At 32.7% G+C, this 144179-nt stretch overlaps 9 protein-coding genes, 5 long non-coding RNA genes and 1 pseudogene across 27 annotated transcripts in view; 10 read left to right on the top strand and 5 right to left on the bottom strand.

Annotated features, from left to right (window-relative positions):
• Positions 1 to 8844: 8844 nt before the first annotated feature.
• LOC146923084 (uncharacterized) lies at positions 8845 to 9777 on the top strand (the record flags this gene model as incomplete). Its single annotated transcript, XM_085711655.1, has 2 exons — positions 8845 to 9574; positions 9667 to 9777. Coding segments are annotated over exons 1-2 (318 nt in total), but the record flags the coding sequence as incomplete, so codon positions are not given.
• A 10-nt stretch (positions 9778 to 9787) lies between these two features.
• Positions 9788 to 11165, top strand: LOC146923083 (uncharacterized). Its single transcript, XR_015012707.1, has 2 exons — positions 9788 to 10155; positions 10806 to 11165. It is a non-coding gene; the product is annotated as an uncharacterized LOC146923083 (long non-coding RNA).
• A 271-nt stretch (positions 11166 to 11436) lies between these two features.
• LOC146923082 (uncharacterized) lies at positions 11437 to 12564 on the top strand. Its single transcript, XR_015012706.1, has 2 exons — positions 11437 to 11950; positions 12140 to 12564. It is a non-coding gene; the product is annotated as an uncharacterized LOC146923082 (long non-coding RNA).
• Positions 12565 to 12811: 247 nt separating this feature from the next.
• Positions 12812 to 14409, top strand: LOC146923081 (uncharacterized). The gene is made up of 2 exons (XR_015012705.1): positions 12812 to 13794; positions 13985 to 14409. It is a non-coding gene; the product is annotated as an uncharacterized LOC146923081 (long non-coding RNA).
• A 22281-nt stretch (positions 14410 to 36690) lies between these two features.
• On the bottom strand, positions 36691 to 41884 carry LOC146923080 (transcription factor GTE1-like). Its single transcript, XM_085710874.1, has 8 exons — positions 41707 to 41884; positions 40338 to 40518; positions 39002 to 39075; positions 38538 to 38762; positions 38276 to 38374; positions 38108 to 38166; positions 37500 to 37650; positions 36691 to 37352 (listed from the first exon to the last, which is right to left on the bottom strand). Exons 1-8 carry the CDS (start codon positions 41797 to 41799, stop codon positions 37218 to 37220), a joined length of 1017 nt encoding a protein of 338 aa, XP_085567000.1. The 5' UTR covers positions 41800 to 41884; the 3' UTR covers positions 36691 to 37217.
• Positions 41885 to 50565: 8681 nt separating this feature from the next.
• LOC146923079 (uncharacterized) lies at positions 50566 to 52164 on the top strand. The gene is made up of 3 exons (XR_015012708.1): positions 50566 to 50916; positions 50994 to 51092; positions 51971 to 52164. It is a non-coding gene; the product is annotated as an uncharacterized LOC146923079 (long non-coding RNA).
• A 3286-nt stretch (positions 52165 to 55450) lies between these two features.
• LOC146923078 (general transcription and DNA repair factor IIH helicase/translocase subunit XPB1-like) lies at positions 55451 to 63620 on the top strand. Of its 8 annotated transcripts, none has more exons than XR_015012701.1 (18): positions 55451 to 55607; positions 55699 to 55858; positions 55940 to 56162; positions 56255 to 56311; positions 56846 to 56986; positions 58171 to 58251; positions 58685 to 58772; positions 59004 to 59341; positions 59432 to 59507; positions 59592 to 59785; positions 60082 to 60245; positions 60334 to 60406; positions 60717 to 60830; positions 61089 to 61169; positions 61297 to 61356; positions 62753 to 62836; positions 62916 to 63033; positions 63200 to 63620. XR_015012701.1 is itself a non-coding variant. In XM_085715824.1 (18 exons), exons 1-18 carry the CDS (start codon positions 55541 to 55543, stop codon positions 63291 to 63293), a joined length of 2238 nt encoding a protein of 745 aa, XP_085571950.1. In that variant the 5' UTR covers positions 55451 to 55540; the 3' UTR covers positions 63294 to 63620. The 8 variants fall into 8 exon arrangements, 4 of the variants coding, with proteins under 4 accessions (XP_085571950.1, XP_085571951.1, XP_085571952.1 ...); XR_015012702.1 differs by having other exon boundaries at positions 62916 to 63076; XM_085715824.1 differs by having other exon boundaries at positions 62891 to 63033.
• Positions 63621 to 66868: 3248 nt separating this feature from the next.
• On the bottom strand, positions 66869 to 73010 carry LOC146923077 (zinc finger protein CONSTANS-LIKE 9-like). Of its 4 annotated transcripts, none has more exons than XM_085715820.1 (5): positions 71979 to 73010; positions 71114 to 71707; positions 69880 to 70113; positions 68820 to 69118; positions 66869 to 67713 (listed from the first exon to the last, which is right to left on the bottom strand). In XM_085715820.1, the coding sequence occupies exons 1-5, from the start codon at positions 71988 to 71990 to the stop codon at positions 67584 to 67586; spliced, it is 1269 nt and encodes a 422-aa protein (XP_085571946.1). In that variant the 5' UTR covers positions 71991 to 73010; the 3' UTR covers positions 66869 to 67583. The 4 variants fall into 4 exon arrangements, with proteins under 4 accessions (XP_085571946.1, XP_085571948.1, XP_085571949.1 ...); XM_085715822.1 differs by having other exon boundaries at positions 72667 to 73010; XM_085715823.1 differs by having other exon boundaries at positions 72903 to 73010.
• A 6648-nt stretch (positions 73011 to 79658) lies between these two features.
• Positions 79659 to 81027, top strand: LOC146923076 (uncharacterized). Its single transcript, XR_015010885.1, has 2 exons — positions 79659 to 79850; positions 80344 to 81027. It is a non-coding gene; the product is annotated as an uncharacterized LOC146923076 (long non-coding RNA).
• A 1548-nt stretch (positions 81028 to 82575) lies between these two features.
• RNEE/G (RNAse E/G-like protein) lies at positions 82576 to 94450 on the top strand. Its single transcript, XM_085715818.1, has 14 exons — positions 82576 to 82744; positions 83718 to 83824; positions 84631 to 84812; positions 85257 to 85509; positions 85587 to 86635; positions 86749 to 87066; positions 87200 to 87241; positions 88250 to 88374; positions 88564 to 88711; positions 91237 to 91309; positions 91778 to 91890; positions 92328 to 92447; positions 92737 to 92892; positions 93708 to 94450. Exons 1-14 carry the CDS (start codon positions 82647 to 82649, stop codon positions 93849 to 93851), a joined length of 2928 nt encoding a protein of 975 aa, XP_085571944.1. The 5' UTR covers positions 82576 to 82646; the 3' UTR covers positions 93852 to 94450.
• Positions 94451 to 95654: 1204 nt separating this feature from the next.
• LOC146923074 (calcium ion-binding protein) lies at positions 95655 to 97882 on the bottom strand. Its single transcript, XM_085715819.1, has 2 exons — positions 97780 to 97882; positions 95655 to 97598 (listed from the first exon to the last, which is right to left on the bottom strand). Exon 2 carries the CDS (start codon positions 97559 to 97561, stop codon positions 95861 to 95863), a length of 1701 nt encoding a protein of 566 aa, XP_085571945.1. The 5' UTR covers positions 97562 to 97598; positions 97780 to 97882; the 3' UTR covers positions 95655 to 95860.
• Positions 97883 to 111849: 13967 nt separating this feature from the next.
• LOC146923073 (F-box/kelch-repeat protein At3g23880-like) lies at positions 111850 to 114341 on the top strand (annotated as a pseudogene).
• Positions 114342 to 117249: 2908 nt separating this feature from the next.
• On the bottom strand, positions 117250 to 124813 carry LOC146923072 (DExH-box ATP-dependent RNA helicase DExH10-like). The gene is made up of 16 exons (XM_085715817.1): positions 123699 to 124813; positions 122846 to 123160; positions 122656 to 122760; positions 122485 to 122553; positions 121827 to 121994; positions 121670 to 121741; positions 121452 to 121565; positions 121000 to 121179; positions 120730 to 120888; positions 120247 to 120336; positions 120062 to 120154; positions 119581 to 119734; positions 119328 to 119476; positions 119156 to 119251; positions 118217 to 118309; positions 117250 to 117516 (listed from the first exon to the last, which is right to left on the bottom strand). The coding sequence occupies exons 1-16, from the start codon at positions 124755 to 124757 to the stop codon at positions 117406 to 117408; spliced, it is 3027 nt and encodes a 1008-aa protein (XP_085571943.1). The 5' UTR covers positions 124758 to 124813; the 3' UTR covers positions 117250 to 117405.
• An 8197-nt stretch (positions 124814 to 133010) lies between these two features.
• Positions 133011 to 138474, bottom strand: LOC146923071 (ARM repeat superfamily protein). Its single transcript, XM_085715816.1, has 2 exons — positions 138095 to 138474; positions 133011 to 134104 (listed from the first exon to the last, which is right to left on the bottom strand). Exons 1-2 carry the CDS (start codon positions 138406 to 138408, stop codon positions 133372 to 133374), a joined length of 1047 nt encoding a protein of 348 aa, XP_085571942.1. The 5' UTR covers positions 138409 to 138474; the 3' UTR covers positions 133011 to 133371.
• Positions 138475 to 142986: 4512 nt separating this feature from the next.
• Positions 142987 to 144179, top strand: part of LOC146923070 (DEAD-box ATP-dependent RNA helicase 10-like) — a 6233-nt gene continuing 5040 nt past the window's right edge. For 2 of the 4 annotated variants that reach the window (XM_085715812.1, XM_085715813.1), the window contains exons 1-4: positions 142987 to 143075; positions 143683 to 143807; positions 143894 to 144029; positions 144114 to 144179. The exon at positions 144114 to 144179 is cut by the window's right edge and continues 4 nt beyond it. In XM_085715812.1, coding sequence (XP_085571938.1) covers positions 143693 to 143807; positions 143894 to 144029; positions 144114 to 144179 — 317 coding nt within the window. In that variant the 5' untranslated portion in view covers positions 142987 to 143075; positions 143683 to 143692. Of the gene's footprint in view, positions 143111 to 143682; positions 143808 to 143893; positions 144030 to 144113 lie in introns of all 4 variants that reach the window. The other 2 variants (XM_085715810.1, XM_085715811.1) reach the window with 1 other exon arrangement.

Below are 144179 nucleotides of genomic sequence, written 5' to 3'. Positions count from 1 at the left end.
TGATCAACAAAACACTTTTCTCTTACTATGGAAAGAAATATATATTTCTTTTACTGGACTTGAAAGAAGATTGGGATAGAGGTAATGAGGGGACACGTGAGAGGAATTGTAGAACAACATTTTTTATACAATTAACTTTGCTTTTGAAATTAAGTTTAGATTTTATGGGTTTTAGTTTAGGAGATGTTGTTGTTATGGATGTGCTACTGTAAGGGTGTGGTTTCTATTCTTTTCTTTTTGCTGAATTTTATTTACCGTTTTTTCTTTTTTCAAAAGGGCAATGGATCCAATATTTCAATGAAAATGTTTAATTCTTTTTCTTTCAATGACAAGTGAAATTAAAATACAATGAAGATTGTTCAATGGTAAAGGTTGAAGATTGAAATTAAAAATGGTGGTGGTTTTGTAATTTGTTCTTGAGGTAGGAGAGAGGAGGTAAAGAGAGAAACTGAGAGAGATTTGATACTGACTGACCATAGTAAATTTGTATTATTGATTAGATCTAATGGTTTGATACAACTTTCCCATGGTGAGATAATCTTTCCCCTACCCACCCTAAATGCCACCCAGACGTGAATGCAGGGACAACATAGAAGGACATGTAACTGTGTTGTTGCAGTGGGGACATGTAACTTGTTCAGATCCTTTTTTCGAAAGTAAAAAATTAGCGGCACTTTGTTTTTTTAGAAACTAAATTAGCCCTCTTAAATTGGCATCGGTTGCAGTGGGGACGATGGAGCATACTCCTAGTACCAAGTCAATATTAGTGGGCCAACCCAAGTGGGTTATTAGCCGCACTTTCTTAATTACCAAAAAGGAGGGAATTTTAAGTTTTAGAGAATGTGATGTGATTAGATTTAGAAAATGGTAGATTAGTCACTTTGCTTATATATTTATTGTATTAATTAGTAGTTAGTACATTATTTAACTTTGTCAAAAAAAGTACATTATTTAACTTTTTAATTTATAAAATAGTCAAATTCTAATAAAATAAGAACAACTTGGCCATATTGAACAGTACAAAAAGAGCTTTTTTAATTTTATTTGTTAAACATATTTGACATTGTATGTGCCGAAATTGGTATCAATACAATTAAGCGCAATATAAAAATAAATAGATGAACATATTAACGTCTTTTATTTAGACAGGAAAGAAGCTTCATTCATTGAGATGTTAAAGACAACATTGTTGTGTAAATACAAAAGTAACCAAAAAAAAATTCATTGAGATGCTAAAATATCAAAAGTACAATCAAAATGATCACAGGTTGGGACGGACATTCCTCATCCATGTTTTAAGATAAGTACAAATGATTAAGATAGCTAGCAACACGCTAATGATACATATTGAACTTTCATAAGACACTGAACAATTAACAAAACCAAATCAAAATCCTAATAACCAAATTAAAATCTTTCACATATGACCAAAGGTCAACAATAAATTGAGATCCACGGTCTTTGAATTCATCCAACTTCGATCTCTAGAATGACCAGTTTTGCCACATATGAACAAGACATTTGCAAAGTTAAGAATGCCACCTGATATTAGTATCTGTCTTTTTGTTTGTATCAATAAAAGTATGAAAAATAGCTAAAGACACAGACATGTTTACAAGAGCACAAACAACCATATTGATTTGTCTCCTAACAAACTTAAGAATTAATCCCTATACATATGAATCAATTATGACATCACTAATTCTTTTTTATCAATGCTTGCTCAACCATAATTTTTTACAACAAACCATGTGTTAAGATAACCAATGTTTTAATGATACTTATTTTTTTGTGTTATTTGTTACTTTGTTTTAAGAATTAATCCATATACATATGAATCAATTATGACATCACTAATTCTTTTTTATCAATGCCTCAACCATAATTTTTTACAACAAACCATGTGTTAAGATAACCAATGTTTTAATGATACTTCTTTTTTTGTCAAGTACTCTAGTGGCTATTGAATCTTCGGGGAACAAAATTTAACTTGTGGATGGTTGCACATTTGGAAGAAAAAAAATACGATTTTGCGCGTATCGATCGAAGCGTTGTCGAAATGGAAGTTACCTTTGAGAAATTCAATGAATGAAGCTTCTTTCCTCTAAAAAAAAAGACATTAATATGTTCGTCTATTTATTTTTACATTGCACTTAATTGTATTTATACCAATTTCGGCACATACGATGATCAAATATGTTTAACAAATAAAATTAAATAAACTCTTTTTGTAGTGTTCAATATGTCCAAAGTGGGTTGTTCTATTTTGTTAGAATTTGAATAATTTTTAGGTATCATTAAGAAATTCCCATGAGTTTAGTTTAGTCGATAGAGATATTGCATACTCCCTCCGATCCTATTTACAGGAGAAAGATGACTTTTTAGATACATTGAATAATGTATATGTCTAGTCAAGAACCTAAACCAAATACATAAATTATTTAATGTATCTAAAAACTAAATTGTTTCTTGTAAATAAGACCGGAGGGAGTATTATATAGAGGGGTCGGGGTTCGAACCCCGGACATCCCACTTTTGTGCACTTCGTTAGTCAAAATAGTCTTTTACATTAAAATACTTCATTAATATTGTCATATTAGTTTTTCAATATACTTACTTATTTTCATATTGTCATATTAGTCATTATATAAAAAGAGTTATTGTGAGTATTGAAGAATTATTTTAGCGTTAGAGACTATATATTTTGACTAACGCTATGCATAATAATTAACTATTTTGAAATTTTGATACATTGAAGGACTATTGTGATTGTTCGTTACACATTCAGGGATCAAAATGACTATTAATGATATCATATCTAAATTAATGTAAAATATTTTTGTTCTTGGTTTTTTTTAATGTCATACAATTTATAGTTTACTCAAGGAAATAATATTGAATATATTATATTTCCAAATTGTAGTTTTACAAAATATTATTTAAAGGTGAATGAACAATAAATTTGAGTTTAAATTCGTCTAAATTAAAGAAATTTTAGTTAAAAATTAAATTCTAGATTTAAAGATTTTAAATTATACGCATCTTTATCATAGATTATAAGAATAATGATTTTGATATTGAATAGAGGTTAAATGTTAGAGATTTTTTTAAGAAAACTATTTGTGTTTGTTAACAATAATAAAAATAAATTTAAAAAATCGTTACAAAAAGTGATTTTGTAGAGAAGTCACTTAAACTGACTTGTAATTTTTTTTTCCTATTGTTTATTTAAACAATTTAATGGATGCTAAATTTTATTTTTTTTTTAAGAAGATAAAATGGATTAAATTAATGAAAGCTTGGAGATTTCAGCACAAGGAGTGCCAAAGCCCCAGCTAAAAGAGTTAATTACAAGTAATGACAAAAACGGAGAGCCAGAACAAGCTCAAAAGAAAGAAAGCTTGGATACTAAATTTTATTAATCCATTTTAATTAAGTAGTTAGAGCTTAAGAGTTCAAATATCTTTGGAGATATTTTTAGAATAGTTTTTTTAGTCCTCGTGAGCTTAGCTCAGTTTATAGCAACAATGTATAATATATGCAAGGTCCGGGGTTCAAACCCCGGCCACCAAAAAAAATAGTTTTTTTAACCTATGCAATGTTGCACATGTTAAGGTGTAATTAATACACTAATTTTTTCGACGTAAACTGCTCTATTAATTACTTTTTTCTTGAAAAATGATTTGTTTTTTCTTTATGCCATTAATCATCTATTTTTCTCAGTCCGAACTTAATGTTACAGACCTTAATGTATGTAACACCCCGATATTTTATATACATTATTTTAATATTATATTGTTTATTTATTCAGCAACTTATTTCGTGCATAAAGAATTTCAGAAAATTATAACACCCTTCTTTTAATTAAAATATTTTAATCTAAAGTCGGTTTATTTTATCGAACATAACCTATGATATTTTAATCAACAATTTTATTCTCTCGTTTTCGAGCTATTTTATTTATCTTATTTACTACAACTGATGAGTGGTGAAGTCTTGCACCTTCCATCACTGTGGTACGGTTTCACCCCTTTGCGGTACCATTTTGTCACTTAAAATCCAACTTAATTTTCTCTACCCTTGTATAACCGCCCTTCATCAATATTTACTTGGTCAAACGCTGATCTTTTCTCATTGTCTATCTGCTTTTAATAATGCTTTAATGACTTCCTTATTATTAGGAACACATAACATCCACTTCCCTATAATTAGGCAATTTATTCCCACGATTCAATGAATAAGCATCAGTATTTCAAACTTCATTGTAAGTGGTTCTTCATTAGTTCCTTGCAAAATTTGTGTGTCATCTCTCTCTTAAAAGATTAAAACCGTTCTCATGTCATTAAAAATGATTGACCAAATTCAAACTCCTTATTTGAATGCCATTCATTGAAAACTATCCTCTTCCATTTTCATGTCCAAGATCCTTAGAGAACTCTTAGATATTCATTAGTTTCTCTTTGCCCACAATTAAAGGAATCAATGTTTTCTTACTCTTGTGTTTCACGTTTTAGTCTAGACCCACTTTAGTTACTCAATTCAAATTATAAGACAACAAAACATTATTTACCTTTTCTTTCACAAGTTATCTTTATCATTGGAGTCCAGGACCGTTTCTTTTATTGTCACAAAGCTGGTCCTTGTAATATTGCAATAAACCTCTTCTCTCGTTTGGCTTCTTGTCAGCATAATACCATGTCAATACCCTTCCAAGTATTTTGACTTGGGCTGCTCCTAAAAGTATCCGATTCCTATCATCACTGCATGTAACCAACAAAGCAAAGGAAAACATTCCTCTCTATACAATACCTCACGTAAAACACCTCTCTCTCCCTCAATCTCTTTCTCTCTCTCACTATCATCTTATTTTATATAAGCTTATAAACATTTTATTCCAACAAATTCTTTTGTCCTTCTTGTTGGGTGGCTACTCATTATCATCATTCTCTTCACAATTCTGTGAAACTATGAGGTAAATATTATTCTAGTTGCTCCTTTTGTTTCATATATCCATTCCTAATCTCAAAATCATTTTCTAAAGATTTCCCATGATCTAATGAGTGCTTCGTAGGACTCAAACAACATATTACTCCCCTCAGCTTCGGGTACCCATTAAAGAAGTTCGTTCGTGCCTTTTGCTGCTTCATGGAATCGCCACTTTAGTAAAGAAAAACATCCAAGAGGTAAGGGCTTTTTCCCCATACGTCCATACTAAGTGCTAGGGCTGTGTTATTAAATAATGGTAGCAATTCTTGTCTTTTAAAAAGAAAAATAATTAAAATGTATTTTTACGGTAAAAATTAATCTTTACTAAATGTGATTATTTTAAATTATGAGTACTTATTCTTAATTGTGTTTTATATGAAAGTTGTGTATGATAATGTGGTGTGAATGGATATGTTTAATATTATTATGCTTTATATGTTTTGTGGTGTTGGAAAAGAAGTGATACATTTTTTTTTATGAATTAAAGAAGAAAAAGATGAAAATGTGAGTTTGTGAAATGATTGACTTTTGGGTTGTGTACTTGATGATGCACTGATACTTGTAATTGTCTTAGTGGCGGGTTAATATCATATTTCTTAGTGGTGCCTAAGTGGCGGGATTTAGTTTGCATTTCTTAGTGGTGCCTAAGTGGCGGGATTTAGTTTTCATTATCATTATCATGCATGTCATATGCATCTGTGTGGTGCCTGTGTGGCGGGAATTGCAATTATATTCTGTGTGGATGCCTGTGTGGCGGGAATTGCAATTATATTTCTGTGTGGATGCCTTAGTGGCGGGAATTATATCCGGATCATATAGTTATAAGAGCATGCATTTTGCACATCATTGCATTGCATTGAGTCTGTTGTATACATGTGATTGATTATTGACTTAAACTATTTTATTGCAAATAAGATGTATGTGAACCTTACTTTGAAGCATATGACTCGAATGTATTTTTCTAAATTCTTTTTGATTGATAAGTTTTGATATTATCTATTTTATGACATTGTTTCTGGTGCTTTGAGTATGAACCAATTTGGATAAGGAAATTGACCCTTACATTAATATAATGTTGTAGGTACAAAGATGATATATGAAGTTTGATATGTGATGAAAGCGTACGCGGGGACAAAAATTGGGTTTTTGATTAAATTGTAGTTTTAGAAATAATTTTGAAGGACATTTAGTTTAAGAATTTTTATTAAATTATGTAAAGAAAATTTGTATAGGTTTTGCTAAGAATTTATTTTTGATGAAATAAATTAATAGTAGTGTTTTTCAGAAAAAGAAAATGAGTTAGACGTAATGTCTTGGACTAAAATCCGGGGCGTTACAATGTATTTTTTATTAGGGGTGGAAAAACGGGTTCAACCCGTCGGACTGACCCGTTTAGCCCGCTGTTTTATATGCAAGGTCCGGGGTTCAAACCCCGGCCACCAAAAAAAAAAATTTTTTTTAACCTATGCAATGTTGCACATGTTAAGGTGTAATTAATACACTGATTTCTTCAATGTAAACTACCCTATTAATTACTTTTTTCTTGAAAAATGATTTGTTTTTTCTTTATGCCATTAATCATCTATTTTTCTCAGTCCAAACTTAATGTTACAGACCTTAATGTATTTTTATTAGGGGTGGAAAAACGGGTTCAACCCGTCGGACTGGCCCGTTTAGCCCGCTGTTTTTGGCGGGCTGAGTCGAAGTTTTGAAATTGTTTCTATAATTGGCTCGCCCTGCTTAACTCCTTAAAAAAAACGGGGGCGGGCACGGGATGGATTTATTTTGGTTGTTGGGTTTATTTTAGAATTTATTTTATGTTGCAGATTTGTTTTACGTGGGAAAATTTTCATTATTTTGCTCTTAAGTATGATGTTAAATTCGACAATTTGTTAATTATCTTGTTTTTACCGTAAATTTATTTGATGCATAAATTCTTTTATATTTTTTTATGTTAAAAGCGACATAGTTTTTTTGTTACAATTAAGTTGTAATAAAATATGCATTAAAAAAAAGTTTTTTTTAATAAAAAAGGTTTTTTGTCTGGCAGGTTGGCCCGTCAACTCGTATGTCCACACTAAACGTGGTGGAGTGAGATTTTGAACTAGGTCACCTAATTTGGCTCGGCTCGTGTCGTCCCGTTTTTAAGCGGGCTTAAACGGGCGCGGGCCTAAATGGGGCAGTGGCGGTCCACTTTGCCATCCCTAATTTTTATTCGCGGCCTCTTGACCTTAGTGCTGGTCTATTGGAACATATGTGAAAATTGCGTTAAAAGACTAAACGTAAATTTCCATGTTGGGTAGAACTAGTGTTGTGTGAATTGAAAAAAGTGGAAGTCCCACATCAGATGGAACACACATTTGTATTTTTTATATAGTTGGGGTGTACCTCTAATGGGGGTACATAATTATTTGAACGAAGTAAGCACTAGAGAAAAAAAATATATTGATACATATTTTATTATTTGGAAATAATAAATTAAATAATTAATTTAATCATTATTAGATCTGAAAAATATTTTGGAATTCAATCTAGAATATTTCGGAACACAATCTGAAATATTTTGGCAGACAATCTAATTTATTTTAGTGCATGATCTGAAATATATTTTGATACTCAATAATATATTTTTTGTACTCAATATGATATATTTTGATACTTAATCTGAGATATTTTTGTACTAAATCTAATATGTGAATTACTTGTTCCCAAAATTTCTCACTTATTAGTTGTAAACTTTCTCTATAAATAGAGAGCTTGCATTCGATACACCGAAATTCACACAGTTGATGTTTCCTGTGCTTTTCCTCTCTTCTCCCTCCTTCGACTTATGTTAACGAGTCCTTCTCCTTTTTTCTACTCCTTCTGTCCCTTCGGAATTAAGATTGTTCTTAAGACCATAGTCCCTTTTCGGTTTATTGTCCTCATAGTCCCTTTTCGTTTTATTGTCCTTTCAGAATTAAGAATGGTCTCAAGAGCATAGTCCCTTCAATTATTTATGTCTCTTTAGAATAAATAATATTTTAAGATCATGGTCTCCTTTTCGGTATAATACGATGATCTTAAAAATATATTCTTCAATTCTTGGAGAAGTTAGACGTTAGAATGGTAGTAGCGTCATATTTGAGTGGTCATATAGTACCATAATCGGAGAAGTTAAAAATTTAGAATGGTGGTAGCTCACCAAATGTATCGGTCTTACTAGGGTGAGGGAAAAAGAGACGAATGCTCTTGAAAGAAAGAAGGTTGGAGAGAGTTAGAAGAGAAGAAGAGAGGATGAATCAGAAAAAGAGGAGGAAAGGGCTAGGAGGCAGATGGAGCGGATGGAGGAAGGGATAGTGGAGGAGCTTGAAGAGATTGATGATGATGATGATGATGATGATATCTAGTATCTAGCATCTACAAACAGCATTTAAATGAAAAAGATTAATATTGTACGCTCACTTTAAATCTATATATCTATATATTATCTAATCCTAACATACATTGTTAGCCTACCTGCCAACCCTAATTCTACTGTTTTTGGGCGCCAATCATTCCTGACCATTGGATCACTATCATTAGGTGCAATTATCATATCAGCCATTGATCATATCTTAATGCTGGCTTGCACACATCACAACCATCAATTCAAATTTGAATTTCCGCCCCCCCCCCCCCCCCCCCCCCCCCCCCCCCCCCGCACTGCGACGAGCATCTCCAGCAAAAGAGAAAGAAGCCATTGCAACTCCTTCTTCCTGCGATCGATGTGTTAACTGTTGGGTTGAGCTTTGCGATCGATCTCATCATCTCAATTCCTCTACTTTTTCCTTTCATTGATTTCCAATATCATCAAGAACGCACGCTACATGGTATCACTCAAATTTCATTTTTATTTTATTTTATTTGTAGGGTATTTAAGAGTATAATTATGATTTATTGATAATTTAGGAAAGATTTGATTTCGAGTTTGATTTTATATACCCACTGTAATTTATATTTTCGAGTCGGAGACTTTCATCACAATGGTTATTACTTCTTTTCTCTGGTAGGTTGAATTCATAACACTACTATGTGTCATATGTCTGAGTTTTGCATAATAGACAACATACTCTCTCAAATCAATTTTTTGTTTCTTTTTACTTTTGCCGCACCAAGCTGTTTGATTGTTTGCTTATATGAACTTTGACCCATAACATGGTTTTTCAAGCAATGTTTTAAAAAAACCATTTGGAATTTGCACTACTTATATCATAGTCCAATATGTTGAATCATCCTTATTGGTTTTTAAGTGACAAGTTTTGATTTTTGGCTAAAATAGAATAAGTGACTCTGAATTTGCACTACTTGCAATCTTCTATCATTCAAACTACATTGCTGAATCGAATTTGCTCCATTTAAAATGGACACGAAATTAGAAGCGAATCTTAACGCAACTGTTTCTACTGTTAATGCGTATCCTGAATCGCGTGTGGTTAACGCTATTAATGGTGATAGATCAAAAGGTTCTGTTCCGTTTGATGTACAGATTGTTGCTGAATCTTCATTTCGTTCGAGTTCATGGAGGTTTAGGACGAGGATTTTGAAGGCTTTGTGCAGGAAAATTGATGTTGGGATTTCGTCAAATTCGACTACCGGCGAATTGATTGGTGGAAATAGAGAATGTCAGGTCTGGACTTGAATTGAATTGAATCGTTTAAGGGTTTAGAAATATCATCTACTTCCAAAAACAGAACCGATTCGATTCCAATCGAACATACATCTCTGTTCTCAGACGAAGTCCTCAAGAACATGCCTCATATTCAAGAAGGTATGTGGCTTTGTTAATTGATTTTTCCATCTTTAAACTTTATTGAAATTGTGTTTCAATAGGAAGAATGGGGGCTGCACATTATTTTGTTTGGTTTCTTTTGCAAGACTTGGTATATGCAGTGGGTTATTTCATGCACTCATTTTCAATAAAATTTTGCGCCTTCAAATGCATGGAATGTGACTTTTTGAGATATTTCAAATTTAGTCTTATGAGCGTTTGAAGTTATGTGTTGTTTCTTGATTTTTGACTAACAATATAAATTTGTTTCAATACATGTTGTCATACAAATCAACAAACTTGATAACTCTGAATTTTGAAATGGATTTTCGTCGAATTCGACTTCTGGTGAATTGATTGGTGGAAATAGAGTATTTCAGGTGTGGACTTGAACTGAATTGAATTGTTTAAGGGTTTAGCCATATCATCTACTCCAACCGAACATAGATGTTATTCTCCACTTAAATTTGTTTTAATCTTTTGTTCAAGTAATTAAAGGCAGTGAACTAACGAAGAGAAAGAATTTGGCTAATTTAGGCTATAAGTACTTTTTGGCTCATTTTGAAGAAAAAAAAGTTTGTATCACTATCATTAGGTGCAATTATCATATCAGCCATTGATCATATCTTAATGCTGGCTTGCACACATCACAACCATCAATTCAAATTTGAATTTTCCCATTTAGAAATTATTAGTATTCTTTGTATATAGTTCATGTTCCTTCCAATGCATGCAGCAAACACATATCTCATGTTCTTTGAAATGCATTAAACAATACATAGTGCTCCACAAATCACCTTTTTTTATTGCATGCACCTACTATTGTTTTTGAAAATGTCATTTATTAGTATTATTTGTATATAGATTCTTTCACGTTTTTTTATAAGAGTATGGGAAACCCACTAATTTATTGCATGCACAAAAAGTAAGTTAGTCTACATGATGTTGTTGAAGTTAAGCTTTAGCTTTTATGCATTTTTTCTTTGTTTTTTTCTATCACCACGGATGCAAACAAAGTTTTTACTATTAGGTCCTATGAGCATGACAAGGAGAACAACATCATTGAAAACATAGTTATGCAGTAGTGTTGCAAGAGTGCAGGTTCTGTCATGGAGTGGTCTTGCTGCTGTAGTTTTTTTTTTCTTCCAGTTCAGCGCTGGTGTTTGGAGGCCGGCTAACATAACTCTTTCTGGTGTTCATGAGAGCCCTGTTTCCTTTTATTTAATCACCTTTTGTTTAAGTTTTTGCTATAGTAGAAATTAGAATTAGTTGGATTTCTTCTTCATGTTCTCTTATTGATTCTTTTTTTTTCCTCTTATCTCACCAACTATAGCTACATACTCATGAAATGCTGTTGTGAAAATAAGTTAATTTTAATTTTTAAATATTTTATTGATTGTGTCTGTTATTGCATATGTATATAGTTGTAAAATATCTCTCTATTATCCTTTTTATAAATATTTAATTATGTCTATGATTAGACATGGCAACGGGGCGGGGCGGGGGCGGGTTTTGACACACCCGTCCCCGGCCCCGTATTACACTACCCAGCCCCGCCCCCGCCCCCAGACCCGGCGGGGATAGAATCTTTACCCCCAGACCTGCCCCCAATGGGGACGGGTGTCCCAGACCCGCCCCCACCCCCACCCGTGAAACTATGATTGCCTTATGCCTTATATACTGTCTCAAACCACGAAGATGAAACTACCTTATACATTGCTTCTTATAATCAAGTCTAATTATTGGTTGAAAAAGTTCAAGAAGTAGTACCGTTAGGCCAATGTCAGCCCATTACATGAATATGTTTTGTTTAATCTCAATGCCTCTTGAAAATAAAAATGCTTCTGATTCAAAGTTGTTGAACCAAACGCATAATAAGAATGTTATCCAAGCTCTACTTAAAGCTTAGTGACAGAATATGCTTACTCATATTGAGCTATTATTTCTCATGTTGCTCTTACTGATCATTCTCTCACTAATTCCTTCTACTCTCCCCTTCAACCATGAAGGTCCCTTCTCTCCTCATAGTAGTGGCATGTCCTTAATTGATCAAGCAAAGCTTAACCAACAAAAAACTTTATAGTTTTCTGCTACTCGACTGCAAAAGTGTGCAGTAATGGCACACCAAGGTGAATTCATGTCTGCTACACTCAATTGATTTTGTTCATTTTCAAGGTAAATAATCTTTGTGTTTGTTGTCAATCATTGCTTGCCGGTTGTGAAAACAGCATAACGCTATTTTACTCATGTTATTGTGTTGATGTAATACCATGTTGATTAGTCCTTTTATGGGCTTATGTAAATATTTGTATATGCAACATGTTTTATGTAAATGTTCATAGTGTTGAGTTGATTTGGTAGCAGATATGATGAAAGTACATGGCATCCTCATATGTGACAATTGGTTTTGTAACTTGGTCTTTCCGCTAATATTTGATTGCTTTGAGCAAGATGATAGCTATGAAGATGGTAGCTTAATGTTGAAGAAGAAAAGAGGACTGAGGTGTGATCAAGTAAAGAGCTTTGAGTTGGAGAGCTATTTAGCTAGCTAGGGGAATCGTGATATGTAAATAATGTATATGCAGTGAAATATCCTGACTACAAATTTCTATATATATGGCTTATGTTGCAGAGATTGAAACATGAACCTAAAGTTGTACTATTCACAATGTTTTTTTTAGGGGAGTAGTATACACCATGTTCTCATTGCAACAAAATTATTTCTTAAATCGATGGAAGCTAGCTCAATTAGGTTTAAAGAATAATATAGTTTAAAGTTGTTACCCTCACTATTGGCACATCAACTCTAAAGGAAGTATATATTATTTGTTATAATACAAGGTAGTGAAGGTACTCATCAATTTGAATCCGTATATGATGTAGTTTATTGAATAAATCCCTACTTGAACAAATAAAATTAAGGATTGTAATTTATTGAATAAATACAGACTTGAATATTTTAAATAAAAGATTTACAAAACCAGAGTTGCATGTCTGCGGTCAATACCGTTATTTTATTGATTAAAATAACGGATGCAAACAAAGTTTTTACTATTAGGTCCTATGAGCATGACAAGGAGAACAACATCATTGAAAACATAGTTATGCAGTAGTGTTGCAAGAGTGCAGGTTCTGTCATGGAGTGGTCTTGCTGCTGTAGTTTTTTTTTTCTTCCAGTTCAGCGCTGGTGTTTGGAGGCCGGCTAACATAACTCTTTCTGGTGTTCATGAGAGCCCTGTTTCCTTTTATTTAATCACCTTTTGTTTAAGTTTTTGCTATAGTAGAAATTAGAATTAGTTGGATTTCTTCTTCATGTTCTCTTATTGATTCTTTTTTTTTCCTCTTATCTCACCAACTATAGCTACATACTCATGAAGTGCTGTTGTGAAAATAAGTTAATTTTAATTTTTAAATATTTTATTGATTGTGTCTGTTATTGCATATGTATATAGTTGTAAAATATCTCTCTATTATCCTTTTTATAAATATTTAATTATGTCTATGATTGCCTTATGCCTTATATACTGTCTCAAACCACGAAGATGAAACTACCTTATACATTGCTTCTTATAATCAAGTCTAATTATTGGTTGAAAAAGTTCAAGAAGTAGTACCGTTAGGCCAATGTCAGCCCATTACATGAATATGTTTTGTTTAATCTCAATGCCTCTTGAAAATAAAAATGCTTCTGATTCAAAGTTGTTGAACCAAACGCATAATAAGAATGTTATCCAAGCTCTACTTAAAGCTTAGTGACAGAATATGCTTACTCATATTGAGCTATTATTTCTCATGTTGCTCTTACTGATCATTCTCTCACTAATTCCTTCTACTCTCCCCTTCAACCATGAAGGTCCCTTCTCTCCTCATAGTAGTGGCATGTCCTTAATTGATCAAGCAAAGCTTAACCAACAAAAAACTTTATAGTTTTCTGCTACTCGACTGCAAAAGTGTGCAGTAATGGCACACCAAGGTGAATTCATGTCTGCTACACTCAATTGATTTTGTTCATTTTCAAGGTAAATAATCTTTGTGTTTGTTGTCAATCATTGCTTGCCGGTTGTGAAAACAGCATAACGCTATTTTACTCATGTTATTGTGTTGATGTAATACCATGTTGATTAGTCCTTTTATGGGCTTATGTAAATATTTGTATATGCAACATGTTTTATGTAAATGTTCATAGTGTTTGAGTTGATTTGGTAGCAGATATGATGAAAGTACATGGCATCCTCATATGTGACAATTGGTTTTGTAACTTGGTCTTTCCGCTAATATTTGATTGCTTTGAGCAAGATGATAGCTATGAAGATGGTAGCTTAATGTTGAAGAAGAAAAGAGGACTGAGGTGTGATCAAGTAAAGAGCTTTGAGTTGGAGAGCTATTTAGCTAGCTAGGGGAATCGTGATATGTAAATAATGTATATGCAGTGAAATATCCTGACTACAAATTTCTATATATATGGCTTATGTTGCAGAGATTGAAACATGAACCTAAAGTTGTACTATTCACAATGTTTTTTTTAGGGGAGTAGTATACACCATGTTCTCATTGCAACAAAATTATTTCTTAAATCGATGGAAGCTAGCTCAATTAGGTTTAAAGAATAATATAGTTTAAAGTTGTTACCCTCACTATTGGCACATCAACTCTAAAGGAAGTATATATTATTTGTTATAATACAAGGTAGTGAAGGTACTCATCAATTTGAATCCGTATATGATGTAGTTTATTGAATAAATCCCTACTTGAACAAATAAAATTAAGGATTGTAATTTATTGAATAAATACAGACTTGAATATTTTAAATAAAAGATTTACAAAACCAGAGTTGCATGTCTGCGGTCAATACCCATGTTACAAAACATGTTTGTCACTCAAATTACTTGGAACTGCAATTTAGATTGAAGGTGGAGTAGTATGCATGTTACTTCTATTTCTATTTGAAGTTATGGACAATGAAGTTCTTTTGTGTCACATAAGTTGTATTAATTTTGTCTTATATAGTAGAATGGAATTCATATCTAGAGCACGGGTATATGACCCGTGCGGCAGCACGGGTATACGATCTAGTATATCTAGTATCTACAAAGCATTTAAATGAAAAAGATTAATATTGTGTGTTCAACTTTACTTTTTGTTCAACACTTGTTTATATTGAACTGTAATTGTTGGATAATGTTGATTATTATTTGACTAATTTAGGAATATAAGAGTTAGATAGTTAATGGAAAAATTTATACTGAAATGTAGTTTTATCCTATCATCTTTATTTGTGGGGTGGGGGTGGGGGAGGGTGGTTGATAATTTTTTAGGTGATTAGATTGTAAATTAAATAGCTTAAATGAAGGGTAAAAATTGGAAGAATAAAGCTACTGAAAAACCTTTTTTTTTTTTTTTTTTTTTTTTTAAGGAAGCTACTGAAAAAACTGTTATTCACTTAATGTGTAAGTAGAGATGACAAGGTTTAATTTCTAAAAAAATATTGAAATAGCATATCATGTCTCTCGATATGAGCTAGATGTACATCAGGAAATTCTAATATGGATACGACCTAGGTGTATATCATGATAAGATAAGAAAATTATTTATTTATTTATCCTTATAATCCACACAAAAAATAGTTGCATGTTTTCTTCCCTGCATTTCCTAAAAAAAAAAAAAAAATGTTTTCTTCCCTACAAAAAGAATCTGCAAGTGGTTAAGTCCCTACTATTTTTAAAAATTGTCTCTCCTTTAAATTTGAAATACACGTTGACTTAATGAGTATCCCATTAAACATAGAATAAAGATAGGTTGACACCCTTAATGTGTACACATTTTTGAACTATTCTAAAAAAAATCAGTTAACCAAATGTATGGTATGTGTGACCACATTTTTTCAGTTGTTGTTAAACATAACCAAGTCATAATCAAATTTCAGAATATCCAACATAAATTAAAGGGTTTTAGCTCTTAGCGAGCAAGACATAAAATAGTCAATGAGCTTAGATACATATCCATTACAATAATATTAAAGTAAAAGATAATAACCTAAGTGAAAACCAAAAGAGAAAACTGGTTATTTTCCAAGGTGCTTCGGGGTGGTGCAATTCCTCGCGTCAGTCTGCATTGGACAACAATGGTGAAAAATAGAGGGGAAGGATACTTCACAATCAGCTCATCAGTACACAAAGGTATCATAATACTTCACAACTCTGCACACATTCGTCTCGTGACACGACACCATACATCACCACAACTAAACCTTGCACACAATCATGTTGTGAATTCGAACTATAGGTTTATCAATCCATGTGGAGGTTTTGGTTAGGTCCCCTCCTCTTTTGTGTACCACCTTTTTCTTTTGGTTATATATTTAGGGGAGCTTTAGCACAATTCTAGGTTTCCTTCTTTGCTTACAAAAAAAAAAATATACGGTAGGACTGGAAATAAAATTTAATATGCCTAAATTGAAGGTCATTTGGATATATTTGAAACCAAAGATAACAAAAGACAAAATCAAAATAATATTATTTGCTGCCTTATTTCATTTCAATATCATCATCTTAGAGTACAAAACCATAATTACATGGTTCATGAAATTAGAAAATTAAAAAACAAATCAAATTATTGGTTGTCTACACAATAACTATATGGCAGCTCATGAAATATTCTTGCCTCTCTTGGTTTTGGCACTAAATACATAATCATGTGCAAAACTTACTCCTAACACATGCACATTCACCGTAAAAACACATCCTTTGCATAGGAGGCTGGCATATATTTGCTGGACAATCAGAATCTTCAACACATGTCCAACCTGATGTAATAAAAAAAAATAAAAGAATGTAACTAAAATGGAATAAATATTGTGTGCGGAGTAAATAGGAAATTAGAAAATGATAAAAATGGCTTACCATTGACGTTCTTTGCAACAAGAAAAAGGGAAAAAAAGATAACCAAAACATAAACAAACTTGATAATTTTAGCCATATTTTCACCCTATGCCTATAAAAAATGATTTTATCACTTTATTATAATTTATAGAATTTATCCTGTCCTTTATCAACTAAATAATTTTTAGGGTTTATCAAATCATAAAAGAAAAACCCTTGTAAAATTATAATAGTCATTAAATGTCTCTTAAATACATCAAACGTCATACAAAAAATTTACCAATCATAAGAGATCATTCTCTTTTTTTATGTTTTTTTTACTAAATTTCAATTATTTATAACCTTTCATTGATATGAAAGGGAAAATAAAAGAAAATAGTAATATTGTTGGCCAATTGCAAAATTATTTTTAGAAATAATACAGCAAAGTGACAATATGTTATACATTAATTTATTTATTTTTTTGGTCTTATATGTTATACATTAATGAAGTGTATTATTGGATACAAAGTTACCTACCAAATGAGACATTTCTCTAAAATCCAGCTACATTTGCTTGATAGAAACATGTGACCATGTTTTGTGCAACTACTAGATAAATTTCTTTTCGAGACCAAAATATCGTTCTGGCAGTCACTAAATAGGTTAACGACTGATTCAACGACCACTTTAACACACTTGATAATCTACTAAACGCTAATGTGTATTGATCAATTTGGCGACCAAATTTTAGTGACCGGTTTAAATTCATATTTATAGTCTAATTTAGTAACCGATTTTGAGACCGATGAGTCATCAATTTTATGAAGTTATTATAAATTCGGTCACTAACTCAGTCTTTATAGCCTACTTTATGTCATGCCCAAATGAATATAATCCACACAACAACAAAAAAATAGTTACATGTTTTCTTCCCTACAAAAAAATCTGCAAGTGTTTAAGTCCCTGCTCTTTTTTAAAATTATCTCTCCTTTAAATTTGAAATACACGTTGACTTAGTGAGTATCACATTAAACATAACCAAGTCATAATCAAATTTCACAATATCCAACATAAATTAAAGGGTTTTAGCTCTTAGCAAGCAAGGCATAAAATAGACACAAAGAGATTAGATCATATCCACTGCAATAATATTAAAGCAAAAGATAATAACATAAGTGGAAAACCAAAGAGAAAACTGATTATTTTCCAACGTGCTTCGGGGTGGTGCAATTCCTCGCATCAGTTTGCATTGGACAACAATGGTGGAAAATAGAGTTGGGAAGGATACCTCACGATACTTCCCAACTCCACACACATTCGTCTCGTGATGCGACACCATACATCATCACAACTAAACCTTGCAAACAATAACTGCTGTGAATTTGAACTTAAAACCACATCAATAAACTTTAAATGTGTGGAGCAAAAGAAAATAGCAACCAAATCAAAGAAGCTTTAACCAACAACATACCAAAATATAAGTAAGAGAAAACAACACACTAAAATTTGTTTACACAGTTCAACCCATTTGTCTTACATTTGGGAAGAGAGCAACTCTCAAATCGAGTGATACAAAGCAATTACAAGTAATTAGATCTCAAATCACGAAAAACAAAACCTAATTTATATCCATTTTCACTAAGAAAATGAGAGAAAACTTTTTGATCCTTTATCTAATGAGATCTCACTATCCAAGGTGTTTGTGAAGTGTTTACCAGCCAAGAATATAACCCAAAGACATTGAATCACTAGCCAATAAGTTTCCTCCTTTGGTTTGTTTTTCAAGATTTCCCCAAAAATAATGAATGAAAGCTTACATAATGTCCAGATTCCGACGAAATCGCACCGTGATTTGTCCAAATAGCATCGCGGTCCACAGTTCGTACACAATATTGATGTTGCTAGCTAGCAAAATTTTATCGCAATTTAATTCAATTGTGTCGCGATTTTCTACGAATCAAAACCATAAAATCAGCTACATCGATCGTGTCGTGATTGCTTCCAATCATGTCGCGATCCAGAATCTCTATCGACAAATTTTAAACCAATTTTCAACGATAACAAACATTTGAAATTCACAAGAAAACCTCATGCGTTAGATCCTTTAAACACTAGTTCTACCATTATTGACTAAACTAACATTAACTACCTAATTATGAAACAATCATTCAAGCTTAAAAAGCTTAGACTCATATTTTATGAGCAATCGTTTACCTACCTTTGTGCCAATGTAATTATTACACAGTGATGACTGCGCAAGTTATTGTAGTTAGGGTTTATATTCTACTGCATGTTCATGATAGCTTACCATAGCCTTAGCTTCTTGTATATATATATCAGTTGTAAACACTTCATTCAATATAACAATTCATTTTCTCTTCATTTTACTCGTTTCCTAATATGGTATCACGCGCCTTCTCTTCACAAGAGAAAGGTTGTTACGATCCATAACGGTTTTGTAACCGTTTTTCTCCGCTGCTTCTTCTTCTCCGATCACCATTGTTGATCATTTCTTTCTTGTTTTCCGGTGTTGATTCTTGTTTATCCACCGTGATTCTCGTTGCTTGTGGTTGTTTCAACTTTGTTACGCCTTTGATTTTCACAAATTCACCTTTTTTCTTGCTTTGCTTCATCTTCTTCATTGAAGCTTTTCATACTCTGTTTTTCTGCAACTTGAATTCTTCTCTGAATCTTCTATGGCGCCTCGTAATTCATCACCTGATACTGAATCAGTTTACTTTGTTCATCCTAGTGAGAATCCTAATTCTCTTTCTATTACTCCTAAGCTCACCGGTTCCAATTACATCGCATGGAGTCGCAATGTTGAGCGTTCTTTGGGCACGAAGAACAAACTAAGATTCATCAATGGTTCAATACCTATGCTTGATGAAGATGACTTGAACCGTTCAGCTTGGGAACGTTGCAATCATCTAGTTCAATCTTGGCTTATCAATTCAGTGTCAGAATCTATTGCACTAACTATTGTGTTTTGTGATACTGCTCTTGAGGTTTGGCTTGATTTGAAAGAAAGATTTTCCAAAATTGATCGTATTCGTATTGCAAATTTACGTTCCTCCATTAACAACTTGAAGCAAGGATCTAAGAGTGTTTTCAAGTATTTCACTGAAATGAAATCTCTTTGGGAAGAACTATCTTCACACAGACCAATTCCCAATTGTGTTTGTGTTCATCCTTGTCGTTGTATTGCTTCAAGAACTGCTAAATTTCATAGGAATGAAGATCAAATAATGCAGTTTCTAACTGGTTTAAATGATCAATTCTCTGTTGTAAGAACTCAAGTTCTTCTTATTGATCCTCTTCCTTCTTTGAACAAAGTTTATTCTTTGGTTGTTCAAGAAGAGAGTAATCATGCTTCTCTCACTTCATTAAGTGTTACTGAAGATTCCTTTGTTCAGATCAATGCTTCTGATTCAAGGAAACCCCAAGGTCGTGGCAAGGGTTCCTATGGTAACAAACCAACCAGATTTTGCACTTTTTGCAACCGTACAAATCACACTGTGGATTTTTGTTACATGAAGCATGGATACCCCAATGTTAACAAATCTATGCCTCGTGCTAATGCTGCTTGTCAAGAAGATATAGAAACTGGTGCCACATCTTCTTCTGGTTCAGGTGCTTCTGCAAGTTCTCCTTCTGCTGGTTTTTCTCAAGAACAACTTGCTCAGCTTGTATCCATGTTACAACAATCAAATTTGGTGGTTTCAGCAACCCCTCCTTCACAAGCTACTTCAAATCATATCACTTCCACCAGCATTGCAACACCTGATACTTCTGCAGGTATATCTGCTTCTGTTTCTTCTTTCACAAGTAAACCTTCTTTTTGGCTTATTGATTCATGTGCTAATGAGCACATTTGTTGTGATCTTTCATATTTTAGTTCATTTTATAGAATTAAGCCTATGCATGTTTCTTTACCTAATGGTAACTTGGTTTTAGCTCATCATGCTGGCACAGTTTCATTCAATTCCAAATTTACTCTTTCTCATGTTCTTTATTCACCCCATTTTAAACTCAATCTCATTTCTGCAGCCAAAGTTTGTGAATCCATGACTTGTTTCTTTCAATTTTATCTTGATAAATGTATCATACAGGACCACCAGTCTTTGAGGATGATTGGTTTGGCTAAACAAGAGGATGGCTTATACAAGTTTTATCCTTCAAGTCAACCTTCATATATGAAGTTCCCTTCTGTTTCTAGTGTTTCTTGTAATAATGTTTCTCTTTCAAATTGTAATAAACATGATCATTTTGTTCCTAATGATGCCTTGTGGCACTTTAGACTTGGTCATTTGTCTCATCAGAGACTCCATAAAATGTCTCTTTTGTATCCTGATATTACTTCTAATAATAAAGATACTTGTGATCTCTGTCATTTTGCCAGTCACAAGCATTTACCTTTTACTTCATGTTCTTCATATGCTTCTGCCAATTTTGAGCTTATACATTTAGATATATGGGGTCCTTTATCTGTTGCTTCTGTACATGGTCATAGATACTTTCTTACTATTTTGGATGACCATAGCAGATTTCTTTGGATTATTCTCCTTAAAACCAAATCTGAAGTGTCTCATCATGTTCAAAACTTTATTCTTATGATTAAAAACCATTTTCATACAACTCCCAAATTTATAAGATCTGATAATGGTCCTGAATTTCATTTACCTATCTTTTATGCATCTCATGGTATTATTCATCAAAAATCTTGTGTTGAAACCCCACAACAAAATGGTAGGGTTGAGAGGAAACATCAACATATCCTCAATGTTGGTAGGGCTTTATTGTACCAATCAAAATTACCTCCTTCTTTTTGGTCATATGCTATTCATCATGCTGTTTTCCTTATCAATAGAGTCCCTACACCTATATTGCAAAATCAATCTCCCTATTTCATACTTCATAATAAACTACCTGATATTTCTTTGTTTAAGGTTTTTGGTTGCCTATGTTATGCTTCCACTCTTCATTCTTACAGAACCAAATTACAACCTAGAGCTAGAAAGTCTCTTTTCTTGGGATACAAGACAGGTTATAAGGATTTTACTCTTTATGATCTGCATACTAGAGAAATATTTGTCTCTAGACATGTTACCTTCCATGAGAACCATCTTCCCTATCATCATTCACCTTCTTCAACCTCACCTGACTGGGAGTATTTCTCTCATCAGTCTCCTTCACCTATTGTTGACACTTCTCCTTCCCAGCCTCCTATTATTGATGATATAGTGCCTTCACCTATTGTCTCCCCTCCTACTCCTATTACTTCACCTGTTGCCTCTTTTGTTCCCAGACATTCATCTAGAAACATTACTACTCCTTCTTATCTGCAAGATTATGTTTGCAGTAACATTCATGCATCTACATATCCCATTTCCAATTATGTTTCTCATCATTCATTATCTAATGCTCATTCTTCTTTTGTGTTGTCCCTTCATTCACAACCTGAGCCAAAATCATATGCTGAAGCCAGTAAACATGATTGTTGGAAGCATGCTATGCAAGTTGAACTTCATGCTCTTGAGAAAACTGGCACCTGGAAGCTTGTGGATTTACCACCCAATGTCAAGCCTATTGGTTGCAGATGGGTCTATAAAATCAAGTTTCATGTTGATGGCTCTATTGAGAGATATAAGGCTAGACTTGTGGCCAAAGGTTATAACCAAACTGAAGGCTTGGACTACTTTGACACATATTCTCCAGTTGCTAAGCTTACAACTGTCAGGCTTGTAATTGCTTTGTCTTCAATCCATAATTGGCATCTTCATCAACTTGATGTTAATAATGCCTTTCTTCATGGAGAACTACAAGAAGATGTGTACATGATAGTTCCTCCTGGCATTAAAACTGACAAACCAAATCAAGTCTGCAAACTTCAAAAGTCTTTATATGGTTTGAAACAAGCTAGTAGAAAGTGGTATGAAAGGTTAACTTCCACTCTCTTGTCTCATGACTACCTGCAGGCTCCCTCTGACCATTCCTTGTTTGTGAAGAAAACATCATCCTCTTTCACCATTCTTCTGGTTTATGTTGATGATATCCTCCTTGCAGGCAACTCTCTTCAGGAATTCACTCACATCAAATGTGTTTTGGATTCATTGTTTAAAATCAAGGATTTAGGTCAGTTGAAATACTTCTTGGGTATTGAGGTTGCACATTCCAAATCAGGAATTTCTTTGTGCCAGAGAAAGTATTGTTTGGATTTACTGGATGATTCAGGCACTATAGGTTCCAAACCTGTTTCTACTCCTTCTGATTCATCTATTAAACTTCATCATGATTCTGGTCCATTATATGATGATGTTCCTGCCTATAGAAGATTGGTGGGTAGATTGCTTTATCTCAATACTACAAGACCTGACATCACATTCATTACACAACAATTGAGTCAGTTCCTCTCTAAACCTACTCAAGCTCATTATCATGCAGCTTTAAGAGTTTTGAAATATCTTAAGGGGTGTCCTGGCAATGGCTTGTTCTTTCCCAGAAATGCTTCCCTTACATTGCAAGGCTTCTCAGATGCAGATTGGGCTGGATGCCTTGACACTAGAAAATCCATTTCTGGTCAATGTTTTTTCTTAGGAAGCTCTTTAATATCATGGAGGACAAAGAAACATATCACAGTATCCAGATCCTCTTCTGAGGCTGAATACAGAGCTCTTGCATCTGCCACATGTGAGCTTCAATGGCTTCTTTACCTTCTCAGGGATCTGCATATCTCTTGTTCCAAGCTTCCTGTACTTTATTGTGACAATCAGAGTGCCATTCATATTGCCTCTAACCCTGTGTTTCATGAAAGAACCAAACACTTGGAGATTGATTGTCACTTGATCAGAGAGAAGTTGAATTCTAGCATCCTCAAGCTACTTCCAGTTTCTTCCCAAGATCAAGTAGCTGATTTCTTCATCAAAGCTTTACTTCCCAAGACTTTTCATGTTTTGTTATCCAAGTTGGGCTTGATAAACATCTATCAACCTCCAACTTGTGGGGGAATATTACACAGTGATGATATCACTTAGTTTTTCTATTGCTTGCTGCGCAAGTTATTGTAGTTAGGGTTTATACTCTACTGCATGTTCATGATAGCTTACCATAGCCTTAGCTTCTTGTATATATATCAGTTGTAAACACTTCATTCAATATAACAATTCATTTTCTCTTCATTTTACTCGTTTCCTAATAGTAATCACAATAACGACTACTATTAACCTACAATGACCAAATAGCTGCTAAATCAAACCAACCCACTTATCAAGTGGATTGCATTTTTTTCGATTAAATCTTAAGAAAAAAAATTGTTTATTATCAAAAACAATTAAAATTATTCCCTAAAAAAAACAATTAAAATTATTATTAACCAAAGTCAAGTTGATTTGTTTCTATGTGATATATCTTTTTTTCCTCGGTAAAGTTAGGTTCATTATTTTTTGAGAAATATAGCAAGTATGACACGATGAATACATATTCCGGTAATAATATATTTTCATTTGCTTTAAATTTTTTTGATGACTTGCTTTCTTAAGAAACTTTGCGGTAAATAAAAAAAGAATATATTTTTGTGTAAAATAATCAACTTTATATTGCATGAAGGAATCTAGAATTAATTGATATATGGATATAGCTAGTATATAGGTATGAAAATAACTACGTTCCTACAAAATCATTGCTTACACAATTTTCTTAGTCTGTTAAATGCTAATATGTTGTTTGTAGCATACATTTCTTTTACCGACATGGTATTACACACTTTGTGTCCAACGTCACTCGTATTTACTCATAAATGGAAAGTGGATTTAGCACATAGCAAAGAAAGTGCGGTAGATTTTGAGGTAAATTTGAGAACATGAAAGTGAAATTTAATACCAGATTGGAATATGTATTCCTAAGTTTGAATTATAAGAAAGAATCACATGAGTCACTCTGATGTTGGAGGCACTCTATTTTCTTATTAATCAATTTGTTGTTCTAACAGTTTGGCACAACTAGCTAAACGTGTACATGCCCTAATTAAATACATTTTAAGAAAAGTGTGCAGAACATTCCAAGTAGAGATAAAAGGGAAAGCTTTTTTTTTTTTTTACTTTTCAAGTTACCCAAACTTGAACCCAGGACTTAAAGGTAGAGGACATAATCCTCTAACCAAGAGATACTTGGGAGCAGGTGATAAAAGGGAAAGATGAAAACACACAATTATTCCTAAATAAGTTTACAATTGAAAAATTGCTACATCTAGTACTCCCCTTACAAAGAGGTTTCTCTTATAAACTTGATGAACTTAATCTATTAATTAATGAATCAGGCATTCTCGATTCCGGGTAAAGAAGTTGCAAATAAAAATTTCGAAAGGAAGAGAAAATATTACATTTCGATTAAACTATAAGAAAAAATTGTTTATTATCAAAAACAATTAAAATTATTGTTCACTAAAGTTTTTTTTTTTTTTAAGAAACTAAACAAATTATATTAAAAAACTAACACAAGCTCCTCTTGCACAAGGTGTATCAAAGGAAGCTAAAGTATCCAAAAATTACAATGAGACAATCCACAAACTACGACAAAGTAGCCAAGAAAAATAACATTTATGATAGTATTTATGATGAGGGAATAGGTTTATTTTGTGATTTTTTTTTCCTCGGAAAAGTTGTATTGATCGTTATATTTTTTAGATTGTATTGATCGTTATATTTTTTAGATTTTTTTGTGTTACCCTTCCAGTTCCTAGGGGAGAAGAACTCTAGTAATTTGTATTTCGGTTGGAAGGTAAGTAAATTCTGATTAAGAATTGTTCTCGTCAGAATTGAATTTGGGTTCTCCCGAATGATTCGTCATATAGATATGATAAGTTAATATTGAACCTTATCCTATCATGCATCTATAGTTGAAATTCTAATATGGATACGGGCTAGGCTAGACATTTTTTAATCGAAATTTAAATTAGATTAAAAAAAACCGAGGGGCAAAGAACTTGACCCAACATTTGTCATTCCCATTGTTGATGTTGAAGACATGAATATTTTTATTAAAATGATAAGTTGGGTTATTTTCCATTGTTGAAGTATGAATTATTATTGCTTTATTAAATGACAGATGATGAGTTTTGTAACATCCTTTTATTTAAATGTATTCTTATTATTCAATAAATTAATGTTGGGATTTACGGTGTACACTACATACATAATCATGATGTAACAAAAAAAAAAACCATAATCATGTAGGCACATAATCTAAGCAACCGTATCCACACCACATTTACACTGGAGGAAATAACACATTTCTTTTAAAGGAGACTGACACATGTTGTCTGGACAATCAGAATCCTTAAAACAAAAAGAACCTGATGCAAAAAAAAAAAAAAAAATCAACTAATATGGGATAAATATTGTCTACAAAGTAAAGGAAATTTGTAAATAATAAAAGTAATTTACCTTCGTCATTCTTTGCAACATGAAAAAGAGAAAGAAAAATAATCAAAACATGAACAAACTTGATAATTCCAGCCATGTATCCCCTATTTGCATGTAACAAATGATTTTATCATTTTATAATTTATAGAGTTGGTCTTCTCCTTACACCAACAAAATAGCTTTTAGCCCTTATAAAATTGTATAAAAAAAACCCCTTCATAAAATTAGAATAATCATGGAATCTCTCTTAACTACATTAAAGTATTGTGTTTGTCACTTTAACACACTTTGTAAAAAGATCGCATAAAAAAACTTATCAATCATAAGACTTCCTTCTTTTTTTTATGGGTCTTGCTAACCGGTGCTCTAAGGGCAGTAGTTAAGGATTCCAATACTAGAAACTTTATCATGGAAATACAAGTCTTTATTTTTTTCTTAACAATAATTACACCACTTTTCGATGCAAATTTACTTATTTTAGTACTTTAACCAATGCCTTAAGTGCAATGGTTAACATTCTCTTTTTTTTATTTAATAAATTTTCACTATTTTATAACCTTTCATGATTGATAGAAAAGAAAAAAATCACAAAAAGGAATAATATTATTATTTAAAAAAAAAATATTGTTGTCCCTTGGCAAAGTTATTTGTAGAAATCATGCACCATTAATAGGTGACAAAATTTAGGTGACAAAATTTATGCATTAATCGAGTGTATTATTAGATCAAATCAAAGTTAACTGCAAATGAGACATCTCTCCAAGATCAAGCTACATTTTTTCTATACAAACACGTGACGGTGCCTTGTGCAATTTTTCTCTGAACCTATGTCGTTTTTATTCGAATTATATGATCATTGTTTTGGTAATTAAGGTGATGAAAAACACAAGAAATGGATGGTTGAAACTGTGTTTTACTTCTAACAATTTTTCGTTAAGTTATTTTTCAATATATTTTCTTCTCGTTCAATTAAAACGTTTAATTAAAAGAACTTGAAGAAAATACATAACTCAACACCTTATTAACTACGTCTTCATTTGGGATAGTTTTACCTAAACCATTCCACTTGTTCGCAAGGTGTGTAAACCTTTACTTCATGCGGTAAATTCACACTTTTGTCTTGATGCATCATCGATTATAGATTGTTTCATCCCGTTTGTCCCCTCATGTGTGACATGTAAGGCAACCCAGGTCGCTTGAGCGGTCTTACATGGGGACACAATATTCATGAGCTCTCGATGTGTGACATGTAAGGAATGTTTGTCTCATGGTACTAGTTCTTCCTTGTTTATATGGCCTAATAATCCATCAGCTTGAAATCCACAAGTAATTCTTGTGTGACAGACAAGATAGTTTTCTACTGCCTTCTTCAATTGAAGGACATGGAAAATAGAATGAATGCGTGCTGAAGAATGAAGTTGTTATTTAAAAGCTATAAGTCCGATTTGTTTAAGGACCAAGTAGGTACCATAATGTCTTGTTAATGATTTAGGATTATGTTGGATTTTTCCCTAATTAAGTTATTTATTTATTTAAATAAAATGATTTAGGATTATGTTGGATTTTTCCCTAATTAAGTTATTTATTTATTTAAATAAATAAGTGGTAATTACCCACTAAGTGCACATAGCGGTAATTATCCATTAATCATAAAATGGTCTTTATTCTTTCCCTTAAATTTAGTAACTGCCCATTATGAGTAAGTGGAGGAGCAGTTTTATTTTGCACGTTCAGTAACTTCTTGATGGCAGAAGTTATATAAAGGAGTGCACTTCATTTGTTTTGGTTCCCTAAGCCTAACATCTCTATTTAGAAGACTTGCACCATCAAAGTGAGATTGTGGAAGGTTTAGAAGAGCCTCAACTTCTTCAAACAAGAGCAATGGCTGGAGGTATGCCTTGATCCTTTAATTTACGTTTCCGCTGTTTAAGTAGTTATTTCTTTTGTTCTTTATGAAATAACTTACATGTGACTACAGACTTCCAAAGCCCTTGTGGACTGAAGCTCTTAAAACGGCAGTGTATATATTGAACTGTGTTCCAACCAAGGCTGTCCCAAAGACACCGTTTGAGTTATTTAAAGGTTGGAAACCGAGTTTGCGTCATATACGCGTTTGGGGATGCCCGTCTGAAGTAAGAATTTACAATCCACAAGAAAAGAAACTAGACCCTAGAACTATAAGTGGGTATTTCATTGGATATGCCGAAAATTCTAAAGGGTATAGGTTCTATTGTCCATCTCATAGCACTAGGATTGTGGAATCAAGAAATGCAAAATTTCTTGAAAATGACTTGATTAGTGGGAGCAATCAATTTCAGGACACTGGTTCTGATAAAAGTCAAATTGATGCTGAACCGTCCACTTCAAGTGACAGATTGATTGTCATTCAGAGTGCCCCTCAAGATCAAATGGGTATTAGACAATCAGTTGTTGAAGTTCCACAAGCGGCCGATAACAATCTAGTAAATAAAGATGTTCAAGAATTTCCAGAAATTGTTGAACAAATGGTTGAGCAACATGATCCTCCGGAAAATGTTGAACCAACATTAAGGAAATCTACTAGAGAGAGAAGGTCAGCTATACCTAGTAACTATGTTGTATATTTACAAGAATCGGACTATAATATTGGTGCTGAAAATGATCCTGAAACGTTTTCAAAAGCCATGAGTTCTAGAGAGTCGAATTTGTGGTATGATGCTATGATAGATGAGATGAATTCAATGGCATCTAATGGAGTCTGGGATCTTGTCGAGTTGCCTAATGGTTTAAAAGCCATTGGCTGTAAATGGGTCTTTAAGACAAAGAAAGACTCATTAGGCAACACTGAGAGATATAAAGCTAGACTCATTGCCAAAGGATTTACTCAAAAGGAAGGAATAGATTACAAGGAGACTTTTTCCCCTGTATCTAAGAAGGATTCTCTTCGCATCATCTTAGCATTAGTTGCTTATTTTGACTTAGAACTACATCAAATGGATGTGAAAACTGCATTTTTGAATGGAGATCTAGAAGAAGAGGAAACAACCAGAAGGATTTTCTTCTAGTGGTGATGAGCATTTGGTATGCAAGCTTAAGAAATCCATTTATGGACTCAAACAAGCTTCCCGTCAATGGTATTTAAAATTTCATGATGTCATCTCTTCTTTTGGATTTGTAGAGAACATTATGGATCAATGTATATACCAGAAGGTCAGTGGGAGTAAAATTTGTTTCCTTATTTTGTATGTAGATGATATTTTACTTGCTACCAATGATAAAGGTTTGCTTTATGAGGTGAAACAATTTCTCTCTAAGAGTTTTGATATGAAGGATATAGGTGACGCTTCTTATGTCATTGGCATTAAGATTCAAAGAGACAGAGTTCGTAGAATTCTGGGCTTGTCACAAGAGGCTTATATCAATAAGGTCTTAGAGAGGTTTCGGATGAAAGATTGTTCACCAAGTGTAGCACCTATTGTGAAGGGTGATAGGTTCCATTTGGAACAATGCCCGAAGAACGACTTTGAAAGGGAACAAATGCTTAATATTCCATATGCTTCCGCTGTTGGAAGCCTAATGTATGCTCAGGTTTGCACACGGCCTGACATTGCATTTGCTATTGGAATGTTAGGCAGATATCAGAGTAATCCAGGTATGGAACACTGGAAAGCTGCAAAGAAAGTGATGAGGTACCTTAAAGGAACCAAAGACTACATGCTTATGTATAGGCGAACTGAAGATTTAGAGGTCAAAGGTTACTCTGATTCAGACTTTGCTGGTTGCGTTGATTCAAGAAAATCAACATTCGGTTACATTTTCATGTTAGCCGGCGGGGCTGTTTCTTGGAAAAGCGCAAAGCAAACTTTGATCGCCACTTCCACAATGGAAGCTAAGTTCGTATCTTGTTTTGAGGCTACATCACATGGTGTATGGATGAAGAGTTTCATTTCTGGGTTGAAAATTGTGGATTCAATTTCTAGACCACTAAAGATGTATTGTGACAATTCAGCTGCGGTTTTTATGGCTAAGAATAATAAAAGTGGAACTCGAAGTAAGCATATCGACATTAAGTACTTAGCCATAAGAGAACGCGTTAAAGATCAAACAATTGTTATTGAGCATATTAGCACTGAATTGATGATTGTTGATCCGTTGACTAAAGGCATGCCACCGTCAAAATTTAAGGATCATGTAGAAAGTATGGGACTTGGTTCACATATTTGATTTTCGTTGTAAGAACGATTTTAGTTTTATGAAACTATGTATGATATTTTCTCATATTTGATCTCTAAAGTGTATACATTTGATTTTGAGAAATATCAATTAAGTTTGGAACCAGAATAAACATAAATAATATGAGTTTATTCATTAAGTTATATGATTTGGTTAGAGACATAATACATTGTGATACATAGAAGATAATACTCAATTAAAGAGGACATGTCGCTATGATCCGTGTGTTTTTGTTTCTTATTATTGTAAGTGAAAGAATATGTCGACCAAGTGGGAGAATGTTGGATTTTTCCCTAATTAAGTTATTTATTTAAATAAATAAGTGGTAATTACCCACTAAGTACACATAGTGGTAATTATCCATTAATCAGAAAATGGTCTTTATTCTTTCCCTTAAATTTAGTAACTGCCCATTATGAGTAAGTGGAGGAGCAGTTTTATTTTGCACGTTCAGTAACTTCTTGATGGCAGAAGTTATATAAAGGAGTGCACTTCATTTGTTTTGGTTCCCTAAGCCTAACATCTCTATTTCGAAGACTTGCACCATCAAAGTGAGATTGTGGAAGGTTTAGAAGAGCCTCAACTTCTTCAAACAAGAGCAATGGTTGGAGGTATGCCTTGATCCTTTAATTTACGTTTCCGCTGTTTAAGTAGTTATTTCTTTTGTTCTTTATGAAATAACTTACAGATTAATCCTAGTACAGTATGAATAAGTCATGTGATCTTGATTGATGAGCCATAAAAATTCCCACAGAAGCGGAGTATGCTGAAATGTTGACTGACTTATGTTGCAAGGGAGCGCAATGGCATCAAAAACCTGACAGAAATCCTATCAGATTGACAACTGAGAATATAAAGCCGATTTCGGCTTCATATTCGCAGTTGGTTGTTATAATGTCGGTTAAATATTTGGTTTTTGAGAGCAGTTTACTTTGGATGGAGATCGAATAACCTAAATTTTAACTTGACGAAATCGAAATGAAAATATGAGTTGTTTAATTTTTGAACAGATGCCAAAACCCTAGAATTTGTATTGAGACAAGAAATATTAACAATAAAAGCATTTAGAATGAAGAAATTCAACAAATAATTGAGCAATATATGAATTTCAATAGTGATGAATTAGTGACGATAAAGAATGATGAAAAGAGAAAAATAAATGAAAAAGAAATTAAAGTGACCTTGTTAACTTGGGAGTCAAGTTGACTGAGAAAATGTCTATAGCGGTTTAAATCTTCAGTTGAAATATGTTGTTGATTGTAGTGCGTACTGTAACGCCCACTTTGATATTTAATTATTTTTATTAAGTTAGAGTCTATTTATGTGATTTATTTTAAATATGTGAGGTGTTGGTATTTTATTAAGTGGCATTATTCTATTATTTATTAGAATATGAGAATTATTAGTGTAAGTAGAATTGGAGGTTAGAATAGAAAGAAGAATAAGTTATTGGGCCTAAATCGGTTTAGGAAGAGTATCTGGTATTATAAATAAGGAAGCTTAGGTTAGAAAGAGTTTTTACGTTAAACCGCTTTTTGGAGAAAGAGGAGAACTCAGAGAGAGAGAGAGAGAGAACCCTAGGAACGAAGAACGCTGCTTTTGATTTCAGAAAAACAATCTAAGGTAAGGGTGAGACTATCTTTCACTAATATTAGGTATGTGAATCATTAGATTGCATCTAACATGCTTTAGAGGAGTTTGTAAGAGGAGAGTCTCTATTCACCATATGGGTTGTATGAAGGGTTTTGTGTTCCATTGTTTTTCATTATCTTTTAATGAATTCATGCTAAATTTATGCTTTAATTTGTTGTTGTGATTTTGATTATGTGATTAATTATGAATTCATGATTTTATTTGTTTTCCTTTAATGTTCCGGTGCTCTTCGGCACATGAATACAAGGATTATTCTTTCGTTGTTGTTGTGATTACTTGAAACTTTTAATCGTGTTTATTGAACAAGTTTTATCATCTGAGAAAATAATTATCGTATCATATATATTTTCTTTCTCATTCCATATATATATAGTTTCCGCCACTGGTTTATGGTTTTGACTAACCTATAAAATTTGATTGTTTGTGTCACTTGTGCATGCTCTGTGTTTCAGAGGTAGTTATACTATATTAGATCATTTGATGGGAAAGAAAATAGCTTAATAGAGTTAAGAGAAGTAGGATTCGGTTGTAAGGGTTCGGTTAGATTGGACTAACAATAATGCACTAATATTTTGGTGTCACCGTAATCTATAAGAAGTAGCCATGTGCACTTAATGATAGAATGGCAAGGGACTAGATGACAATATGCTCAAAGAATAATAGTCACGTGTAAGTGAAATTAGTTGACTAGATGCTTGAATCAAATTGCATGATATACCATGTTTGAAATATATATATTGATGCTTCAAGGCAATTAGGCAAATTTAGTTAAGAGAGATTAAAAGGACCATGGCTAGGAACGAGAGAATTTAGTTAGGTACAGTAGCTAAATGAAATTTAGTGAGAGTTATAAGGATTGGAACTTAATTTAAATTATTAATAAGGTAATTTAAAGAAGGTATATGTCGTGTATAATGTTATGATAACTTGAATTGAGGTGTCGTTTAACGATGTGAAATTGATGTGTTATATAGAGATGTGCTATTTGAAGATGTATGATTTAAAGATGTGTTATATGAAGATGTGTGATTTAAAGATGTGTTATATTATGATGTTGATATGCTATGAATTAATATGTGCTGCATATGTTGTTGTTGATCTTATTTAAGATGTAAATGTCGGTCTAAGTCAAAGAGTTTGTTAAGTCGTCAAGTCGTTATGAAGTCATCAAGTTGTTAAGATGTCATGTTGTCAAGATGTTAAGATGTCATAGATGTTCATGTCCATGCATACTCATTTATAGATGAGGGCTCATGCCCTGGAGCTTTTGCTCAACCACGACGATGGAGCTTTTGCTCAACCACGACGATGGAGCTTTTGCTCAACCACGACGATGGAGCTTTTGCTCAACCACGACGATGAGGGCTTATGCCCTAAGAGTATATTTATGCTCATAAGCGACGAGGGCTTATGCCCTAGATTGGTACCACATGCATTTGCATTTTCATGATGATTCAAGATGATTTAAGACGTTAAGAGTTGCATAGTCAAGTCTAGATGCATTGTCAAGTCAAGTTATTAAGTTGTGATGTTTTAAGGAATTACTTTGTGATGCCTTTTAGTATGATAATATGCAATGATGATTGTGACTGCTATATGATGATATATTGCTAAGATGAAATGATGATGTCTATGTATTTGATTATAATTGTTAAATTATAAGATGTTTATATTGTTAAATGTAATTTATGATTTATGAGCTTAATATTATTGTTTGAGAAATCTCACCCCTTCTGCGTATATGTTGCCTCGACCGTGGGTAATGTGCAGGTAATAAAGACTAGCTGTGTTCGTGAGTAGACTCCTCACATCGTGTCTAGGATGCTCTGATACGTAACGGGATGGGGATTTTAGTACTATTTTCTGTTCCTTTACGTATTGCTTTTGAAGTTTAAGAATTATTTTTGAACTAAGATTTATGAGACTTTTATGATGAGGCCTACGTGCCAAAGACTTTTATGTTGTTGAACTAATTCCGCTGCGAAGTTTTAAAGATTAAGCTGAATAATTTTGAAGGATAAATATTTATTTATTCAATTTATGATTTTTATGAAATGTGACATTCAGTTTACGATGAATACTCTGATTTATTTACGAAATTTTCACGTTGGGAAAACGGGGTGTTACACGTACATGGCAGAACTTTGAGGTGTTTAGGAAGGTTTAAATTTAGCTATAGCTCGTGATGGTTTCAGATATATTGAGCTTCATGTAGATTTCAGTGTGGTCGTATACTCTTTGAACAATAAAATGATCTGGAGTTTTGAGAGTATTGCAACCTATTTTTCAGTTACTTGAAATGGATTGGGAGGTTAGAATTTATAATTCGTATAGGCAAACAAATGTGTGGATGCTTTGGCAAATTTGGGATATGATGGAGGTGATTCTTTGATCATTCATGAACAATGTCGGCATGAAGTTAGACATTTGTTTTTAGCTAACATTATATGAGTGTCTACTCCTACAATAATTAAGTTGTAATTTCGTTTTTCTTTGAGTTTCGACCCTCTTGTTATCCAAAAAAAAATAATACCTACTACACAAGAGTTAGTATACAATCTCCTATTTTTAAACTAAAATTGTATACAATATTACAATGTTATTATATTTACAAGAAATATTGAAACATTTCTTCAAAAAATATATTGAAACATTTACTTACAAATGATATATTTTTTAGTTAATATTTCAAAAAGTTAAGTAAAAGATTAAAATGTCTGAAAATAGCCCTGTAAAAGGTTAAAATATGAAGAATAAAAAAATTACATGGCTGAAATTTGTGTTTTTTACATAGACTATTTTTAGACCTTGCTCAAATTAGAGGGGTTATTTGAGGTATTAACTCTATATTTTTTAAGTATAAAATTATTTATCATGAAATTGAATTTTTCTTATATAAAGTAGATCAACAATCATGCATTTCTTCAAGGCACATTGCTTGAAGGGGCACGCGTTCCCTTCCAAGCCTACTGCCAATTCATTGGATTATGGCTTTGTTACAACCTTCTTTCTCTTATAGGCCCGTACACACCACATATACACTTGATGAAATAACACATTTGTCTTAAAGGAGACGGACACATATTGTCTGGACAATCAGAATCCTTAAAACATAAAAAACCTAACGTGAAAAAATAAAAATAAAAAATCAATTAATATGGGATAAATATGAAATAAGGAAATTTGTAAATAATAAAAGTAGCTTACCTTCTTCAATAAAAGATAAAAGTAGCTTATTGTCGTCATTCTTTGCAACATGAAAAAGAGAAAGAAAAATAATCAAAACATGAACAAACTTGATAATTCTAGCCATGTATCCCCTCTTTGCATGTAACGAATGATTTTATCATTTTATAATGTATAGAGTTGGTCTTCTCCTTGCACCAACAAAAATAGCTTTTAGCCGTTATAAAATTGTAAAAAAAAAAAAAAAAAAAAAAAAAAAAAACCTTTCCTAAAATAAGAATAATTATTGAATCTCTCTTAACTACGTTAAAGTATTGTGTTTGTCACTTTAACACACTTTGTAAAAAGATCACATAAAAAAACTTATCAATCATAAGACTTCCTTTTTTTTTAATTTAATAAATTTCGACTATTTAACCTTTCATGATAGAAAAGGAAAAATTATAAAATAAAATAAAAAGAAAAAGGAATAATATTATTATTGAAATGCTATAAGCATCTTTTCTTAAAAAAAAAAAAGGAATAATATTGTTATCCCTTTTGGCAAAATTATTTGTAGAAATCATGCACCATTAATAATAGAGTGTATTATTAGATCAAAATCAAAGTTAACCACAAATGAGACATTTCTCCAAAATCAAGCTGCATTTTCTCTATAGAAACACGTGACCATGCCTTGTGCAATTTTTCCTATGTCGTTTTTATTCGAATTATATGATCATTGTTTTGATACTTAGATAAAAAAAATTAAAAAAAAAACACAAGAAATGGATGGTTGAAACTGTGTTTTACTTCTAACAATTTTTTCGTTAAGTTATTTTTCAATATATTTTCTTCATGTTCAATTAAAACGTTTAATTAAAAGAACTTAAGAAAATACATAACTCAACACCTTATTAGCTGTGTCTTCATTTGGGATAGTTTTACCTAAACCATTCCACTTGTTCACAGGGTGTGTAAACCTTTTGTACATGTCGTCAATGGTTTCCCTTTACTTCATGCGGTAAATTTCACACTCTTGTTTTAATGTGTTGATTATAGATTGTTTCACCCAAACTAACAGGACTACTCCAATAAATCATTGGAGTAAATAAGGACATTTTGTAAGGAATTATTAATGCATGTGAGATTTTGAATAGAGTTTTATTTTTAGAGACAATGAAACCTCAAAAGTGAATCTTACAATAAGAGGGTGGGGGGAGAGGGTAGTCATCTTGTTTTATTGGAGTAATTCTTGTGTGACAGACAGGATGGTTTTCTACTGCCTTTTTCAATTGAGGGACATGGAATATAGAATGTATGCGTGCTGAAGAATTAAGGACCAAGTAGGTACCATAATGTCTTGTTGATGATTTAGGATTAAGCCTAGTACAGCAGGAATGAGTCATGTGATCTTGATTGATGAGCCATTTTGCTCAAGTGTGTAACTAGTAGTAAAACATGCAATACCTTATACTCATAAATTATGTATGTAACATCTGTCTATATCTAGTCCTACAGATTACATATTTTACTTTTTTGTCACCATATCAAAGTCATTATTGAATTTATATGAAAATTGTAGCTAAGGTGAAAGAAAACCCCATAAAGCAAGATTCTAAATATCATCACTTCTATTATTTGCTAAAAATTTAAATTCTCCACAACAAGCATTATAATTTTTCAGAAATCTTTGTCCTTGGGCAAACATACAGATTAGCACATTGTAACATGCACCAGTTAACACACAGACTACACAACACAAAATAACAAGATTCAAACTAAGGATATTGCACCCTTTCGGTGCAAAGGCTTGACCATAAAACCAGTGACAATTTCTAAAAGTTAATGAATTTCAAAGAATGCATCAACTATTTCAAGATTTATTTTCCCTCATCAAGTGGCATAAATTTCTCTACAAATATGTTCAAAATATTGTCAAACAAGAAAAAGTTAATGTTGTCTTCATGCCTACCATTGAGCTTACAATGAAAGATCTACCCGCATGTCCAACCTATAAAGTTTCTGAGCATCAACCTCGATCAAAACTAAAACACTACCTTATTTGTTGCACAGCTGAATCACAAAGTATGTAGTTTTTTTGTTCCTTATTACATGTCTTCGGCAAGAGAATCACACAATTCTCCTCTTTTTGGCGTTGTTTTTCATTTCCTCAACGTTGTCTTCATGATTAACAACGCTTGTTCCTTCTTGAACTTCTAGTGTGTTTTTAACAAACATATGCAATCTAAACAATGTGTAGTCGCTCTGTAGAATAATATGCTAATGAAATTAGTGAGTAGCTAAATAACACTTGCTAAAAAAAATCAAAACTTTGTAGATAAGATAAGACAAACAAAATTAGAAAATGAATGAAAGCAAACAACATCAGTATCAATAGATAATATGACAAACCTGAGAATCAAGGTCAAGGGTCACCATATCAATACTATCTTCGAAATTTGGATTGCTCTCTTTAACTATCTCTAATGCCTTGACGATGTTATCAGGAGACAATTTGGTGAAGGCATTCGCAAGTATTAATTTCTCCGGATGTGACAGTTTCCTGAAGTATTGTCAACCACCGAACAATGCATAATAAGCAACATAATTTCATAACATCACCAAAAGGAAATCAACAACGAATTCTCAGTTGTCTTTAGAGGAACAAACTAATGGGCGACTAGATGCTATAAAACTCATATCCTGATTTCTTGCAACAATAGAATCACCCAATTGAAGCAGTCATGTGACCAGGACCATCAGATCAACATAGTTTCAACTCTGTAATTCAAGACTAAAACATAGAGTTGACATGTGGACCGTCTGATCTTGGTTAGACAATTCAAATTGGTGATAGTGTGACTATGTGGATGCATGAAATCTAAATCCATAAATCTCCTATCATCGGGGGGTTTAAGAAAATAATTATTCATTGTGGGATTAAGCACTAAACTAACAGATAATATGTAACACTATATTTAGCATTAAACTATCATTCATCGAGTGACTCTTTCACAGACCTGCACTGTGCAATCGCTGTTGTTTTGAGACTTCTCAAAGCCATATCAACCTTAGACAACTGGAACAACAAAAGTTAAATGCACAAATTAACCGTCTGAAATACTTCTTCTAAGTAACATACATCATTAGATTTTAAACACAGCTCTGCCAAAAAATAATGAACCAACCTCAGTGCTTAATTCCCTAGTCATATTGGCATAAGTTGCTTCTTGAGCAAGCCTTTTATTCAATTGCTCATGTACTTCTTCCTTTGATAGGTCACTCTCCTGAAATAATCAAATAAAGTACGTTAATATAGATACAGAAAAAACACTGCATAGGATGGCTGAAACCACTGTTATTTCTATAAGTGCAACCTCTAGAATTGTACATAAGCAACTTTCATTCATCCAAAACAAAGGAAAGTATTTGGAAAAATAAACAAATTACCGCCTTAGCAACTTTAGGCAAAAGATGCAGCCATTTCTTCTCAAATTTTTCCAGCAAGGTCTTAGCCATCACATGGACATCATTCTTTTCATCATTGTACTTCATTGCATTCTTAAAGATCAGCCTTACATCAGCATATATCTCCCTCACGTTCTTATAACCAGAGCCATCTTTAGCCTCCATTCTTATTTTTATAGTACTAAAATCCATAGGCTTCTCAATGATCTAGGAAAAGAAAAACAAATGAATTGTTTTTAGTATAAGAATTAACAGAGAGCTGTGATGTAATAGATAGGTAACAAGCTGAAAAGGACCACTGGTTCCAGAAACACTGATCAAGAAAATATCTAAACCATTTCTCAAAAGATGTTCAAGTTTCAAATGTCATTTATGTAATGTAATCAAGATATCTATAGTCCAAGTCAATAGAAAAAAGCTTAAAAATGGAATGAAAAGAAAATTACCTGATAATAGTCATACAGCCCAAGACCTTCAACATCTACAGGATCCAAAAACGGCCACGCCCATTTATCCTTAGCTATCTGAGAAAAAGAAAAGGCATCGCTATTGAGATTTTTCAGAAACTAGGTGAAATACTTCAATTGAAAAGAGAAGGTTATTCATTGCAAGTGAAAAGTTAACTTGTCACTGCTTTATTATTTTCAATGAAATTTTCAATGAAAGTAGCATTGTAGAAGATAATAATCTTATCCATAAAATCAATATATCTTCTTGCAATAATTTATTTATTTATGTACATATAATGGTAAATGAGCGTCGTTAATCGCGGATCCAGGAAAATAATGGATTGTTCAAATTCCGCTACATAAAAGTGCCATAACACCACTATAACCGTTATTTGACATATTTTGTACTAAATAGCATATCACAAAACGATGGTGATGTGTTCAAATTCCACTCCACTATAGCTACTATTTAACAACACCGGATAAATATAGCTGAATGATAAAGGCTGAAGTAATATATAATTGGTCATGGCAATCAGCTTCACTACTGAACATTTTGTATGCAGTGGACAAATAGGTGATCAACTAAGAAAAAAGATACTCTAAAAAATTTCTGATACATTTACACCTTAAACTAACTTTCTCATATATAACTCTTGTGACATGATAAACCACTAAATGCTGTCGAAAGCTGATCATAGTTCTTACAATACATTATACAAGTTTCAAATGTCATTTATTGAAGTAAGGTTTTTTACATTCAATGAAAGGATAAAACAACCAATGATGTTATCACTGAAAAGCTGATCAAAGTTCATAGAGGCCAGTTGATGCTAAATAGTAGGATGATGAGTTTCTAAGTAAATTTCAATTCTGAGATATTGAAAATATCAACAGTAATCAGTACCGTTCAAAAGTAAAAGTTCGAGTCTGTTAGGAATCCAAGAATTGAATGGAATAAAAAGAACACTTTATTTAAGAAATATGATAGACGAGGAGAGAATCTCTCCTCCAAGCATTTCCCCTTCACAATAGAGAATACTTTATTCACAATTACCATATTCCAATCATGTTCTCTGCCAGTTGTGTTATAACAACCTCAACTAGCTAGCTAGCTAACTAACTTCTAGTCTTCTATAACAACTATTAACTAATCTAACTACTCTAATTTCCCTTTGTTCTATAATCCTAACTTCTAGTCCAATTCAAGAATTAAAATAGAAGGAAGAGACATAGGTGGAGACACATGAATCAATCTTAATCCAACAATTATATACATCTGAAAGAATGATAATGATAACAACAATAATAGTTATTGCAGAAGTACTTGGACTTGCCTCGTTGAATATTTTGTTAAAATTGCGCCTGATCTCCTCTTGCATATCTTCTGAAGCACGTTGCAACGCCTTCTTAGATCCGGTAGGAGGCTTCTCCCTGCCTTTGTATTTGCAATCATTCTGTTGAACGTCAATGGATTGGTAAAACTGCTCAACATCATTTACTTGCTTCTCAAGCTGCATTCAATACACGACACATTGTTCAAAATTCAAACTTACAAACACCACAATCACAGCGATGCATAGCAGCAAATTTATTCTGACGAAGTGTACACTAACTGTGTTATAGAAATTAGAATGCAATTGGTGAACAAGCAAATGAGATATTGTAAGAAAGAAAAAAGGATGTTGATTCATTCCCCTTTGGATCAGAAATGCTAGATTGGATAACAAGATTACCATGCTTGCTATTCCCCTCCCCTGCCCATATTGATTTCAATTCCAATTTAACGAAAAATATATAAATAAATTGATGAAAAGAAAACTACAACCAATTTCTCGCAAAACTTATAATTAAAACTTAACAACCCTGAAATTTTTTGAATCATAATTACTATCAGAAAAGATTATTGATGGACTAAGTAACGAAATTAGAACTATCAATTTCTACGCCATCATTCAACTTCATACAGGCAAAGAGAAAAACTTACTGACATCTTAAGCAATGGTTCATTTCAATGTCGGTCAATTACTTGGTTCAACAACATGATCAAGTAGAGCAATCTGTCTATAGCAATGAAATTATATGCGAATTTATATAATCAAGAAAGTGGGTTTGTTTCTTTTGTTGTGGTAAAAAAGATTGATTACAGCAATGAGGTGATCATTATAATGCTTGGCCTGAGAGCACCAACTGAGTGTGGTGTCTAGAGAAGAAGGATGGCCACAAAAATGCCCACAGAAGCGGAGTGGGCTGAAACGTAGTCTGACTTGTGTCGCAAGGGAGCGCAATGGCATCAAAAACTTGGCGGAAATCCTATCAGACTGACAACTGAGAATATAAAGCCGATTCCGGCTTCATATTCGCAGTGGTTTGTTTCAATATCGGTTAAATATTTGTTTCTTGAGAGCAGTTTGCTGTGATCCAACGCGCTGGATGTAGATCAAATAACCTAAATTTTAACTTGACGAAATTGAAATGAAAATACGAGTTGTTTAATTTTCGAACAAATGCCGAAACCCTAGAGTTTGTACTGAGACAAGAAACATTAACAATAAAAACATTTAGAATCAAGAAATTGAACAAATAATTGAGCAATATGATCCAAACCACATTTTGTAATATTTCAATTTAACTATTCATGAATTGGTGACGATAAAGAATGATGAAAAGAGAAAAATAAATGAACAAGAAATGAAAGTGACCTTGTTAACTTGGGAGTCAAGTTGACTGAGAAAATGTCTATAGCGGTTTAAATCTTCGGTTGAAATATGTTGTTGATTAGGATTCAGAGCCATTGATTGATTGATTCAGTGGTGATTGGTGCAACTCAATAGTTTCATACAATATAAGTGCTATCGGTTGATTCAATAGTCGCAATGAAAAAATCAAAAGACCGCGTCGAAGTTTTGAACCTCGGCAACAGATTTACTACTTAAACCACTTTTACATGTTTTCACGTATACGAATACGAATTTATTGAAAATATAAAGTCAGGCTATTTAGTAATACTAGTATAGTGACCCGTGTCAAGCACGGGAAATAAAAACTTTTTTAATCAAATGTATAGATTTTATATTATGTTATCTTAAAGTTATAAGTGTGGTTATAATTTAAATTTGATATGTAAAAAAATATCATCTTAATTTTGTTAATTTTGTATATATTTTGAAATATCTAAACATTGCACATAACGATTAAAGTATTTGGATTTATATTTATACTAATTATTTGTAGTATAAGATGTACTCATTGTTAAACTTAACATATATAATATTTTTGCAAAAATACGCCGACGTACTGTATATTATTTGTTGACATAATGTATTTTATTAATCATAAAAACTACAAAATTTGTATTTTTTTTTATATAATAGTCAGTGTCAGATAGGCATGGCAAGAAAACCCATACTCGCGGTTATCCGCCCGAACCAAACCCAATTTGACGGGTCTTCCCCGTTTTTACTGGGTTTGAATTTAGGTATGAGTTTTTCCCGATTTCAAAACACGGGTATGGGACGGGTAACGGGTATATAGGTACCCACCCCAAACCCAAACTCATACTCGTCCCAAATGTAAAAAATTACTTTATGTTGATATGTCATGTTTTTTTTTTATAATTGTCATGTTAATAAAAACTACAATTGATATTTAAAGGATCAACTAAATCATTTCATCTAACAAATGTTAATGTGAGTGTGTTGTTCAATAATGTATTACAACATTTCTCTTGGGGATGCAAAAAATCTTCTCTTTTTTATTTAAAAAAATTATTCAATGCGGGGACAGGGATGGGGCGGGGATACCCGAACTCGTCGGGGACGGGGATGAGATTCAATTTCTCATCCCCGTTGGGTATGGGTAGAATAACAGGTAAGTATATGAGAATCGGGTATGGGGACGGGGAAGGTAAAACCCGTCCCCACCCACCCCCCCCCCCCCCCCCATTGCCATGCCTAGTGTCAGATGTATACACCTAGTCTGTGAATGTAAACGTTAAATTTTTTACGGGTGTGTATAAATATAGTTTGGGCTACAGAAACGCCGATTGTTATTTGTTTTTATTTTTTACAAAACCAATGGTCTAATGTAAATATTGTATTTTAGGGTAACAACGATATAAAAAAAAGTTCCATGTATTGTTATACCTGAAAAGTGCATCAATTAAAAGTCAATGGCAGGAGGATCTGCTTATATAGAAATTGCATGGCCTGTAATGACCAGTACGTCTTACAAAGAAATTAAAAAAAACAACTTCCAAACAATACGCAACTTTAGTTTTCTAAATTATAGCAACAACAATTCTAAAACATAACCAATGATCATACTTTTTGAAAAACTTCACGATACACAACATTTGTGGTCTCCTTGCAAACATTATTATCTTCATCCAAGATGAGCAGCTTCAAACCTTTTCTAGAAGTGACTCGAGAGACAGCGGCATAGAGTGGTCCATGCGTGAACACGAACTTAAGAAGATAAACTCCCACCCGAGATAAAGATTGACCCTGACTTTTATTTATTGTCATTGCAAAACAAAGCGTCAATGGAAATTGCATGTGCCTGAATTCGAAGGGTAGTCCTGGATCACTAGGAATAAGATTCATCCTGGGAATGAATACCCTAGTACCGTCCCTTTTCCTGTAATTAGGGTAGCAGCTATCGTGCTCTTCCCTAGATTTGTAACTGTCAGCCTCGCACCATTACACAACCCATAGGCCTGAGCGATGTTTCTCTCCAGAGCTCTTAATACCATTAAGAAATTCCGTTGTTAACCACTCGCTTTGGACATCAGAATTTTCACCCGATCGACAAACAGAATCAGAGCTTAAATACTCTTTCTCTTCACCTGGAATCACTGACATCATATATTCATTAACATGCTCAACTGAATCAAGCGTTGGTGCGAGTGTTCCCCTTTCTTGGAAAAATAACGGGTCACCAAGATTATCATTCAAATCGGGATACTCGTGCTAAGCACGGGAAATTAACATACTTTTTTATATTTTTTTACTCAAGGAATTAAAGTTAATGTTTAATAAAATATTATTTAAAATTCAAAATTAATTTACATAAAGTTTGTGAGTATTTAAGTTATTTGATATATAAAATATAAATTTAAAGTAACTTTAAATAAATTATATAGTTTTTTTTGACAAAAAATATAACTTAATATTAATAGTTTTTGTAAAAAAATATAATATTATATAGTTGTATCAAGATCTTTTCTTTTACAATTTTTTTTTGAGGGAATATTTTCTTTTACAAATATAAAGTATATATATAGTTTACAACTATATATTATTTTAAATTGGTATTTTTATCCTAACTAATAAATTGTTTTTGGGGTTGAGTAGTTCAAATGATTTGAGTTAAGGAATAAGGAGTTGGAGGTACTGGGTCAAACTCAAACGAAGGAGTAATATTAATTTAACAACTAATTACTAACATTTGTCATTAAAAAAATGGGCAATTGTTTTGATCTCTCCCACATGATGATATTTGCCCCAAGAATATATTACATTGACATTTTAAAAAAAATATATTTACTATTGTCAAATTCATCTTTTGAAAATGGATTTTTTTATAAGATCTATGGTAGCATGTGTTCCTATTATGATTGGCAAGTATTTAAAGATATAGATACCCATTTTGAACCTATACCGAATGTAGAAATATATTAATATGTAACATGCAAATCTCTAAATATTATCTCTACTTTTGAGATATTTTTGAACTTTTAATCACTGTAATCATTACCCTAATTTAAAATTGACTAATTACTTTGTGAAGAGGTTCGTTTGATATAAAATATGGTGTTGTGTGTTTTCCTACCTCAAATGGATTAGATTAATAAAAAATGGTGGATATGAATTTCTAGTAGTAGGTTCGGGTTTGGGAAAATGTTTAGGTTGGGGACGGGTTCAGGTTTGAGGATGAAATTTCTCCACAACTTTTTTGCACTTCAATAGATTTATTTTCAAGCTCAACTACCTTATTGTCTCATCCGTTTCAACACTTCTTTTACCTCGTGTTCTATAATACGATGATAGTAGTTATAGTTTATATTTGCCTCTCTAATATCTATCTTTTCTTTCTTTCTTGTCCTTTAGCAAGAATATATATAAACTTTTCTCCCTCATTGGTGTGTAAGGATTGGTATAACCCATCAAAAGCTTGTGTTCTTGTTGCGTTTAATGCCTTCTTTGCCCCTTTCTTAGCTCTCTTATAATTTTCCTAAATATTTGTACGTGTACAAATATACCACACTTTAAAACATCCCCTTTTGATTCTCATTTTAATTTAAAAATGTTAGTGCCACCATGATTATTTACTCCTAGTTAGGTCCAAAACCTATTAGTTTTTCTATTGTCTTTTTTGCTACTTTTCTAATCTCATATGTCATCTTGTTCCACTTATCATTTTCGCTTCTATGTAGCATGACGCAACCTTCCTTTAAAATCTTTTGTTGGAAAACACTTTGTTTTTCATCCTTTAAATGCCACCATTTGATCCTTGTATCCCAACTGTGGCATCTCCTCTTCTCTCTTCTCTTAACCCTTTGCATCTATAACCAATACTATATGTTGGATAGTCAAACTCTCTCCAGGTAAAACCTTAAGTTCATCAAATCTTATTGTCATAATTACTAATAAGAAATACATCTCTCTGAAAACATGACATCTCACTCTTGTATGTAATAAGACTCCCTTTTGTTTTCCTAAAGTAAGATTAGAAGACAACAAAAAATCTGGGATAAATTTACCCTGTGCATTTATCTCCCCGAGGCTATACCCTAATTCACACCTTCAAAACTTATCAAACACTCCTAACATGCCCATTTAGACCCCCTCCTAGAAAAATATTTTCTTCTTGTGGTATATCTTGAATTAAGCCTTTCAAATCCTTTCAAAATTTTACTTTAGGACATTCTTTCAACCATACCTAAGATGCATAAACACTAATAACATTAAAGTTGTCTTATTTTCTTTCAAAAAATAATAATTAAAGATGTCTAATTCAGCTACAAATTTGTGGGCTACAATCCAATCTCCTATCCTCTTTACATCCATAATATCCTTTTTCCCTTATTTATTCACAATAATGCCTACACCATTTCTTGATCCAACTTTTCCAGTGTATCAATGCTTAAATCTGGAACTATCTAATTCTTTCGCCTTTTCACCCACCCACTTAGTTTCTTGTTGGCACATAAAATTAACCTTCCTCCTAGTCATAGAGTCAACTATTTCCATATATTTTCAAGGGTGCTTTTATTCCATGTTCTAAAATGGGTCATACTCTCGTGAACTAACTTATTTACTCACACTCGTTCACAAAGATGTTGAGACTCTTGCTTATTTTTTACTGCATCCAGGCGGAGATGTATCGACTTCGACCCTTGCTCATTTAACATTGTACTTGACTTATACAACGTGTTTCCTCTAAGCACTGACCTAGTGTTCACACTATTAATACTCGGTTCATGTCATAGAGATTCAAAGTGTTTCAATTGTATTCAAATGTTCAAATTTTAAACAATAGAATCTAGTCTAAGTCTTGAAGTTTTTATAATATAGAATGTCATTTAATTATATATATTTTAAATATTTTTTTAAAAAAAGTTATATGTAATGATTTGTTGATCCAACCTAACGAAACTTCATTGCATCGGGTAATAGATTACAATGAAAAGTGACCCATCCTGTGAACACATGTAGGTGTCGATGCAAAAGCATGTATAACAACACCCGAGTATATATAATTACAAATGGTTTGGCCAATTTTTTTAAACTTGCAATTCTACTGTTATCTTGTAGACATCTTTCACATGTAAGTTTATTTTTAGGAAAAATTTGGTGTGACTATAGCCACACCAAATCCATATGGTGCATCCACCCATGGAAACACACTCATAAGAATGAGAAAAATATCAAAAAAAAAATTTAAAATCAATCGATGATATATTAATATTAATGCAATACATTTGTAAATGTTTGGTCTAGTGGTAAAGAGATAAGATCTTGGACATTAAAGACAGATCAATAAATTACATCAACCTGTGATAAAAAGAAATGAACTGGTTTTCCCTTTTTATTTTAATAATACTTATTATTTTAATTTATTAATGTATAATTGTAGTTATAAAAAATTAATTTTTTTATTTATTATTATAATTATAATTATTAAAATTCGACGGTAAAGAGAATGTCCTGATTAATATTCAATTTTCTGTTATATATTATATTGAGATGACTTATTAGGAAAACTTCATTACTCATTAAGGAGAGTACGCATTAAAATTAAAATTTATTAAAAATATTACAAATTGATAACTTGTTTAGAAAGCTTGTATCACAATATTATCATTTAAATTGCTTCTGATTCTCTTAGATATTTGTCTACCTTCATAAGTTTTTTTTTAATATGACTTAAAAATTATATAACTATAATAATTTTTTTGAGGAATTTAATTATAATATTTAAAATCTTAAGAAAATTAAAAGATAACAAAATTATTTTAACCATGTTGTAGATTAAAAATGATTTAAATTTAAAAAAAATCAAATTATCTTTATTTATACTTTTTCAACATATAAAAAATTAATTTAGTGGTACAATTTTTAAAGTAGATGAGTGTTGGTTAGAAACCAACAAAAAAGATGAATGTTGTTTCAATTTATTTAAAAAAAATAAGATTAAAACAATTATATTTATAAAAAAAATTCAATTTTCTTTTTTAGTTATAATTATTAAATTTTGTGTTTGGTCCAATTAATGGCTACATATTGAGAAAATAAAAAACCTTAGAATAGTAAAATTATTTTAACGCTTACATCATGACCAAATAAAAAAAATTATAATAAAGAAATAACCGGCACAGATGTTAAATGCATGAAAATGTTTGGTTTGGTCCATGGTGTGGTGTGTCAAGAGTAGGCTTTGAAGAACTTTGTTTTCATATATACATTTATATATATATATATATATATATATATATATATATATATATATATAGGCAATAGAGGATATAGGCAATAGAGGTCTATGTTTTTTTTTTGTGCTCACAATCATCTAATAATATCGGCATAAAAAAGGTATCATACCAACAAAAAAAAAAGGTATCATCTTTTATTTTATTTAGTCAAATTAAAATACTAACATCGTATTTATAATATACAAAACACTTCAAGCATACACATTAAAAGTCCGGGACAATGATAATAGCTATTGAATGGTAAATATTTCCTCATTAAATGTCCATTAAAACAATAATTCCTTTAAAATTTTGGTAATTGGAAAAAAATTGAACTAATAAAAAAATATTAATGTAAAATATATTCCTAAGATGGTATATATATCATTTAATTTCGGATATGTTTATTTTTAACATCAAATATTAGTAAAAAACTAAAATTGAAAATCATAAAAAAAATCTAAAATTCAACAAAAAATTGAATTAATCACCAATAACGTAAACTACTAAAAAATTCAAAAATTAAAAATCAAAATTGCAAGCCAATCTTTTGATTCATTAAAACCATTTCTAAATTTGCAAGCCAATCTTTTGATTCATTAAAACCATTTCTAAATATTAAGAAAATTGGTCTATGTTCGTGTCCCACACAAAGTCATAGGGCAAAGGATTTGAACCACGATGTCTTATGTCTTTTAAGAAGAAGATCTATAATTGTATTTTTGTGCTCATTAATTTCGTTGAATAACAAATTACAAAGAAGCAAATAACAAATTTCTATAATATTCAATAAAATCTTATCAATATTATAATATTAAGAAAAAAATCTTAATAAACATATGACAGTTCTTACAATTTTTTTCATAGATGCAGATCAAAGTTGAAAGTACAACATAATGAATAATCTATAGAAACACTATTTAGAATGTAAAATAACATTTAGAACACAAATTGTATTTCTAAAGCTAATTAGATGAATAATTGTACAAAAGAATAATCATCGCTTAAAAAACTAATAAAATATATTCATTCTAATCAAAGTGTACAATCCAATCTCTTCAAAGTTCACACCATATGCTGATTCTTTCATCATATTCGTCGTTTGAGATGCACTTCTACAACAACAAAATAGAAGGTGAATAAAGATAAAAATGAATTGACAAAAAAAATTAGAAATTGAACTGGTAATGAAAATTAGATCTAAGAAAAAAATTAGAATAAGTAATAATGAATTAATTAAAAGAATGATCTCGAGAAAATTTTCAAAAAGAACAATTTATAGCACTGATGTGAAATTTGTGAGTTGTAACTCAAAATGGTGTGAAAGGTGTGAGTCTCAAACATAATATTTATAGCCAATATGTATGAAACAATCACAAAAAAATTTCCCTTAATTTATGGATGTAGTAATTGAAAATAAAATGGTACATTAATTATCAACAATTTATACAATTAAAATTAGAAAGAAAAAAAAAGTACTCATGATTTTTTTTAGGGGAAACAAATCTCATGATGCACATCTCTATTTAATTTTTTTTATATAAATACGTAAAAAAAATTGTAAATGTGTTCAAAAACCAGATGTATAATTCTTTTTATGTAAAATGTATTTAAACACAATCTTTTCCACAGGAAAAAAAAAGAAGATCAAAAGATTTGAATTAAAAAGTCAAATAGGCATTCCATTCTATCCTTGTTCTAGAAATAAATACAATAATATACTCATTTACGAATCATTCCACATTTAATCATATTTTATTAAAAATTTTGACAAAAATGGTTATAAATATTATGGCCTTTTAATTCATAATAACGATTTCAATAACTCAATACACCTTCAAAATCTTTATGTTAAATGGAGATACAAATTCATTATTATCACAATTTTAAGTAATATTAAAAAAACATTTAAATTATCTCAAATTCACCCATTTATGATTTTAATTCCAATTAAATACCTCAAATTTCAAAAAAAATTCTGTCCTAAAATAAAGTATCCAATTTTCTTTTGCTATATCACTATATCGTGCCACTTTTATAATTGTGTTTTTAGATTGGCAATAAAATATGGAGAAAGAAATTACTGTAATTGTAACATCCCTGATTTTCATAGACTATATTTTCGTGTATCTATGTATATGTGTTTCCGCTTTATAAATCACTATTAGCTATTCTTGTAAGTAATTTTACGTGTACGTAGCTGCTAATAATTCTCATCACATTGTCGTATAATTTTGATTATTATTAAGAAAAAGAATATGTACAATTACATTTAAGTTATGAGTTGTTAAATAAAATTTACTAGTCTTAATCCTTTTAGATAAGTATATGAATGCATGGCCAACGCGGGAGTTTGTTAGAGAATTAAGCAAACCTTCATGTTTTGTAGGCAACACCTTAAGGGATACTATGGTAATTTGTAGGGCCAGATATTAGTATATTTTTGTAAAAGAAAAATACTAATCATGTGTGTGTGCTACGTGTTAGATTAGGGGGGTTACTCATTTAACATAATAAACCAGAAGTTAGTAGAATAAAGAAACCACAAGTGTACATGACTTGGTCTTCATGACTAAATTCTCTTTTCCCTCGTTTCCATTATACTCGGCTAATCCTTAGCAATTGGAACCACTTACTTTAATTTCTTTACCAGAATAGTGGTGTGAGGTCAAGTCAATTCTCACCCTTATGCACGATCTCCTAATATTTTTCTTAAACTTCCATCCTTGTAAATTTCCTCAGTAAAACAACACACCACGTTACTAGATGAAGGAAAATAGAAAAATACACAACTCCCCTTTCAGTTCTACTCTTTTTAATCAAGTCCTTATAACCACTTCTGCTACACGGTTACCTCAAAAGTTCCCACGATGATTCTTTTGTTCATGGAAAATAAATTCTAAGTCTTATTCTCCTTCAAATTCATGTAGAAACCAAGGTAAGATGTTCCCATCATTTATCACTTGTTCCTCTTGTCTTCACTTCCTCTCTAATACCAGGGTCTCCTTTTTGAAGTTTTGAGTCCTTTCTCTTTTGCAAGCTCTTTTGTGGAACTAAAAGTCTCGTTAGGATGTGTGCAATTAAGAATCCTCATTAAGGAACAGAGCTTACAAGGTAAGGGCTTTTTCCCCATACGTTCTTACTAAGTGCTAGGGCTGTGTTATTAGATAGTGGTAGCAATCCTTGTCTTTTAAAAAAGAAAAATAATTAAAACGTATTTTCATGGTAAAATTAATCCTTTTAAAAGTGATTATTATTAATTATGAGTGATTATTCTTAATTATGTTTTATATGAAAGTTCTGTATGATAATGTGGTGTGAATTGATATATTTTATATTATTACGCTTTATATGTTTTTGTGATGTTGGAAAAGAAATGTTACATTTTTTGTTATGAATTAAAGAAGAAAAAGATGAAAATGTGAGTTTGTGAAATGATTGACTTTTGGTTTGTGTACTTGATGATGCATTAATACTTGTAATTGCCTTAGTGGCGGGTTAATATCATATTTCTTAGTGGTGCCTAAGTGGCGGGATTTAGTTTGCATTTCTTAGTGGTGCCTAAGTGGCGGGATTTAGTTTTCATTATCATTATCATGCATGTCATATGCATCTGTGTGGTGCATGTGTGGCGGAAATTGCAATTATATTCTGTGTGGATGCCTGTGTGGCGGGAATTGCAATTATATTCTGTGTGGATGCCTTAGTGGCGGGAATTATATCCGGATCATATAGTTATAAGAGCATGCATTTTGCACATCATTGCATTGCATTGGGTCTATCATACATCTGTGTGTTGATAAGTGATTAAACTGTTATATATATAAAAGAAATGTGTATGAACTTTACCTTAAAGACTTAAATGTATTTTTCTTATTTCTTTTTGATTGATAAGTTTTGATATTATCTATTTCATGACATTGTTTCTGGTGCTTTGAGTATGAACCAATTTGGATAAGGAAATTGACCCTTACATTAATATAATGTTGTAGGTACCAAAGGTGATATATGAAGTTTGATGTGTGATGAAAGCGTACGCGGGGATAAAAATTGGGTTTTTGATTGAATTGTAACTTTAGAAGATATTTTTGAAGGATATTTATTTTAAGAATTTTGTATAGGTTTAGCTAAGAATTTATTATTGATGAAATAAAAAAAAAATAGTAGTGTTTTTCAGAAAAAGAAAATGATTTAGGCGTAATGTCTTGGACCAAAATCCGGGGCGTTACAGTAATGGGGTGTCAGTTTATGTAAAGCTAATTTTTTCCGATCATATATGCTCATTAAACTCTTTTTTCATATCATATTGTAACCATATTTTTCATACTTGTTGCCAATCACCCATTTATGATTTTAATTCCAATTAAATACCTCAAACTCCAATATTTTTTCTGTCCTAAAATAAAGTATCCAAATTTTTTTCCTTTCCTAAAATAAATATTCAACGAAATTTATTAAAAAAAATGGTGGATCACGGTCACTATACTTGGCGCAGGGATAAAACAAAAAAATATGGTGGATCACGGTCACTATACTTGGCGCAGGGATAAAACAATATTCATATTTTTGGCACAGGGATAAATATCAGCGTGGGTTAACCTTTTATTTCAACGATATTTTTTATTTATTCTGCACATATTTTCATGTTATAATTGAAATATCATATTATATAAAACAATCTCGTTAAAATTTCATTCCTTAATACCAACTATAAAATATATGATAACTAAACACTACATTACACGATTATACAAATAATATAATAATACAATATCATTGGTCTTCCAAAAAAAAAAACATTGAATTGCAACATTTCCATAAAAAATAACATATAATAACACAATATAATTGGTCTTCCAAAAAAAAACATTGAATTATAACATTTCCATAAATAAAACATTAGAATAGAAAAAGATTAAAGCGCCACATGTCGCTATTTGAAAGAAACTTTAAAACATTGAAATATGGTGACACTTGTCATGAAAAGAAGAGAAGAAGCCTTGGAATAGGTGGTAAATTTATATTATATAGATTTGTATCTACTACACAATATTTGGTACACATTTGTCAAAAAAATAAATTGGTACACAATCTCTTATTTTTAATTTTTAAAGTAAAATTGTATACGATGTTATTATATTTACAAGAAATATTTGAAACGCTTGAGTTTAAGTGGTTAATGAAGTCTATTAAGCCTTGACTACACAAGTTCCAAGGTCCTATTATCCTTATTTATTTTTTTTTGAAGGATACATTTATCCTTATTTATTAATTTTGTTAGATCTACAACAACTTAACCTAATATTTTCTCTCACATTTGTTGTATTAAGTTAGCAGTAATTTAACCTAACGAAGACAATTTCCTTTGACTGTATCATTTGCAATGACAATCAATAAAAGTCAAAGGGCAGTCGCTTAAACGTGTAAATTATGAATGATATTTTATATGAAATTTTGATTTTGATTAAAACTATGAGTACAAATATACCGAATTTATTAACAAGGAAAGCCGGTTGGTGTATTTATTAACAAGGGCTAGTAATATTTTCTAAAAAAAAGGGTTAATTAAGTTTTTAGTCCCTATAAATATACCGAATTTTGTTTTTAGTCCTCATAAAAAAAATTGACAAATTTTGGTCCTTATAAAATTTTTCAGCACGTAGTTTTAGTCCCTGTTAAATTAAAATTTGTTTAATTATGCTTAAAATTTTAAATTTTTTAATGGTTTTTTACATACTTCTTTAAAACATTATAAAATGTTCCTCCGCAATAAGTTAGCTTAAAATTTTAAATTTTTTAATGGTTTTTTAATGTTTTTTTTTCTTTCAAAAAAAAAATGTTCCTCCGCAATAAGTTAGCTCAAAATTTTATTTTTAGGTACTAATTTTCATTAGTTTTATCTTGAATTTTTGGCGTTTAAAAAAATTATATTTAACTCATTACATGTTAAAAAATTCTAATTTTTTATAAAAGAGATTATTATAATGTTCTTAACACATCTGTTAAAAATCATTTAAGAATATAAAAGTTTAAGTATAATTAAAAAAAATTAATTTAACAGGAAAAAGGATAATTGACCCTGGAATTTTTTTCTTATACATTAGTACTTAGTGTAATCAATATTACATAAAAAAATAAAAAGAGCATCATGCACAGGTACATGACCTATGATGCTTGCGCACGGGAGACAGCGCCCTCCCTCCGGTCACATTTATAAACAAAAATCACTTTTTTAGATACATTCAATAATTAATGTATCCAGTCATATTTATATGTCAGATACATTAATTATTCAATGTACCTAAAAAACTGTGTTTTGCTTATAAATATGATCAGAGGAAGTATAAGTTTTTTCATCTTAAAATACTCAGTGTTTTGGGAGACACCAATACGTTCATTTTTTGTCAAAAGTTCAACATCTCTTCTAAATCAAAGGAACTGCAATGATGTTTAGTTTGTGAACCTTCTGCATTGCATTAAGATAACTTTATATTTGAAAAAGTACAAACATAACTTTACTAGTTAAAAAAAGAACTAAACGTCAAAAGAACACAAGTTGTATTTTGAATGATTATTTTGATTAAGAAAATCCAAAATTTAGGTAAAGGCTTTAGAATTCAGCTCTTCACCCTGCACATTTTGCTCGCGCCCTGCAGCCATGCCAAAAATACCCTTACGCAAGTGTAAAATTATGTGTTACTTAACTAACGCAGCTGACTTAAGTCACGTATGTGTAAAAACCGTTTTTTAACACTTGCGTGAGTTAACTCACGTACCCCGCGTGAGTGAGTTAACACACGCTAGTCTGTTTTGATCTTTTGTGTATGTGTAAAAACCGTTTTTTTACACTTGTGTGCGTTAACTCACGCACCCCGCGTGAGTTAACTCACGCTAGTCTGTTTTGATCTTTTGTGGTATCTAGAGCTTTTGACTGTGCTTCAATGGTTATGCTACTTTTAATGCTTATTAGTTATTGTACTTACAAGGTCACTGTTCTGCTTTATAGCTTAAAGAAATAGATGCAGTTACTATTCCTTTTTTTCAATTCAAGGTATGGAATTAAGAAGATCCACGTGGCTTACATATGATGGTTCAAAGGAATTTATTGTGTTTGGTATATTCAATTAGAAGTAGAACAACTAGGATTCATTCATCACCGGTGCCTGGTATATAAGAAGATCCACATAGCCATGCTTTTGGAATTTTAAAACTTACATGAGTTAACTTGCGCGGCGTCACTTAATTTGCGCAGCGTGAGTTAACTTACGCTGCGTTACTTAACATGTGCAAGGGTAATTTTGGCATGGCTGCAGGGCGCGAGCAAAATGTGCAGGGTGGAGAGCAAAATTCAAAAGAAGAAGGAAGGTTTTGGTCGAGGCCCAGCCCATAGTAGTGACGTGTACAAGTTACAAGCACCGTCTTCATCCTCCCTCCCGGAGTATAAATAAAGCATATTCACTCGCGCTTTTCCTAATCATTCATTCATTCTCCATTCTCACAGTGCGTGCTTCAGATATATAAAAACGAAAATTATTAAAAATAAACACAAACATCATACCCTAATGGGACACGGTACATTCATCTTTCATTCTAAAAAAGGATTCGCCGATGATGCTTACGATGACGACGGTAATCTTAATTTTCAATTAATTATCTCATTAGGGTTAGATTATTGCGTTTTTTATTTGGGGATTAAGTGTTTTTGTGTTATGTTAATCAGAAGGAAAAACAAAGGATTTTAGCAAATTAGAGTTGAAACCGGATCACACAAATCGTCCTCTTTGGGCTTGTGACAATGGCCGCATTTTCCTTGAGACTTTCTCTCCTTTGTACAAACAAGCTTATGATTTTCTCATTGCCATCGCCGAGCCTGTTTGCAGGTACAAAAATTTTATTTTTATTTTGTCAGAAATATATATATCATAATCTGTGAAATTATAATGTTTGATGATGAATGATAGGCCGGAGTCCATGCACGAATACAATCTTACACCACATTCGCTGTATGCTGCGGTTTCGGTTGGTCTAGAAACTGAAACAATTATAGCAGTTTTGAATAAGTTGTCTAAGACCAAGCTTCCTAAAGAGATGATTAGGTTTATCCATGATTCTACTGCAAATTATGGGAAAGTCAAACTCGTTCTTAAGAAGAATCGTTACTATGTGGAATCTCCATTTCCAGAGGTGTGTAAATCATGTGAATAATTATCGATCTTACTACTTTTACCAATCATTTCTGGTAAGATTTCATGTGGTTTTTGTAACAAATTTTGCAGGTATTGAAGACATTGCTCAGGGATGATGCTATATCGCGAGCAAGGATCACTTCTGAGGTTAGTGATCACATCCTTTGTTTGTGGGGTAATTATTTAACATGTTTGAATAGCTTAGGCTGACCATCTGTCTCTATACCCAAGGTGATGAGTGGCTTCACTGTATGATCCTTATTTATTCTTGGCGGGTTTGCCATGCTACCTCTCTGTAATTTCAAAGTGATATTTTTTTCTTTCCAAAACACCCCTCCACACCCATCACTATTGGACCTGTTTCGTGTATAATATGGTCGGGTGACCTGATGGATAGGTTTTCGTACTATCTTTGAATTTGTGTTAGATGTCACTCAATCCTACAAAACCAGCCTGTAAGCATGGGTTAGACCCAATCCAAAAACCTAAGAGGTACCATGTTGTATTCGATTAGTTTCTCATAGGTTTTTTCCTTTTAACACTGACTTTTTGAGTGTGATTGGGAATAGCATTTGCTTACACTACCATGAATATTGCAGTTGGTCTTGCAGTTTACACCCTCTTGGGATTCCATCCCCTATACAATTGTAGTTTAGAATCCCTGTTCCTGTTTTTGTTTAGGGTACTCATGGAGATGGATTTACAATCAGCAAAGCACTAGGTGAGATCGAAGGCACTCATGACGAGTTGCTAAATCAAGCAGAAGTAGCGGCTGTTGCAGAAGAGAAAGAATCTCATGCATTCGAAATTGATCCTTCTCAGGTAATCTAGATTTGAGCTTTTGGATACTTTTTTTTTTTGCAGGATATTTCACTGGAATGCCGTTAATCTCTTTGTTTTCCATTTAGTCGTATTATTATTATAAAGGCATAGACCACAAAATTTAATCAACGATCCATCATTTGTCATGAGAAAAATGATGTTTGATTGGGTCGTTCATGTCTCAGGAAAAGAAAATGGAAGAATCCAATGTATTGCATTTTAGAAAACAGATTTGAATAAATAGACTATCTAATGATGCATTTTTGTCTGGGATGAAAATCTATTGTTATTCCATGTACTTTTTAAATGCAGATCGACAAGTTTGATTATTTAGAACGCTTCTAAGATACATCCCTGTTTCAACTGTCATCTATGATATTGTCACCAAAATGATAGCAATTTCACTTCCCTTTTTTAAGAAAACAAATTCAGCAGTGCATAGATTGTATTGTAGAATTTCGAGTAATAGGAAAAACTACATCAGGGGGTTCTTTAACTTAATTTAAAATTTCAAACAAGACCTTTGTTTATTTTTTTTCGCGTCAAATTAGTCCTTTTTAATCGTTAAAAATGTTTACACGCTTGATCCTACTTTCATTCTTAGTCCACTCTTGCTACCAATTTGTGAACATGATCATCAAATAATAGACAACGAAGAATGTTTCATCACTCAGCACCAAAATTAGACTCTTGTTGGCAACAATGAGATCACAATCTTAAATAAAACTAAATATGATGATGTTGATATTGATGAGTTACATATTGTAATGGTCATTATGACGTAATTTAGATGTTATATGGATGAATTGAAGATGTAATTTATCTTTTTAAATGGTTAAGTAAGACTTCTGGTGACATTCCTAGATGAAAAATGAAGTTTGGTCCAATATTGTTGACATTTTTTAACACAAAGGACCAACTTGACACTGAAAAAGGATAAACGACCTTTTTGAAACTTTAAATAAAGTTAATGGAATTATGGTGTAGTTTTGCCTTAATAATATAGGGCCAAAATATTCCTTGAGTTTCACGACAAAAAGCTTCTAAGAAGATTAAATTTATGTTGTGTGAAAATCTAACAAGAGTTTCAAAGAGTAGACCAGATTGTTATCAGAAATCACACTAGAGTTGTTGGAATTGTTTTATATCAAACTTCTCTATTAAAATTTGTGATTTGTGTACAGGTTGAAAATGTAAAGCAACGTTGTTTGCCAAATGCCTTAAATTATCCTATGTTGGAGGAGTATGACTTCAGAAATGATACAGTAAGTAATGCTTTATATACTCATGGTGTTGAAATCTTTGAGGATTATCCATACCTACGTATAAAGGGGATATTAACTTTTCGTGTAGATTTTTTCTTGCAATTTTACCATTCATTTAAATTATTTTATTTACAATTTTATCATTCTTTATCCAATTAAATGACTGATTTTTTGTTTTAAAATATCTATACTTATTTATAGTTTTTTTTTTGAAAAGCAAATATACCTATATATAAAGTTGATACCAAGTTTTGTTGTAGTTTTTTTCTTTCAATTGTATTAATTTAAACTATTTTATTCTTATTTACCCAATCAAATAACATTTTTAAAAAATAATAAGTAAATTTAAGGATGCTATTATCTTGCAAATTTATGGTAATGGAGTTTTAACTATTTCGCTGTTACTCTTTTTTTTTTTTTTTTTTTGCTACAGGTGAACCCAGACCTCGAGATGGAACTAAAGCCCCAAGCACAACCAAGGCCATATCAAGAGAAGAGCCTTAGTAAAATGTTTGGAAATGGTATGGCTGGCAGCTTTTGCAAGGGCATGTATAACTTTAGAACTTTATGTGCTAGTATTGCAAGTTATGTCTAAAATATTCTGTTAACGGGGTTTGGATTAGCATAACTTAGTGCTGGTATAGTGAAGCTTTAAGCATTTCTTAATTACTTAAACAACAGTGGTGTATGTAAAAGCACATTGAAACATGTATTACTTGTTCTAAGTGCAATTTTATCATCTGCCCCTTCAGGTAGAGCAAGATCCGGTATCATAGTTCTACCTTGTGGTGCCGGAAAGTCCCTAGTTGGTGTTTCAGCAGCTTCCCGGATAAAAAAGAGCTGTCTTTGTTTGGCAACAAATGCTGTCTCTGTGGATCAGTGGGCTTTTCAGTTTAAACTATGGTCAACTATCCGAGATGAACAAATATGTCGTTTCACATCTGACAGCAAAGTGAGATTCCGTGGTAACGCTGGAGTTGTTGTGACAACATATAATATGGTTGCCTTTGGGGGTAAACGGTCTGAAGAATCTGAAAAGATCATTGAAGAAATAAGAAACAGAGAATGGGGATTGCTGCTTATGGACGAGGTAATTGTTAAAATTTATGGTAATATTTATATCCTTCTTGCCTGAAATCTTCTTTCTGTTCTTATGCATTGTACATGGCATGATAAACAGGTGCATGTGGTTCCTGCCCATATGTTTCGAAAAGTCATTAGCATCACTAAATCTCACTGCAAACTTGGGCTCACAGGTATGCCGTTATGCACTGGTTTAATAACATCTTGACAATGACCAAAGCCTCTTCTGCTGAGTGAAATAATTGTTAAATTTGCAGCTACACTTGTGAGAGAGGATGAACGTATTACAGATCTGAACTTCCTAATTGGTCCCAAACTGTATGAGGCAAATTGGTTGGATCTTGTAAAAGGTGGATTTATTGCAAATGTACAGTGTGCTGAAGTATGGTGTCCAATGACAAAAGAATTTTTCGCTGAGTATTTAAAGAAAGAGAACTCCAAGAAGAGACAGGTGAAGCCTCTGGGAACTATGTAAATCTTTAGTTAAAATTATAAGGAGCAATTGTGGAATTTTGTCATTATTTTCCATGATAGATTGCAGTTTCTGTTTAGGTTGTCTTGATTATTAAAAGAACTGAAATATCATTATGAAAATTATTAATTGCTTGAAAATTTTTCCTAGTTCACTTCTTGAATTCACTCATCTTCATTGATGATCTTCACACATGCGCAAGGCTCTTTATGTGATGAGATGATCTTTACTTGCTTGATTTCACTCATCTTAATTGTTGATCATTACATGTGCAGGCCCTTTATGTGATGAATCCAAATAAATTCCGAGCATGTGAGTTTCTCATAAATTACCATGAAAGGGCACGTGGTGATAAAATTATAGTGTTTGCTGATAATCTTTTTGCTCTCACCGAGTATGCCATGAAACTCCGCAAACCAATGATATATGGTGCTACAAGGTGCTGTGGACATAAATTGACGTATTTTGAAGCTTTGTTTTGGGGTTTTCTGTTTTGCATGTTAAGTTCTGATATACCTTATTTGCAGCCATGTTGAGAGGACAAAAATTCTACAGGCATTCAAAACCAGCAAAGATGTAAATACCATTTTTCTTTCCAAGGTATCTGTTCCTGTTTTCTTTTGTTTTATTGTGAGGCTTCTTTGCTTTACTTTTCAATTTTTCATGAATATGTTAAAGCACATACTGGTCTAGCATTTTGTTGAGGATATATTATTTAAGTTAGAATGGGTATATCCTTACGAGTTTCATTAGGTTAGCTAATATTTTGTAATGTGTAGTATTTTTTATTTTTTATAGCTGTCTGCCTTAGTACTTCTTGTTAATACTATTGATATTGTGGGCTATGTTAACATCTTATTATCATAATAAATCAATATCTGATTCCTTGCATCGTTTCTTTTATTCTCAGGTTGGTGACAACTCAATCGATATTCCTGAAGCAAATGTTATAATTCAGATCTCTTCACATGCTGGTTCAAGGCGTCAAGAAGCACAGCGTCTGGGTCGTATTCTTAGGGCAAAGGTCAGTTTCTAAAGTCTTCTCTCTGTGTTATTATTATTTCCCTGTTGTATGTTATGGTGACTTTATTCTTATTTTATTAATTCTGAATTTATTGGTGTTCACCATACCCATCCTACAGATTGAATTCTAAATTTCATTTGTTTGTTGTGGAAAGTGGGAAGTTCTGCTGCATGATATTTATGTTGTCTACTTGTCTGTCAATAATGCCTTTTGCCAGTGGGCTCTCTTGCTGATTTAAATTCATGAATTAAATGGCAGGGAAAGCTTCAGGATAGGATGGCTGGTGGCAAAGAGGAATATAATGCATTTTTTTATTCCCTTGTGTCGACCGATACCCAGGTATACTTTTATTTCATGTCAGGCCATATATTATTGATTATTGGATCATGTTGCCACTTGAAAATAATACTTTAACTATTATTCAAGGAGTTAATGGTGTAATGTATTGTGCTGCTTTCGTTTACAGGAGATGTATTACTCAACTAAGAGGCAGCAATTTTTAATTGATCAGGGTTACAGCTTTAAGGTATTTTCTTTCAATTTTCGGCTCACTCCCTATTGCACTTGTGGTAATTTGCCTCAAGATGAACATGAATTTGTACATTTACTTTACTGGACCTGAAGTTGTCAATGTGTTATTTGGGGGCAAGAATGATTATTTGGGTGCGTTTGTTTTAATTTATTTAGAAAAAAAAAGACTTTTGTCATTTTTTTAGTGTTTGTTTAGGATTTTTAGAAATCATTTTATTAAAAAAAAATCTATATTGACTCTAAAATGAAAAGCTATTAGGATTAGCTTTTCCCAAAATCTATTTTTTTAAATACAAGGAGGTAACACACTGAACTAGTTAAAAATCATATAAAAAAAGCACTTTTTTTGGGTAGTGAACAAACACAATAGCTTCGGATACACATGAACTAGTTAAAAATCATTTAAAAAAAACACCTTTTTTTGGGTAGTAAACAAACACAAATAGCTTTTTTTTTTTTAAAAAAAAAAAATCTCTAGATTTTTCTAACAGAAAATCTATTTATTTTTAAGCTAAAACAAACACACCCTTTGTCTAATTTAAATTGTTGGACTAATCCTAGTGAAACATTTCAATTAGTTATTGCTCTGCTGTTATGCCATAACCTACTTAAAAGAAGTTCCCTTCTTGAAATATACAAAGCAATTTGTAACTTGTAAGGACCTGTGAACGAGTACAAGCTTTTATTTGGTGCGTGTGATGTTTACTATAACCAAGTTGCTTGTTTGTTCGAATGAAGTACTCTAGAAAGACATTAGGTTTGTTGAAGGAAATGGAAGATAGAGAAAGGAGCTAGCTAATGTATTTGTGTTCGCCAAATGGGATTGTAGGCTTAAATGGGTAGGTAGCATATCAGCTGTCCAAGACCATGTTGTGAGGAATTTATGTTAGGAAAAATAAGAGGAATGGAAAGAATGCTGATGCGGCAGATAGAGAAAGGGGTAGATTATCTGTGTACTGGATTCTGTTATATTGAGAATTTGAGACTGAGGGAGAGTGGGAGGGGGTATCTTGGAAATATCATTTTGGTGTTGGTTATGGACAGAGAACATTGTTCTCTGTAGGAGCTCAGCTCTGGACCATTTGCTATTCAATCTTCATCCTTCTGTAGTTTGCTTTTTACTCAAAAATTATATATATACTCCTTGTTTTTCCATCACTGATCTAATTTCTCTTTTAATTGCTACTGTGTCAATCCTGTGCCAAATATTGCATGAAGACAACTTATTTTTTGTGCTCAATTGTTTAAAAAACCTGCTCGAACTGTGGTCCCAATGCCATGCTTGAGAATTTGAAATGTTTGTTGGCCACCGAAACTATCTTGCCAAGGTCTCAATCTATATATGCTTATAGTTTTTTTATTTTTTATTTTTATTTTTTTATATGTAACAGGTAATTACAAGCTTGCCTCCATCTGATGAAGGATCTCGCTTGCACTATCATCATCTCGATGATCAACTGGCACTACTCGGAAAGGTTTCCATCTGTATCCCTGTTGAATTGGAATTGAGTTGTTGATTTACCTATCAGGTATTGAATGCTGGTGATGATGCAGTTGGATTAGAGCAACTAGAAGATGATGCAGATGAATTAGCTCTTAAAAGTGCTCGTCGTTCTCAAGGATCAATGAGTGCAATGTCAGGTGCAAAAGGGATGGTTTATATGGAGTACAGGTGCGATATCCTCTTTGCCTGATATGATAACGCCTGCCTTGTGGTAGTACATCTCAAGTTGCTGGGTTTCCTTTTTGAGTTCTTAATTAAGAACTTGATGTGTTAACTAATACAAAATCACAAACTATTAAATTCTTTGATGCTAATTGGTTTCTTCCCTATGCAGTACCGGGCGTAACAAAGGCCAACAGATCAAGAGCAAGCCGAAAGATCCAGCAAAGAGACACCACTTATTTAGAAAACGATTTGGCTCAACCTAAACCCTCATGTGTGATTAAAAAGGAACCATGCAGTGGCGTCTGTGTAATATACTGTATCTGTATGACAATAATCAAAAACGCAGGACTGAAATTAAAATCTTACACAACCTCCACATAAGTTACATCATTACATTAACTTATGGATTGTATCAGTCTTATACTCAAATGTATCCTGGTGACCACACCACACATGGTTGATGTTTGATTTCTTTTTGTTTTTCATATTTTAGTCAAGTTCTATTGATAATATCAAAGATATAAGACATTTTAGTTTCATGTAGTACCACGAATATACAGTACAAGAGAAAGATTATTATGATGGTGCAAGTTTTGTGTTTTAGACTTGTAGGTGTTTTATTATTTCACGTTTAACTTTTAAAATACAAGCGTCATTATTTTTGTATCTGAATTTTTTTATTGCTCATTTATGTCAAGTGTAATCAAAATTCAGTAGAGGCTTTAGTTTAGCTGGCACAGATATCTGACATAACTTTAAGAGCCTCTTTGAGTTCATCGTGGTGTGGTGTGGTTGGTCGAAACATAAACAATAATTAGTATAAATAGATTTAGTGACTATAGAATTTTGGGACACAATTTATTGAAGTGGTAGAAATATTTAGAGCGGAGCAGGTTTACACAGAAACGAAATTACATCAGGCTAGATTTGATACAGATTCATTCAACCGCAAATGTGAGGATAAAGGTCATCGTGAGCATAACTCAGTTGGTAGGGATAATGTATAATATATGCAAGGTCTGGAGTTTAAACCCTAACCACCACCAAAAAAATGTGAGGATAAAGAGTAAGGATTTTCAAAGATGTAGAGGCCATCATCTCCAACAACTCCTCTGATTTACAAGACAAGCCTACCATTTAACAAGGCAAAAGGTAGGGTGATATTCAAAGAACACGTGGTTATCTCGTGCAAAATTACTTACACGGATTAAATTTTGGTAATTTGAGGGACTAGTAGTAAGTTGCTTAGGTTGAGAGTGTAACACTCCAAAACTTATCCGAGTAGGATTTTAGTGAAGGGAGTGTTTTAAGTGTATAGGTTCATCTGCCTTACAATTAATTATTTATAACAAGGTTAAAGTACCTTAATGTGTGGGAAAAAGCACATTATGTTCCCTTCGTGTATTCGAAGTTGAGGACTGTGAACGCGAAGTTAGCGTGTTTTCAAATTTTGCTATTTGTACTTCGCATGCACGGCATGGAGTGTTTGTGTGCGTGAAAGTGTTATTTGTACTTCACATTATATTCACTTATGTTTGAATCCTTGTTATCTATGTTGAGGATCTCACCATGTATGGGATTTGGAGCATGCCCAAGAAGAAGAAACTCAAGATTTTTACCAAGACCCTTTGGGATCATTATTGCTACTACCTTAGCTAAGGTTTGAATCCATATTTTGAGTTTGGTTCAAGTTTCTCCAATATTAAAGTGTTATTACCCTGTGCCATAGGGATGTTGTTAGTTCGTCATGAGAGGGTCTGAGGATCATCACATCGAACCTTGTACAATTATACAAGTGAGAGAGACACCATACTTTAACCCAAACATTTAAGGCATTAGGTTTATGTGTCCTCTTCTGATGTGAAACATATTACTTACACTTGATATTTCAACACGATGTTACCAATTTGTTAACGCCTTAACGGTAGAGTTATCCTTAGATGTCAAGGATCTTTTCGAACCAACCGGGTTCTCTATCAAGTCCCTTTTCATGGGATAAGTGCTTTAATCTCGATTCTTGTCAATTGATGTCATAGCTATTTATTAGGAATGTAACTCTTGTCCTTTGACAAAGTTATACAATTTGTTTATTTAGAATTTAGGTTCATTGATCAAAACTCACTTGTTGGTAAAACTCTATTATGTGTGTTCGACGAACGAGAACAAATGTCTCATTTCTCACCATGTACGGGGCTGGCCAATTATGGAGCCCTAATGAGCCATTTAAATGAATTAAATGTTATTAGTAAACTGATCATAAAATGAGAGATAAAAAATGTTAGGGTCATGTTAACTTGTGCCCTTAAGGCACAAGTTAAAGAGCTTAAAAAGGAAATTAAAAATAAATTTTATATTGAAAGTATAACTTTTGCAACTTTTAAGACATTGAATGTACAAATTCCAAGAAAAACTTTCTACATTTGTCTTCTTAACTTATGCCCCAAGGGCACAAGTTAACATTTCCCAAAATGTTATTAAGTTGTTTTGTGATTTATGTGTGTCGGTGTGTGTTGTGTATATTTTTGTTTGGGTACATGCATGTGTATACGAATTCTGCTCTTCACCCTGCACATTTTGCTCGCGCCCTGCAGCCATGCCAAAAATACCCTTACGCAAGTTAACTAACGCAAGTGTAAAATTATGCGTTACTTAACTAACGCAGCGTGACTTAAGTCACGTATGTGTAAAAACCGTTTTTTTACACTTGCGTGAGTTAACTCATGCACCCCGCGAGTTAACTCACGCTAGTCTGTTTTGATCTTTTGTGGTATCTAGAGCTTTTGACGGTGCTTCAATGGTTATGCTACTTTCAATGCTTATTAGTTATTGTACTTACAAGGTCACTGTTCTGCTTTATAGCTTAAAGAAATAGATGCAGTTACTATTCCTTTTTTTCAATTCAAGGTATGAAATTAAGAAGATCCACGTGGCTTACATATGATGGTTCAAAGGAATTTATTGTGGATTCATTCATCACCAGTGCCTGGTATATAAGAAGATCCACAGAGCCATGCTTTTGGAATTTTAAAACTTACGTGAGTTAACTTGCACGGCGTCACTTAACTTGCGCAGCGTGAGTTAACTTACGCTGCGTTACTTAACATGCGCAAGGGTAATTTTGGCATGGCTGCAGGTAGGGATGGCAATTGGACCCAAGCCCAATGGGCACCCGCAAATAATACCCATGGCGGGCGGGTAAATACCCGCATTGTTGGGTATGGGCTTGGGCACGGGTAATTGCCCGCAAATTTGAACGGGTATGGGTGCGGGTACGGGCACTCTAGTGCCCACCCCGCCCCATGCCCGCACATTATATAGACTATACCAATAATTTTATTTATATTAAATTTAGTTAATTAATCTTAAGTCTTTGATAATTATTGTAATATGCATTGTTTTTTATATTTTAGATGCTTTTTATTTGGCTAAATAATATGATGCGTAATATTTTATATGTTGATTTAACATATTTCATATCATATTTTAATTATGTTGTGATATTTTTTGTTATTTATTATTTTTTCTTGTGAAAGTGCGGGTAATGGGTGCGGGTACGGGCACTTAGATACCCATAGGGTATGGGGACGGGCACCAAACTTATTGCCCACGAGGGTATGGGCTCGGGTATGGGGATTTTCTTAAAACGCGGGTATGGGGATGGGCACTATGGTACCCTGCCCAATGGGTACCCATTGCCATCCCTAGCTGCAGGGCGCGGGCAAAATGTGCTGGGTGGAGAGCAAAATTCAAGGCTTTAATCTCAAAATTCCTATGGGAAATAATATAGATAATAAAATTTACAATAAACAATGAATGAAGTAAAAAACACAAGACTCCATACTTTAACATACACATAAATTTCTAGAAATAGTAGCAGTTCTTTTAAAGAGGGTTTACAATTGAAGTACACAATACAAACATTGACCCAAACAATACCAACAAAGCTTCTAGCAATACATGTTCAACCTATCATCATGATAAATGGCATCCTATTCTATACATAACCTTCAAATGTACAATTTTCATCTAAGTAACTATTTAGCAATTACAACTCCATCTACATGTATGCAGGACAAAACATTATTTTCTACAACAGTGACACTTAGCATGCCATCTCTGGCAGTTCTACATACATATAGGCTTAAATTAGTGTGAAATTAACATGAATAATGCAAACCGTGAAAAATATCGTGGCCAAAGGACTGACAACGAATTGTGCATTAGACTAGAATCAAGAACCATGTTTTGCCACATAAAAGGAATCAAAATTCAAGGCACATTGCTTGAAGGGGCACCTTGTGACATGTTAGCTGACATCACGATTTGGATATCCTTCGCGGTGAAGGATGCGCGTTCCCTTCCAAGCCTATACTGCCAATTCATTGAAATATGACTTTGTTACAACCTTCTTTCTCTTGAAGAAATTATAGGCTCCTGCGTTAAGTCAGACGGTTTGTATTTGCATCAAATTTCATCCATTCTTTAGAAGAATATACTATTCTTTTTGCTGAGTGTTTCTTTCCTTTCGTAGAACATGGTTAAAAAGTGTAAACTCAGTAGCTTCTGGTTTGACTCAAAGGGTCGTAATCGTATGTTTCCCCAGCTTTGACGAACCGGCCTTTCACACGTTTTCTGACATCAGCCCTTGCCTTCCGAGAAGCATATCTTACTTTCTTATCAAACCTGAAATGGCATTCATCATAACTGATAACTCACCCATATAGCGACCAAGCTTTGAGATTATAAGTAAATCTAGCATACTATTCGCTACTTTTTCTGTCTCATATTATGTGTCTCATTTGGAATGTGCACACTTCTAAAGAAAAAGATTACTTATACCAATTTTAAATGCAAAATAGCATTTAAAGACTAAAATGTTCTTGTATTTAATTGATAAATTGCACACCATATATTTGCAACTACTTTAAAAATAAGGGTACCATTGGAGAAAGGTATTAAATATTGTACTGGTATTATAGAATGACAAATAATTTGAGACAAATATTTCAAATGAAACGCATAATATGAGACAGAGGGAGTAATAGTTATTCTTCTCAGTGGCATATATAACAACCAATACAATATTCTATCCGTCTTTGGCTGATCGCATTAGGTATAACATAATTCATAGTATCAATATGTATTCAATGAAAATAGCACAGCATGCACTCATATGCACAAATCTCCTGAATTCTGAGCAAAAACACCATCACCATTTCCACAAGTAGTATTATTTTATTTTATTTTGAGAAATTTCTTAAACCTATTCTATTTATTACTACCGCCTAATCATTTCAGTGAACTGAAAACTGTGGAATGGCGAGATAGTTCGTTCACAAAGTGTTATGGTAATGGCTGAGGGGCGTGAAGTGCCAACAAAAGCAAACTATAAATATGTGAAAGAATAAGAGATTTTTAAGGTAGTTTGGACACCTAAGAATAAGATCAATAGAGACATTAGAGAGAAGGTAGTATGATTACAAGATTAGAAGAAAACCTTAGACAACATCTGGAAAACCATTAAAATGGACCTAGCTTTAAATGTCTTTATTAAAAAACGGATTTTGATAGAGATGATCGAGTAGGAATGTGTTATTATTCATGGTGTAAAACAATGAGAATAGGTAAAACAAATTAACGACGACAACTACTAAAATTAATAATAATACATGCCAAGACCATAACAAAAACATGAGCAGATGACAGCTATTGTTACTTTTACGTCAACCACAGGTAAAATTATATCAACGCCATTGGGTATGTAAATAGTATCTATACAGTGAACTTACTTTCGATTCTTTTTCTTTTCCTTATAACGCATGACAGCATTGCTGCGAGTAGCAGATTGAATAGAATTCTCGGGGCAAGGAGGACACCAGGGAGGCTCCCCTGTGAGAAGCATTGAAGAAGTACCACACTCTTGATAGTCACCAGCACTAGTATCTTTGTTAACGCCAGAAAATGAAAGGTTTGATTGCCTTTCCGTAAAATAAATAACTGGTTCAGTTTTAGCACTTAATATTGAATCTGCAGATGCAGCATTGCTGCATTCTGGTTGGATAGCACTAACAAACCTTGCTGATGACCCCTAAAAACAGAAGTTTAGATACGATAATAAGTATAAAACGCAAGAAATACAAAACCTATAAAACTAGGACCCCAAAGGAAACTAAATGTTCTCTCTGTCAAATATGACTTTCACATTGTAAACATGCAATCACTTGAAAGTGAAACTCGTACTCACTTAAATGCATGCAGTTTATGTGAGTGAATATAACAAGTAAACCTTCAAATGAATATAAAGGACTTAAGGAATTGAAATACAATAACTTAAGTTAATATGCTCACTATCACCAGAGATCGGGAGATAACAAGAAATAGTATACACAGATGATGAACCGACTAGAAGATCAGTCTATAGCACAGATGATGAACCGACTAGAAGATCAGTCTATAGCGTAGAACTTGATTTCTCTACAATGCCCAGGTGCACAGCTCTATAGGTAATGGGATACACAGTGTTGTCAATCACAGATCGTTGAAATAGCAGTTTGTTCAAATTCCACTACGCTAAGTGCTATAGCCACTATTTGACAACACTTAATACCAAATAGCGTATAGCAGAACAATAGCAATTTTGTTCAAATTTCACTACACTATTGCACTGGTATTGGACAACTCTATGAACCAGTAGCAATTATATCAAGTTTTGCTACACTATATCACGATTGCACCAATGTTGGACAACACTGAGGACACTTTACTCAGTTATGTGACATGTAACGGATAAATCTTGAATAATAGAAAAGCCAAAATTATAGCTAACAAAGGGTGATGAGATTTGAGTACCTCAGCAGAAACAGCGCCTTGACAATTTGAATCACCAGCACTAGCAGACATGTCTTTTCTCTCAAATAAGCTATCAATACCACCATTTTCAAAAAACTCTTCAGAGTGGTTGAGAGCAAAGTCAAAAAGTTCCGTATAGTTCTCAAGTTCAAAATCCATCTCATCTATGTTGAAATCACCAAGCAACTTATCATCTTCACATAGTGCAGGAGCCTTTCTGCTGGGACATAGTAACTGTAGATTCAACATGAGAGATTAAATAAGAAAGGTAAAACCTGTGTAACTCATTTCACTAAACAAGACAAAAGAGAGAAAAATCATATAAAATGTCGTCGTTGTTAACAAGTGGCCGTCAATGCATGTAAGCTGCAAGGCTATTGTTTCTTTGCAAACATATCATTATGCCATCTACTGTCATCAAGCTGCACAGAGAAAGAGAGAAAACATAGATACCAAACCCAAGAACAATTATACATGTACATAGGTGACAAGGAGAAGAAATGCATATATTTTCGAACCACTTAACATTTCATTTCCCTATCATCAAAACCCAAAGACCACAATTTGAGATGATGTGTCAATAATACCCGTCACACACGAAAGAGAATCCTCTTGGAACATTGAAATGAAGAACTGAACAAGACCATAAATACAGTAACTAATTCAGCCTAATGACATTCATATCAATTACAAAATGGAGCATTTAAATTATTTTCAGCACAATCAGATCAAAAATAACATACTTTTTTAATCAAATTGGCTACTCTCCCAATCACATGGGCTGAAGGTACTAAGTTACTAGCATGCAAGCTCACCTGTTCCTGCTTTGAAGTTCAAGCTACTGATAAATCAGGAGGGCTGACAATTCTGTGAACAAAATACAGACACGAAACAATAAAGGGGCAAAACCAAGGCAAACCGCCAAAAGAATCATTTGACTAGAAACTACTTAGATATGTATACTGTAACCATTAAACAACTAACATACAAAAAAATAACTAATTCATCTCAAGCTTGCAATTTAATTATTGTTCAGTTGTTAGATTTTCCATCACATCTAATTAATAGCTTTGATATCATCTATAACTTAAGATAGAGGAAAAAAAACAAACCGTCAAACAAATTTTCACAAACAATTCATTCAGAGAAACTTTGTAATTTCATTGACTGCCGTTGTGCGACAAACATATTGCAGTTACAAGACTAGGATAAAAACAAAATCATGAAGCTATACCTTAGGCATAAGTTCATTGGAAGATCCGGGCGCCTGGTTCAAAATACGGGGTTTGGCACTTGACTCGGGTATTGAAGATGTGTCGACGCCAGATTTGTTTTTGCTTGGAAGATCGGCCACTTGAGCTGAACCAGACACACTCTTGCTTTCTGGAGGAACCCTGGCACTGTTGTCACTTTTCTCGTTAATGCTCATCAAACCGAGTTTATGTTCACATGCTTCACCCGTAGAAGGGATGTCTGAGAAAAAGGGCCATATTGAAGAAAGCTCGGAAGCCGAAGGACAGCCAGAGAAGCAATTGATTGATTGCCTCTTGTGTGTTGAAGAGGATGGATTGGTACCATGAGCTGACCAATCACAGTTCTGACAAAGTGAAACTTTCTCTTCAACACACCTCACATATGCAGGTTGTAAATTACACCTCTCGCATACAAGTGTTCTTGAATGACGCTTAGAAAGTTCGTTAGCAGAATGAACATTTCGATCACACGACAAACATAAGGAAGCAGCATCAGAGCGGCAGTACACCAAAGACCTCTGGTCTCCGCAAAAATCGCATAAAGAACCCATCTTTAAACCACACTTCGCTTGCTCCTTTAATTAAATAACAATTCCATGATTAGTAATGACTAACACAGAAAAAAGATCATTTTTATCCTAAAAAAAAAATATTGAAGCTGAACTATGTGGTGAACTTTAAAAGTTGTGAAACCATGTGATAAAGGAAGCACAATTTAGTTCTGAAAATTCAACTTCTGCCAAGGGAGAATAATAAGTTAACAAGCATGATATGAATATATACTTAGAAATAACTGATATACGCATGTGGTTACATTCAATCCCTTCCATTTTCTCAAATTATTACCAGTGTCGACATGTCAGTGTCAGTGACGTCGCTCGTGTATGTGTCAATGCTTCATAGTGACTATAGACGCTATGTTGCCTGAACTAGTAATTTATGGAACTGGGATCATCAGCATGGAAACAGGAAACCAATATCAAACAATAACATTAAAGAGACATCTCTAAAAAAAGGGTTCAAAGCAAAAATGAACTTTTATGCATCTCTAGGTATGTTATTGAGAATTAAAGGAAAAATTAAATAGAACGCTATACAATACAACTCCAATAGCATATGATTCTTTCTAAAGAAGAATGATAAATTAGTACATGTTTGGATTGACGATGACTTTACCATAATCACTTTATGCCACAGTAATTTTGTCAAACTCACAATCAATCCAAACATGCACTAATTAAGACAGCATCAGCTAATAGTATTCTCATGTAAGAAACATGAATTATATTTTGAAAATCAAATTAATTTCATACAACTAATTAATCATTTTCAGGAAAATAAACGAGAGACTTTTTTTCCCCAAATAAAAATGCATTTCCATCATTATAGTAGCAAAAAGTCCACCACCAAATAAAAATATAACCACAATTTCATTACAACATCAACAAACATCTATCATCAAACAAATCAAAAATAACAGATCAGTTCTTTCTCAACAGACAAAAAAAGTCAGAAAGGTTAATAGAACAATTACCCTTTATGGAACTTTTCCTTATCTTAAGAATCTTCATGACAAAAAAACATAAACTTCAAAAACAATAAATAAATAAGAACACGTGTGTATTTGTACGAAAAATGAAACAGAGAGTGTACAAGATCTATAAGGAAAAGGGTGTTATTGCTTTTTTAAGAAATTTTTTAAATTATATATATTTTTTATTACAGAAACTGAAAGTATAAGAATTAAGAAAAACCCTAGAGAAGAAACACTGACCCTATTGTTCTTCTTCTATCTTTCTCTCTCTTCTGCTGTGTTTATGTTGAGATGGATTGGATAGAAATAGTTAGATTATAGATTAGATATGGGAGGGTTGGTGTAGGTGTGAGATGAGAAGAATAATGCAAATTATGGAGTTTGTTGTTTGATGTGTATGTGTTGGTAATGTGACATGTCACATAATGTAAGTAAATTTGATAAAAAGTGCAACCAAAATAGTTAATGAGTGGGGCCATGTCTTTTTCTTGCTGAACTTTTTGCTTTTTTTTGGTCCATCACATAACAAAAGCATTAAAATCACGGTTATATGTTACAATTATTTAACTAACTAATTGTTGTTTAATTATTTCGTCTTTCACTATGTATTATTGACCAACATGAGGTAATTCTGGTTTGGTTACTATCAATTTTTTTTTAGGGAAAATAACTTATATCATTTCATTAAAAATCAGATCAATAATATATGTTGTAATATCATCAAAGACCTGGAAGCTAGTACTAGATGTGATTGCCTTAGCTAAAGTATGCGCAACCTCATTTGCTTGCCTCCTAATAAACTCGACATGAGAATTTGTTAAATAAGTGTTACAGAAATGGATACTACTGTCCATGATAGAACCAAACTCGGTGACATCTCCACGACCTTTGTTGAAATAATCAACTACTCTTTTTGAGTCAACCTCGAAATCAACATTTGTGAGTTGAAGTTCATGTATCCACCGAATCGCATGATGTAATCCCAGGGCCTAAACCGGAGTAAACCACATTGTTTTTGAGCGAACATGATTTCCATCTGAGTCTCGGATGCACATTCCCAATCCTACCTTATTTGTGGTATTTGGAAAGGAGGCATCGAATTGCATTTATATCTGCCACTTCTCAGTTTCCTCCATCTAAAGTTTGCATCCTCGTTGTGGTGGGAAGAACTTGGATAGGAAGATATATTTTCCTGCCTAGTAGGAACTTGCTTACGATTAGCATTTCTTCAACCTTCTAGAAGGTGTTTTGCTCTTTCCAGGATTGTAACAGTCGAATCTGACACCTGTCGCCATAATTTGAGATTTCTAGCTTTCCAAATACTCCACATTATGGTGACGATGGTCTCAATTTGAGTTGTAGACAACCTTTGCAACAAGTTGAAGATTATATCAAGAGCATTATCAAACTGATTCAGGGACGGAGAAATCAAATGTCAAATATTGGATGTCCGCCAGATATCAACTGTTGTTGGGCAATGAAAAAGAATATGGTAGCTATCTTTGTGGGGGTCTTCACACCTGACACACTCTGAAGGACAGTTGACACCCCTGCTTCGCAGCTTCACCCGTGTTGGAAAACAGTCTCTACAAATTCTCCACACCAAATTCTTGACTTTGGGGGGTACTTTCAGTCTCCAGATACCACTCCAATACCCAGGTTTGCGCAAGATCATTGTTTATGACCTCTTCGATGCAAATGCGATAGGCACTTCTTACTGAATAATGCCCGTTTTTCTCCGCCTTCCAGATCAACTTGTCCATCTGGACCTGATGATGTAGAGGAGTATTTAAAATATTTTGGGCCGTATCATTTGCAAATAACTGACGGACCAACTGCTCATTCCAGGCTTTAACCTCTTGATCAATTAGATGTCCCACAGAATAAGGTTGAAGAGCCAACATGTCGGCACCAACAGGGGGAATGCTGGATCCTACCCCAATCCATGGTTCACTAATAATAGGAATATTGAAACCAGTGCCAATTTACCATCGAGCCCCTTGTCGAACCACCACTTTGGCGCTGAGAATACTTCGCCAAACAAAACTTGGATTATATCCCAACTTAGCATCTAGGTAACGACTATTCGGGTAGTATCTAGCTTTAAAAATTCTTGAGACAAGGCTTTCCGAGTTGGTTTGCAGTTGCCACGCTTGTTTTCCAAGCATTGCAACATTAAATGCTGCCAAATCTTAAATTTATAAATACATACTAAAAAATATACATAGAACAATATTTTCAATAATAATAATAATAAAATTATTTTTTCTTCTTCTTTTTTTTTTCTTTCATTTATGTGTCTAAATTATATAAAGGTTTAAATGAAGTTTTTGTCTCTCTATTATGTAAATCCGCAGTTTTACCCCTAAGACCATCCACAATGGTGTGTGTTTCACCTATTTAGCACCTCATTGTGGAGTATAACCTATAGGTGCTTATGGAGAAGGGTGGCTATGGAAGCACCCTTTCTCTCTCCATTTTTCATGGGTCTCATTTAATAAATCTTAGTAAAATGAATAAATTTTGTTAAAAAGGTTATGATATAAAGTTATTGGTCGAGCCTATTTAATAATTTATTTTGAGGTGCTAGGTTGGAGAAAATTGATATTTATTAAATATTTCCGTAAAATTAATGATGTGGACATAGGGGACCCACTTAAACACCCAATATGGGGTGCTCTGTTGTGGATGTGGCATAATAATGTGTCAAGTAGATGTGGCATTATAATACTGACTTGCAATTGGTGTTTAGTTGAGTGCCAAATATAAAGCTTAGGTGGTATTAAAAGTTATTTTTTAAAAATATCAAATTTAAGAGTTGCACTCAAGCCCTTTGCTATATCGAAAATAACCTTTTCTATAGAAAATCCTTTTAATTTTTGAAATTAAATCTGAATCATTAAACATCAAACATGAGAGAACAAATGACAGTTAAATGATAAAGAAAAACAGGTCGTGTATTTTAATGGTGGATAAAGTATAAACTCAAAAAACAAAGATGATTAGAGAATATGAAAATTATAAAGTTACAATAAGCTTTTTTTGGTAGTGAAAGTTACAATAAGCTAAGGGTGAGATGTCTTCAATTTCATTCCCAAAGTAGCACCAAGTTATCGTTGGCTAATAAATGCATGAAAATCACTAGAATGTTGAAAGTATAAACTCCAAAAAAAAAATCAAATAGTGGCTTCCTCGGAGGGAGTGGATTATTTGATTTAGTGAAATCAATTAAATTGATTTGTGTCGATCATAGAACCTAAAAACCTTTTATTTAAAAGGCAATTGAGTTCAAGTGGTTAATGACTTTCATCAAAGGATAAATTGTTCATGAGAATCTGAATTAAGAGTTGATGGTTCTCAATTTCTCCTTGATCATAATCAACGTCGGCTTGTTGTTCTTTTTGTATTCACTAAACTTATGTTTAGATATGGCCTTGTTCAGGTCCTCAGCCACAACCTAGATGGCATACAACGTCTTGTTGTGTGTTGATTGCACCATCTAGTTTAGATTGACATAGTGAGCCCGGAGAGTATCTCTACCGCGGCCCTGAGGTGGGTGTCAAATGTTCACAGTAGTGAACTTAGGGTTAGACCTAGTAGGCAGGTGTCAGGTACTAAGCCTTTGATGTATAGTGTGTTGGGAGATAAAGATTAAATAGATAAAGGTTAGCTAAAGGCCTTTATGAATAGGAGAGGATTCAGGTTTCTCTTCATAATGGCTCGGTAGTTATGTCATATTATTTCGAGCAGCTACTTGCTCTTCAAGTTTTGCTTAGAGTGGGTGAAATCTTAGCCTACATGGTACATGGTTCACGCGTTCAGGTCACGACCTTCCTCACTCTCATGTTGGGGCCCTTTATAGCAGCGGATGCATAGGTCAAGCCATGCATCTGGTACACAGCCCCTAAGCACAAAGCCTAAATTGGTGAAGTGCTTGAAGAGTCTTTTCAAGTTTCGGCCAAGCTGTCCATCAAATCCACAACCCCCAATCACAAAGCCTAAAAGGGTGAAGTGCTTAAATAACATGAAAAATGCTCTTCTCCTGTCACATTTTGCTCATTCCCAACTGCACTTCTGAAAATGCCCCCAGCGTGAGTTAAGTTACACGTGTGTATAACCCAGTGTGAGTTAACTCACGTTGCTTGAGTTAAGTCACGCTGAACATAGCGTGAGTTAACCCACGCTGCGTGTCCTTTTAAAGGTCAGACAGTAGCTCATTTCCTCATTTCTCATTTCAAATCTCCAAAAACTCTCTCAAATCAACTAAGTCCCTAATTTCTTCAAGTTCAAATCCAACAACATTTCAATAACAAGTAAGTTTTCATAATCAAACATCATTAACCTTTTATGTTTATATGTTAGATTTTTCCTCTTAAATTAGATTTTTTTAGTTTTAGGGTTTGTTTAAATTTTTATTTTTTTGGCGAGAAATGATACAATATTTACATATAAATGACTTATATTGCTTAATTGTTTAGATATTTGCATGTTTATGTTGTAGTTATGAGTTTTAGGGTTTATGTATAATTTGCATTCCAAGTGTTTGATGAAATGTTTGAATGAGTTTTTCTTTGATTGTTTAATTTTTTTTATGGTATAGATCTGAAACAATAGCTTATTTGTTCAGTGTTTGCATACGCTTCAACGGGGGAAATCCTCAGTTGTTCAAGGTTCGGTACATTAATGTCACATTAAAAGGTCTCAAGGATCAACTGAATGAAATCAACCAAGGACTCAACCCCGGAGACACAAGGATGGTGGAATACGTTTGGTTTGAACATCCATCGTTCGACGAGGAGAGAATAACGTTCAGTCGTCCGGAGTTAACGAACGACGATGATGTGAGGAGCATGTTCTCAATTTTTTGTTAGCACATCATGTCCCCGTGGATTGATATGTTTGTCACGTTGCTGAGATCGCCTGAAGATATTCTCAGTGTCAGGAGTATGATTCTGCCAGAACCACTGTCTCTTTAAAAATATAGGCAAAGCATATTTTGGATTATATAATCCGAAAAACCTAAAAATTAGTTTCGGATTCTAAAATCCGAACAAAGGGTATTTTTGGGAAAAAAATAGGACGCGTAAGAAACTTCTAGGGTGGTAAAAGTAATAGACTACTCATTATCCATGCAATGTAATATTTGATCATTAGAGGACTACCATCACTTGAGATGCAAGCCTCCTTCCATTGGGCCAATTTTGCGTTCACTTCTACTTGGACCCCAGTGTTGTAACTTCCAACTCAATATTCCAACCTTCATCCAGATTTTCAACAAATCATACAACTTGTCAAGAACCAATCACTTACCAACAAAAAAGTTATCAAAGCACAAGCATAACAATAGTTTTTTAGTGAGAGAAACTCCAACTTCTCTCTAAGTTTTCCTTCTCTTTCACTTATTGAGGAGGGGTGGTTTTAGGTCATTTTTTGACCTAAAATCACCCCTCTGCATCTTTTTTTTTCCCCCTTTCTTTCGATCTAAATAAGTGATTTTCACAAATATCAAGCGTTTTCTTTTGTGTTTTTTCGTGATTTTGTCGTCTGAGTGCGACCTTGTGTTGTTCGTCGTCTTGTGCGGCGTTGTTTGATTTGGCATCTTGTTGCGGTGTTCGTTGGTTCATATTGAAAGATCAGCTTCAGTCAATCACAGATTCAATCAATGATTTGGACGTCAACGTTGCAGATCCAGAAGCAAGATTATTCTGGTGATTTAGATTTTATCATATTATTTGTAGGCATTTTGCTGTTGTATGCTATTAATTTGGGTGTTGTGAGTTTGTTCGCAGATTCATCCTTTACGTTTTTAGCGATCTTGATTCTGATGTATTTTATCGATTTGAATGAATGAATATCGTTTTGTTTTTGTCAAAAAAAAAAAACAAAAAAGTTTCTAACACTTGAATAAATGTAAAAAATTAAACAAAACAATAAAAGACTGATTAATCTAAGTTAAAGAAAAATAGGCATTCCATACACTAAAGGATCGTATTATGTAACCAAAAAAAATAAAGGATCGTATTAAATTGGAGATAAATAAAGGTAATAAACAACATTTATGTGGCTTATTAGAGAGTTATAACTTCAATTAAGATAAGATTGTTATTTTAAACTCTTAGGTCTTAGCTTTTGTAAAAAAAAAAAAAAAAGACTCTTAGGCCGAGATTCAATGGTAAACTTTCTAGAAAGGGGTACTTGTTCCTCAAAGTGCTCAATTGTACTAAGCCAGATTGTTGAGAACACTATATACTCTACTTCTATTGAATTTCTTGAAGAGGCATGGAGAATACTTAGTCAGGTTATTTAGAAGACTAGACTTTATATTTTTCTAATGGTTGCAACTTGAGGTCAGAGAACAATATTCATCATTGTTATTGTAAAATAATAGATTAAGTCATTTAAGTGAACAAAGATAAATCTCTCTTTAAGAGAGGACTAAAGGTAGCAACTAGTTTGAGTTTTTTTGAACTAATCTAAATTAAGTTGTGTGATTTTGTCTCTCTCCGCCTATTTATTGCTCACAAAAACGTTCAAATTGTAAAGTCTGACAAAACGCAATTCAAACTCTCTGCACTTTTCATGTGCTTTCTTACATCTTTGATAAAGGGTTGTAAATATGACAACAATTTGAACACATCTGTCTTGTACCTTCAATTGTCATATTTGATATATACATTAAATGTTTAAAAAAAACAATTTGATACGCGTTAACTTTCATCTTACAATGCTTACGATTTAGGCACAAATTAATGTATGTATTATCATCTCATTGGTTCATTACCGTACTTTGTTATCATTCCATTTTTATTATAAAAACAAACTTTATTATTCGATAATATTATATTTTTGTGCTGGGTTTTCCCCTATCTATCAAGAAAGGTTATAAAAGAAATAAAGTATAATGAAAGGTTGGTAAATATTATTCATGTTAGATCTTCCATATATTGATCTCGACGGACAAACACAACACATGGTTATATGTAAAAGACTTTTTATAACGATATTAATTTTATAAAGGAGATCTTGCATCTCTTTAAGTGCTAAAAAAAATCTTTATAAATTGATACAAAAATTTAATGTTTGTCAAAAGAAAATGAGAAACAATATGTTTGAAATTCTCAAATTTGTTTATGTTATGATCTTCTTTATTTCTTTGTTTTGTTTTTTAAATGGTGTAATTGCCGGTAAACCCCTTCTCTCATCCTTTTCAAATAACTTTCTTTATTATACCAGGGACGGATTTGGCCAGGGCATGGTGTGGCAAGTGCCACACCAATTTTTTTTTTTATACTTTTTTTTTTGAAGGATTTTATACTTTTTTTATTAGTTTACTTTATAGTTTTACTCATATATTAATACAAACATCTTTTATGTTTATAAATGTGTCTATATTTTTACTCATATATTAATACATGAATCTATTTTTTTTATAATTTATACGCAATTGCGACTTGCTTCCAAAAAAAGAACACAACACGCTCAACCGTCCCTATGCACGAGTATTCTGCTAGAGCATTTGATTGATTTCGTGTAACGTCTTTATTAAATTTAGTATTATTTAATTATTTGACAGAATTTTTTTGCCCCACTAATATTGTGAGTCCAGACCCGCCCCTGATTATACACTTCTTTTATCATATTTTGTTGACATTCCTATCATTATGTTTTACATTACAGGAGACTATTATTCTTGTCATTACGATAAACAGTGTGATGAAGATTGTCCCTTTCCTTTCAAAGGTTATTGTGTTGAGCAACATTGTTTATGCAAAAGATGGTTACAATAAGTTTGTAATTATAGCTCCTAATAAGCCTATAATTTCAACTTAAACATCTTAATGGTGTGAAACTTATGATACATTCACATTTTAATTTATATTGCTTTGATATTCCAAATATTTTGCGGGTCTCTAAAGCATATACATTATATTATATTTCAACTTAAACATCTTAATGGTGTAAAACTTATGATACATTCACATTTCAATTTATATTGCTTTGATATTCCAAATCTTTTGAGGGACTCTAAAGAATATACATTATATTATTCATGTTGTTTCACGTGTGTTTACTTTTAGTTATGCCTATCTATGTCAACAAATATGATAGAGACCTGCAAAGGTCAAATGAGAAGGAAAATGAGAATAACTTAAGTCATAATTTTAGGGTCAATTTGGCTCAATGATGGAGGAGAAGAGAGATATTTGAATAGAGAGGAGAGAAGGGGAGAAACTTAAATTACATACGTATTTTGGTTCAATTGAGAAAAGGGGAGGAGAAATATTTTAATTACTTATATTTTTGGTTCATAGGAGGAGGAGAAATATTTTAAAACTAATTTTCATTTTTATCATTTCATAATTATAACCTCACATAATACATAAACATAAATATATGGTAACTTTCCTTAAAAAAAAAAAAAACATGTTAACTTAATTATCTCTGATAAAGCATTGGAATAACATAATAATACGCAGAGCATAAGAGTTGCAATATAGCTCATCGACGCAAATAAAATCATCAATTACGATCTTGATATTCCATTAATCCACTAAAACTTATATAATTAAACTATATACAATTGACCATTTAGGACCAATTCGTAGTAATCTTCATTTGCCGTTGCTCTGTGTAGTCGTTCATCAACAACTCTATTAGTGGCTAAACTTTTGAACAATGTGAATTATAGCCTTCAAAATTAATATCAAGCAACCTAGCCTCCTGGAGAACTTTTTTGAATCCGTTCATTAGCCATTGAAGTCTCTTGGTCCTGCCTTTCTCTACATGTGCATAATGTCATTAAAATCATCTATCATGCACCACAATAATGTAGTGTTTCACGACATATGCTTAATAAAATTCCAAGAGTCCCTTCGTTGTTTGTCTTTTAGGAACCCATAGTAAACTATGGGTTGCCACTTCCCTCGTAAATTATCATCAACCTCAACACTAATATGGTTTTAAGAAAAATTTAACGCCGAACAATTAAAAGAATGACGTCAAAATAAAGCAAGACCACCACTTATAACTTGTCTACGTACAACCAAGCAATTATCAAAACCAAGCAAATAACGAAACTCCTCAATTTTATTTTTTGCGACTAATTTCACACTTAGAAAGAGGGCGATTGATTTATCATATCGAATTAGAAATTTTAAATTTAGAACTGTGCTTGGCTTTTCCAAGCCTCGATAGTTCTAGCTAATCAGACTCATTTTTAGACAGTTATTGTTGTCATCACCATCCCTATTCACACACATCATATTCAGACAAACAAAGCGACCAAGATGGAATAAACCACACAATGTCGATGGAATAAACCAAACTATTCGAAAACCAAACTCTCATAAGGATCAACAAGAATGTCACTCAAAGTTGGAGAAACATCCTTAAAATCCTAGTAGAAGAAAACCTTATTTCCCTAAAGCCGATAACTCTCCTCAGTCTTTTAACAAATCAAACACACCTTTAGATAATGCTCCCTCTCTCTCATGTTAATTGTTACTTTAACATTTTTTTTTTATATCTCAAAATAAATGTCTCTTTAGAATACCAATTCAATATTTTTTTTTTCATTAATTGAATTTTTTACCCCACTTAACTACTTTTTTTGGCTGTGTCCGAGGTTCGAACCATGAATCTTGCATATATTTTACATTGTTCTTACCCATTGAACTAAGTTCACGTGACTCCCCACTTACATTAGTTAAGTGGGAAGTCCCGTGAGCTTAGTTCAGTCGGTAAGGACAATGATTTTAGTTTTACCACTAAAATCAATTCAACTAATCATTTACTTAACACGATTAAAATGGATAAAATATTAGTAAGCTGGAAACCGTTATCTTGTGGTTGCCTCCGTGTGTTACCACCTCCTATCTATATTTTATCCAAACCTCTTCATTTCATTTCACACTCTTTGCGCTGACACAAACTCATGAACTCGTGTCTCCTCGTCACTGTCAAATTCCATTCTTGTGTTCATGTTAATGGAGTTTATTGCTGAAGTTGGTTTTTTACACCGCCCTCATCACCTTTTCACACCCTTCTCTAATCCTCCTTACACACCTTCACCAAAGAGGTTTGTTTTGTTTCTCTCATTCTCAAATTCTTATTGCCATTTTTCATCTGGGTTATTGTGCCATGAAAAAATGTATACTTAATTCATTGCATGTGCCTTTTGTACTTTTTATTATTTGTGGCTGTGATGTTTTTAATTTTTTAATTTAGAGGGAAAAATTGTTCCTTTTCACCATGTTGGTTTAGTTTAGGTTATGCTTTTTTGTTTTGATAAAAAGGGTTTTTCGAATTTCGTTCTTATTGTTGTTTGGTAGAGAGGGTGAAATTATGCTGTACTATGTTTCATGATATAGTGGTAGTAAGGGTTTGTAGTGTGGATTGTAAATGATTGTTATTTCCCTCATTTTTGTTGTATGATGAAGATTTGAAGGGATTTTGTTACAATTTTCAAGATTTTTGAGTTCAACCCTAGCGCGCCGCGTTCACTTAGTCGTCGAATGTTTTTATTAACGTTGGCATTAAAGTATGCAAAAATCTGTAATAGATAGATTTGAAGAGAGGTTTCGTGGTTTAGTTGATAGAAATTGAGTCTTATAGCCAAATGATTAGCTTAACTAGTTATTTCATTTTATGAACAAAATCTAATCTAACCTAGCTGAAGCTTTTGGATTCTAAACACCTTCAGTTATTGTTTGTTCAATGTGAAATTCTTGAATTGATATATGAAACAAGGCAAGATTCTTGCTCACAGTCACCACTGAGAACACAATTGTACCATAATGCTTATAATTGTTCACTAATTGTAGCAAATAGTAGTTAGTTGTTGTACTGATTGGTCGTTATTTTGACCCATTTGCTAGACGTGTAGCTTACATTAGTCACAAAATATGTATTGATGGGATGATTGAAGATAGGAAATTGATTTTTATTATGATTTTATATTTGAAATATGATATGCACATTCTTTTTAGTGTTAATTGTTTCTCTCATTTTGGTTGTCTTGATTGCATTGATGTATTAAAATATTGGGACAGGCATATATTCCATCATGCACCACTACACGGAGAATATAGATTCATGTGTTGTCTGAAGAACCATAAATCAGTTAGAAGATTAGCTTCATTCACAACAACGCAGAAAGGTAATTCAGACCTCTTTTTGTAAGATCTTGTTGGTTTGTTTATTTGTTTATGACTTCATTTTTTTGTTACACGGCTATCTCTTTTCTATAGCCTAAATATTTCATGCTTTAACTTGTTTTGCTGGATCCTTATCAAACAACTGAATTGTTCAAGAATTAACATCCAAATATGCAACTTCCAGTTGTATTTCAGTAGAATCTGATTCGAGTTTGGTTTATCACATGAATAAAGGACCGAAACTCAGCAACTCAAGAGTTGTATTATGTTCTTTGTGTAAAAGTTTTTTGTTCGTGTATGGATAAAATTACATTTGTATATCTTGTCCTCTGTAGTTAAAGAAAATTAAAGTATTAACCTGATGGATTAATAATTTAATAAGATTCCATTGATATGTTCATAACAAGCAATGCAGCATGCCACTTACATCTTTCAACTTTTTTCAATGATTCGAACTGACATTATGAATTGTAAACACTTTCTTCATTTTTTAACTAAATGAAGCAGGAAGTCGACTTATTTTAGTTAAATTCTATTGCACAGCTAAATGCTGCAACAACTTTCTTCATGGTGTTAGCTCCATTAATCGTTAATTTTTTTTTTTAATTCTCTTCATTATTCTATATGAGGCAAGGTTACTTTTTAATTATGCAATTTCATTCACTATCAAATAAGTCATCTTTTAGTAGTATGAGTTCTGTACAGATGCAAGTTTTCCTTTTGGCGTTAGTGTTCCGCATCATGCTTTCTTAATGTAATTTCCTCTAGTTTAGAATGAATGATGAATCTGGCCTGCCTTACTTATCAGGAAATTCAACCACCAGTGTTGATGATCTGTGCAAGATTGTTTGGACTGTAGAAGCTGATTTAGAAGATGGTCATCTCCTGTACATAACTGGGGACCCTGCTGTGTTAGGCTGCTGGAAACCCAACATGGCTGTACTAATGTCTCCTACGGAGCACACTAATATTTGGAAAGCTGAATCTCAGGTAATATCACGGGGCTGTCTGTATATTTATCTTGTTGTACAGAAAGAAAAGTTTAAATGAGAAGATGTTTCAACATTGAGGCTAATGTTGGTATTCATCTTGCTGCTGAGCTGAGTTTTGAATGGGTTTTTGTACACCATGTGAAACATATAAAGCAAACCTACAATACATTGTTAATGATATAAAGAAATCTCCCATGTTATAGAAGAGTCGTGTGTCTAAAGCTTTTTTTTTTTATCTCCAGAAGGAAATCCGCAACACTGTAGTATGTATTCTATGGTAAATGATAGGAGGCTTGTTGCTACAAAATTATGCATCCACCAAATCATAGTGCTCCTTTCATTAAAGTTTAGATTATTATATGAAGCTTCAATTTTAATACTGTATGGACGTCAAAGTTCATTTTTTTCAATACAAGTGACTCGGTTGTTATTTACCTTGCAGATTGCTTTTGGCTTGAACTTTAAATATAACTATTTCATTAAGGAAAAATCAAGGTCCTCAAGTGACATTATTTGGAAGCCTGGACCAGCATTTTCTCTTTCAGTACCTCTGACAGTTCTAGAAGATAATGAAATTGTGGTGAGGGATTTATGGATTAGGTCCAATTTCCATATTTCTTCAGCTCATGCATGGAACCCCTGCACTGAGGAAACGTATCTTCTAAAGCAGCCCTCTATTTTTTTTCCAGTCAAAGGTATTATTTCATATTTTTACACCACTCCAGAAATCTGTTTTCCTATGTTTCTGAACACTCAAACAGTGGTTTGACAGATGAACGAAGGAATATGAGTCTCCTTGAAAATGATTTCCTGAAGACCGAGACACTCATTTTGGAAGATCAATTATTTTTTGACAATGAGGACATGGCGATTTTGAGTAATAAGGATTCACATCCTATTAACGTTCTTTCTGAGAATTACCAGCCTGTTGAGGAACCCTGGTTACTCCATTCACTGCATTCGGTTATCTCTGAGGATAAAACAGAATCAAATGAATCTAAAACTAATGACATTGTGAAAGAACAGGTGAAGTTGGTAGATTCAGAAGAGTTGTTACCTGAAGAGAGCAGTAATACAATTTTAAAAGACCCTGTTTCCACCATTATACTTATAAACTCATCCATATGTACCATGCAAAGAATTGCAGTACTGGAGGATGAAAAACTGGTTGAATTATTATTGGAACCAGTGAAGACTAATGTGCAAAGCGATAGTGTATATGTGGGGGAAATCACAAAGCTTGTTCCTTCTATGGGAGGAGCTCTTGTTGATATTGGGAATTCTAGACCCTCTCTTATGGACATTAAGCCATACAAGGAACCATTTATATTCCCCCCATTTCGTCGAAGGACAAAGAAACAAGAAATTGATCTTAAGGGAAAAAATGATCACATGTCTCGTGCTACTGACATTCCTGGTGGAATACGTGACATACATTCTGAGGATGATTGTTTGAAATCTGTACACAATGACTATGATGAACATGAAGCAGATGATGATTTTTGTCTTTCAGAAGTTCTTAAGGAAAATGTGAATGGTAGTGTGGTTGATGATGAAGTAGAAGCTGACTTTGAGGATGATGTTGAGGGAGCTGATGTTCATATAGAAGGAAAAATGAATAATGGTTCTCTTTCTTTAGGCATGAATGGGTCTATCAATTCACATATTCTGCCAACAAAAGATACAAAGAGAGAAATGGGAGAAAATAAATGGATCCAAGTTCGTAACGGAACCAAAATAGTTGTCCAAGTTGTTAAAGAGGGTCTTGGTACGAAGGGTCCCACTCTGACTGCTTTTCCTAAACTAAGAAGTAGATTCTGGGTATGTTCTATATATGCCTGCAACTTGCGTAAAGTTGGATTGTGTATGTTCCTGTTCTTTCTCATAAATCATCTATATGGTGTTTCCTCTAAATTAAACTTGCTGACCTGTAGGTTTTGACTACACGTTGTGATAAAATTGGAGTCTCCAAAAAGATTTCTGGTGCCGAGCGCACAAGGTTGAAAGTTATAGCAAAGACATTGCAGCCAGAGGGTTTTGGTCTCACCGTAAGAACTGTTGCTGCTGGTCATTCTTTTGAGGAACTGCAGAAAGACTTGGAAGGTTTGCTTTCGACTTGGAAAAACATAATGGAAAATGCAAAGTCTTCTGCTCTTGCTGCTGATGAAAGGGTGGAAGGAGCTGTTCCTGCTATTTTGCACAGGGCAATGGGTCAAACTCTCTCAGTGGTCCAAGATTATTTCAATGAAAATGTTTGTTCTGTTATTAATTTTAGTTCACTCCAATGAACTCTAGGATGTTTAACTTAGCAATATCTAATTAAATTCTAGAAGACACCTATGGGGTATAATATCTTCTGATTACAGTTTATATGATATACTTCAGGTTAAGAAAATGGTGGTCGACTCCCCAAGGACATTTCATGAGGTATGTGTTGTAGAAGTCTAAGTTGAAATATTAAAACTGGAGAATTTTTGTTTCCATATGCGAACAACATTGCCTTTTGTTCCCCTCACAGAGAGGTTAGCAAAAACAGTAAGGTATTTAATTCACTTTGACAAGTGGTATGTGAACCCGACTGTAGGATAGCCTGTCACACATCGGTTTACCACTTTCTGTTAGAAAATGCCACCCAAACCCTGGAGAATCTTATCTTACACAAATACAAGATTTCAACTTTAGTCCTATATTAGCATGCTGATTCAGTTTTGTTGTAGCAATGTTTTTTCTTTAGAATTTGTGGTTGGGCCTAACACAACCCCACAAAACTGACTTGAGGACTGCACCCACTTATAAACACTTGTTCTGGCCATATCATTTCCAATTTGGGAATCTTAACACACACCCTCACGCCCAGAACTGGACATCTGGATTGTGACCCGAGTGGCCCGATAGCGGAAACCTAATAGCATGTGGCCCATGGATCTTGGATAGGCTCTGATACCATCTTAGAATTTATGGTTTGGGCCAAACACAGCCCCACAAAACCGGCTTGTGAGGTGAGGACTGCCCCACTTATAAACACATGCTCAGACCCTATACTTAAGTTTTAAAAATCGGACCGGAGATTGAACCGGTGAGACCTACTGATCATGATTCAATTAGTTAAATCACAGTTGATCCGGATGACAAATAAATGATTAAAAAGGTAAAAAAAAAAAAAAAAAACTAAAAAAACAAAAACCCAGATGAACACTGTGGTTCAACCAGACTGTAGTATAAGCAGGACCAACCAAAAAACTGGCTGGCTCCCGGTTAAACCGGCCAGTTCGGTCTGTTTTTTAAAACATTGATATGTATGAAAAATACTATATGAACTGTAATAATTTTTTTTTTTACAACTACAAATATTAGATCAGCGACAAATTTAAAATTCAGTGTACAAACTGACATCACTTCTGTTCAATAATTTCAATATTTTTATTTAATTTTCAGGTGACCAATTACCTTCAGGACATTGCCCCTGATCTTTGTGATCGAGTTGAACTATATAATAAAAAGGTTCCCCTTTTCGATGAATACAACATTGAAGGAGAGCTTGACAATATCCTCAGCAAAAGGTAGATTTTGTTGCTTCTTTTGTTCTTAATCTTCCATCTCATGCTTATATTGTGTATTATCCATGTCTTTATAGTAGTCTGTTTGCTGACATTCTTATACTGATATCTTGCTTTATAGGAAACTTGATAGTAAAATTTGTTACATGCAAGTTTTTATTTATTTTTATCTTTATGTGGATCACTTTTTAGGGTTCCACTTGCTAATGGAGGTTCTCTAATCATCGAGCAAACTGAGGCGTTAGTTTCTATTGATGTAAATGGAGGACATGGGATGCTTGATCATGATACTTCCAAGGAGAAAGCTATTCTAGATGTCAATCTTGCAGCTGCAAAACAGGTTGGTTGATGTTGCAGTCTTTATTATAATATATTTGTTCATCACGTAGGCTTTAATAAATAAACTTGGCATATTTTTTACTTATGCAGATAATAACTATTATATTTATTTTCATGAAAAACTGTTTATTCTTCATTATAATTTAAGAAATGCAATATTAAATTTGGAGTTAAAATTTAGTTTAGCAGCATAAATTTTATACACTATCTAGTTTAAAGAAACTCCGTGTCAAAATAAGATATCTTACTTTCAACAATGCTCTTGAGTAATATGTAGTGTCAGTGTTCTGTTGAAGTTAAGTATGTTTCATACTGACACCGAATATAACTTAAATCCTATTTGTATTACTCTGTTGGTTTAGAGTGATTAATGATTTCATTTTGGATTAAGTAGTTATAGTGTGAATGTGTTAATGCAGTTGGTCATTTAGGTTCCAGTAGCAGTTTATTGAAATTATTCAACAATATCTCATGAAAGGTTCTTTACTACATGCAATCAAATTTGTCTCATTTTTTGCTTGTAAAGAATTTTTTACTTATGCAGATAATAACTATTATATTTATTTTCATGAAAAACTGTTTATTCTTCATTATAATTTAAGAAACGCAATATTAAATTTGGAGTTAAAATTTAGTTTAGCAGCATAAATTTTATACACTATCTAGTTTAAAGAAACTCCGTGTCAAAATAAGATATCTTACTTTCAACAACGCTCTTGAGTAATATGTAGTGTCAGTGTTCTGTTGAAGTTAAGTATGTTTCATACTGACACCGAATATAACTTAAATCCTATTTGTATTACTCTGTTGGTTTAGAGTGATTAATGATTTCATTTTGGATTAAGTAGTTATAGTGTGAATGTGTTAATGCAGTTGGTCATTTAGGTTCCAGTAGCAGTTTATTGAAATTATTCAACAATATCTCATGAAAGGTTCTTTACTACATGCAATCAAATTTGTCTCATTTTTTGCTTGTAAAGAATTTTTTACTTATGCAGATAATAACTATTATATTTATTTTCATGAAAAACTGTTTATTCTTCATTATAATTTAAGAAATGCAATATTAAATTTGGAGTTAAAATTTAGTTTAGCAGCATAAATTTTATACACTATCTAGTTTAAAGAAACTCCGTGTCAAAATAAGATATCTTACTTTCAACAATGCTCTTGAGTAATATGTAGTGTCAGTGTTCTGTTGAAGTTAAGTATGTTTCATACTGACACCGAATATAACTTAAATCCTATTTGTATTACTCTGTTGGTTTAGAGTGATTAATGATTTCATTTTGGATTAAGTAGTTATAGTGTGAATGTGTTAATGCAGTTGGTCATTTAGGTTCCAGTAGCAGTTTATTGAAATTATTCAACAATATCTCATGAAAGGTTCTTTACTACATGCAATCAAATTTGTCTCATTTTTTGCTTGTAAAGAAATAGTGAGAATTTTTAGGAGGGAATGTGTAGAAATTTGTGGCCTAACTCATCCTTACAAAACTGGCTTGTAAGGTGAGAAGTGCCTCCTCTTTATAAACTCTTATCAAGAGTCCTATCTAACCAATGTGGGACTAAATCCACCCCCTCAAAGCCAACACGAGGCAACTCAAATGTCGCAATTAAGCGACTAGGGGAGGATCACAATAAAGGCAGATTTCCAACAGAATGTGAATTTCATCAATGTGCTGATCTATAAGGATCAATAAGCAAAAGATAGTTAAACAGGGTTCCTACTAGCAGATTAGAATAATACTAAAGTTAAAGGGGCTTTGAAAGTGGGACCCATCCCATTAGGAAAGGGGCTTTGCAAGTGTACGTGTGTAGGAATTGGAAATTGTTAAGTGGTCTTGGGTCTCACTCACAAAAGGTAGCTCATGAGACACTCTCTGTTAATGCCAAGTGATTCATGAGTTTTCACCTAACATCTTAGGTTTTAGGAGAGTTGATCATTGGCATGCTATTATAAGCCTTTGACCAAGTGATCAAGATTCAAGTCTGAATATCTCCATTCTTCTTAGACGAGGTTGAGTTTTGGTGTTCATAAAAATAGACCTGTCCCCTGTGTATTATCCATGCTTCAAGCTTAGAGGGTTCTTGCATGTGGGAGTACTGCTATGATAGAATATTTTTTATGATAGAATATTTTTTTGTAGGATCTTACAATTCATATTATGATCTCACAATTATGATCTTGAGACTCCTTACCAGTCCTAGGTAGGATCTCGATTTGAACTACCTTATCCCACATTGACAAATATATGGTCAAAGTAGTCCATACTTTGTATAATGATTATGCAATTCTCATTTGTTGAGCTAGCTTCTGGGTTGAGTTAGGTCTAGGCCAAATTCTGAGATTATTTGTATTTTGACAATCTTGTATTATAAGAAGTTATATTTCATTGTTGACGATCAATTCTATTTCTGTTTTATAAATAAAATTATACAACATTCATGGTTTGTTTTGTCCTGAAACGATAATTCATCAGAATCATGTAGTTCAAGCTCGTTGATGAGACTAATGTGTTACAGATTGCAAGGGAGTTGCGACTACGAGATATTGGTGGCATCATTGTGGTAGATTTCATTGATATGACAGACGAAGGTAATAGAGATCTACCGCTTGTTTGTGTAAATGGTTTATATGGTTGTGAACTATCTTGCCTGTTTGAAACATCTTAAGTGTCGAATAAAAACTGGGAAGGGCTTCTACAAAGGCTGAAGTACAAATATAAATAAAAACAAAACCTTTTAAGCCTCTTCCTTTTCTGTGTTTATGTATTTCCACCTAGTTTAGATTTCTTGACATGATATGATGATTTTACCCAAAGAAAACTATCCTTAATGACAAGGTAGGGACTGAGAGATGTTACTGATTAAGTATTCTAGCATCAATATAAACGATCTTCTGAATGTTGTAAATATAAGTTGATGCAATGGTATATATCCTAGGGACAAAATAGTTCATCAGTTTTTATGCCAATCTGAAATGTTACATCCCTTGATGTCATCCGAATCAGACTTCAAAGTTATTAATATTGTTATTTATTGAATTTTTTTTGTTCTTAATCAGCAAATAAAAGATTGGTCTATGAAGAAGTCAAGAAAGCGATTGAGAGAGACAGATCTGTGGTGAAGGTCTCTGAATTGTCAAGACATGGACTCATGGAAATAACACGAAAGAGGGTATGTTTGTTGTTTGCTGTGGATATATTAGCTATGTGTTAGTTCATGAAACGGTATGTTGCATTAACATAACCACTATGCTTACATTTAGCTTTGTTGAAATGGAAAAAACGGACACAAATGTGGAAATAGGTTGTTGTTTATATGAATCGTAGTGAGTTTTCTTCTCTTCTTTTCCTATATAAACTTCCAATTGTTTTATTCAAGCATATCTTCTAAAATGGTGTTCTAATTTTACTTCATTTTATGTTATTTTATGCCATCGTCCTCTATGCTTTTCTTACCTCAAACACACAAAAATATCTATAGATTGAAAAGAATAATGCTTGAACTACTGTTATTTAAGTTGCATTCTGGTTGATTGTTGCCATATCACTCAATCATTTTTAGTAGGACTTGTCACAATAAATTACAAATGTTTTACCAATATTTGACAGGTTCGACCAAGTGTGACATTCATGGTTAGTGAACCATGTGACTGTTGCCATGCCACAGGCAGGGTTGAAGCTTTAGAGACTTCCTTCTTCAAAATTGAACAGCAAATTTGTCGTATTCTTGTAAGTTGACACTTTCTATCTCAGAATTTTGTTTTGGCAATAAGATCATGGGGTGAAAAAATAAACTTTCATGAAAGTTTTATGTGTTCTGTAAGATGAAGTTTAGGCTCTCCTTATAAGTTTGCTATAGTGCATATTACCTACCACAATAAATTTTTCTTCCTTTGTTTCTCAATGTTGTTGATAGCTCATTTTCTTATATCATAACAGTGTTTATTCGCTTCATTTTCGTAATATTTGAGGCAATTTCGTGAGTTTGATTTCTTGTTTGTTTTTATTTATATTCCAGGCAACAATGAACCATAAGGGAGAACCTCAAAAGCCTAAGTCCTGGCCAAAATTTATTCTGAGGGTTGACCATCATATGTGTACGTACTTGACTTCAGGAAAAAAGACAAAACTTGGAATATTGAGCAGTTCTCTCAAAGTCTGGATTCTCTTAAAGGTATAACTGATCAACACATATTTCTCTTTGATGATTATGCTTATGCTGTTATTCTAATATATATTTAAAATCCAGTTACTTTAATTTTGTACCATATGCTTTTTTTACTTTTTTTTCCATTCCCATTTATCAAAATTGCTTCCATAAAATTGTGGTTGTGGCATTACTTCAGCCCCTTTCTCCATAGTGATGCTATAGTGTATTTCTGGTAGAATATATTCTGGAACGGTTAACTTTGGAATAATTTTACTTTTGAAAGAATGAGTTTTATAAACAAAAATGTTCATTTAGAAGTAATTTTAGGTATAATGAGTGAAGAGATATCGAAATTACTTTTGTTTAGAAGTAACAATTGAATCAATTTTCAACCCAAAATTAATGTTGGGCATAACAAACATCCAAAATTAATATTACCACAGAATTAAATTTGGGGTCCAATACTAATACTGATTGTGAACCCTTAGAATTACATTTACAAGTTAAATGCTACTGAATTAATTCTTTAACATTAAAATGATACAATGTTTTGAAAATCTGAGAACAAGCAGAAATCAATTGTAATATGCAAAGGAAAATGCTCGAAATACAATCTTTATCAAAACAGACACAACTTGTAGTGAGTAGTTGGAATTTTTTTTACTGGTGTTGGTTTTTGTCTTATAATATTCATTGTTATAAAGCCTATATAAAATTGATATTTGCTTGATAAAACATACTATGAAATTGATTGATATATCATTTAATTTTTTCTCTAAGGCTCGTAATCTTCAAGTCCTGCATTTCTGAGCAATAATTAGCTGTTTCCAATTCTTCAGGTTTCCAGAGGGTTCACCAGAGGAACTTTTGAGATCAAACCATATACTGATGACAAAGTCGGTAGAAACCAGCATCAAGTTGCCATTTCAAAGGGCAGACCAAAATCTAATCTTGTTCGAGTGATAAAATCAAAAGCTAGGTGAAATAGAGGATTTCGTTTTTCTTACCAGAATTTTGTATATGCCATACATGGCTTAGAAGAGAGAAATAGCAGAGTCCAGGGTGGAAGTTGGAAGAGCAAAAATAATCTGGTTTCACTTTTGAGAGTCAGAGTTAGAAATCGGCTGTTATAGGCGGATTAATACCGATACCACCCAAACCTCATAAAAGGAGCATTTTGTTGTAAAGAACTAAACTTTCTACAAAGTCATTAGCAATCACAGCTCCAAAATTAATAATACCAAAAAACAATGGCAATGAAAGGATGAAAAAGTGAAAGTGGTGTACTCTAGCAGTCATTAGGTATTGGCCAGAGTAAGCATTTTTTACATCAAGAATCTACAGCAATGATCATGGAAGGATTGTTTTCCTGTCTGAAGGAAAAATGATACTTTTTAGAGTAAGATTGCAATCATCATAAAGAACAATAGCATGAGGAGAACCAACCTTAGGCTGCCAATCCATTGGCTTTGACATTTTTATAATTTATGAATTTGTTAAAGTAGTGCTACTCTATGAATGTTAATTACATATTACTTGTGTTAATACTATTTATTTATAAACTCAAATATTTTATTGGTTACTTGTACTTTTTATTCCCATATAATTAGTGTTCTATTTGCATTATTTGGCTGGTATAAAAAAAAAGAGTAGTGTTATATTGACATCCAAATGGCAGCAACTTTCCTCACACCGTATGCCTCTCACATTGATCGATTGAGGCTGGCCCGCATCCCAAAAAAATAAAAATGATTATAAAAACCAGTTTGTACACTTTACCATATTAAAATACGGTGTGGGACAACCATTAGGTTGTTCATTTATCATTTCCCTAAAAAAAAAAAAAAACTAACGACACGTATAATATCCCACTTCAGATTATAACTGATATTAATTATTGATTGATGTCTAAATGTCTGTTTAATTTTACAGTGAAAATCATAAGGAGTGTGCATGCATGCATGCCTACCTGTTTCCAAACACCAAATATCTGTTTGATGATAAAAAAAAAAAAAAATAGTGACTTAGTTGGTTTTATACTAAATTTTAGAACAAATTTTCTTGTAAAAAAAAAACATCAAGACATAAATCAGTTCGTATATAATTTTAATACAATATAAATTAATTGGCAAAATTAAACCATAATAAATGGTTTAAGTGTTTTTACCAAAAAAAAATGGTTTAAATGTAATCTTAGTGACCTTTGTGATAAATAGAAATGACATTCACCACCCAAAAAAAAAAATGGAGATGATGAAAATTCAGATAGGATGAAAAAAAGATTATTTATGTACATTGAGTTCACCTAATCCTTGTGACTGATTAGTGCCCCTTTAGACTCATTTTTTTTTTCCAGGTATCATGAAAGCTTAACTACACTTATCATTTTCTACTTAATATTTAACTTAACCCTAATAGCTCAGTGTCACATTGAAAACTTCCCAAATGTTCTTGTTTACTAAGCATGTAAAGTTTTGAAAAACTTCCCAAATAACCTGACTTTAAAAAGCATATACCTTGTTGGAAAATATCTCTCTTATCTTTTTCTTCAGAAAACATCATTCTCAGCATGAGAAACACAATCAAGTGCCAAAAATAGTGTAGCCAACACCCCCAACATGCTACAATTGAAATGGCTATTATGGCAGCACATAATTTATAGTGAATTGGTGTGAAGAAGCAGAAGACTAAAACAACTTATGAAAACTGAAGTAAATAAAGCATCATTAAAAAAAAATTAATAATAAAGCAGTGTTGTTTCAGCCAATAATTAGATACATGAGATATAAGCATAACACAAATACTATCAATTAAGAACCTCAAAAATTCCAAGGTGAAACACTACTCTTACAATACAAAACTAAATGGTTTTACTCCTCACTGCCACAACTAAAGGTTACAAAAACTCAAATGCAACACATAAGAACTAAAAGTACAAGTGAGTATGTTTTCTCAATGTATGAAACATTGGAATTTCGAATCTTACAGAAATTTAGTTTTCAGCAACATTACATGTATTGATACCATCCTTGCAATCACTGGTCAAATCATTGAAAGTTTCAAGTTGCTTCTTACCTCTCAAAAACACTTCTGTATCAATGGATACTCTCATGTAACCATCAAATTCTACTGGAACGCCGTTATTGAGTTTTGTTGTCTCGGAGTACCATTCACTAGTCTCATCCCAAAGTTCCTTATACTCGTTGAGAAAATGAGTTGAATACTTATCCTTCAGAGGATCAAAGAAAGATGCATCAGGTTCATTTGTAGCAATGTAGAGGTTTCTTCCTTCGTCAACCTTGTCCCGTAAGGTTGAGAGAAGTGCATCGGGGGAGGTATGTGCATCAAGATTTGGCCAAAGCTCTTTGTTCCTCGCCTTTTCCCCTCTCACAACATGAACTGAGTCATAATCCCAGTTTAACCTTGAAGCTATTGCAGACACTATTTCCATCAATCGCCTCGATTTCCATATCAAATGCCATGGCCTTTGAACAACAGATTCTGTCTCTCCTTCGCAGACTCTATACCAATAGTTATCAGGCTCGACATCTCCAAACTTTCTCATGATTAAAGCATCTTTGACATCCATAAGTTTCATTGGTGTGACCCTGTAATCCTCGACCAGATGAAGATTCATCCCATCTTTTTGTTGCCACTTACTCCAATCTGCCCAAAACTGGTCCTTGTCCAACACAGACGCCGCCTCCTTCAAATGCTCAAAATCAAAGTAAAACCTAAAATCTTTGCCTTCCTCATCCTGCTTCGATGAAGTGTAAATTGAAGACAGACATATGCTCAAATCCATAACCAATGTTCGGTTTAGGTACTGAGCTTCTCCTAGAGCACACAAGAAACTCCACAAGAAATGATTCATGCTCTTACACCTATCTCCACCACCCACATAAACCAAGTATTTACCTTGACTAAATGAACTTTCCGACTCAACTACAGGGAGGCTGTCATTCACAAATTCTCCAACAACCGGCAACGCATTCACCTGATCCAGATTCGACGATGTCTTCTCTAGTCCAGCCTTCTGATTCTTCTTCCTCTTCCTCGCATTCATACCAGTATGATAATCCCCCATACTAACAACACTAAACGTACAATTCTCAAACTTTTCAATCACAAACCTCCTATAATCCTTATAAAACGCCGCAGCTTTCCCATCCTTCGGCCTATACCTCCACGCCATATCACAGGTACTATCATTCGAACCCGGAACAGGTTTCCCAAATTTATAAAAATGAACATCCTTAAACTTCTCAATAGTAGCTCTCATCATCAAATGAAAAACCTCAGGGTTCTTACAATCAATAGGACCTGAATTCCCCTCACACTGAGTCACCTCAGCCTCATTAGTCTCGCCGCTAACCGAGTTATCAACATCAGTCATATTAAGAATAGAGCCAAACACAGACTCATTAGTAGCCATAAAATCTTCACCAGTTTTCACAACACTGTTATCAGACTTAAAAGTAGCATTGGACTTAGAAGTGAACAATGTTGTAATCTTAGTTGAAGGATGAAACAAAGGATCTTCAGGTTCATAAGTAGCAGCCATAATAGTGAAAACCAAAACACCAATAACAAACACTGAAAAACAAACATTCCCAATCATGGCCATAGTATTCTGACCTAAATTCTCTGGTCTGAAACCTCCAGGTCTAGAAAATGCAGACCGACCCAACATTCTTAATCACTGTTAAATCAACCCCAAGATTTATAACCTGCATAAAAATGAAAAATGAATGATACCCTTTAAGCTAAAATGGATTGAAATAGTAATTAGAGGTATAAAGTTTCGATTTTTATGATTATTAAGATGTGGGCAAGTAATGAAATTTTGAAGATCTAAGAAATACCCTTTTGTCTAAGTTGCAAGATCTGAGTGTAGAAATGGAAACTAACCTGATAATCTTGGGATCTTTGCAAATGAGGAATCAAGTGAAAGGAAAATCACTGACACCAACGTTTGTGTGTGTGTGTGTGTCACAGTGACAGAAAGTTTATGCACTATGTGCTGTGTTTCATTTGTCAACTCAATAATAGAGGTTTTTGTTAATTAATTAATTAAGTAGTATTTGAGATTAAGAAATTATTGATTAAGGAAGATTAAGAAAGTGTGAGATTGAGATAGAAGAAGATTTGGGTGCAATACGCACCTTGGATGAGATGCGGTGGGTATGAAGGAGACAAAGGTATGACGTGGGAAAAGGGACACATGGGTGTAATAATAAGCACTAAAGTCATGATAGTAGACAATTTCAATTCACTTAATTAAAATACTAGTATCAGTTAAATCCAATTTAATTAAAGGGTTTTGTTACAAACCATCCATTGGTGGTGTCTTTTAACAAGTCACACCTTAAGGTGTGATTTTCACTTTTTAGTTATAACTTTGTTAAAAGACACCTTCATAAAAGTAAATTGGTGTCTTTTCGCAAATGCTCATAGAGTAACTTGATAAAAGACACCTTCATAAAAGGTGTCTTCTATCATAACCCTTTAATTAAAATTTAATGATGATATTAAAATTGATTTTGTTAAATGAATTAAGCTTACTAGAAAATAGAGTTCACTTAACTTTTCGTAATCAAAATTTACGTATTCTTTATGCATAAAAATGAGTTTACATAAGCTACATAAACTTAATAAAGTTTTCGTACGTTTAAGTACAATTCGTAGATTCAGTTTACGTATGCCGTGTGAATTGAGTTTGCGATGAATACAAGTTTTAGATAAGGTTGAAATATAATTAAACTCAATAAGTTTTCGTATGTTTAAATACAATTCGTAGGTTCTGTTTATGTATACCGTGTGTATTGAGTTTGCGATGAATATACAAGTTTTTAGATAAGGTTGAAATATAATTCATTTTGAAGATATTTTGAGGGTAAGTTGTTAGTGAATGAATTGATTATTGTCTTTTTCTTTTTGAGAGATTGAATTTTGTCTTTGAAATTGTGAGATTTGAATTTATGTTAGTTCTTGAATTTATGAGTAAAAATATTAGTTTTTGAATTCTATGAATTTGCAAATGCATTTTTAAAATTATGCATCGGTCAGAATTGACAATCAATAATTTTTTTTTTTATGTATGAGATTCTCACCATCAGAGTTTTTAGTAAAAAAAGAGAGACTAACATTACCCTAAACTAGTGTGATATATGTTTTTTTTTTTTGGTTACAAAGGCTAAATAGTGTGATATATGTTAATTCTACTATCAATCTTTTAACAATTAAAAAAAGGAAAATGCTAACAAGTGCCCTAAGGGCATTGTTTAAGCACCTAAAAGTAGCAATTTTTGCATTGGAAATTGTACGGCTATGACTTTAAAAAGTGTTTGACTTATATTTTCAAGACATAGTTTCTTTTTTTGGGTTCCTTAAACAATGCCCTTAGGGCACTTGTTAGCAAAACCCTTAAAAAAATTGTAGAAAAAACTATCGTAAGAAGAAAACCACATTACAATGACTAGAAAACTATCGATTTTTTTTATGTTTTGGAACACTTTGTTTAGTTTGGTCATTCAGTTTCAGTATATATTTCAAAAGTTCGGCAATTTATTATACATCTAATATGGTTATCTTATTTTTGGTCAATTTCGATAAATGTTAATATTATTTTTTGTTACCATAGCTTGTGACCTAGTTCTTTCTTTTATTTGAGCATTGACTAATAGCTTTCCTTTTCTCGTTGCTCTTTTCTTTTCGAATTGTAAATGTTGGTTAAACTTTGGTGTTATGCTATGGCACATTTTGTATTATGTAAAATGTTTTATTATTTGTAATATATTTTATGTTGGTTTGTTAAAAAAAAATTATTTAGTGGAAATTTTTGTTCAAATACTTGTATTAATATTTTTGGATTAAACTAATAGTTCCAAGTACTAGTGAACTTTTGTTTAAAATTTCAGTGAAAAAATACCCTTTGTTAAAATAACGACCATGGAAGTTTTTTATTTTTTTTCTTATAATAATAACTAGAGGAGTAATCATCACTTACTCTTAAAGCTTATTATGTCTTGCTTATCACTAAACCTAATTTTGGGAAACACTTGCATAGGCACAAGCCTAACACCTGTCTTTTGGGCACAGCCAATAAAATTTTTACAACTCATGTTTGCAGGTTTTTAAGTCGGTTATAAGATTACCCGACGTTGCTTGTGTGGCCTAACAGTAGAGTGACACGTAGCTGTCTTTTTAAATCGGTTAGTTTGAAAAACGATTTTAAAGAACTTATGTTTTTGGAAAAAAGATATTTTTATTTTCTTTTTTATTTTTATTTTCACCATTTATCCCTTAGGATTGTATTACTGGCTCTGATACCAGGTTTGAGGCAAAATTGCCAGCGGAATTTTCTCGAACTTGATTTAACATTTGTTCGATTTTGATTAAACCTTAGAATGGTTTTAAGAGTGTTTTAGCTCTTTCTTTCTGTATATTTGTAAGATTTTCTAAATCTTCTATTTCTCTTAGAAAGTCTTCAATATATTCTATGTGATATTGTACGAATTCTTTAGAATGGAAAAGAATTTGTCTTAGAACAATTCTTTGATTATAATATTCTATATCAGAAACTATGTTTTCTAATCTTTCTTTAAAGAGTTTTAATTCTGTTATGAGTCCTAATCCAGGCATCATTGGTTTATTACAGAATTATTAGTGAAATTTTCTTCAGCCTTTTTCAAAAGGTTTTCTAAATAACTTAATTTTTCAGCAGGCCATAATAGGATCTCGGCTTTTTCTTTTTGTTGGGCAGAAATAATTTCTATTTCTTCCAACTCTCTTAATATTTCTTCTACACATGAAATATGTTGAATAATTAAGTCACGAACTCCCCAAAGAGTATTTTTCATTTCTATGTTTAGAAAATTTCCTTCTATTTTATCAACTAAGTTTTTCAGTCTTATCTTGAATAAGTCTAATTCATTTTTTATTGTTATTCCAGACATTATAATTTTTTATTAATGTTTGAAACTTCTAATTTTAATTCTGAAATAGCCTTTTTAAGCTCTTCTTTTTCTTCATTTCCAAATGAGGATCTAGGGGCTAAAAATTTTGTCAAAGAATTTTGCCTTGGTTTTAGACTATTACTCCGTAACAAAGGAGTTCTATCAATAGTCATAATTGACTTTGATTTTTCTAAAGGTTTTAATATTGGTGATTCCAATTTTATTAAGGATGAAAATAATTCATCTATTTGAATTTTTTCCCTTCCACTGAACTCTATACTATGATGAGAGTTACTTAGTGCATAATTTATCCTATAACATACTGTAAAAGGATGATTTCCAGATTTCATAAGAGACTGATCTAATAATTTGTAGTGAATCACTATAGATTTATTTAAATCTCTATCATTTAGGTGTAACCCTATTTGTAGATTTATGTCAAATTTAATCTTTCCATATTTTAAATTTCCACTTCCTCTAGCAATTGTAGAGTGTCTTTCACTTAATCTTGCATCTTCAACACATAATTCTAGGTCTGATTTTATACCGGTTATAAAAGTACTTTTAATTATAACTTGAATGGTTGATATATGAATATATCCTATTTTTTGTCTTTTTTCTAATGATAGATGTTTTAACCTATTATTAATTTGATTTTTATCTATTATAGATATTACTACAGATCCATCTGTTGTTTCCATTGGAACTGGTACTTCTCCTACCATGATTCCATATTTTAATATATTTTCTCTGCATATTTTATCTTTTAATAATGATAAAATACTTTTTTGTTTTTCTCTGAAATTTTCTTCAGGTTTTAGAGAGAAATCAACCTTCCCTATATGATCTATTAAAACATCAGCTGAAAAGCCAGATATATCTTCTTTTATTTCACTAAATTCCATCTATTAGTTCAAACAACCAATAATAAACAGCTTATATCATAAAATCATACCTGATCTTTGATTATGAAGTTTGTTTGGTGTTTTTGATCCGTTGATCTGGTGTTAACCGAAAGGTTTGTTGAAGTATCTGATTCTAGCTCAAAAGCTTCTGATATGTATTGATTTTTTGATCTATTCTGGGTATAACCTAAGGTTATATTTTTGAGAAATTTTAGGTGTATTTCTAAGAAATACGTGATTCCTCCAGAGCAGTAGCTCAAGAATCAACTAGTTATAAACTAGGAAGAGTTTAAGAGAACATTTTCATACAAGAAAACTTAGTTCATTTACTCTTATGTTACAATGAGTTGAAAGCTCTTATTTATAGGCGGAAAGGACTCACAAGTGGTTCACATGTCCTTTTCCAAGCCAGCTAAAAAAGAAAGACAATCAAAACACGTAAAGAAAAAGCAAACGCATTATCACATAAGGTGATAAGATTCTTATCTCTAAGTGGTCCCCATCTGACTCAGATGATAAGGTACCACTGTACACTTTTATTATTTACATGACACGTTTCAAGCTTTTTCCTCAGCTTTGTCTTCAAGTGCCGACACTTTTGATGAGGCACACCATTTACACATATGCCCTTTGTATTTTTGGAAATACAAACAGCATTCTTTCTGTACTTCTTCAGAAATTCTGTACAAGCCTTGTTCAAATCCTGAGAAGAGATCTTCAAAGTGTAGAACTTGCTTCAAGTGTTCATCTGTCACTTTTTTCTTGGCGTCACAGACCATGAGACACGAGTCTGATGAATATAAGACTTTAAAATTGGTAATGGACGAACCATACCTGATAAGATTATCATAAAAGCGTTTCATTTGATAAATGAATGAATGGACAGACCATCCAATGCTTTCTAAATTTGCTGGTAAATAGGTCTTGTTTGAAATTCCTATTTTTATAACTGTTCTTGGTCCAGTTGCCATGATATTATTTGCTGGATCATACCATGGGTATGTTTGTTCAAATTGGAGGAATATTTCTTTCCCTTTTGCAAAGAAATCATTGAATATTTTAGCTATATCTCCAATTTCTTTTGGAAGGAGACTAAGTTCTTGGAACCTTCGTCCTACTTCTTCTTCTAGGTAAACTGTTTTTAGTAAACCCATATCATAGAAATCTTTTAAGAGTTCTCTTGAAATACCTGGCACGGTATTTGTTTTTGCACTCAACTTGGTGTTTACTGGATAAAAACACTCTAGAGCGAGTTCTTCTTTGTAACTAGTTAACCATCTCCATTTTTCGATGAAATCGTCAAATGTTTTTTCTTTGTTTTTTAATCTCTCAAGGTTGAGAATTGTGTCTACAGAGACTTTCTTTTTGACCTCCATTGTTGATGGTTGAACCATGTCAATTGAATTTGTAATCTCCTTGTATGCTGAGTTGTAAGCAGCTTTCGCTTTTTCCATAGTTGGATATGCCTTATGACGGACATTTTTTCCATCAATGTGGAGTTTTGCAATTGCCCAGTTATTATAGATCCATTTCATAGGGCCATCAAAAATAACATAGACATTTTTTCCTAGTTGCTCATCAATAGGATCGACGACAACGTTTAATTCTGCAAAGTCGTTTTTTGACTCTTCTGCTTCTTCAGCTATATCACCCCAAGATTTTTTGCTATCTGAGGTTGTTAATTCTGGTTTAGTTGTTGAATTCCAACCACTGGGTTCTACTGACTCAATGGGAATCTTTGATTCTTCTGGAGCTGTGTATTTTACATAGTAGTTGTATTTTCCAGAATCTTGGCCTAACAAGTCCCAATTTTCATTGTTTTTAGGAACTTCATTAGGTTGATCTTCAGCAGGTTCTACTGTTGTTGCTTTCATGATTTTCAAAAATTCGTTAATCATTTTTACCATCTCCCCCCTCTCGGAAGAAAGAGTTTGAAGCTTCTGACGATAGATTTCTATCTGCTCATCTTTTTGCTTTAAATTGTTTTGAAGCACCTTCAAAGCTTGCTCCATTCTCTTGTGAGTGTATCTGCAAAACAATTATTTTCTGATTTTATTAGTTGAATATAAGGATAGAATTGTTGGATGCGCATTTGCCATCGAACAAGTCTTCCTTGTTTATGATCAACTTTTAGATTGTAGCGCCAAAATCCGCTAACATAAGTTGAATCAGTTCTTAATAAAAATCTTGATGGAATTAAATCCATTCTCCATTTTTCTAAAACTTTTAAACAAGAAAGAGTTTCTTTCTCATTGATATGATATCTTGTTTCAGCATCTTTAAAAGATCCTGAAATATATTTGCACAAGACAAGTTCATTATCCTTAATTCGGATGTTATTGCTTGAATAATCAAGTCTTGTATCAGTCGAGACTGATTTTATATCTGATCGCCCAATAGGGATATCTGATTTTAACTGTGGGGTTGCGCCCACAATGGTATAGGATTGTTGTGGGGTTTCATCCTCAACATATCCACTAAGATTTAATCCCAGTTTTTGTTTACCATTAGGTAGAGCTCTCATAACTCCAGCCCATGTAAACTGATCTGCATCAACATTTACAACCAAAAAATCATTTTCTGTTGGGTTGTATAGTTGTGGTAAAACTTTTAGTTTTTCTTTGATTGATTTTACAGCCTCAGTATCTTCCTGTGTCCATTTCCATGGCACTTTCTCAGATATTTTCTTCTGTAAAATTCTTCTGTCATTTGCTAAATCTTTAAAAAGTCCTTCATTAGCAATATAATTTAAACATCCCAAAAATCTTTGGATTTGTTTCCTATCCACTAATTGATCAGGAAAAAGTTGGATTTTTTCTTGAACATGTGGTGATAAATCGAGTTTTTGCTCCTTCTCTTAAAATAAGACCAAGGAATTCAATTTCTTGTTTCAAAAGTGTTGACTTTTTTCTAGATAAAACAATACCTCTATCTTTTATTCTGTTTAAAACGGTTATGACATCTTTAACATGTTGTTCTTTACTTCCTTTAGTAAAAATTAAAATATCATCGATATATACAAAACAAATATGGTCAAGACCTTTAAGAGTATTGTCCATAAATCTTTGGTATATTGATGGTGCTTGTTTTAAACCAAATGGTAAAACATTCCATTCAAAATGTCCTTCTGGACAGCTGAAAGTTGTTAAAGGTTTTGTTTCTTCAGACAACCTTAACTGCCAATATCCAGATTTTGCATCTAGAGGTGAAAACCAATTACATCCTTTTATTTTTTCAAAAATATAATCTTTTCTTGGTAACTTATAAGAATCACTTATGGTTGCATCATTAAGTTTCTTATAGTTAATTACCATTCGAGCTTTACCTCTTTTTATCTCATTGTGTTTCCTGACATAAAAGGCTGGCGCTGAATGTGGACTGATAGAAGCTCTTATTAGCCCTTTTTCTAATAATTCTGCTATTTCCTTTTTGAATTCTTCCTTATCATCAGGGGAATAAGGAATTTTATATAATACTTTAACTTCCTTTTTATGGTCTTTAAGTTTTATAGTGATTAAATCCTGTATCTTATTGACTACAGAATCTAATGGATTTTCAGAACAAACTTGATCTAAGTGGTGTTCTAAATTTTGTTCAAATGTTAAGTAAAACTTTCTCTTATCCCATATACATCTAAGTATATTAAGATTTTCTGAAATTGCTTTTAAAATTTCATTTTTTGTTATAATGTTTGTTGTAACAAATTCACTTTCTTCTGGATTATTGATATCAAACCAGTTTAATGTTATAGTGCTAAACCTTTGAATAAAAGGATTATATAACTTTAAAAAGTTATTTCCTATTATTAGATCTATTCCAGAGTCATGTTCATAAATTGATCTTACATAAAAATATCTATGTTCAATTTTTATAAAGACATGTTTTAGAACAAACCAAATTTGGTGTTTTTTCTTATCAACAAAGATAATTTCTTTTGGTTTTTGTAGTCTAATCCATCCTTCCTTTGTTATGGATCTTCTACCAAAACATAGAGTTGCACCAGTATCGATGTAACCCATAATTTTCTTTTTATTCAGTGCCACCTGAATAAATGTTGCATTAGGGTTTCCATTTTTCAAAATTTTCCTACTCATTCTTCAATTTCTTCTTCAGTAGTATATTCAAAAATACTACTTTCATCAGAATCTATGTCTGATTCTATTGGTTCAAAACCTACTTCCCAAATTAATTTCAAGGTTTCCTTTTTAGAATCTTTCTTCTTGGGACATTCATTTGCATAATGTCCTTCTTCATTACACAACCAACATGTGCATGTTTTCTTTCCTTTGGGACATGAATTATTTTTAGGATATTTTTTATATCTCCTAAAATATTTTTGTTTGTTAAATTTCTTAGGAAATTTCTTTCTTCTTTTATAATCAGAACGATCTATTTTCCTAAAAACTTTTTTCTTTTTCTTTCTTCTAGGTTTACTACAACCGTAGTTTCCTACTTTGTCTCGAATTCTATCACAACAAACGTTTATTTTTGCTTCTCTTTTAGCTGTTTTTTCCATGCATTTTTCGGATATCCATTTCCTTAATGCAGTTATCCTTGTTCCTAAAGTATCGTCTAATCCTACGATTACTTCTAGATGTTCTTGGATAACTTTTTCCATTATTGTTCCAACAGATGATGGAAGTTTATTGTAAAATAATCCTAAAAGATTATATTGTAATCTATTTTGTGGAGATATTGCATAATAATATTTACTAAACTCACATATAAATGGTTCAACATAGCACATATCACAAATTCTTAGATTAAAGATTCTATGAATGTTTGTGCTTTCTAGGTCTGATTCTGCTTCTGGCGCATCAAAACCTACAAATTCTTTTTTCAAAATTGAATAGACATGATTTATTACTTCTTCAGTTGTTGATGGAAGTTCTGAATCCGATTTCTCAGACATGAAACTCCAAGCATTTCCTACAGTTTTTGTTTTTAAGTAGTTAAAAATACTTTTTGGGCTTAGTTTCCCTAGTGTGGGGTCTAATTGGATTGTTACCATGTGATCATGATACCAACTTCTTAGCTCTTTTTTAGTATCCTCACTACAGTCAATATCTAAAATATTATCTTCTTTGTGGCGATTTATAGTAGGTATATATTTAGATGATATATTTTTAAATTTTCTTTCATTCATTTTATCTTGAATGATTTGTTGGTCGATAAATTCTTCTTTACCTTCTTGACATCCTCTTTTTCGACCTTGTTCTGATGATTCTGGTTTCTCATCAGTTTTTACAAGTCCTACTTGTGGTTCTTCTTCCATACTGAAAGAACTTTCTGATCCAAAGTCGTAGACAAATTTGTTTTCGTCGTCAGACTCTTCTGTTATTTGATTTTTTTCTATTAATGTCTAAAGAAGCCATTAATGTTTGTAATTCATTTAGTTGATTAGCTATTTCTTCTTCTGTTTTGTCCATTATTAGGGTAATGGCGCAAAAAAGTGAATTTGTTTTTCTGATTTTACTGGGATTTCTATCATATCTCCCCCCCTCTTTTTTGACAAAAGTTTGTAATTCTTCTAGGGTTAGACATTTATCTCTTATGGGTAAGAGTTTTAATAGATCGATTAAATCGTCTATTTTTATACAAATTTTTTTCATCTAGTAATCTTTGATTTTCTTCTAGACTAGATAATTTTTCATTGAGTTTTTCTTCAAACTCTTTCTCTAGTAGAACTTCTACTATTTTGTCTAACTGTCTCTGAAGTACTGTTAGATTTTCAAAAATATCTTGTATATTTTCACTTACACCTTTATTAGCCATGTATAAACTTTTGTATTTTAAGGCTTAAAAGATTTGCAAAATTTTCATACTCCCAGTATGTAAAATAATCATCTTCAATTATTAGAAACCAATATGCTGTTTCTCTTAACCAATTAATTTGGTTTTTCATACTAATTATATTATTATAATTAGGTTCTAATATGAATGGTTGTGGTATTATTTTTCCAAATGGATTTATAAGACCTTCCATTATCTTGCTAATTTTTTAAGATTATTTCTAAGTTGTTCAGCTTTTACTACATATCTTGAAAAGAGATGATAATCAAAATTTTCTCTTAGGTAGTAGGTAGCTGTTTCATCGCACCATTTAATTTGTGCTTTTACCGAATAAATTTCTTGGTAATTAGGATTTAAAATGAAAGGAACACGAACAATTTTCCCTTTAGGATTTTTTATATATTTTATTTTAGACTTTTTAAGTCGGTTTTTGTGAAAACTGGTTTTAGAAGTTTTTGACATGTGTCAAATTTTTACTTGTTGTGTCCAAGGACGATGTGTTGTGTTTGTGTGCAAGGAAGATTTTTCCCCTAATTTTTCCCTCTAATTCCATGTAATTAATGCTAGCTAAGCAACCATAATTTTTTTCCTCCTTCTAATTGCGAAATTTGAAATTCAAATTGTTCTGGAAGTTCGTTGCAACACTTCCAATACGTGTGCAGTAAATGAGAGTTATGCGACTTTCCACTTTTTTAGGCTCTATCTTATTTTTCCAATATTATTTTCAATTTCAATTTCTTCGTGTGCGGCAAATGAGTTATGTTGTCGATGACTTTCCACTTTTTTAGGCTCTATCTTATTTTTCCAATAGGAAAATGCTACTTCTCAAGAAAAATAGCTTCAAGAATTTTTCAAGAAATAGTTGGCAAATTTTAATTGGATGATTTATTTGTCCACTTCCTATTTTTCAGTCACACCTCCTTGAATTGTGGCAAATAGTGCATTGTGATTGGCTATTCTTTATTCTTGAAGAATTCTTGATGTTATTTTTCTAGAGATATAGCATTGCTCTTTCCAATACTCCCTCCGTCTCACAATAATTGTCTCTTTACCAATTTTTTTTTCTCAAAATAATTGTCACTTTAGAATATCAATGCAGCATTTATTATTATTTTCCATTGTTATACCCTTATTTATTGAATTTCATCCAACTTAACTACTCCACTAACTACAATTAATAAGGGTGTTTTAGTAAATGACACTACTTTTACCATCAAAATCAACACAATTAATCATTTCCTTAATAACCGTGCATAAACCTTAAACGACTATTATTTAGAGACGAAGGGAGTATTATTTTCAATTCCAAAATTTTTTCCTTTTGTTGCCAGACTTTATAAATTCGGTGGGATTAACCAAAAGCCATGTTGTGAAACGTGATTCATTATACATGCTTGAACATTGAAAAACATTAAATAAAGCCATTGCACTGCCACGTTGAAAAGCAAACAACTATCCACCTTGAAAACAATTCAACTATAGAATTTTGTAGGCTTTATGACTTTGTCACTCACCTTCAAAATTTTCTTCTTTTTCCAAAGAAACAAATTAAGTCTCCACTTTCTCTTTCATTTCCTCACATAAATCAATTCAGTCAACATTCTTTCATTTGTTGATTCAAATTCAATTCTTCATTTCTACCTTTCTTCTCAATTCCATAGACAATATGTATCTCAATTCTTCATTTCTACCTTTCATTTGAATTTCACACGACAATTTTCTACTTCCAAACTAAATTTCTTAACCCTAACTCTTTCTATATCTATGCTACATTGGTCATTATGCAATCAACTTGATGAAATTTACTAAAAATCGTTGGTCATTGTGAGAAAAGATCGACAAAAAGATAATTGAAACTCGCGAAATGATGTGTGGATGATGGTGATCCTTCTTTTGCTTTATGTTTTAGCTCCATTTATTTTTAGGTTTCATCTTAAAACTTTGATTTTCATTTGTGTGTTGATGGTTTGAGAAATTGTGTTGTGTTTTTAAGAGACACAAGGACACGCTAAATTAGTGTTTGTTTTTATTTATGTTTTTTTTTATGTTAATCAATGATGGCTGTTTTTGTAAGCAATTTAAACTAATAGTAATTTTTTTGTTTTGTTATTTGGTGTAGTTTCAAGGAGGATGTGTAGACACTGAAACATTGAGGACAATGGATCCTCATGCTAGACCGGTTACAAATTTTGATAATGCACCGTCCATGATAGACTTCTAAGACAACACAACCCAAATCATCCATTATGTGTGTACTCCCAATGAAGATGGACTTTGTTTAACAGTTCAGTATTCTCAAAGTCTTGCTACTAATATGAGATGACTGGTGTTTCCAATTTGTGATCAAAGTTTGATGTTCAATAAGTTTTGAATCCTTGATACCTATGTTATAGAAGTTTTTTGCTTACATGTAACAGTGTAATATACTCCAAGAGTATTTAAATATGTGATACCAAAACTGCAGCTATTGCATCGCATCTGAACAATCTGTTATGCTAATTCAACAACCCAACATAATTTATTTATTTTGGTGTATTTTAGTTTATTTACAATTTTTCTTTACAATTTTTCTATTGTTGGTTTGCTTTTAAATGAACCATGTGTAACTCAAAAAGTGCAACAATTATCAACATATGAAGATCATGTATGATAATATCTACATTGATAGTTTAGATTACTTTTCATTTTGCATTTAATACATCCAATATTGAACATGTGGGCAAATGGAATTGCCTTTCTTTTCTTTTTTCAAACGGGTGAAATAGTGCTTCATCAGTTCAATACTGGTGAAAATGTGATGTGATTGATATTCTATAATGGTATATAATTGAAATTCTTTATCCCAATATTTTGTCTCTGCTATTATTTCATGTGCAATACGTTTGTACATTTTATACATTAATTTTAAGAAAAATAGGTCAACTTTATTATTTTTATTTGTGGTTTCAATGGTAGTTCTTTTGAAAGTGATTTTATAGACCGTATACTTCCTTTTCTTTTTGTCATCAAGGCAAGCTAATGAATGGTAGTTTTTTTTAAAGTTATTTTTATAGAGCATACTTTTTTTTTTTATCAAATTATGTCTCTTTTATATCATTGTCATTGCCTTTTGCCATTTGATTTGTCTAATTTCTTAGTATGCAATAAATAATTTTCACAGTGTATTTTCATTAACTTTGTTGTCTATATTATTTATTATCTTTGTTGTTTAAAATCTAATATAATTACTTTAAAACTTTTATATAATTTTTTCTTCAAAAATAAAATACTTTTATACAGTTTTGGTTGATAAATAAATAATAAATCTAACCATTAAATTTAATCGAAATATAGAACCGTGCGACGTACGGGTCAAATATCTAGTTTTATATCAACTTTTTTTTGTTGATAAGTGAAAATTTCCCGCAATTTCATCCGTAATGTAGTTTATGTGGAAAACCTATAGTGCATGTTTAGCAGCAGACTCTATATACAACTAAGTTTTTTTCTTACGAAAGCAAAATATAACACTAAATGTGTAAAGTTCCTTTCAAAAAGTGTTGTAAAGTTGGAAATTACAACTTTAAGCTCACGTTCTGTCATATCAAATCTCTCTTTAATTTTTTTTTTTTTAACTATATGAATACCTTTCATTTTCATCCAACTCTATAACTACGTGTTGTTTGCATCCAACTCTATAAATACTTAATAAATTGATAACTTTATTAAATGTTTGCAAATTAATTATGTATCATAAACTCTCGGCAGATAGTGTCTCCAATAAGATTAGCTCTCACTAATATTTTTTCTTTCAAATAATTAGCTATCACTAAATGAAACTTATAAATAAATAAAATTAATTTGTCTCTAGGTAATTTATAGAAATAAACTTTTTTAGAATAAATTGCAACATATTAGGGGTGATCAAAACCGAACCAATCCAATAGAAAAACCGCAAACCGAACCAATCCAAACCGAAACCTCAAAAAACCGCATTTGGTTCGAATGTATTCGGATCACTTTTTTACTCAACCGCATGGTTTGGTTCGGTTTGCGGTTTTGAATTTACCAACCGAACCAAACCGAACCAAACCGCAATATAAGAAAAACACTAATTAAATATATATCACATAAACCAATACTCATAGAAATTCAATGGAAACTTTAATAAAATGACATATTTTTTCTCTTGTTAAGTTTCTTATTTGTTTTTTCTTTCGAAAATGTATTTATGTGCTACTTGAACTCTTGGAGAATGATAAAATTTTAGTCTTTTGTATTTCTTACAAAATTGGGTTACTTTTTGTCCATGTTTTAATTTGGTCTACGTAGTTGAGAACAGAAGAATGGAGAAATGCGTGGCCGCGTTCTCGTCAAATAAACAGAAGAATAAGAATGTAAAGGTAAGAAGCCAATCACATATTCCTAATGATCTTTCCTTCTCTATTCTTTCCAAATTACCTATAAAATCATTAAAGCGTTTTGGTTGTGTTCGTAAATCATGGTCCTTTTTATTTGATAACCCTTATTTCGTGACCATGTACCGCTATCATTTCGTAACAAAGGATCATTCTTATTATGATAGTACCTCTCTCCTCCTACACCAAACATTTTGTCCTTCTTACGGCTGTCATCCTTATGAAGAAACATTTGAGTTGTATTCTGTTTCCAGTTCGAGGTTTGAGAATAAGGTCAAATTAGATTGGCCGGATATCAAAATAGAGCCGGCATATCGGGGTCGAGCCAAATATGATTCTGGTTTTAGGCTTTTAGATTCAGGTAGTGTCCATGGAACTCTTTATCTGGTTTGTGCACCCAACAGGAATTTTATATTATGGAATCCATCTACTAAGGAATCTAAACTTATTCCTCCTAGCCCTTTTGATTCTGGACCTAATTGTTTTCTTTGGGTTGATCATCGTGGATTTGGTTATGACAGTGTTGGAGACGACTATAAAGTGATATGTCATGGAAAAGTTTCAAAAAGAAATTATTATGGAGAAGTTAATAAAGAAGTTGGCTCCTATTTATGGGAGATATATAGTGTAAGAAGAAACTGTTGGAGAAAACTTGATGTCGACGTGCATAATAAGCATGTAAGTTGTGGTCGTGAACGTTTGTACATCGATGGACTCTCACACTGGATGTGTTATGGTGAAACACGTTATGAAAGATATTATTATTTGTTGTCATTTGACTGGAGCAACGAGATTTTCCTTACAACACCCGTACCCCCTGTCTCCAACATAAATGGTCGTTTTGAAGATTTTTGGGGGATGATACAGTTGGTCCTATTAAATGGGTCTACTGCTTTCATAATAAGTTATATAGAGACAGGTACATTTCACATTTCAATTTTAGGGGATCTCGGTGTAAAGGAATCATGGACTAAGATCTTTATTGTAGGGCGGGCCCTTACCTTGCCTTGAGTGTCCTATCGGAGCAGGAAAGAAGGGAGATATGTTGTTCATAAAGAAAGACGGCGAATTAGCTTGGATTGATTTAAATACCCAAATAATTGAGGACTCTGGTGTTATAACACACAGGAGTCTTTGTAAGATAGCAATTCATAAAGAAAACCTTCTTCCTTTTGGAGGAAAAAGTATTTAATAGGCATGGCAACAAAACCCATACTCGTGGTTACCCACCCGAACCAAACCCAATTTGACGGGTTTTCCCCGTTTTGACTGGGTTTGGGTATGGGTTTCGGTTTTCCCCGATTTCAAAACATGGGTGTGGGACGGGTAACGGGTATATAGGTACCCACCCCGAACCCATACCCAAACCCGTCCCGAATGAAGAAAACTACTTAATGTTGATATGCCATGTTATTTTGATTGATAATTTCCGTGTTATAAAAACTACCATTGATATTTAAAGGAGCAACTAAATCAATCGGTGTAACAAATGTTAGAGTGAACACATTGTTGGATAATGCATTACAATATTTCTCTAAGGGTTGCAAAAAAACTTCTATTTTTTATTAAAAAAAATTATTCAATGCGGGGATGGGGATGGGGCGGGGATACCCGAACCCGTCGGGTACGGGGATGGGGTTCAATTTCTCATCCCCGTTGGGTATGGGTAGGGTAACGGGTAAGTATATGAGAATCGGGTATGGGGATGGGGAATGTAAAACCCGTCCCCACCCCGCCCCATTGCCATGCCTAGTATTTAATAGGCTTTTTTCTGGGTTTCACTTTGGATCTTGAGCATCTTGTGCTAGGATGTGTTCTAACTATTTGTGTCATTGAGCAAGGATGTTTAATTTTATGTCATTATTAGATTATGTTACTGAGGTAGAATCAATGTACTGATGCAGAGAATACAATGGACTGTTAATGTCATATGTCTCATGAGAAAGTATCATTTTCTTAGGTTTGATTACATTTCTGTTTTTACTGGTTTACTGTTCTATCATTTTCCAACCAATGTGAAGTTCCATTCTCATCAAAGTATCACTAAAGGAGGCACCCACCTTAGTGTTTGTTTTAATTTGCCTTCTCTTCCAACAAAAATTTGGTTTTTATCTATGTTTTGTTGACTTTTCAGTTTTATTTTTTTCTTAACTCTTAATTTTTATTTAATTGTTGATTCGACATAACTTATTTTTGTGCCACTGAATTAAACTATTTATGTAATCTTCAACTTTAGTTACAAGGGCCTAAGATTGGCTGCAGTCGTGAATTCCCCAATAGTGAATCTCAGTCATCAATCTACAATCCTAGCGGCTTTGTATACGCAATGTGGATCTCAGAAGTTTCACACAAAATTGAATCTCGGCAGTTCATTTCATATCGGTCAGTCCAGATCAGTTATTCCCAAATTCTTTAACTAAGGTAAGGGTAATAGCTGAAAAGATTGTAGATTATAAGCTTCATCCTGTCCGCATAGTCTTTATTTAGTTTTTGCCTCGACGTTTCGTGTTTTATGAAATTTGTTATATAATAACTATTAGATCACAGTCCTCATACAAGAGAAACTATGACAGATTAAATATGCCAGGGCCTCCTATATCAGTTATTTGGCTTCTCACTTTTTAGAATCCACAATCTGCCAAAGACTCCTACATCACAAAGAAATGTTATCAGTGAGTCAGTTAGTTACATGCATCTTGCATGACAACATCATTACTGTTAAATGTGTGTGTGTCACATACATACACACATTTTACTATGAGCTATGAAGAAAACACAATAGATACAACATTTCGCTAATCCTTGTGTGCCAGATCTTTAGGCTTGTTGTGATCGAAACTAATTGACCAAAGTGGGAGTGGAATTATGTCAAATGAACAATTGGAAGAGTTTAACATTTTATACTGAATTAATCTTCCAAGTCCAACACAAGGAATCATCATCCCCTCCGTTGATCTCTTCAATTTTACGGCTAAAAGAATCCTGATTTTGTAGTGTAAATGTGTAATTGTAATTTATATTGTTGATATCAAACCAAAAAATTGTCATTTTTGAAGATTAAAATGGATGTGGTGATTGAAAAGAATATCATTAACGAGTAAACCCTCTTTTGTCTAGTCTTTAAATAATGAACACACAATGTTTTATGATTTCCGCCTTTAAATTTTCTTTTCTTTTTAAATTATCTTTACTTTGCCTTCCGACTGATATTTATGCTATAATGAAGTATTGAAGTGTAGGCCAAACATGTGTGCCGATTTAAATAAAAAATATATAATATTAATTATGTTTTTCATGTTAGCATAATAGTAGTATAAGATTTGAGAAAAAATGACAAACACTACGAGGGCTACCGAAGACTAATTCCATTGATGAAAATATGATCTAATTATTCCATTCACTGCGAAGTGTTTGATTTTTATGTGCAAATTGATTAATTAGAAATTTTTAATCGAGACATTTAATTAATCAAAAGATCATCTTAATGGGATAAACTTTTAAATTTCAAATAATTTCCCCTTATATTGCACCGGAAAATGTAAGAATGAGGGTCGAGGGAGCAAAGGGTAAAGGGAAGTTCAATCTTGTGAGAGCAAGCAAAGTGATTATAAATACTTGGGAGAAACTCTAATATATAAATTGAAGCAGGAATGATTTATCAACATGCTGTCAAATTCAAACACCGTAAATCATACCATATGCATATACGGTTTGGCCCTCTTTTTTTAATACTAGTATTTATTTATTTTTTTGTTGCATATAGGTTTGCGTGCGCACGCTGCAAGTGTGTATTGACGTACACTAAACTTTTGGTCGACTATATAATACCAATGAATAATTTTAAGCCGTAAGACCATGGATCGATCAATAAATGCAAATATAATCTTTAACCCGTAAGATCATGGATCGATCAATAAACGCAAATTAGATTATTAGAGATACAATATTACAATCAAATTTGTCTTACTATGTCCTTCGATGACACTTGAATCTTAACAAATTTTACATTTTAGTTTTGAAAAACTAATCATTTAAAGACTGTTATTTTATTTTATCACAATATATTATCGGGGCATTATCTTCTCATTTTTTTTAAAAAATTATAAAGAAAAAAGATAAAAAGAATACAATACTATTATATTGTTGCAGAGGTGAATTTTATTTATTACTTTTATTGTTAAACATCAAAAATTGACTTGTAATAATTGTTTTAAATTTCTACTTAACATGAAAAACAAATTCACTTCAATTAATAGAATTTCTAAATTACACGTACAACTCTAAAAATAATAATTACACTTTGATATTTACTAAAAGTAATAATATATTTTTCCAACCAAATACATATCATATCTGCATATATCATAGAATTTAATAATAGAAGAGATGAAATTAGGGTAGCCGAGTTTGCATGGAAATTAGGGTATTCTGTTTGTAAACGTATTAAATAAGTGTACAACAACTTGTCAAAAAAAAAGTCTACAAAAACAATAGATATATACAAACGAAGACACAATAGGATAGGAATGAAAAGCTCATCAGTGTGCAGACCTAATAAAATTAATAAATAAGGATGTATGTATTGTGTTAGATTTTTATTTTGTTTTGAAGGGTGTTAGAAAATTGTGTTTATTTATCATTGCTCATTTGTCAATAATATATATGTTTTTTTTTACAATTATTCTTTACTAATTACTAAGAGATAAATAACCCCTCCGTCTTATTTTAATTGTCACTTTAATATTTTTTTTCTGTCTCAAAATAATTATCACTTTAAAATATCAATTCCATATTTATTTATTTTCCCCACTAATATACTCGAATGTATTGAATTCCACTTCATTTAATTAGTCCACAAACTACAATTAATAAATGTATTTTATTAAATCATACTAATTTTACCATTAAAATCAACCAAACTAATTATTTTCTTAAAAACCGCACACTACTCATAAACAACAATTAAAATGAGATAGAGGGAGTACCGAATAAATAAACAATTTGAAGTTATTTTGGGACAACAAAAGTTTAGTTCACACAATGACAAGCCATGACAATTACGTTATGACCACCTAACTTTGCATGCAGCCTCCTCAAAGTAAAACCAAGTTGGGTTGAGTGGCATTTGAAGATACACAAACCTAGTAATAAATAGGTAGTACGAATGAAGGTAACCTAGTTGTTTAATTATTACGCTATACCAAAACAAAAGCAATGGTTAAAATCCAAGTTGACATTAAAATGGTAGAAAGGAATAAATTGATGGTGGGGGATTGTTGTTAAGTAATAAAACTCTATTGTTGCTTCTCTTTTTTGTGGCAATTGACAAACTAGAAGAAATATCTCATTGCGATACTTAATTTCGTGTCCTAGTTACTCCATACAAATATTAGAGAAGTGCATAGTTGTCTGAAGTGGAGCAAGCAAAAATTTGAAATGTTAAGCAAAATTTGACATTTTTATGCTGCTCTGCAGGAGAACAAGTCACAGATACAGAGAATCTGTAAAAATAATACCCCGTCGAATGCTTTCACTCGCTGCTGCAAATTTCTTCTCCAAGTCATTATCTCCAACTGCCTCGGCACCAGCACGCAACTGGAAAGAGTCAAAGACGGTCGATCACAACTCTAAACACTCATGTAAACAGAATTATATACATGTTTTCACCAAACAATTAATTTGACCTAAAACAGGTCTTATAGAGATAACTTCTAACATGGAGGAAAAACGAAGAATTTTCGAATGGTAAACATAATTACTGAAACACAAACAATGGCTACTTTAATCCATACACTCTAATTTAGCAATTAAACAACACCTCAAATACCGTAAAATTATAAAATCTAACAAATTGTAAATGTTAAGAATATCACTTTTAATGAGTCATGTTTAACCAAACCACCCAAATTATAAGGATATGATCTCTCAATAGTTTACTTTGCAATATCTTCTATTTTCTCTTATGTCCTTTAGCTTACTTAGGTCAAACAGCTATAACTAATTATAATCAGTAACTTGCTTCAGTTACAGCTGTCAGCTATAATCAGCAATGTAACCGCAATGCCAAAAATCAATCATATACAGTAATACTTGTAGAGCTCAGATTATCAAGGGATAATAATTCGGATCTATGGTTTCTATTCAGCTTTTCTCTGAATCCCGAAACACTAGTACAAATCAACAACGTACACTAGCTCTTTTCCACTTTATATTCATAGAAGTGTATTTGCAATTGCATTTTGCAACTTGAAATTACAAGGAAATTCAACCATCCAAAATGAAACCATGTGGTTACCTGATTCAAAAACCCAACAAGCCTTCTAGCAGCCGTAATGATACCCCCCTCAAAGATGTCAGTCATTTGAGTAACATCAGCAAAACTTGATCCCTGTGAGAAAAATAAGAAACAAAATACAAACTAGTAAATAACTGCTCATTTTCACCCACTCATTGAAGGATGCATAATGCTGCGTTAGGATGTCTACATGTGTCTATGAAATCTAAAATAAGATTTAGTATCACAATCAACACAGAGGAGTCTACTTTGAAGGCTTCTCGGAAATGAATCGAGAGTAACAAGCCATGTGTGAGTTTAGGTGCATAAAGTGTATATGATTATAGGAAATTTCAGTGACATGCCAGTGTATATTCATGAGCTCTTTAAGTAATTATTTATCTTCTAAGCATGAGCTTTGATTCCTTACAAGTAACTAACAACCATGGTAACCAACACAAATGACTACATTTCACAAATTTTGAAAATTCAATTTTTTCTATTTATTATATATCAAGGCATGCTCAAGGGATGATTTCAGTATGACAATTGAATATTATAAGAAAATATATAATTACCCTCAAGCCTTTTATCTTCTTCTACCTGGAATGTCAAATACTAAATTTCCTTAAGCTAACTCTTCTCAAACCTGTATTCAAACTTAAAACAAATGCTAAATTTCCCTTCTATTCTTTATTTTCCTTCGACTAAATCAGCAAGATGACCAGCTACAATCCCCAACTTCCAATCGAAACAGCTAACCAGCAAACTATGTACTACTAAATTATTCCAGAGGTTTCTCATGTTTCAAATAGCAATCTATGTAATTTCTAGTTTTGAACTAGTCAGCCCAGGAATATGAATAACAACTCATCCAGGAATAGAAACTTCAACCAACAAATCAAGCAAACAACTTAAGAGCAAACTAGGTATTCAAGTAAAAAATATGATATTACGAACCTCTGACCAAGAGTGTATTGCATCCATTAAGAATGGCCTATCTGTTGATTTGACATACTCGTTCACATTTACCCGCAATCTGTATTTGCGCTCTATCTGTAACCATAGAGTAATCCCATTTATAGTTTAATTCACAAATTCACAAGAAATATCAAGTTAAATGATAGAACACCTCTGCTATCCTTCTTGCACTGTCTTGAAGCTGTTGTAGAGGTCTCTCAAGCAGTGATGTCAGTTGTATCTTCTTAGATGATTTACCTACTGGCATAAAACAACTTGCAAGGGCAGTAACTTGATGATGATCAAGATGATTAAAAGTGCCTAATGGGGAAGAGAAAATGAATAAAAGAAAAAAAAAATCAGATTATATAACACAAACTGCAAACCATACAGAAAAAACAACCAACAAACGCGTATTGATTCACCATTAAACAATAATTCGGTGACAAGGAGTACATCGTCTGTGTCAATCAAGCAAGCTGCCTTTCCTTTCAATTGAATCACACTATCAGCATCAATATGACCAAGCTCCTTTAATACTCGCGAGCGATTTTTAAGTTCTTCCCAAAATTTTTGCAGCTGAAACATTGATAATTTTCCCCAATAACTAGTAAGTCCATCAAAACAATTATGGAATCATACAACATTTTAGAAAAATAAATTAAGGAGTACAGATATTCATTGTCCACATTCAAGTATGGTGCACTCGAACATTTGTCATGGTCCGACTCATGGATATAATTATCATATTAGCCTCCCATCAAATGTTATGTTGTTCACATAGGAATATATATAATGCATAACAAAACACATGCTGTCTTGGCTCCCATTTGGTTCCAAACTCCAACTCCTAATTAGCTTAATAGTTAGATATAGTGAATAACGAGGCCTTGGCATAGTCAATACCTGGGAGTCCTGCATCTTTGCCTTCAGTTGTTGAATTTCATGATTCAGATCAGCTTTCCTCTGAAAGCGAGTACTCTTATCCACATCTTGAATCTAACTTACAGCAAAGTGTTGTGGAAACATTCAAACCAAAGACCAACGTCACAAATATATAGAGAATATGGACCAGATTCATTTTAGCAAACCTTATGCATAGGATGGTCTAACAACTTTTTCTCTAAATTCTCGATTTCTTTGACAACTCCAACTATCTCTGGATCTTTTAAAACCATGTCCTGGAATGGAATAATACATAAATAATGGTGCAACTCTGTTTATGATCTCACTAAAACTCAGCTATGAGAATGTCTAAAATAATCTTCGCTAAAAAGTAAGACAATGAGATAGAGAAGTTAAAAGATTAACATTGATGAAGAGGAAAAAATATGATGCAGAAAGGCAATTCAAGGCTTTCACTATGCAATGCAAACTTTAAAACATGCCCAAATACTGGGAAGATACAATGTTGGAGACCAATAAATTTGCTACAGCCTTTGCCATATAGTTTACATAAAAATTGTCTCCATTATCATGCGAAACATTAAAGAGCCTAGAACGGCCACCCCTTAATTTGATACCAAAAGTTGAACATACCACAATTGATGATAGCTGAGTGTGGAAAATTTTACCTTTCCAGGGTTGATCTTTGGAAGACCTTGAGGAAAGCGATCGCATATCTTCTGAACATCTAGGAGTATATCTTGCCGAGCTTTCAAGGGCCGGATATCAGGAGGTAGAGAGATCCTTATTTGACTAAGGGCATAGATTAATTGTAATTGAACAGAGACCTGTTGCAAAAGGGAGCAGTCAAGAGAACACAACAGTTTTTGGATAAGTAAAGTGAAGTGAGCGACAAAACAAAGCCCTGAAGTAGCATGACGGTCAAAATGGCAGCTTACCACATGCATTTCACCTTTCTCTCCAGGGCAGGGTGGGCATGGTTTTGGTTGTAAACTGTTTTCGTTTGAACCAGGTGAACAATGAAGTAAAGTGTCGACTATATAATCATCAACAGGTTCCTCAACAACATTGACTACAACACCCCAGCCCCAATCTGTTCCACGTTCTCTTACTTTAATCTGCAACAATATGAAGACCGTCTATTTAAGTGATGTTTGATGTAAGTAAAAACAAAACACAGAAGACAAATTAAACACGGTAGAAACTAAAAATAGATATGAAAAATTGTGCACAGCAGTGTACGAAATAATTGACATTTAATACACACACACATACGGATGGATTTATGATAACTTACATAAACTCATTTGCATGCTAATGCTCAAGATTAATTAGAGGCGCAAAAGAAAATCCAAACTTAATTCCAGTGATAATTGATAACTTCACTTACCAGTCGACCAGGGCAAAGAAAGCAAAGAATATTATCAGGTCTAAATTTTTGTGACATTGTCATCTCAAGCTCAGCTAATTTCAATTTCAGCTTTTGATATTCCGATACTCCAGCCTACACAAATAATGAATAATAGAAAATAGTAAATAAAATATCAATATATAAAAATCCACAGAAAATATAATTAACAAAACAGATGGCCCAGGAATAAAGATTACCTTCTCTGCAGCATCAAGCAAGGCTATTTCCTGCTCCAGCATAGACACCCTTTTTTCCATCTCAGGTAAGGTCTGAATTGAGTAACGAGCACACAAGTTAAACATCACAGTGCACCAAATACATATAAGGTTTTGAAGGAAATGGTTGGATACAAACCTTTTCATATTGAAATTGATGAAATGAATTCCTTATAAGGTGTTCGGCACTGAACTGGCCGTCTGCACGGCTCATCAAATTTAAAATTGAATTATAGCGAAGCCGGAATGTACTAACTAAAGGAGCGGGTTTACCCATAACCATGTCTTTGAGATTATTCTTTTTCATCTGTGCAAAATCAATTAGTTTTAGTTTCACATCCAAAGTCAAACAAGAGACTTTGACATACCAATATAACTAAGAATAGAATGTGAACAAAATATAAAGCAGCTAACTTTTGTAGCCATACCGTGTGAAAAAAGGAAAGTTCCCATCCAAAGAAACAAACAACAAATCAACAAGATATTTATTATATAAAGTATAAGCAACAGAATTTTCAAGCACACGCACAAATACATGTACAATATATTACTAAAAGAATGCTTTTAAAAGCCTAATTTACAGATTTTGTTCATAAGCACGTGAAGGGAAAACAGAAGGATAAAAACAAAAACAATTACATGATAATAGTTATTTGGTTAAACTTAAGAAAGGAGGGTGACTATTAAAATATACTATTTGGAAAAGGGTCGACAGAAGAAGCATGGCTGTATTATATTTCATTATGCTGCATCAAAAGTACAGAAAACAAAAATGACTAGACTAGCAATACACTCACCTGCTCATCAATCATTATGATGCAAATCCCACGCTCATCTTTGCCACGACGCCCAGCCCTTCCACTCATCTAAAGGTACATATCATTAATTGTGAGTAAGAATAGTGATACGTCGATAGAATGAGTAACACTTCAACCACCATCACCAAAAAAAAATAAAGCATCGCTCACCTGTATATATTCACCAGATCCAATATAACGGTGTACATGTCTATCCCACTTCTTAACAGCAGAGAACACGACAGTCTTTGCTGGCATATTTAAACCCATTGCAAACTGTAGAAAAGCGCATCTAAGAATCCTTCCAAAATATATTATCAACAAATTTTTTTAAAAAAAAAAAAAAAACTTTAAATCTTACTGTCTCAGTAGCAAAGAGGGCCTTTACAAGACCTTCCTGAAAAAGAAGCTCAATCAATTCTTTAATGACAGGAAGAAGACCAGAATGATGGATACCAATTCCTCGCTGAAGAAGTGGCAACGTCTCCTTTATAGCACATAAGCTCCGGTCTTCTTCATTCAAAGTCAACACTGCCTTCTCAAAAATATGTAGAACTGTATCTTTTTCCTCTTCGGTATTGAAGTCGAGTTTAGACACAGATTTTGCATGCTGCTCGCAGGCTTTCTTACTGAAGCTAAAGATGATAACAGGTTGGAATTTCTTTTCCATGATCACCTGAAAATTAAGAAATATACCAACCAAAATAAACATAAAACTACATGGTTTTTCATAAAATAGAGAAAGTAAAAGTGTACACCGGTGAATAATAAACATCATCATTGTAATAAAACTACCTGATTTGTCCAAAATATGAGCAAAGAACACTTTTAAAAATGTCATTAGCTTTACATGTGCCTAGTGCCTATTCATATCCAAAAGCATTTGCTTATCTGTAGATAATAGATATCCTCAAAAGTGCAAGATTTACACCACTCTTGAAATCAAACGCACCAAAGTATATCAAACATTGCACATTGCCTCAAAGCTTTGGCGTCTTTACACATTGCATCAATACTAATCGCTTCCTTATATATGATATCAATTTTCAACAAAAGCCAGAGTAAATGAAACTTAAGAATCTGCCAATAAGTCGCAACAATATAATATTTCAATAAGCTGGTTTCCATCAAAATCAACAAGATAAAGCTAGTTCCACAAAAAACCATAATTCGATTTATGACTAACAACATATAGAAGGGTAAAAGTAACAGACCTTGATAATTTTGAGCATTTCTCCCTTATTCCCTTCACCGAGTTTCTGCTTAAGAAAAGTATTTTCGGCCATGACAAAATTATCATCCCTAAACTCTTCGTTCTCATCAGCAATCAGGTACATTCCCCTACCACCAATAGGAAAAACATAATGATGTATAGGCGTCGGGCGAAAATTGGTGTATATCACATGACAAGGTTGTTTACGTAAAGTACAAATCCACTCCGCAAACTCTACAGCATTCGACATCGTAGCCGAAAGAAAAACCATTTTAACTGTAGGTGGCAAGAGGATAATGCTTTCTTCCCAAACCACGCCTCTTTCACCATCTTTCATGCAATGGATCTCATCAAAAATTACCCAATCAACTTCGTTCAAAACTTCAGATCCACGATACAACATTCCCCGAAGAATTTCTGTGGTCATAACTAGACACTTCGCCTCCGAAGGATAAATTGTTATATCACCAGTTATCAACCCTACATCTGTGAATTCCTGTCTCAATTCACTGTATTTCTGATTATTCAAAGATTTTAGAGGTGAAGTGTAAAGAACTCTTCGCTTATTTCTCAAAGACATTGCGATGGCATATTCAGCTATAGCAGTCTTTCCGGCTGAGGTGTGAGCAGACACTAGAACGGACTCGTCTCGTTCGAGACACGCGATCGATACTTGTTGAAATTGATCGAGTGTGAAAGGAAATGTTTTAGCCATGTTACCGTTGTGAATAGGGGTGGAGAGCGTTCCGTGAAGTGCTTCATCTTTCGTTGAGATGTAATCGATTGGTACTGCTACTTCATGAACGCAGGTGTGTTCTGAACTCCGCCGTTTCTTTGGAGGTGAAGAAGCGTCGCCGCCGCCGTCCGTGTTGGTTTCCGATTGCTTCTGGTTCTTGTGAAGTGCTTCGTCTTTCGTTGAGATGGAATCGATTGGTACTGCTACTTTATGAACGCAGGTGCGTTCTGAACTCCGCCGTTTCTTTTGAGTGGAAGAAGCGCCGCCGCCGCCGTCCGTGTTGGTTTCCGATTGCTTCTGGTTCTTTGTTGTTTCTTGCTCCATTCTCGATTTTGAAAGTTTGCGCGGGAAATAAAGTTCGATTTTGATTGTTAAACCATAGCTCTGTGGTTTTGTTTTTTTTTTTATTTTTTTTATTTATAGCGTTTTCGTTTGAACTTCTTCGTGTAGGCATGCTAAAACCAAAATATAAAGAAAATTGCTTCTCCCATCCAAAATTGTTCACTCACATGAAAAGCGACGAAAATACCCCTGTGATTTAAGTCGCGAAGGCCTTATACCCAGCGTGACTTAAGTTTGAACTTCTTCGTGTAGGCCTGGTAAAACCAAAATATAAAGAAAATTGCTTCTCCCATCCAAAATTGTTCACTCACATGAAAAGTGACGAAAATACCCCTGTGATTTAAGTCACGAAGGCCTTATACCCGGCGTGACTTTAGTCATGTTGAACTTCAATGTGAGTTAGCTCACGCTCATTATATGTCAACGTGACTTAACTCTCGCTCTATAATAAAGATTATTGTTGGTGTCACTAAAAAAATAAAAATTTAAATTATATTTTTTTTGTTATGTTGTTGGTGTCATTGAAAACGACAATCATGATTACTATTATGAAACTACTAGAAGAAGAACAAGATTAAAGAGAAGTAGAGAAGAAGAGAGAACAAATATGATTATATTATTCTCTTGTTACGTACAATTATGTTACATGTGATATCTATTTATAGGATGCATAAATATTTAAAAAATTGAGTTCTTGAAAGAACTATACAACGTATCTAATCAATTATATGTGCTATATACATCAATATTGTATTGAATTCTTAAGAAATTCACGGATAATAAAAATTGTGCTTTCAAGTTCTTCATAAACTATTTACAATCCTTTTATGCAATTGATGCATTGCCATTGAATTCTTTAGGAATTCATGGAATAAAAATTGTTTTTAAGTTCTTCAGGATTTATATAACCGATCTAATCAGTTATTTATACGATCCTTTAAGGATGTAACTCTTTTTGATGAATTCCTTTGAAATTCATAGTGAATAGTATTGAGTTTTTCAGGAACTACATAATAGATGTCTTTAACTTTATAATATGATATCAATCCTTATGCAATACTTCATGAATGCTTGTAGAATAAATAAACACATAATAATGATTTAATGTATCTATAAGGCACTGATTCCAATTGATGGAATCGTAACAATATAACCTATAATCATCGATACAAAAATTAAAACTTATTTACATTAAGAAAAATAGATTAAGAAGAATTGCATATGTCAATTGGTTAGAGCGTCGTGCTGATAACGTGTTATAAAACTATTGGAAGAAGAACAAGATTAAAGAGAAGTAGAGAAGAAGAGAGAACATAGATGATTAAATTATTCTCTTGTGATATACATTTACGTTACATGTGGTCTCTGTTTATGGAGAAGTACAATGATATGACTTAAGAGTTAAGTACTACATGGATAAATACAATTATGTGTGACTTGAAATGGTGTCACTTAAGAGATAAGTACAAGGGTTTGTGGACATCCACTTATTATATTCATAACAAATAGTTTGATTTGTTATAATTTGGAGGCAAAAAACTTTTATATTTTTACTTTTAATCAAAATTAAAATTTCATAAAAAATACCGTTTATAATTTTCAAACGTTAGCGCAGTAAAAATAGCATAAAGACGATTTTTGCTAGTATGAAATTACGAACTTAACATCACTTGATTACATAAAAAAGAGTAGTGATATTTAAACAACCATGTGAGACAACTTATGTGACAGCTTCTTTTTTCTTTCTTTTTATTGGTTAAAATCAATGAAGAGAAAAAAAAGGAAGAGATAGAATAAAAGTATAATGTGACTATGAAAGAGAAAGTTGTTAAAAAAATTATTACAAAGTGGTTGTACAAATATCATTTCTCTGTACAAAAAATGAAAAACAAATGGAGCATGATATTTTTCTTTGGTAGATAGACGAAATGGCAAAGCCATTATAAACTCACACACAAGTGGAGGTACCGGGGTTCGAACCCCGGTCATGGCGTCCGACCTAACTATTTTGACATTTTGTCAGTTGAGCTAGGACTTGTGTGGACAAATGGAGCATGATTTAGTAATGAATAGGGGTGTTCGTGGTTGGGTTTGGCCAAACCCAAAACCAAACCAAATAGGGTACTCCAGTTTGAGTGAAGTAAAATAACCACACGTTATACTATTGTGTGGGTTTGGGCAAACCCACTAATTTTTGGGATGGATTGGATTGGGTAATGGGTTACCCAACTTATTTTTCTATTTTTTTAATATTAAATGACTAAATGACAAGTCCTCGTAATTTTGTTTTAAAATAGTACTCTACTTTTTAATTTTCTTAAAAAAAAATGTTTAGCGTATTTTACTATAATTTTATGCATCATAAAATATCAGATAATAAACTCCATCATAAAATACTTGCAACAAACTAAAGTTTTATGACATAAAATTGCATTAATATCAAAATAACCAAAAAGCGCAACATATTAATTTGTAACTCTAGTATGTTTTGATTTTCAATATATAAGGTACAATGTGTATGTTTTAGAAATATAACTTTCTTCTACCATATGAAAATAAAGATAAAAAATATTAACATTATTGGGTAAGTGAGTTTTTTGGGTTTGAGTCTGATTTTACCCGAAACTCGTTTATTTGTATGGATTTTCCATTTTTAGAAACCATACCCACCCAATTACCCAACCCAACCCATGTTTTTGGGTTTTTGGGGTGGGTTTGACCGGGTTTTTTGGGTTGACCCAACCCATATGTGACTATGAAAGAGAAAGTTGTTAAAAAATTATTACAAAGTGATTGTACAAATATCATTTCTCTGTACAAAAAATGAAAAACAAATGGAGCGTGATATTTTTTTGGTAGATACACAAGTGGAGGTACCGGGGTTCGAACCCCGGTCATAGCGTCCGGCCTAACAATTTTGACATTTTGCCAGTTGAGCTAGGACTTGTGTGGACAAAATGGAGCATGATTTACTAATGAATGTTGTCATTTTCGGTGCGAAGCGAAAACAAATTCATTATGTGGCAGCCATTTTATTTTTTTGTAGATAGAACAGATGACAAAGTCATCGTAAACTCACACACATAAAGTGAAGGTACTAGGTTCGAACCCTGGTCATAACGTTCAGCCTAACAATTTCGATATTTTGACCGTTTGAGCTAGAACTTATGAGACACGTGGCAGCCAATTTATACCACCATACTGCCTTTATTCCATCCAATCCGGAATTATAATTCTCCCACCTTGCGAAACATGTATGAGTTTCTTAGTTTTTCGTTTGTATAGCTTCGTACTATAAAGCAAAGCTGCAACGAATATATCATGTGTTTACCCTTGGATACATTGTAATTTTATTTAAAAAATATGTTATAAAGGTTAAAAATAATTATACACACCCCTGCTCAATTCGAGTAAGTATTGCTAGTGTGAATTCTGGGGATGAGATTCCCTGCTGTAAAAAAGCACGCTGTTTGCCGCTGTTTTGCATCTCAGCCGTTGATAATAGATCATGCACACTAAATTAACTCAGTTGTCAAATCACTCCAAATCATATTAACCACACAATTCATATCGGACGGCCATGTGCTGTTACATCACCCTGCTGTAACTATATTTACAGCAGGGAATCCAATCCCGTGAATTCTGTAAGTGATAAACCACAATGATCTATGGCGGAGATGGTTCGTTACAAGAAAGCCTATTGTGGTGGGAATTCTGTAGGACTAGGATTAACAATAAAAGTCAAAAAATAAGTTAAACTTGGGTGTGTTTGGTAAAAATAAGCTATAAGCTAGCTGATAGCTGATAAGCTAGCTGATAGCTGAAAAGCTAGCTTATAGCTGATGACTGCTAGCTGAAAGCTTATAGCTGAAAAACTAGTTAATTGAAATTAAAGTGTTTGGTAAAATTAGCTTTTGAAGTGACTGATAAATATAAAATGACATAAAAGTACACATATGTTTAGTATTTTTTTGATGACATATATTTAATATGTTATAAATATAATTTATAAACATTTTTAACTAATATATTTATTAAATAAATTTTAGTTTATGTCAAAGTATTTTTTTATCTTTAAAATGATAAATGTAATATATGAATTTAATTGAGATTAGGGGAGCTTTTTATGGATATTTATTTCTCTGTGTAAATTGGTAAATATGTTTAAAGAAAAAATAATGATAAATATGTATATATGAATTTAATTGATATATCACATAACTATGCGGCTAGTTTCTTTTTTCTTGAGAGGGTACGTATATAAACAAAAATCAAATAACGAAACCGTAAAATAAAATAAGCACAACGTGGGTAGTTCTTTTTCTTGAGTGGGTAGTTTTTTTAAAATAAAAAATAATATTAAAGGTTAAAAATGGAATAAAATGTGAAAAGCTACAAGCTAAAAAGCTACTTGGATTAGCTTTTTAAAAAACGCTATAAGCTAATAAGAAAAGCTTTTTACCAAACACATTTCATTCTATCAAAACAAGCTTATAAGCTAGTCCAACAAGCTATAAGCTAGCTTTTTTGTGTTACCAAACACAGCCCTTGATGGTAGTGCCTATTGTGGTGGTGCATGTTAAATAAAGCCTTTTTGCCTCTATTTCTTTCATTGATTTTATTTTAATTTTAATCTACACTGCTGAGGTGTCATTTATTTTGTACATTGATTTGGGGTTTATGATGGCCACGAGACATACTATATGCATGATCATGAATCAATGATAAAAATATGTGGGCGCGTGTGCACAAAGCACCATTAGAGCTGAAAAATTTCAATTGAAATCTCAATTGCAGGTTTATGACACCATTGACAAAAGGAGACTATCCACAGCATATGCGATCCTTGGTTGGACAACGATTGCCAAAGTTTTTAAGAACAAACCAGGCTACTCAATGGTTCACTTGATTAAACTACTACAAATCTAGATATGCAGCCAATGCACCTAATTTAAACACTACTATACCTTGCTATCTCACAGATTCCCTTGCCAATCTTACAAGTAAACACACCTTTATTCATCACTTAAATCATAATTAATTTTAACTAATAATTTAAATATATGTTGAATTTGACGATGACATCTCTTATTTTTTGTGATGGAAGCTGTGCGTAACGGGATACCCATAGGTCCACAGGTACGTACAAGTGTGACCAAATCAAATGAAGTTTTATCATTCTGGTAAAATAAAAATATGAAACCTCCATGGTTATATATATCTGCAGGCTGCTTCAGATTTGTTTTATAGTCATCCAATTAGATTTAAGAAACTATTGATCTACATCAAGGAAAAGTACAACAATCCATTAATTTATGTTACCGAAAATGGTAAATTACAACTTATTTGCTTTTGCTTAGGTGCATCACACACACACACACATATATCATATACAAGCATATGGATAATGGACTTACCTTCTAGTAATGCATATGTGGATATAATTAATAATCTTCTAGTATGTATGTGTTAGTACATGTACAAGAAATTTTGTCTCACATAATTAACTTGATTTGCAGGTATAAATGATCCAGCACTGCCATTGGATGAAGCACTTAAGGACATTGACAGAATTAATTATTATCATGACCATCTCTCATATCCTCTGTCCATATGCTTCAATACACATCTTAATACTTTCTATTTTGTTTTGTTTTTTGTGAATATATAAGGATCGGCGTAAATGTAAAAGGATATTTTGCATGGTCATTACAAGACAATTTTTAATGGGGTGAAGGGTACACAGTGAGGTTTGGAATGAACTTCGTAGATTACAACAATAACTTGAAAAGATATCAAAAGCTCTCAGCACAATGGTTCAAGAATTTTTTGAAGAGACTTTAGACTTACTAATATTTGTTATGACAAATAATGTAACGAAACTTGCTAGATATGATTGTTCCTTCTCAAAAGAAATTATGTGATTCTATAAATCATGGTTTTTTGTGTATATATGGTCTTTTCTCTTTCTCTTATTATGTTTCAACCATAACCTTATCACACACCCTTTACAACCCTTACCATGACCACACTGACATTTAGATGTTATAAGAATTTTTGCATGTAAAAAACAAGTGATTTCAGTTATCTGGATGGGATAAAAACAAAAAAATAAAAACCCCTGTGAATAGCTTTAGTACACCACAATTCTCCCAAGAGGACTCGAACAACAAAATGCTTTCAGCTAGGTAACCTGATTGTGTTGAATCTATAAATAGTATTAAAATATGATAGAATAGTTAATATACGTGGGTCTCTTATAAATGACTAGACCTAAATATATGTGGGAGCCCTATAAATGACTTTGCCTAATGAATTATTTGGCAAGTGTAAGTATGTGGGTTTCCTAGGTGTGTTCTCCAGCCACTCATGACCTATTCTATCATTGTTATTTTGTTAAAGGGTCTTGTTATCTTGTGCCTTTAGGGCACAAGTTAAGGAATCCAAAATTAGAAATTCTTCATAGAAAAGAACAAAAGTTTGACTTTGAAAAGTTGAATAAAGTTGAATGCACAACTTTTAAAAGAATTATTTCTATTTTAAATTCCCTAACATATGTCCTTGGGGCACATGTTAACATTTGTCATTGTTAAATCATATTTTTGTTGTTGATATATGTGCAGGTAAATATTTGGGTACAATTGTTTTTTGTCATGAGATATGTTTAGTTTCAGCAATAGGTCTGCCAAAACATATGTATGCGGTTTGTTGATACCGAATGGCAGTTGATGTGCGTTTGATTTTGGCAAAGGATGCATATGCGGTTTGTTGAAAACGAATACCAATTGATGTGTAGGTACATGATAAATCGGTTCGTGTGTTTGCGTGTTGGTGTTGAACACTCATCGACGTGTGTCCAGTATCGAAAAACGCATGATTTAACGCGTGCACATACTGTTCGTGATGCCCAACGCGTGTGCGCCTGTATGAATGGGGGAGGTGCGTGTCGTGGTGCCCGCTGCGTGTGTGTATGTACACGCGGGCCAACGCGTGTCGTGCTGCCCGATGCGTGTGCGTCTCTACGCGCAGGCCGATGCGGTGTGTGTTGTATGCGCTGGCCGACACGTGTCGTAATGTCTGTCGTGTGTGGGCTTACACACTGGCCGACATGCGTATTTGATGTCATACGTGTGTGTGGTACTGTTGTAAATCAAAAATTAAATTAACATGTGCATCCGCGCATGGGTTGCACACTAGTAATTGACAACGAAGGAAGTATACATTATGTGAATTAAACTGATTGTCATATGCAATACAAAAAAAAAAAAAATATCACCCTCCTTTGATCTCTTCGATTTTACAGAAGAATCCCGACTTTTGTAGTGTAATTTTATTTATATATTTATTTTGATAATAAAGTGCAGTTTTATTTTATTCTAAATTGTTATCGAAGAAAATGTCAAACCGAAATATATGTCGCTTTTAGATCACTCTTCTTCCTAGTCCTTAAATATAAAATACTATCTCCGGTCACTATTATAAGCAAATTTTGACTTTTTAGATTCATTCAATAAATGATGTATGTGGTCTACAATATAGACCACATACATCATTTATTGAATGAATCTAGAAAGTAGAAATTTGCTTATAATAGTGACCGGAGGGAGTAGTTATAAGTAATCGATGTTATAAAATAGTGACCGGAGGGAGTAGTTATAAGTAATCGATGTTATAATTAGAACAACGATGAACATGCGATGTATGGTGACAAGGTTCGGCCAATTTCACTTACGTCTCCGACTATAGAGTAGTTTGTATTAACCTAAAAAAAAAAATTAGAGTTTACCTTTGTATAACTGTAATTTAAATAGCGTCACCCTTGCCATGTGAATAGTTTTTCTCAGCTCACCAAATGAATGCCTTTGTTGTCAATTGTACATTTCGTTATAAGCTGCCAAATTATTCTGTCAATCAGATTGCATATATTTCGAGGGAACTAGAATAATTGCACATAATAATAGAGATAAAAGATATTACTAATTTTCTTGGCAAATCTAATCTTCCGATCTTATTAAAAAATGAGGGAGCAAGGGTACTTCTCAGTCCAATCCATTGAAATCAATCGCAGTGAATAAAATTATTAGAATCACAATAATTGTCAAATTGATTTTAAATACTTTTTTTTTACTCAAATGATTCCAGATACTTGAGATTGTTGATTGCTTTAGGCCGGAAAATCCATGTCTAATAAAAACCTTGATAAAATCATAACTCAATTGGGGAGGGAAGGTGGGGTTAGTACATGCAACTGCATACTCTTTTATATGTGCACTATCCTGGCTGAGATATACAGTGAAATTATGAGGTCATGAAAAATCAACAGACCAACCCCAAGTTAGACTGGTAAACATCATTAGACACCATTTGAATGGTTATCTAGCTTAAACACTAACTGGCCCAAAGAAAAAACAGAGTCAGAGAGAGAAAAACCACATATATACAAGTTGAAACTCATATGTGCACAGCTTCTTGTTGAGCAAAAAAAGCACCGACTTATCAAATAGAGTGAATCATAGAGGAGGGCAAGATACAGCTTCATGCAATATGCAGTTCATGCTGTGTTTTCCAAACTCCTTTGAACCATATCTTGCAACAATCATTTGGATGTTTCAGCAGCTTTATCTACCGATACTCTATCTAGCCTTTCAGCCATGTCGTAAACAATTTTCTCCAAAACTGAGGAGTCCAATCTTTTTTCTTTAGGAGAATCTCTGAGTAAATCCAGAAGCGTGCGAGCTCTATCTTGAGCTTCAACTGTGCCCTCTACTGTCAGCCGTAACAGGCCCGGAATTGCTCCTTCTTTAAGAATCAGTTCCCGATACTTATCCCGGCAGCTCAGACATAACGATAGCAATGCTCCAACAGCATATTCTGTGCTGACAAGCGATCCATCTTCAACTGTCTCTACTAGTGTTAAAATTCCACCTTCTGTAAGTGAGATCGCAATTCGTCCCTCTTCAGAGTTGGAAAGGATTTCAAGGAGCGATGTAGCTTTTTCTGCAAAATTTGAATACTTCTTACAGTCTTTAAGGAGGTTGATAAGAGGGGAAACAGCGCTGGCATCAAGGAGTTCAATGGGATTCACGGTGCTATAGGAGAGATTATGGAGGGTTGTAACAGTATCAACTTTGCCTTGAACACTTCCAGATTTGAGAATCTGAACAAGGAGAGGAGCAGCTCCAGAAGCAGCAATAATGGGCTTGTTGGGTGCAGCAGATGAGAGTGTCAAGATTGCAGCTGTAGCCAATTCTCGTATACCGTTAGATTGCATCTTGAGAAGCTCTACCAGAGGAGGCACTGCACCAGCTGTCACTATTTGGACCTTGTTTCTAACAAATGCAAGTTCCACAATGTCATAAACAGAAAACTTTATTGAAGAGAAACATAACTTAGAAAAGTAAAGAATGACAAGAAGGACCCAAAACATAAAATCACAAAGTAATATATACCTTGATATAAAAGGAACTCTAAAAGTAACTACAAATTTTGGTCAGGCATTTTTCTGTACAATTTTTCCATACAATTTTCCCTTTAACAACAAAGTTATTTGAAGCTGAAATTTAGGTAAGTGTGGACAACATACATATCATGAAGTGCAACAGAAAAGCAGACAAACGGGCACGTCAATGTCGTCTTCCCGCTAGTATAAAAAAAAGAGTTGCAAAACAATAAATTAAAAATAGTGCAAAATGCTTCACCTACTTTTAAAGTCCTATGATGCAGAGGTACGAGTACCAGTACGAAATACGGTAAAATTTAAAAAACGAAGGTACAGGTACATTAATGTAAAATATCAAAATGATTATTATTTTTTTAGTGAATAACTACCGTTGTTGTAAAAACATGCCAAGGAAAAAAAAATCAATTATAATAAAAAATAGTTTTGTTTGTATTTTAACGATGTGTTGAGCCACACTTTCATCATTATGTTTCAGAGATTTACTTTTTTCTTACGACCATCTCCACAGTTTTCATCAAAAGCAAGAGAGTTGAAATACAATAAAAAATCAAAATAATTTCTGCTATTTTTCCACAGCAGGTATGTTTTTGCTGTATTAACTGCCGCAAATTAATCAAGTAAAAATGGGTACGGTTCGGTACGTTAGAGATACTGGTACTGCGCGCATACCCGGTACAGGTACTTCATGTATGCAGGAAAAATGCATTTTTAGAGTTGAAGTAGAAAAATAATTTCCGAGACATGACAAACCCCAAAAAGGTGGCCTGAGTCATCATCAAATCAGACAACATGGCCGTCAAATATAAGTAGAAGCATGCATATCAATGATCATAGTGGATCAATAACTAACAACCGGTAGTCTCCATTGTCAATACAGTATCACCATAAAATCAATATTTATGCACATCAAGAAAGAATACAAATGCGCATGAAAAACATTAACATCACTAAGATCTTCTGTTTGACAAGCCATTGGAGAAAATAGTCCAACACAAGAATGAGACAGACTCACAAGCAAAATAAATCAGCCACCCCAACGTTTAGTATTCATCAATTAGGAGTAAAAATCCACTCAACCTAATTATAAAGGGAATGAAGAAAGTAAAGGATGAATAGGTGGTCTCTTGCCCTGAACATAAAATTGCTATGTTCAATTAGTTTGGTAAAGAAATCAAAATGATAAAGCTAAAAATCAGATTACTGAGTAGTTATTCCATGTGCATCAACTTGATGACATGCAAATAAAGTAATTTTAGGTTCAACAATTCCAGCATTCCAGAATACAAAAACCATCGTTTATTTAGTGATGGTTCATGACACTTTCTGATTGGAAAATCAAACCAAGCCATGAAGACATTACAGATAGGTTTCTTATTCTCAAACATCAAGTTGCTCAGCATTGAAAAGATCTAAATAAATATTGGTTTCTACCTAAGTTACCCTTTTGAATGTGGAAGCCACTATATAAGTACACTAGTATCAATTAGAGACTTATGGTTAAGATCCCACTTCAGAAGGCAATGGATAATAAAACACATATGTTGGACACCAAGCTTTAGATAGAACAGAGACCAAAGGAGGGTTGTGCTGTGATAAATAAAAAAAGGCTTGGTAGGAACTAGGAAACATTGCCAGAATGCGGTGGATTGACTGGAAATGCAGTCAGATGGCTGGGTCAGTGAGTGGAAAATGGGAGGTGGTCAGCCTTTGTTGTGTTTTAGGTCTCAAATAACAAGCTGAACGGTGCATCCAGTTTTGAATCATAAACACGAGTTTTCTTGTGTAAAAAAATGGAAATATTGCAAAATATACCCAAAGAATAATGCACAAAAAAGGGCGCATCAACATGGAACTTCTCCATTTGAAAAAAAGCTGATGAAAGTGCTGGCAATCATACAGGGTAGCAGCTGCTCTCCCACTACATAAAAAACAGTCCATAGCAGTGAATGGATCGAATATTGAGGCCACTCTGCAATAGCTTTAGCAGGCTATTGAGAAATATTGACGCTAGGACTTTTACATGGAATGGAGAATCTAGGACTTGATATGGAATTTTTAAATTAATGAAGGATTTGTAACTTTACAATTGATGACCCTTGCTTGAAACTTGGAGGGAGAAAGGAGGATGAAGGATCTTGACATTGGGAAGCCGAGGAAGAAGTAAGGAGACAATTTGTAGAAATACCCTAGTTAGGAATTTTACTAACTTGGGTTAAAAAGATAACTATGGAAACCTATTAATTCTTAAATTCTTAATTTGATGTTGTAAACTGATTGAGTAAGCAAAAATTATTTTGGTCAAATACCCTTAAAAGTGTACTCAGCCGTGGCGGCTTTTTCGACAAGGCAATTTGTGAAAGGATGCCCAACCATGCCGAAACCATAGGCCATGATGGCATGTTTATATGATGGATTTTTGGCCATCCGCCATCAACAATGCTGAGTGTATTTCATTGGTCAATTTAGTTCATGCCTTAGATCCAGTTAGTTCGATGCTAACGCTCTCTATTACATGACATGTTGGATGATGACGTAAACAATAAGTGTCCAAATGAATGTGAGAAGGACTAAATCAACCAAAATTTATAGAACAGTCACTCCCACGTATTTGTCTTCATTCAAAATCCCATTTTGAATAACAAGCCCTAACTGTAGAAGACAAGGCCTAAATAGCAGAGACTGATGGGCAACAGAGGGCTCTATATCACAGTTCAACAGCACCGAGAAACTTCAGACAGGAGCAAGAGTGGGTCAGCAAGTTCAAGGGTCAATGGTGGCGAATGAGACAACCATCTCGTCACTGATTCTATCGGATACTCTCCCAATAAAGAGTACACAAGTCAGATAGATGTTGGCGTGAGAAGTAACAAAATTTTCCAATCCATCACAATAATCGTGAGCAGATCATGTAGTATGCATGAAAGGTAACAATGTCGCCTTGGAGGAGGCATGTAAACAAAGGGGTACCAAACGGAACCCACGTCACATGAGTTAATTTCTAGCTTAGACACTCTAAACTCTAAATCCGTCGATTGAAACGCTAACACTAGCTTTAGAGAGTCAATGCATCCTGCCACTGAGGCAGATTGAGCCTCAACACACTCCTACATGATTTCAATAATCCCAGACCGTCTTCTACTTTTCAGGAAATAACAGGTAGTGTAGTTAATTTTTTCTGTTTAATCATGCTCACTACTTACTACTAATAATAAATTGAAATCATGAAAGTTAAATCAGAAATACCATTGTGTTGTTGGAAGTGGAAAAGCATAGGATCATACAGGAAGTATAGCTAATATTGTTAGGAGTAAAAAATCCACAAAATAAAAAATGAACATTAACGTAATAATAAAATTAAGAAAGGGTAGCCAAATGCAAATATGCTTCTTATAAAGAAAAATCATTTAGACTCCCTTAACCAAAAATCACTAAAAAAATCTCAAGACAGATACATCTCAATTATAATGAAAAATATCAATATCTAGTCAACAACAAATTCCAGTATTTTTCGCATTACTTGAACACAAGAAATGCAAAAAAATATTTATTTTTTTTGCATCTCAATCATGTGGTTGTTTTGTGAATCCAAACACAACAACCATATAAACAATTCACAAAACCGTTCCTTCCAAAAACCAATTTAAGTACGACATATTCCTTTAACTCAAATCTCATCATTCCATAACTTCCCCAACAAAGTCGAAATCAATGTGATAAACAAACAAGACAAAATCAGCATCTTCATCGGAAAATCATAAATTTAAAGCAATTCATTTCCCATTGCACAAAGAAAACACAATCCAAACAATACCCAACAAGGAAAATCAAAACCCGGATGAAAAAGAAGAGATCTTTGTACCGTTCGTTGCGAACAGCCAGGTTGAGAAGAGCGAGAAGAGAGGATTCACGAGCATCAATATTGGAAGAAGAGAGCATGAAGATGAGTGGTTGAATAACACCAGAATCAGCAAGTTTGGAGCGTGTCTTCGATGATTTTCGAACCATTCTTCGAATTTCTCTTGCAGCTTCGATTTTTGTGTTAAGGTTTCCGTTTGTTAGTTTTTCTGATAATGTTTGGATTGTTTGGTTTTGTTTCCATGTTGTTGTTGTTGTCAATGTTATTGTTGATGATGATGTTGTTTCTGGTTCCACCAATCTCTCTCCCTCTCCCATCTCTCGCCTGAAAATGTGTTCTGGTTCTGGTTTCACGCAGTTGGACAATGTAGTGTAGTGGTTCACGGAAATAAGAACCGAGAAAAAGATATAATCTTGTATAATTAGCATAGTTTAGTATATGTATCGTGTTAGCTCACATGGTAGAGACAGATTCGAACTCGGACCACCACAAAATTTAGTTTAAGTAAGTCATTCCTTTAAATTTAAGTTAATCTTAACAATGTAAATTTATTGAAAAAGAATAAGAAATTCACTTTTAATTATATGCAATCAAGTATGGATGAAAGATGTTTTTATTCACTATTTAATCTTCGATAGAAATTGATTGAACATCAGATTAATTGATCGTTTATGGAATAAAGAGAATGAAACTCACTCACAATGTATAAAATCAAGGTTTTAAGAAATTTTTATATAAAAGGACAATTTTGTTATTATAATAAAAAAATTAAGAAAATTTGGGTGTAACCAGAAATATATGGGGTGTGAATAGAAAAGTCATAGTATATAGCTACTTCATTGATATATTACTTGACTACTCGAAACAATTTTATTTTAAAAGGAATCATATTAATAAAATATTGATAATTTATTTAGTTTTATGTCAATTATAGATAAATTTGACTTCTTACAATTTCATAGAGCTCAACTTTTCTAAATAATTTCTTCAAAAAAAAAAACTTTTCTAAATAATTAAATTATATAAAGGGTTAAATATGTTTTTGGTCCCTGTAAATATGTCAACTTTTCGTTTTAGTCCTTTAAAAAATTTCTTCAGCTTTTAGTCCCTAAAATTTTTTTCCATCTTCATTTTTGGTCCCTTCTTTAAAATAAACTCATATGTATAATTAATATTTTTGAATAAAATTTTGCAAAAAAATTCATAATATTATTAGAATCTCTCCAAAAAAAATATAATTTTTTTAACAAAACATGAATTCAATATGAATTTTTATATTTTTTAGATCAAAGTGCATTGCAATGTTATATAAATTGAGAAAATAAGAAAAAATTAATGATAAAATCGACGTTAATGATAAAAGGGAAAATTACACTAGTTAACAGCACAAAATTAGAAAGATTAAATTGAGAATTGTGAAAAAGTGAATATTCAACTTTTTAAAAGTAAAAAAGTTGTTGTTTTCAACAAAAAAATTCCATATATAACTTCCTTAACGAGTGCCCCCGGGACACTAGTTAACAAGACCTTTCATGAATAATACAAGCACTCATTCTAATTTTCAAACATATCAATCTTCCTTCATTTATATCCATTTCAATAATTTTGTGAATATATAATTTAATTGCAGTCATTTTGGTTTCTTTGTATCTTTTTTATCTTCTCACAATTAAGTGAGGTTTTTTTTCTCGCAATGGAGAAACAATAACAACATTTATTTTTACCACCAAATAGAATCAAACATCGGTAATTAAATAAGAGATCAAAAGATAATATATATAAATGAAAAGAATTTTGGTGGATGAACATTGTGGTTGATCAATGAAAATGAAATAATCATCATATATCCATTTTATTACATTAGCGTTTAAATATTAAACCATCTAGACTGAGGAACAATAAGTTGGGAAAAATTACCTAAGGTAAAAATGAAAGAAAAAATGGCCGAAAATAAGTGAGTTCATCCTCGTATGAAGAGGATGATTGTTAAAAAAATGGAATTAATTAAGTTTAAACCGTGATATATTATAAGGAAAATGATTGTCAATTTGATAAAAAAAATAAGGGAGATTAATGTTTAGTTAAAAATAGAGCAGGTGTCTGTGTTATTTAAAAAGACCTTAAGGGAGGTTAGTGTAGTTTACCCATGATTTTTCTGAAAGAGTAATTTACCCATGATAAAATCATTGAAATAGTTGTTATTAAATATTATGAAGTCGTAAACTAAAAATATGTAAAAATGTTAAAAATAAGATTTCGTTATGGATAAAGATGGCGTCAGTCCGCGTGAGCTTAGCTCAGTTGGTAAGGACAATGCATAATATATGCAAGGTCGCAGGTTCAAACCCCGGACACCACCAAAAAAAAAAAAAGATAAAGATGGCGTCATGAGTCCTTTGTATGAATTGTACAACTATATTATTTAATAATCATTTATCATTTCTTTAGTGTTTTATATAGTCATATTTCTAAAAGATATAATAACTAATAATCTACAACAATAAAAAATATTATTTTTTAATAAGACATGCTGGCCTGACTTCTTTGATTTTCTGTTGTTTTCAAATATGTTGAGATTCGCAAGTTTCAACATGTCTTGTTTGCCTACACTCTCGTTCTTCAAACTCAAAAGATCTTTTATTGTTGATTTGTTCAAGGAGTTGTTGGCACTTGAATTTTGATACTGTGTTTACGGTCGATCCATTCACAAATGTTTACTTTTCATATTTTTCTGTAACCTAGTTTCGCGCTCGTATACGGGTTCGTTGGGCTGCAATCGTGATTAGTGATTTTTTTTTTTAGGATAGATTATGGTTGATCTACATGAGCTGTTTTATTATATTGTATCCCCGTTTTGGATTCTACATGAGTCAGTTTTAATGCCCTCGACTTCTTTGTCTATTTCTTTATCTATCCCCGTTTTGAAGAATAGTCCTTGCATTTCAATAAATGTTTTTAAAATTCCTAAAATGATAAGGACTATTCTTCAAAGTCACGCAAAATATAGGGACCAAAAACATATTTAATCCTAAAATAGTAGGGATCTACTAACTGCCACATCGACATTCCTTTAGAGAATTAACAGCAGAGACTAATTTTGATAACAAAGATAAAAATATGGGGATTTCAAAAACATTTAATGATATGTAGGGACTATTCTTCAAAGGGGTTCAAAATGTAAGGATTAAAAACATATTTAACCCTTTAATATAATTTTTCTTTTAGATTTTTTGTTTGATGAACCTGGTTTTTAAAAAAATTAGAAAAAAATACAATGTTTTTTAAAGTTATAGCAAACACGTAGGGCTTTGTTGATATACAAATAAATAGTAAATAATTATATTAAATTTCAAAAAAAAAAGTAAATAATTATATTAAATATTCATTCTCTAAATATATCATAGCTTATTACCTAAGCTACTTTACTCCTGTATAATAAATCTTTCATTGCGCTATTTAAACACACCGTATTTCAACATATGTCTCTCCTTTGTCTCTTATTTAACCGGCTTGTTTGTTACAAATTAAAATAAACAAAATATTGAAATTCAATAATTAAATCTTTCGTTGCGCTATTTAAACACATTGTATTTCAACATATGTCTCTCCTTTGTCTCTTATTCAACTGGCTTGTTTGTTACAAATTAAAATAAAAATAATATTGAAATTCAATAATTTAGTGATTTTTTTTAATTTATAAAAAATATCATAATCTATTTAAGTTTTTTTTTTGTGGTGTTCGGGTTTCGAACTCCGAACCTTACATATTATGTGCATTGTCCTTACCAAATAAGCTAAGCTCACGGAGACCTATTTAAGTTTGTTTATCGTAATACAATCATTTTAAAAAAAATAATAACTTAGTTTGTTTAGATACATCAATATAATGTAACCAAAAAAAAAAGATACATCAATATAAAATAATTTTTTTATTACAAAATCACATCAATATATTGAAAATTATTTTATCTCTCAGTTAAATATGATATTTTGTTACAAAAGACACAAAAAGGTAAATATACGTTGAGGTGTTAAAATATTAAGATAGAGCAAAATTGTGTTTTTTCTAACCATTAACTTTCATAATTAGAGAAAGATAATAATAGATTATAAATTATTTTTAACTCTTTAAATATTTAGAAGTTGAATTATAAATTTTTTTGTTTTGATTAGGATTAAGATTAAGTTTGTCTGCTTCTTCAAAAAAGATTAAGTTTGTGTGTATTGAGATTAAGATTAAGTTTGTTTGTTCATTAAAGAACATTAAATTAGTGTGTTTTATCGGTTGAATTTGTTTTAATTTGTTTCTAAGAGAGAAAAATAGAGGGAAGTTTAAGCAAAAGACACAAAAGGATATTATCTTGATGACGTGTCAAAAAATTAAGAAGGGGTAAGATTGTATTTTTGGTAGACATTAAGTTTCATAATTAGAGAAGGGGTAAGATTTGTTTTGATTAGGATTAAGATTAAGTTTGTTTTTAAGAGAGAAAAATAGGGGGGAAGTTGAAGCAAAAGACCAAAAGGGTATTATTTTGAGGACGTGTCAAAAAATTGAGAAAGAGTAAGATTGTATTTTTGATAGACATTAATTTAAATAAGAGGTTTTTTTTTTTTTTTTTTTTTTTTTTTTACAAAATAAGAGGTGTTTAAAGAGTGATTGATGAAATTTATCGGTTTTTTTACTTAACAATTTAAATTAAAATATTGTTTTTTGTTTTTGAAGAAAAATTAAAATATTGTTATAAAAAGGGTATATATATAAATTAAAATATTGTTATAAAAAGGATATATATATATATATATATATATCAAGAATACGTTGCTACGTAACCAAAACACGACTTTCCCTTAAAAAAAAACCCACTAAAACACGATTTAGGCTGCGATAGGGATACAATCGAAGATTGAGTCTCGCTCGCTCGCCATAAACTTGTTGGTCGCCCAGGAAACGCAGCAGCAATTGTTCGTCGCCCGCCATAAACTTGTTCGGATTTTCCTTCTCCAGTTTTTAATAATCATGTATGTTTTTTGTTTTAAAAAATAGGCCAAATACCTCCCCGATCATTTAAGTTTCATGTTTGTTTCAGATAGATTTTAAGTTTCTAAGGTTTCAGATATGTCTTTAAGTTTGAACTTTGAAGTTTGTTTCGGATAGGTATTCGAGTTTCTAAGGTTTCGGATAGCTTCTTTAAGTTTCGAGTTTGTTTCAGATAGGTGCTTTCTATCAACCTCCGTTAAGCCAAAGTTGATTTGATAGTAAGTTAAGCCAAAGTTGATTTGATAGTAAGTTAGGCCAAAGTTGATTTGATAGCAAGGACCTATCTAGAACAAACTCGAAACTTAAAGACCTATTTGAAATCTTAGAAACTTAACGGACCTATCCGAAACAAACTCGAAACTTGAAGACCTATCTGAAACCTTAGAAACTTAAAGTACCTATCTGAAACATGAAACTTAAATGACCCACGCATGTATTTGGCCTAAGAAATAATCATGTATGTTTTAGTTATTTTTTGAATTGGTTTTGGTTTTAATATTCATGTATGTATTAGTTAGTTATTTGTTGAATTGGTTTTGATTTTTATTCATAGGTTAGAAGAAATGAAATCATTTACGGATTTGGGCTTATCTGTTCAATTGGTGGAAGCTTGTGAAAAAATGCGTTGGTATAATCCGCTTAAGATTCAGACTGAAGTGATTCCCCTTGCGCTACAAGGTGGGTTAGATGTAATCTGATTTTGAAACTCAAATTTTCCATGTTTATTATCATGTGTTCCTTTGTACTAATTCAATTTCTGACAGGAAAAGATGATGTGATCGGAATTTCACCACCTCGTTCTGGCAAGGCTGGGGCTTTTGTTCTTCCTATATTGCAGGCCCTCTTAGAAGCCGGACCCAACCTAAACACGTCCTTTGCTTGTGTGCTGTCTCCCTCAAGGTACTTCTTAGATACATAGATACCCGATCGTAATCATTTATCTTATCACTCATATTTATTTAACTAACTATTTTCTTTAACCAGGGACCTTGTTTTTCGTATTGCTGAGTATTTTCAAGTTCTAGGTTCTCAATTTGGTGTCAAGTGTGC

This window comes from Medicago sativa, chromosome 5 (assembly GCF_051527215.1).
Source record: "Medicago sativa cultivar Bolivia chromosome 5, Bolivia_mono, whole genome shotgun sequence".
Classification (NCBI taxonomy): Eukaryota; Viridiplantae; Streptophyta; class Magnoliopsida; order Fabales; family Fabaceae; genus Medicago; species Medicago sativa.
The sequence above is the reverse complement of the archived record's forward strand: the minus strand, read 5'-3'. Positions and strand labels throughout refer to the sequence as shown.

Bases quoted from the DNA above. Each gene is read 5' to 3' on its own strand.
- LOC146923080 (XM_085710874.1), bottom strand. From the start codon at position 41,799: ATGGCTCTGAATCCTAATCAACAACATATTTCAACCGAAGATTTAAAC. The intron at 39,076-40,337 runs GTCCAAGTACTT...TTTCTCAGATAG, and splicing joins CAAAATATTCAACGAGGCAA to CTAAGGATAAATGGGCGTGG. The intron at 38,763-39,001 runs GTAATTTTCTTT...TTCTTTTCCTAG, and splicing joins GGCTGTATGACTATTATCAG to ATCATTGAGAAGCCTATGGA.
- LOC146923078 (XM_085715824.1), top strand. From the start codon at position 55,541: ATGGGACACGGTACATTCATCTTTCATTCTAAAAAAGGATTCGCCGAT. The intron at 58,773-59,003 runs GTATGGCTGGCA...CTGCCCCTTCAG, and splicing joins TAGTAAAATGTTTGGAAATG to GTAGAGCAAGATCCGGTATC. The intron at 61,170-61,296 runs GTATACTTTTAT...TTTCGTTTACAG, and splicing joins TTGTGTCGACCGATACCCAG to GAGATGTATTACTCAACTAA.
- LOC146923077 (XM_085715820.1), bottom strand. The intron at 70,114-71,113 runs GTATAGCTTCAT...TTGAATCTACAG, and splicing joins CCAATGAACTTATGCCTAAG to TTACTATGTCCCAGCAGAAA. The intron at 69,119-69,879 runs GTACTCAAATCT...TTCTGTTTTTAG, and splicing joins AAGGCGCTGTTTCTGCTGAG to GGGTCATCAGCAAGGTTTGT.
- RNEE/G (XM_085715818.1), top strand. From the start codon at position 82,647: ATGTTAATGGAGTTTATTGCTGAAGTTGGTTTTTTACACCGCCCTCAT. The intron at 82,745-83,717 runs GTTTGTTTTGTT...ATATTGGGACAG, and splicing joins TACACACCTTCACCAAAGAG to GCATATATTCCATCATGCAC. The intron at 92,448-92,736 runs GTAAGTTGACAC...TTTATATTCCAG, and splicing joins AGCAAATTTGTCGTATTCTT to GCAACAATGAACCATAAGGG.
- LOC146923074 (XM_085715819.1), bottom strand. From the start codon at position 97,561: ATGTTGGGTCGGTCTGCATTTTCTAGACCTGGAGGTTTCAGACCAGAG.
- LOC146923072 (XM_085715817.1), bottom strand. From the start codon at position 124,757: ATGGAGCAAGAAACAACAAAGAACCAGAAGCAATCGGAAACCAACACG. The intron at 121,995-122,484 runs GTGAGTGTATTG...GATTTTGCACAG, and splicing joins TCATAATGATTGATGAGCAG to ATGAAAAAGAATAATCTCAA. The intron at 119,252-119,327 runs GTGTTCTATCAT...CTATGGTTACAG, and splicing joins GTGCAAGAAGGATAGCAGAG to ATAGAGCGCAAATACAGATT.
- LOC146923071 (XM_085715816.1), bottom strand. From the start codon at position 138,408: ATGGGAGAGGGAGAGAGATTGGTGGAACCAGAAACAACATCATCATCA. The intron at 134,105-138,094 runs GTACAAAGATCT...TGCATTTGTTAG, and splicing joins CTGGCTGTTCGCAACGAACG to AAACAAGGTCCAAATAGTGA.